The 126,509-nt window shown below is 63.6% G+C and overlaps 4 protein-coding genes across 14 annotated transcripts in view; all 4 read left to right on the top strand.

Annotated features, from left to right (window-relative positions):
* Nucleotides 1–6,913: 6,913 nt before the first annotated feature.
* Nucleotides 6,914–10,681, top strand: TMEM250 (transmembrane protein 250). Of its 4 annotated transcripts, none has more exons than XM_059658677.1 (3): nt 6,914–6,986; nt 7,974–8,105; nt 8,627–10,681. In XM_059658677.1, the coding sequence occupies exon 3, from the start codon at nt 8,669–8,671 to the stop codon at nt 9,143–9,145; it is 477 nt and encodes a 158-aa protein (XP_059514660.1). In that variant the 5' UTR covers nt 6,914–6,986; nt 7,974–8,105; nt 8,627–8,668; the 3' UTR covers nt 9,146–10,681. The 4 variants fall into 4 exon arrangements, with proteins under 4 accessions (XP_059514660.1, XP_059514658.1, XP_059514659.1 ...); XM_059658675.1 differs by lacking the exon at nt 6,914–6,986 and adding an exon at nt 7,129–7,269; XM_059658676.1 differs by lacking the exons at nt 6,914–6,986; nt 7,974–8,105 and adding an exon at nt 7,140–7,269.
* On the top strand, nt 7,144–64,242 carry NACC2 (NACC family member 2). 4 transcript variants are annotated; one of them, XM_059658673.1, is made up of 7 exons: nt 20,800–20,945; nt 42,330–42,758; nt 43,125–43,281; nt 56,887–57,051; nt 59,208–59,313; nt 59,550–59,647; nt 60,548–64,242. In XM_059658673.1, exons 2-7 carry the CDS (start codon nt 42,393–42,395, stop codon nt 61,042–61,044), a joined length of 1,389 nt encoding a protein of 462 aa, XP_059514656.1. In that variant the 5' UTR covers nt 20,800–20,945; nt 42,330–42,392; the 3' UTR covers nt 61,045–64,242. The 4 variants fall into 4 exon arrangements, with proteins under 4 accessions (XP_059514655.1, XP_059514656.1, XP_059514653.1 ...); XM_059658672.1 differs by lacking the exon at nt 20,800–20,945 and adding an exon at nt 7,144–7,269 and having other exon boundaries at nt 42,330–43,281; XM_059658670.1 differs by having other exon boundaries at nt 42,330–43,281.
* Nucleotides 64,243–81,933: 17,691 nt separating this feature from the next.
* UBAC1 (UBA domain containing 1) lies at nt 81,934–97,452 on the top strand. Of its 2 annotated transcripts, XM_059658668.1 has the most exons (10): nt 81,936–82,270; nt 86,234–86,354; nt 87,400–87,473; nt 90,093–90,200; nt 90,851–90,953; nt 91,241–91,349; nt 91,874–92,093; nt 93,344–93,430; nt 93,977–94,115; nt 96,887–97,452. In XM_059658668.1, exons 1-10 carry the CDS (start codon nt 82,133–82,135, stop codon nt 97,000–97,002), a joined length of 1,215 nt encoding a protein of 404 aa, XP_059514651.1. In that variant the 5' UTR covers nt 81,936–82,132; the 3' UTR covers nt 97,003–97,452. The 2 variants fall into 2 exon arrangements, with proteins under 2 accessions (XP_059514652.1, XP_059514651.1); XM_059658669.1 differs by lacking the exons at nt 86,234–86,354; nt 87,400–87,473 and having other exon boundaries at nt 81,934–82,270.
* Nucleotides 97,453–102,694: 5,242 nt separating this feature from the next.
* Nucleotides 102,695–126,509, top strand: part of CAMSAP1 (calmodulin regulated spectrin associated protein 1) — a 29,821-nt gene continuing 6,006 nt past the window's right edge. Inside the window, exons 1-12 of one of the 4 annotated variants that reach the window (XM_059658663.1) lie at nt 102,695–103,170; nt 110,091–110,353; nt 111,209–111,370; nt 114,182–114,262; nt 115,055–115,087; nt 117,566–117,707; nt 122,167–122,306; nt 122,388–122,484; nt 123,292–123,421; nt 123,784–123,875; nt 124,308–124,392; nt 125,119–126,509. The exon at nt 125,119–126,509 is cut by the window's right edge and continues 932 nt beyond it. In XM_059658663.1, coding sequence (XP_059514646.1) covers nt 103,011–103,170; nt 110,091–110,353; nt 111,209–111,370; nt 114,182–114,262; nt 115,055–115,087; nt 117,566–117,707; nt 122,167–122,306; nt 122,388–122,484; nt 123,292–123,421; nt 123,784–123,875; nt 124,308–124,392; nt 125,119–126,509 — 2,776 coding nt within the window. In that variant the 5' untranslated portion in view covers nt 102,695–103,010. The remainder of the gene's footprint in view (nt 103,171–110,090; nt 110,354–111,208; nt 111,371–114,181; nt 114,263–115,054; nt 115,088–117,565; nt 117,708–122,166; nt 122,307–122,387; nt 122,485–123,291; nt 123,422–123,783; nt 123,876–124,307; nt 124,393–125,118) is intronic. The other 3 variants (XM_059658665.1, XM_059658666.1, XM_059658667.1) reach the window with 3 other exon arrangements.

The raw sequence follows: 126,509 nt of genomic DNA, 5'->3' as shown, positions 1-126,509 counted from the left end.
TGCCCACGCACCCCGTTTTGCTGACGCCCCTGAGCCAGGGCCCATCACAGCTTCGCCGGTTCCAGGAGGAAACAGACTCAGAGAAAGGGAGCGACCGCGCGGGCCCCCCAGGGAGGGGAAGGGGAGCCGGTGCCCGGGGTGCTGGCCGCCTGTCCCCACCACCCCTGGGAGCTGCGGGACGCCTCGGGGACCGCGGCGGGAGCGAGCGCTCTGGCCCGGGGCGCCCCTGCCGGCCGCTGCGCGCACAGCAGGCGGAGCGGGGGGTGCTGGGCGGGACCCTGGTGGCCCCCCTCGGCCCTCAGCGGGGTGCCCCCGTGTCGCGGCGCCGCCCCCACAGCCCTGGTGTTTGGTTGGCGAGGTGAGCGCTCCGCCACACTGCGCAGGCGCGAACACTGTGCACCTGCTGCTGGGAGACGCGCACCTGTGGGTGCCGACAGCGCCCGCGTGACAGCGCCCGCGTCCCGGGGGAGGGAGCGCTGTGAGGCCCTCGTTTTGCATCTACATTAATGCTGGGCCTGTGGTCCGTCCACGTGGCCTTGGTCTACGAGGGGCCGCCTGAGAGAGCGCCATGTGGTTGCCCCTTTCATCCAGAGAACCTGCCGGACGGCCTGTGCGGGGCGGAGGCCTCCCTCCAGACCCAACCCGGGGAGGGAGCCGCACAGCGCAACACGCCAAGGGCGGTGTGCAGGCCCGCCGGGTCCCGGGCCGGCCGCATGGGCCCTGAGTCCCGCACCTGCGGACCCTGGCGCTCCCAAGGCCGCAGCGGGGCCTCAGGACCCCAGGGCAGGAGGGATGCAGGGCGGGCCGCCTCGAGCCCCGATGGCTCCCAGCACATCTGAGCGCGGGTTCACCCTAACCCTAACCCTACACCTACCCCGTAAGTTCAGCCAGACTCTGCATTGTTAGCCATTTGCAGAAAAACTCAGCCACCGACCGGCCCCGCCCGCCCGCTCCGGCTCCGCTGTTGAGACGACTTTGCTTCTGTCAAGTGACACCCTTCAGACACTCGCTGGCTTCGGGGACAGGCGTCCCTGTGCCTGGCCGTTTCATGGTGCTCTTAGGGGGACAGTAAGATTCCATCTTGTTGATTTGCATGATATGGGGGGGGCGGTCTGGGTCAAGAGACTAGGGAGCCATTTTTAGGGTCACTTCCGGCCGCTTTCGGGAGAGTTTCTAAGGGCACAGCTCGGCGCACTGGGGACATTCTCACTGTAGTGCAGCCACCACCGTCCTCTCCAGGACCCTCCATCGTCCCAGACCTCCAACCCCCATTCCACACTCCCTCCCTCCCCCAAACACCATCCGCCTGTCCTTGTGAGTCCCCCCCCAGGGACCGCAAATGAGTGGGAACCTACAGGAATTCTGCCTGGCTCGTCTCATGAGGCACCTTTGATTTGGGTTTCAGTAACCTGGGGCTGGGCTAACACTCCGGGAACAGCTGCTCCTTCACGGGCTGGGCCTCCGTGCACTGCTGGCTGGGCCCTGCTGCCCCGGGCGGGGAGTTGCCCCTTCGGCCACCACAGACCATCTCCCTCTGCAGAGGGAGACCATTTATATGTGACAGGACTCCCTTCCAGACACACCCGTGAGCCCCAGAATGAGCGTGACACCCCACAGGCCTTGGTGGTTACCTGTGGAGTGATGACGGGGAGGGGGGGCTCTCTCTCTCCGAGGCCTGGGTGCTCTCTGTGGCTTGTTCTGGAAATGACAGGCGGCCCGATGCGCTGGCTGGCTCCCAGGAGACGGGGTGCTCCCGGGGAAAGCAGGTGAGGACTGAGCTGGCACCTCACCCCTGGATCGTCTGCTGCACAGGGACAGCGGGGGGCTTGCCTCGGCCAGTGTCAGGAGAATGAGAAAGCCAGCCCACGTCGACCCTCCAACCGGAGGGACACGAACCGTGATTGCGTACGGTGTGATTTGTAAGAACAGGAACTGGCACCAACGCCCGTGTCCTGTCGGAGAGGGAGGACGAGGTGTCAGTACATGGGACACCGGGCGCACGTGGCCCTTAACTGGCAGGTCCACGAAGTGGTCCCTGTCGGGGAAAGGCTCATTACGAGTCCACGGGAACCTGGTGTGCAGCACGGGGCCTGTTCCGACAATTACCTAAACACAGCCCTTCACCTGAGCCGCCAGGGTCCCAGGGCTGAGCCAGCCTGTCCTCCGGGCCGTCCCGCTGAGCACAGAGGACGGAGTGGATGCAGGGGAGGCAGAGCGTGTGCACGACGGCCCCAGTGGGAGCAGGTAAAGAGGTGCCTTTGAAGCACAGAGCTTGTTTGGGTCTCAGAGGTCTGTTAGGGTCCTCAGCTGGTGTGCAGGCGACAGAAAGGAAGCACAAGGCCTGGGTCCCCACCACAGAGACCTCTTCTCCCCACAGCCCAGGCGCCAGGCATGGGCGCATCCCTGACCTGTCTGTCTGCCTGTCACCACCCCACCCCACCCCACCCCAAAAATGCAGCTTATGTCAAGCCCTCATTTAATCAAGAATCTAAGGCAGGGCCAGGCCGGCGCGGCTCAGTGGTTGAACATTGACCTATGAACCAGGAGGTCACGGTTGGATTCCTGGTCAGGGCACACGCCTGGGTTTCAGGCTTGATCTCCAGAGGGGATGGGGGATGGGAGGGGATGTGCAGGAGGCAGCCGATCCATGATTCTCTCATCATTGATGTTTCTATCTCTCTCTCCTTCTCCCTTCCTCTCTGAAATTTATCTATCTACCTATATCTATCTATCTATCTACCTATTTTTTGTAAAAGACTCTAAGTCAGGAACCGGGGGGCTCTGTGGGGAGATTGGGTGAGAATGGACTATCCCAGCACATTTTGTACTCATTATTCTGGAAAAGACAGAGGGAGCCAGAGCGCACAGCTGACGTGAGCACCGGGGCTTCCGGAGCCCAGCAGACCAGGTGACTCCAGGCCTGGCGCATCCAGGTGTCGCAGGTGAGGCCAGGTGTGCCCAGGACAGCCGGCCTACGTGGCTTGGAGCTGGTGCCTGGCTGATAGACGCTGCCTCCATGCCCACCCAGTAAACGTGGGCCCAACCTCCACCCTCCAAGGTCCTGCCCCATGCTCGCTGGGGTGGGGTGGGGTGTGCTGCGCCTGCTCCCCTTGGGGTTCGCCCTCATGGCCATCTATCCACCTATCATCCATCTCCCCACCTTCAGATCACTTTGGGCTGATTAGATTAGCGGATGCAATCACGGTCTGAAGCAAGTTAATTGAGAGAATTTATTTGGGCCTGACAGTTTTATGCATGTTTGATTACATATTATAAGGTTGGTTTTGGATTTTGCATAATTTAACTTTAAATCCTGCGCTGGGGGCCCATCAACCATTAATGACCAAAATAAACCTCTTTTAAGATGCATCTATTTATAATTCATTTCCGAGGGCAATGTCTTCCAGATTTTTTTTTTTTTTTTTTTGGTGCCGTTATCAAAGTGACAATATGTTAAAAGTAACATTTTGAGCCATTGCATTTACCCTTTAAATCTCCAGCAATGTGTACAACCCATTAAAAGTTTTGAAAGGAGTACAGGTTCGCATTTATATGGCAACAAGTGACATATAAATGCGCATGTTTGTCTTCCGAGCCTGCAGTAAAATACGTCCGCCTGGCCAGGTTCCTGGGAGCCAACAGATTGCCCACGCCGGGCGACGGCTCGGCCACGGATCTTCCCTCCTGTCAGCCCAGCCCTGCTCAGCCACCGGAGGACGGAGGACGCGTGTGTGTTCTGTGAAGTTAGCACAGACCTGGGCAGTGGGCGCCAACCTTGAAGCAAGCCTCCCGTGGCCGCTTCGTGGCCTGGGTCTGGGTTTTTGGATCATTAGGGGCCTGCTGCCTGGGAGGAGGTCAGAGCCGCCAGGACGCTGGGCTTGTGTTCTCCGCCTTGTCCCTGTGCCAGGCTGGGCCGCGCTGCCCGGCACAGAGAAGTCTCTACACTTCGGAAGGTGGAGCTTAGGGTGGGTGAGGGGCACACTTCCAAAATGGGGGCAAACTGTAAACTGAGTCTAACCCAGCCGCCCTGCACAGCCCCAGCGTCGCTCACGACGAGGCTGCCCGGGGCCTGGCGTCCCGCCCTGAGCACCGGCTGCGTGTGGGGCCCAGACAGAGCCTGGGTGGGTCAGTGTCTGGGACGTCACTTGGAGATGCCAGGCTGAGGCCCGCTGCTCTCCCAAGCCCAGGCCTCCATTTTTTTATTTTTTATTTTGTTAATCCTCACCAGAGGATATTTTTTCCATTGAATTTTAGAGAGAGTGAAAGGGTGGAGGGAGGGGGAGAGAGAGAAACATCGATGTGAGGACACCTTGATTGGTTGTCTCCCGCATGCGCCCCAACCAGGCCTGGGATCGAACCTGCAACCCAGGTACATGCCTTTGACCGGGAATTGAACCCATGACCCTTCAGTGTGTGGGCTGGAGGCTCCTTCACTCACAGGTCTGACTCTGGCACCAAACACCCAAAGGCTGGCTTCAGCAGGGCCAAGCACTGGAGCCCCACCATGGCCTCCTCTGCGTGCTCTCATATAAGCCCACGCGCCCCAGCATGGCCCCCAAATGCCCCCATGTGCCCTTTATGTGGCCCCAAGGTGCCCCTATATGCCCCCCACATGACCTCCATATAGTCCCCAACTTCCCTCCGCATGACAACACACGTGGTCCTCACTAGACCCCCACACACACCCCCACAGTCCCCACCTGCTCCCCAGGTGCCTTCCATATGACTTCCACCATGGCACCCCACATGCTCCCCAACATGTCCTCTGGGTCCCCCAAGATGGTCCCCATGTGACTTCCACGTTCCTCCCTTAGGATCCCCACGTGCCCTCTACGTAACTGTTGCCTGCTCCCCACATAGTCCCCACCTGCCCCCCCTTGTGCCCTCTCTTCCACGCCCCCCCCCATGCTCCCCCTCAGCACAGCAGCTGGGTGCTGAGGGAAGTGGATGCTGTACAGCTGCCTGTGACCCCCACCCGGGAAATCATGGGGTCCCTGAGGTCTCCGGATCTGGTCACTAAGGCAGCACAGAGCCAAGGGGGAAATCTCTGATTGTCGAGGTGACTGCAGGGCCATTAAAGAGGCGCCGGGCACAGCAAGAATAAATGTCCTTTACAGCCAGTCAATACATGTCCCTGAAAGGCCAGAGACCAGGTTTCCGGACCTGCAGGCCATCGCGTCTCTGTGTCGGGGTGACTCAGCTCTGCCATGGACAACCGGGGATCCGTGGGGTTCCACTGAGGGCGCCCTCTTTATCCCCAGACTCTGAGCCCCAATCACCAGTGCCCGCGGCTAACTCAGCCGCACTGCCCGCGCTGTCCCAGCAGGTGGCGCCAGGCCCCTGCCAGAGGGAGGCCTGGGCAGGCCTGGGGCTGACCTGGGGCAGGGCACCCCCGAGGATGGAGAGCTGGGAACCCCCACACCAGGGCAAGCCTGCAACCAAGCACAGCACGTCAGGGGCTCCCCAGGCCCTGCCCCTGAGCCTGCCCAAGTCCTCCTGAGGCAGCGGTTCTCAACCTGTGGGTCGCGACCCCTCTGGCGGTGGAACGACCCTTTCACAGGGGTCGCCTAAGACCATCCTGCAGATCAGATATTTACATGACGATTCATCACAGTAGCAACATGACAGTGATGAAGTAGCAACGAAAATAATTTTATGGTTGGGTCACAACATGAGGAACTGTATTTAAAGGGCCAGAAGGTTGAGAACCGCTGTATGAGGGGTGCTGGTCAGGCTGCAGGCGGGAGCCCTCCTGGCTTCTGCAGCGTGTGGTCAGAAGCATTGTTTGTGAGGCCCCTGGAGTTGTTTAAACACGTGCATGTGTGGACTGGATGGCAAGGCAAAAACACATCTTCCTGCGGTGAGAAAACAGCTAGCAGGGGAGAGGGGAATCTTTGCAGCTTTGGGGGTGGAGGAGGAGGGCTGAGTAAGAATCCTGCCCGCCAGGGGTAGTGGGGGCCAGGAAGGGGTGGCACAGGCTGGGAGGCGGCTTCCCAGGAAGGGGTTATTTGATCCAGGTTTTGAAGGTTGAGTAGGAGCTCTGCAGGTGGAGGGGTGACTGCAGTAAAGGCAAGTGTGCAGGGGCAGCTCAGGGGCTAGAACAAGGGTGCGGAGGGGGGGCTGCCTGGCACTGGCAGGTGGGGGTGCAGAGCAGGGGAGAGCCACCCTGCAGAGAAGATGCGCTGTAAGAACCACTGCCCATCGGCTCCTTCTTGCTCAGCCTCTTCTGTTGCTGCTGCACAGCTGCTCTGGGCCTCGGGTCTTCTCGCTCCTCCCTCCCTCCCTCTCATCCGACCCTGCCGGACCCTTCAAACTGGGTCCTTCCGACACGACAGGGGCTGGGCATGAGGACTCAACGAGGCGACAGGCAGGCACTCAGCTCCCGAGGGTGTGGAACCTGCACAATCTTTGAACTTGATGGAAGTCAGGCGAATGTCACTTGCTGACTACATCCAAGGAGCAGTGTCTCCCTGTATCCTGACCCCTCCGAGGGATTAAAATATTTTAAAAACGTCTGCATAGCCTGGCCTGCGCGGGTCAGTGTTGAGCACCGACCTATGAACCAGGAGGTCACGATCTGATTCCATGTCAGGGCACAGGCCCGGGTTGTGAGCTCCAACCCCAGTAGGGGGCGTGCAGGAGGCGGCTGATCCATGATTCTCATCATCGATGTTTCTCTCTCCCTCTCCCTCTCCCTTCCTCTCTGAAATCAATAAAAACACATATTAAAAAATTAAAACATCTGCATAAAAATCCTTTCTCCAAGGACGGGGCGACCCCAGAGCCTGTGGGTGTCCACGCGCCAGGCTCGGTTAGGTCCCTGCAGGTGCCCTCGGCGCAGGCCACCCCCAGCCCCGCCCCCCGGAGCGGCGCCTGCGCGCAGCAGGCCGCGTGGGTCGCAGCGGCGCGTGCGCAGAGGAGCTGCGCCGGGACGGCACGCCGGTCGGAGCTGCGCCTGCGACGTACGCGAGGCGGAGACGTCGATGGTAACGTCATGGAGCGCGCCCCGCGCGGACGTCCGCCCCGAACTGGGGGCCGGAGGCGCTCGCGGTGCGGAGGGGGCGGAGGGCGCGAGGGCAGTGCTACGGCGGCCGCGCGGGGCCAAACGCCGCCGGGCGCGGGAGCCCTGGCCCTTCGGGGCGGGTGGGGACGCGGGAGCCGCCAGGCCCGCAGCCACCGTGCGTGGGTACCATGCGGCCGCCCTGCTCCGGGAGCCCCGAGGGACCACGGAGCCCGCAGGCCGGGACGCCGGCGCGGAGAGGGCACCCGGTGAGCGGGATGGCGGGGCGGGGCGGGCGTCTCCAGGGCAACGGGCGGGCGCGGGCGGCGCGTCGGTCCTGCCCTCGCGGACGCCGGTGCCCCCAGAGGCCCGAGGGCAGAGTCGCCTCACGCCCGGCACGTGTTGATCGGAGAGTCGTTGCCACCGGCGCGGCTGAGCGCCCGGGAAGATGGGGCCTGGGGCGGTCGGCGGGATGGAGCCGCTGCGCGGCGGCCCCGCGTAAGGCCTCGGCCGCCTCCCCGACCCCCAAGCCCGAGGCGTGGGCGTCTTCGGGCTGCTTTGCCCGCGGGCCCCGTGGAGATGGGAGGCGGGCCGGTCCCGCTGCGTAAAGTGAGGGGCGGCGGTGCGCGACCCTCCCGCCCAGGGCACCGGGGTTGTGGGGGGGGCGGGGGGGGCGAGGCCGAGGCGGAGCTGGAAGGAGCCGCCGGGAGCGCGGGCAGCTGCTGTGAGACCAGGTTCTGGCCAAACCCTGCGGGGAGGGCGGGGCCTGTGGGCGGGGGATGCCGGCCTCCCCACTCCTCCGCCTCCGGCCGGACAGCTCGGTGGCCATTTGCTCGGACTGGCGCCGGAGAGGGCACTTGGAGAGGCCCCCTCACGGCCCGCAGCTGCCGCCCCCCTGAAGGCAGGCAGACGCCTCGGGTGCTTCCCGGCAACCTGTCCACATTCTGCCCTTCAGCGCTGTTTCCATCCACAGATGTAGGCAACCTCCGACGGCGATTCCCACGTAACCTGGAGCCACTGCCGCTTCTCTTGTCCTCGAGGCCGGTCTGCACGCCCTGCGTCCTGCGGACACACCAGCAGGCGGTGGCCGCACCTGCCAGGCATGGTGGGTCCTTACACCGCACCCCCTCGACTTTGCAGAGCTGTCTAGCTCCCAGCACCTGGGTGACAAGTTGCTGAAGTGAATTGCTCCGCGTGTGCCTGGGGGCACCCCCTCCCGCGTCCTGGCCCTGCAGGGTGCCCCTGAGGGACTTTTATTCCCCCTGGATAAAAGGGGCTCCGTCCAGGCAGGGCTAGGCACCCAGATGAAAGCGAGAGGGTGAGTAGGAGTGACTGGCAGCCTGTGGAGGGCGAGCTTAGCCGGGGCTCCTGTCGTTCCTCCTCGGTTTCGGCGTTGACTGCTTCCAGGGGCCCACCCGCCACCGTGGCCCGCTCCCCGGTCCCCGGTAGAATGAGCCCTGTTTCCAGTGCCTGTGGTCCCTCTGGAGTGTCCTCAGAGCGTCTGTGCAGGTCCGGCATCCTGCGCTCGGTGCCCCTGCGCCCAAGGCCGGCAGGCGCCCGGCAGGGACGGCTCCCTCGCTGGCTGCTCCCCGGCTGACCCAGCTCCTCTGCTTGTCGCTCCTGCAGGCCCCCGCCTCCCCCGCCGCGGGCTCGCGGGCCTAGGTGCCCATGACGCTGACCACCGCCTGGACGCCGCGTCGGCCGCCAGCTAGCGCCAAGGCCCCGATGCCGGTCATGCCCATCCCCCGGCGGGTGCGCTCCTTCCACGGCCCGCACACCACCTGCCTGCACGCGGCCTCCGGGCCCCTGCGCACCTCCCGCCTGGCGCGCACCAAGTACAACAACTTCGACGTGTACGTGCGCGCGCGCTGGCTCTACGGCTTCATCCGCTTCCTGCTGTACTTCAGCTGCAGCCTCTTCACCGCCGCGCTGTGGGGCGCGCTGGCCGCGCTGCTCGTCCTGCAGTACCTGGGCGTGCGCGTCCTGCTGCGCTTCCAGCTCAAGCTGTCGGCGCTGCTGCTGCTGCTGGGCCGCCGGCGCGTGGACTTCCGCCTGCTCAACGAGCTGTGGGTCTACGGCATCCACGTGACGCTGCTGCTGGTGGGCGGCCTGGGCTGGTGCTTCATGGTCTTCGTGGATATGTGAGCGCCCGCGCGCGCGGCCCGGGCCGGCTCGGTTCCCGGCCAGTGGGCCGCTGCCTGCGGCCGGCCGCTCCTTGACCAGGTAGCTCAGGGCCTGGCCTTTCACGCTACGTCCGGTAGCTGGTTCTCTGCCCCGGAGAGGAGTGGGCTGTGACTTCTGTGCATGGACGCTGCGCCCCCCCGTCCGCTGACCCCCCTGTGCGTGCATTCAGGGGGGCACTCACCCTTGGCCACCCCCATGGCTCCAGCCCGCACTTTCCCAGCCCGTACTTGGGGAGCCTCTGTGTCCCGTCCCCTCCCCAGGACACAGGCGTCCCCAGTGGTGTAGGGGTGTGCTGCCCAGGAACAAGTCTGGAGGGGGCTTCCTGGACTCGCCGGGCCCCAGCCGTAGGGAAGCATCAGGTCCAGTCACCACACTGCCACAGGGCCGCCCCGACAGCACCCTGAGAGGTGGCCATGTTGCCTAGTGACCACCATGGGGTCTGAGTCCGGCCAGTCTTCAGGGCCTTGTTTGTGCAGGCGCCGTCAGATCCGTCTTCCTCCTGGGCAGGTCGGGGGTGTCAGGCCCCTTCACATGCGGGTTTCTGGGGAGGCACCTCAATCCCTCTCTGGCTCTGGGGGCTGCTTTTGGTCAGAACACAGAATTGGGACGCGTGTCTGGAGCAGATGTCGGAGGTCTCGGGCCGTGCGCTGAGTGTGCACCACGAGACGTGGGCAGACCTGCGTTTAAGGCACCACTTAGTGTCGAGGGGTGGCCCGGGGCTGGCTCTCTGGGTGAGGGGCGAGGCCGCCCCTTTGCTCCGGCCCCGGGGCGGTTAGAGCAGCTGGGGAGTGGAAAGCAAAAATGAATGTCCACAGGGACTGGCGGGGAAAGAACAAAGGGCCGGTCGTCCTGGGGGCTGTTTTGGTCACAGAGCCACTCCAGAGCCAGCTGCTATCCCGACCCTTCCTCTGGCCTGCAGCGAGTGGCCACCGTGGGCCTCCTTGGCCAGTGGGCGGGCACTCTGAATAATTCTGCTGGGACAACAGGCAGAGTGTCCCTTTGACCCTGCCTGGCCAGGGAGGCCAGTGGCCCCAGGGGGACTGTCGGGACAGTTATGTGCCACTGGAAGGAACCCCAAATCAGGTAGAAAAAGCAAAAAGCACTTGGCTGTCATCATGCCCCTCCGTTTTGGCCGGCTCTGCTGGACGGTGGCCAGCCTGAGGTCAGTGGGAGGCTCCTGGAGGAAGGAGCTGAGGCGCTGACCCTCGGGGACCCCGCAGCGCTGCGGAGCATCTCTTGCACTAAGTCATGCTGTTTCCTATAAGCTTTGTTTTGTGTTAATTATTCACGCTGCTCAGATCCTTCGAAGTCCCCTGACTGAGGTCGGCGTGAGCACACCATGGGGAAGGCAGGAGGGTCTGCGTGTGTGCCACCGTGGGTGTCTGCGCGGCAGTGCTAGGAGTTGACACGCTCAATGAGCAGTTGCCCGGGGTCTCGAGTGCCTGTGAAATTCTTTATGAAACGAGCCACCTGCATTAAACTTATTTTTTTAATGTGTTGATGGAGTGATTGCTTGAGGCTCAAAAAGCTTATTCTTTTTTAAGGATATTAACAACAAACAAATAGAATTTGGCACGTTTTAGAACAGTCATCTGCGATGTGGGGGAGGGGGGGAGGGCCTGCCTTGACCCGAGGCCACGGGTCCACGGTGGGAGCCTGCCCGTCCACGGGTCCACGGTGGGAGCCTGCCCGCAGACGTGGCAGGATGGCAGTGAGAACTTGTCAGCGGCCCGAGGGGCCTCCCTGGGCTCCGGAGCTGAATCCCACCAGCAGATGGGGTGTGGGCCCTTAAATGGATGGGGGACTCCCTCGCAGACCGGGGAGTGGGAAGGGCGTCTGGCAGTCACCCTGAGGGACAGGGTGTGTGCAGGAAAGGAGGCAGAAAGTTGCCATTTCTTGAGTTGTGTGTGTTGGGGTGACATTGTTAATACAATCAGATAGGCTTCAGGGGTACAAGTCTACAGACGTCACCAGTACATCGTGTTGTGCTCTGCACCCCCAGTCAATCTCCCGTCGCCGTTGATCAGCCCTGCACCCTCTTCCACCTCCCACCCCCTTTCCCTCTGGTCACCACCACACGCTGCCTGTGTCAAGGGTATTTTCCCAAGTTACAGTCTCGTTTAACCGGAAAGCAGGTTGAAACATGAGACACGATTCCTCAGAAAGCGTCTGTGAAGGTTTCCCTGGCTTCTGTGCAGGGGACAGGGGTGGTGTCCGTCAGAGCAGCCGATGGCCAGAAAGTGACCTTGAGGCCTGCCTGCTGTTTCTGGACTTTTGAGGAACTAAACGTTTTAGAAAAAACCCGACTCATTTTGTGGCCAGCTGTTGATGGCGGAGTTGGTGAAATCCTCGCCAAAGCCTCAGCCGGAGCCACAGGCGAACGTCCTGTGACAAAGCCTAGTGAGCTGGGGGTGCTCTGCCGGGCCCGGGAGCCCAGATGTGGGCACAGGAGGGCACCCGGGGCGAGCCCTCCCAGGCACTTGCCTCCCGGGAGTGGTGGCAGGGCTGCCAGTGCTGCCCCACGTTGGTCTTGCCACACCGGCCGCCCCACCCGCTCTGCCTCGTTTTGGGGGGCTGCAGTGGCCTCCCCAGGGGTCCTCTGGGCCAGTGCTGTTCAGTGTGGGAGCACCGGACCCTGAGCCCTGAGCTTGGGACCAGGGGCTGCTGGGGCCGAGCAGCTCGAGGCTGAACGGATTGGGCCCCAGCTGGCTCGGGTCGCCTCACGGGATGATAGCGTCGTGTTCGGTGTGCCGCAAGCCCCTCCTGCCCCCTGCACGACTGTCACCACTTTCAAAGACGCCGGCAGAGTGGCCGGCGGGGAAGGCAGGGCCTGCACAGAGCCCTGGTCCCCAAACTGCTCTAGTTGCCAGCTAGGGCTCTGCCAGAGAAGGGTTGGGCTGGGGTTGGGGCCTTGGGGGGCGGGGGGGGGGGGCGGTTAGCTCTGCTGGAGGGGGAGACACAGGGCCTGCAGGCCTCAGGACAGCAAATGACCTGCGTGGTTGGAGCTTCTGGAGGGTTCCTGATCCTGGAGTGAGGCGCCAGCAGCTGCAGGGGCTGGGGCAGGTTTGGGGCAGGACTGGTCCTTGCAGAGCCTCCAGGCCTCGGCTGCCGCTCCCTCCTCGCCCCCCGCCCCCAAGGCCCCGCTGCACTGAGTAGAGAAGTGGTCAGGAGGCGGGCAGTCAGGTCCGGGACCTGGGACGGGTGAGGAGGGCCACAGCAGGACGGGCAGGTGGGTGACGATGGGACTCCAAGGCCAGGGAGTGCCCAGAGGACCGGAGTTGGCAGTGCCGCCTGGTGGTGGCAGCACCTGCAGGCTGGTGGCTGGAGAGCACGGGCTGTTGATTTGGGGTCAGGAGCTGGGCCCTGAAGCCCCGTCGTCAACCTGGAGGGTGGAGGGTGGGCAGCGTGGACCAAACCACGGTGGCCCAGGGAGAGCAGCCCGAGGGAGCTGGGCGCAGTGGCTGTGGGCGTCGGGCACGGGAGGCCGGGAGGCCCAGGAAGGAGATGGCCACGTCGGGGGGAGGGCAGTTGCTGGCAGGAGGACAACAGGAGGCTTCCCGACTTCAAGGTGGGAGGGAGGTCAGGGCTGGGGCCGGAGGTCGGGGCTGGGGTCGGAGGTCGGGGCTGGGGTCGGAGGTCGGGGCTGGGGCAGAGAAGGGACAGGAGGGGGAGCAGTTCTCCCTTGGACAAAGGTCTGAGAGCTCCGGGGGGCTCCCTGGGGCCAGGTGCGGGGGTGTCTGGGCGGGAAGAGCTGAGCCAGCCCAGCTGCCAGGCCCAGTGATGGAAATGAGCAGCCCGGGGGTGAGGGGCTGGGGTGGGGCGAGATGGGGTGATGCTTTGGAAGTTTCTAGAAACCACAGGCTTATTTGAGAAGGTCTGGGTGCTGTCCAGGCTCCTATGTCCCCCACCTCCCTCCCCCCCAGGTGGTGGCAGCGGGCTGGACAGCCTGGGGGAGGGCCAGCCCCCACCCCCGGGAAGCCGGCGGCCTCGAGTGACCGAGTCCCTGCGGAGGACAGGGCCGCCCACGGTATTGATGTGCCCTGACCTTGAGCGTCCCCGCGTCCAGCCTGTGATTGGAGGAGGGGAGAGGATGGCAGGGCGCTGTGCTGACTCGGCACTTTCTGGGAGGGAGCGTGCTTCCATCTGCAGAGGCCTGTTCTGTCTCCCTGTTGGTGCCGTTCGGAAGGGCCTCTCCGCGAGCCCCTTCCCCACCCGCCAGGATGGCCCTGCCCCTCCTGCACCGGGCTCCACGCGGGGGCGCTGGCTGCAGGAGCCACCGTCCGGAGCCCCGCAAGCTGGCAGGCCTCCCAGCAGCTCCCCAAAGAGGAGCAGGAGGCGCTCCCCCTCACCAGCATCCTTCCTGGGAGGGGCAGGGACACACAGGGACAGACGGAGCCGCTGACTCAGCAGCTCCTGGCTGGCCCCTCCCCCCGCCCCAGCGGGCAGCATGCCCAGGCCTGCTGGCAACTGTGCCACACGGGCCTCTGGCAGGTTGCTGTGGCTCTCGGTGTGTGGCCCACACTGCGCCTGGGATGGCGGCTGGGCTGGGGGCGCTGCCACGGGCCAGCTGCCAGCACCCCACACGGTCTGCAGCAGAAGTGGCCTCACAGGGGAGCGCATGGGTATTCGGGCTACCGTGCGTCCTAAGCCGAGAGATGGCGATACACCGTGGGGGCCCATGCAGTACCCCAGATGCCCAGGTGACCCATCCAGCCCTTGTCACTTGCCACCCAGCAGGGATCGGGCGGCGACTAGCCAGCCGATGTGAGCAGCCCTGGCCAGAGGGGGACAGGATGTGCCTGAACCCCAAAGCCCAGCATGGGCTAGGTTTGCTCCTAACTGCAGTGGGAACCCCCCGTGGACATGGTGCAGAGAGGGGTCAGTGTCCCCACTGCAGACAGGGCTGTGGGTGTGGGACAGACACCTGGGGAAGGGTGGAGAGCAGTGCAGGCCTGGAGCCCAGGAAGGTGGGGGGCTGGGGGGACTAGGAGAAGCCACAGGCGCCCCATGGACGGTTGGTCCTGCCCCACCGCCCTGTGGTCTGCCTGGAGACTCAGACAGGAGCCCCGATGCTGAAGGGTGGGTCTGAAATGTCTACGGCCACAGTCCCATCAGCTGCACGCTGCCGCACCCACTCTGAGCACGTGCCCCACTCTGCTTTCTTAGAATATGAACCACCAGCCGTGGCTGAGAGGCCTTGTGACTGTTTACACAGAAAGCCACCGCCAGCCCAGCCGCCATGTCCAGGGACAGCAGCAGTGGGCAGCCGAGTGGCCTTAGGAGGCGGCCTGGCTCCAGGACCCAGTGGCACCCTGCTCCCCCGTGTCCCACGATGGGTGGGGGGCTCCTCCAGGCCCGGGCTCCTGCCTGCCGTCAGGGGGCTCTGCCTCCTGTACCTCCGGCCACGGAAAGCGGTGTGAAGTGTGAATTAATTATGCACAGCAACCTGTGACAGACATGATGGTGACATGAATTATTTGTATGTTTTCACATTGTCCCGGAATAACCCTCGGTGCTCCCCGCTGCTTCCGTGCAGACCAGGAGCATGCTCTTCCTCGGTGAGGCCACACCTGAGCGATGCAGCCAGAGCAGCCCCTGGGTCCTCGCATTCCTCCCGCCGTGCAGCTGGGGTGGCACACATGTGTGCGCCCATGTGTGCCTGCCCACGTGTACATACCTGTGTGTGCATGTGTGTACATGCCCGGGTATGTCTCTGTGCATGCATGTATGTGCCTGTGCACATATGCCTATGTGTGCTTTCCGCTGTCCTCAGGTTCCAGTCCTGGGCTGTGCACCTGAGTTGGGCAGAGCAGGGTGGTGGGTCCTGCCCCCCCCCCCCCATGCTTAGCGCTCCCTCTAGGTGCTGTTGGAGAAGGAAGGGGTGGGGGCCGCGCCCCGTGGTCAGATTCCCCTGGTGCTGAGAGGCAGGGGCGCCCGCTTTGGGGTCAGATGGCCAGTGTCTGAGCTGATTTGCATGAAGAAGGGCCTTGTTCAGCGCCTGCTGCAAGGGTGTCCGCTTCCCTCCACGCCCACCTCTTCCTGTGAGATAAGGGACAGGAAGCCAGGGCCTTGCAGCCTGCAGTGGACAGGGCTCTGGGGAGCGCAGCCTGAGTCCAGCATCCCGGGGGGGGGGGGCAGCCAGGCCCCAGGTGCGTGCCCCCCCTCTGGGCAGAAAGGCCCTCGGGGCCCAAACCCATTCTCCTATTTTGACCTCCGGTCTCTAGGGGTCAGCCTGGAGGGGGACACCGCCCTTCCCCTGAGCACTGCGCCCACACACAGTTGAATGAACCGATGGGGGGTCGCCTGGTCTTCGTCCGTCAGGCTGCTGTGATGGGGGCTCAGGAGCAACAGACATTTACGTCTCAGTCTGGAGGCTGCAGGCCCAGGCCCAGGCCCAGGCCCAGGCTGAGCTGGTGTCAGCTTGGCTTCCTGGTCTACAGACCACCAGCCTCGGGACAAGGGGCCAGGGGCTGCCTGGAGCCTCCTTCTCAGGCGCTGATCCCAGTCACAGGCTCCACCCTCACACCCCAATCACCTCCCAAAGGCCCACCTCCCACAACCTCACTGCCAGGAGCCCAGCCTAACCAACTGGGGGTTAGGATTCAGCATGAATTTGGGGGGACACACCAGCAGACAGTAGCATGTCCCTGGTGTCCCGGGCCTGTCGGTAGGACCCTCCTCACTGTATGGATGGTCACGTCCAGGGTCACTCCGTGCTCAGAGCTGGGCCTCCCAGGCAGGACGTCTCCCACAGAAGGGCCTGGCCCCGCAAGTCCTTCCACCTGCTCATCTGGGTGTTTCCAGCTGCTGCCGCTGAGCTCAAGCCCCGCCCAGCTCTCACCCGTGTCCAGGCTGCGTGCCCACCCTGCATGCCTAGGAGGAGGTGACCCAGCAGCCACCCGACCCTCAGCCTCTCCAGAGCAGGAGGCAGCAGCTGCTCAAACAGCTGCTCCAAATGTTGGAGGGAAATTTAGGACAAAAAAGGGAGAAGCTAGGAGGATCCGATTTAAACCGAAGAGGCACACGTGCTGCCCTGATTCTCGCTCAGGAACCAAAATACTCACCCAGTTTCCTTCCATGCGAGTCCAGACCTGCCTGGAAGAGCTCACAGAGGCCCCCTGGTCCCCGGCCGCCCTCAGCTGCCCAGGGCACGCCCCGCTCACTCAGACCGGGTCATCCGACCCCAGGCCTGGCTGAGGCCCAGGGGTAGGGAACATGAAACACCTGTGCAGACAGGCACCCCTCCCACCCACCCTACCCCTTCCCAGGTCCTGCTTGCCTTGGCTCAGGACACAGGGCCTGGGAGGCGGAGCCTGGGTCGGGATGCCTAGAGCTGGCCGTGCCTAGTGGTCAGCTTGGGCTGCACAAGGTGGTTGTGAAAGCAGAGGCCGCCCCCGGAGGAGGCTTTTTGGAAGGAGTCGGGCCCAGGTGTGCAAATCTCCACCTTCAGGGCTGCCTTGAGCAACTTGCAGCGGCAGGATAAGGGCCTGCTCTCAGTGTGGCCGCTGGGGTGAGCCAGGGCGGTGGGGGCCTCCCTGGTGCAGGCTCCCTTGCACCCTGGTGGAGGTGCGGGCAGTGCCCCCCGCTGGGCCCAGTGCAGGACAAGCTGTCCCTGTCCGGGTGGCGCAGCTGCGGCCTCTCGGGAGCCCATTTGTGCCTCAGTGACAGGCCTCGAGGGCCTGAGTAGGAGTTGAACTGGACGTGTGCCCGCCCTGGTCTCTACGGTGAATGAAGAGCCAGGCGAGCTCTCCGTTTTGGAAGTGAGGGGCTGCATGGTGAAGGGTGTAAACCCAGCTGCCTGTTCACCCCTCAGCTGTGAGGCCCAGGGAGCCCTCCTCTGGGGACTGAGGGGGCAGCTCTGTGGGTGGTCACAGAGGCCCTGCTCCAGTGTCTGCAGCTGCTCACACCCTCAGGAGCACTGGGCTGGCAGTGTGTGTGTGTGTGGGGGGGGGGGCGGCAGGGGCAGGGCAGGCTCCCCCATCGGCACCGGGGGCCCTGTGCCCTCAGTGCCCCAGGCTCCCCTGTGGGCTCCTTCCAGCCGGCAATCACCGCTCCTCTCCCGTGGGTGCCCTGGTGCATGGTGGTGGCTGTGCTCCCTGAGATGAGCCGCACCCTGGGCTCCTGGCGGTCCGGCCAGGTGTGGTGAGCAGTGTTGCTGGCAGGGCGGGCGGTGGCCCCAGGCAGGGGCGCAGCGGAGCTGGCTTCCTGGGCCTGAGCTCCAGCCTGTGGAGCCGAAGCCTCATCCTGGGGATGCCCCCCCCTCCCCATGTCACAGAGGCACCAGATCCTTGGTGAGATGTCCAGGTGGCAGGGTGGCCGGCAGGGTCTCGGGAATGAGGGCCAGAGAGGTCGGGGCCAGCATTCAGCCTGAGGACACCCCCTGGGTAAGTGGATGGTGCGGGCTGACCCTGACCAAGGACACCAGCAGCGAATACAACATGGGGGGGAGCCTGGCTCTGCCCAGAGAGGGGGCTCTGCTAACAGCCACATCACTGCAGACCCCAAGGGCACCCCCCACCCCCAGTCTGCCTCACAGGACCAGATCCGATCTGAATGCAAGGGTCCTGGGATTGCCCTGCTGCCGCCCCTGCAGACACCCGACTGGAGACTCTACCTGGGCACTAGGTTCCCTGGAGCCAGGGTCTGAGCTGCCAGTGTTTGTCCCGTCCACCCGAGTACCTGGCCACAGCTGGTGGTCAGTGGGGCACTCAGGTCTCAGGTAGGGCCTAGGGGAGGGCAAAGGAGGGGGGGGCTCCAGAAGCCGCACAAAGGTCTTGGGAGGAGGAGGGTAAGTCAGCTGTGTGGCCAGAACAGGAGCGATTACGACAAGATACACTGTCGGATTTGGGGCCATGGTGACCGCTGTGGACAGCAGGGCCCTCCATCCCGTGCCCTTGACTCTGCCCCATTAAACGTCCACTCCCACCCTAGACAGGGGGCCATGGTGCAGGGTGTGCTGTGGGCTCCGACCGGTCAACGGGACAAGGGGCAGTGCCGTCCATGGTGCTGAGTCTGTTCCCAGGCCAGCGGTCCCGGCCAAAGGACTGGCCCTGCCTGCTGACTGGGCGCCCTGGACACTGCGGACAGGGAAGAGGCACCAGAGCTCAGACAGGTGGGCAGCTGTCTGGGCCCTTGTGATGCAGCTGTGCCAGATATCGCCAGGGGCCAGGGATAGGGCCTGAACCCTGGGGGAGCCTGCCCCTGGGGCCAGAGCTGCCAGGGACCAAGCTGGGCTGAGTGTGGGGGCCACCGAGGGGCCCAAGCAGGGGAGGGTGTGCTCTGCCGTGGTCACAAGCGTCTCCCGTTGCCTGTGCACAAAGACTGGGCGGAGGAGGGGGTCAGCTGTGGGCCTGCAGCAGTGACCTGAGCAGGGGCGTGGGCCAGGAGAGGGAGTGGCTGTTGGGTTCCTGCCCCAGCTTTAAGGCGGAGCCGTCAGCCTGGGGAAAGATTGCATCTGGGGTCAGAAAGGTGACAAGAAGCCCCAGGTGCCTGGTCCGGCAGCTGGAGGGATGGGGCTTCCAGGACCAGCTGCCGTCCTCTGTGTGGAGGCGGGAGGGCAGTTCTGAGGCGCAGTGAGGGGCCCTGTCCTGTGGGGTGAGAGGTTCTATGGGGTCCTGTTCCGCACCAGGTGGCAGCCAACAGGCAGGCGGGGAACAAGGGGTCCCAGACTGCGAGAGCCAGGGCTGCAAGAGGGATGTCTGACTGCTGGCTTAAGCTGGCAGGTGGACATCCCCCGAGGGGTCCCAGACTGTGAGAGGGCGCAGGTCAGGCTGAGGGGTCCCCCCTCCCCCCAGTACCTGAATAATCACAGATCAAATGAAGGACAGGAGCTTCTCAGCCCCATCCCTCAGGGGTTCAGGTTCTCTCCACCCAGTAAGGCATGCCGGGGACCCTGTGTGAGTGAGCCCTTCCAGCTGCCTTTCAGTAAAACAGGAAGAAAAGGAGATCATTATGAAAACTGGTGGACACACACACACACACACACAGCACGCAGCAGCGGCTTGAAGATGTGCAGATGCAGGTGTAGGGCAGGTGTGCCCAGCCCCACGGTCTGGAGGTTTCTGGGTATCTGCTGCCTTCTAAATACTTTAATATTTCCACATGCCCTTCACTAAGGAAGCATTTCATGGACATTTAGAAAATAAGCGATGACAACCTGAGTGTACAAGCACTTGGGGCTGCTCCCCAGGCGGGCAGGCTCCCCAGCGACCCCCTCGCCCTGCCCCCACCTGCTGCTAGGGAGACAGTCACCCCTCCAGGTCCTGGCGGGTCCCCTCCTCAGCGACCCCCTGGCTAAGGGAGGACCTGAGGGAGTGGATGGCTGCTTATGGCTGGAAGCAGGTAGCATCTGTCTCTGCGCACACCTGTCATATGTGGCAGCCAACTTCCCAGGACCCAGGGGAGTCGGCACGGCTGACATCGTGAACAGCACTGAGGAGCCTCGGGAGTCCTGGGCGGCGGAGCTGTGGGGCCCAGGCACCGTCCCCTCCCGCCTGGCCCCCGGGCTCTGCTGGCCCCTGGCGTGGGCAGTTGACCTGCTTCTCTCACCTGCACCTCCTGGGCCAGGAGCACAAGCCACACCACCTGACCGTGTCTCAGGAACACAGACTACCCCGAGGGCTCGGATGGCAGTGGGACCTGGGACCCTGTCTAGGAGTAAGTGGGGTTCCGGGGGGGTGCCCAGAGTCCTTGAGGGTTCAAGCTGGGACTGGGGGTCAGTCTGCGACCACGGTCAAGTACCTAGCATGAGCCTGGGGACCAGGGATATTTGGACGAAGGCTCTGACACGTGTCCTAGGAATGACCTTGGCTAACTGTCCTGCAGGGCTTTAGCGTCTGACCCCCACGGCCCGAATGTCATCTGGGAGGGTAGGGGGCGCCTTGCTCTTCACTTACCCCGTGCTGGGGACCACTGTCCTGGTGCCACCCCCATTTTCCTGCAAGGCCCCGGGTGGGGGGGAGGGAGCCAGGCCGACTCAGCCCTGGGGGAACCATTGCAGCCGTCCTGACCCCTGGCTGCAAGGCAGGTGGAGGCAACTTGGGGGCGGCGTCTGTGGGTCCCTCCGGGTGTGTGGGCGGCTTTATTTCTGCACTTGTTTTAGAACCGCACCTCGTTCACCAGTGAGCGGGTGCTCACACCCGCCTGAAAGCAGACCGTCCCGCCGCCCGCAGTGCCAGGCCTGTGCCCAAGGGCTCCCGCACCGCAGCTTTCCCGGCCGCCGAGTGTCAGCCTCGGCGAGGCGCGCACCCCTTCGGCCGGAGCCCCACTGGGCGCGCATCCTGCAGGCTGCTCCGTGCCAGCGCGGCCGCCCGCCGCGGGGAGGGGCGCACCGGCGGGAGTGGAGGGGGCCGGGCCTCCCGGGTCCGTGCGGGTCGGCGCCGCGGCCCTCACCTGCCCGGCTGCCCGGCCCAGTGCGCGGTGCAGGGTCCGACCCCTGGAGCTCCGGAAGGCGGCGCTCGGGGCGGGGGGCTGCCACGCTCGGAGCCCCTGACCCCACGCCCCGGCCACCCCCTCCTGGCTCCCTACCCGGGGTCCCCGCTCCCCGGGACACCCGTCCGGGCTCCCCCTCCCAGGCCCACCTGGTGGCGAGCGCGCGCGGCCGGGCGCTGTCCCTTTAACCGCCCGCGCCTCCCCGCGCCCCGCCCCGCGGTGCGGCCGGTGCCGGGCGAGGCGGAGAAAGTCCATGTGAGCGCAGCGCGGACGCGAGACTTCCTGCCGCCGCGGCCGCCCCGCCGCAGGCCGCCCCGGGCCGGGCCCGCAGGTACGCCCCTCGGCCCGCAGGCGCCCCCTCGGCGCCCGCAGGCACCCCCTGGGCGCGGGGTCCCCGCACTTCCCCGAACTCCGCGCCGCCCGCGCTGCCGCAGTGTCCGCCGCCGGCCCGCAGCCCAAGTTCGCGCGGCGCCCGCCCAGCCGGGGTGCGCGGGGCCGGGGTCTAGGGGGCGCCCCGACCGAGCCGCACCCCCTCCCCGGGCGTCTCCCTCCCGCCGGCCTCTCGGGACACTTGCCCCCCCCTTCTCCTCCCCCGCAACTGGGCCGACCGAGCGCATCCGCGGGGCGGGGAAGCCGGGTGCGTTGGGCCCGGGGCCGGGGCTGGGGACGCACCCTCGCACCCTGGCTGGCGTCCAGGCGGGTCCCCATCCGTCGGGCCTTGCGCCACTCCTTCCGGTCCCGGTGGGACCCCTTCGTGGGCATCACCGCCCCTGTTCCGTCTTCGCGCGAACCCCAATCGGGGAGGGAGGATGGGGTACCCCCCTCCGCACTGGAGGAGCCTGGGGCGGCTGCACTGCCAAGAGGGGTCCCCCTGCCATCGCGGTCGTGCCCTGCGTGAGGAGGTCCAGGGCGCGGGCCCCTCCCAGGAAGCCCAGGTGTGAGCCCTGAGCCGGCTGCGCACGACTCTTGGCCGGCCGGGGGACCGGCGCCGCGGGTCAGTGGGGTGAGCGGGTCACGAGGTCAGAGGTCACCTCCGGTTCCGCCCGGGCTCCCCGAAGCGCTGTCTTGGGCTGGTGAGTGCCCGCTCTCCCCGGGATGGCTGCAGGCCGGCCCCCGGGAGCTGGGTCCCTCGGCGCCCCCTCCCCCTCCCCGTCCCCCTCGGGCCTCCAGGCCTGAGATGTTGCCCCATGGGCATGTGGCGCCCTCTTCCCAGTGGTATTTCCCGCGACTGTTGGGACCCACCCGGGCCTCCTTTGGCTGCTTGTGGTCCCTGAGTCCGTGGGGGTGGGGGGTGGGGGGGTGAACCGGGAGGTGGGGGATAGCTGCTTTCTGCCACCCCCACCCCAGCTCAGAGCGCACCATCCAGGAACGGGGCCTCCCTGCGGCTCCCCTCCTCTCCCTGCGGCTCCCCTCCTCTCCCTGCGGCTCCCCTCCTCTCCCTGCGGCTGGCAGGCTGGTCGGCGGAGGTTTCTCTCCAGGTCTCCCCTCCCCCCGCGGAGAGGCTGCCTCCATTGTTGGCCCCATTTTCCGGATGAGGAAAGGAGACTTGGCAGCAAGGAGGAGAAGGGTCAGGCGGCTGCGCTCCTCCCAGCTCCCAGCACACCCTCCCTTCTCCTCCCCCCACCCCCCCACCCCCCAACCGCTCCATGGTGCCCCCAGGCCTGTGGGTATTTCCCCGGGGCCATTCCACGGCTGGGGGCACCTTAGCTGGAGTCCGAGCCAGGGAAACAGAAGATGAGACCTAGGGGTTCGCCCCCCTGTCCCCGGGAGCCGCCGGAAGGAGTGCAGACGTAGAACGGGGGTATCACTTGTCCCTGCTCAGTGGCCGGAGATCTGTTGTCAGTGGTCACACCCAGGCCGCAGGGCGCTGGACGCATTGCCTGATACCCAGCTGGTGACGCTCCGTCCAGCCCCTGCTCGAGCCGCTCCGTCTCTGCAGGATGTGGTGCTGGGCGGTGACCGATGCTGGCACACCAGGCTGCGGCCCCTGGGTTCTTGGCCACCAGCGTGTGCCCAGGGGCCACTCGGGGAGGTGGGCCCATGGTGACTGTGCAGAACCCTTCAAACCTCTCCTGTCTTTCACCAAAACGTGAGCGTGCTGCTCCAGTAAGAGGGGCGATGGCAGTGGCCCTCACAGCCGGGTCCCCCGGACCGTTACCTCTGGGGTCCCGCTCGCCAGGCCTGTGTCACGGGCCCAGGGCCCCTCACGGGACAGAAGGTAAGCACTGGGGCATTGACCCTTTCGGGGGTGTTCCCACGCTCCCCCTGCACCTCGCCCTCTGAGGCCTGTGCTCCCCAAATGCACGGGACACAGACCTCAGACACCCGGGGCCTGGCTCCTCCACGCCTCCCTACGCCGCCCATCTGCCCCTCCGCCCCTCCTGCTCACCTGTGCTCTCTCACCTGTGCTCTCACCTGTGCTCTGGTTGGCCTTGTCTCTCCTGGCTCCTGTTGTCCCCTTGGGCTGTGGGGGTGAGAGGAGCCGCCTTGGCGGGGGTGGGGCTGGGGGGAGCGGGTGGTGAGTGTCTGCCCCACCCGTCAGATCCAGCGAGAGCTGATCAGGCCCCTCGCTCCAGACTCCAGCACCTGCCTCAGGAGAACCAGGCCCTTTGCCCCCTCCCCCCGCCGCCTCCACGTGTGACGGGCACAGGAGGGAAGGGCGGCCTGCGGGCCCAGGAACCTGGGGCTGGCTTCCAGGCCCGTCTTTGATGGGGAGCAAGCCCTGTGGTGTGGTGCACTGGGCTTTCCCGGGGCAGGGGTGTCCCCAGCTGCTCCTGGTGAGCAGAGGCTGCCCAGCCTGGCTGTAGGGGCTTGGAACGCCTGCTGGGCCTGGGGTCTGACCGGCTGGTGAGGGGCCGGCAGGGCCTGTTTGGGACCAGCTCCCTTGGGCCTCTCACCAGCCCAGCTGGCCACTTGCCTCCAGGGTCTGTGAACTGGGCCCTCCCTGGGCGCCCTCCCTTCCTCCCCGAGGGGAGCAGCCTGCCCCCTCCACCCCGTGAGGCCCCACCCCTCCGGGTTTCCTCTCTGTGTGCCGAGAGGTCATGCCCTTCCCGCCCTCCCCGCCCTCCCAGCCTTGCACCCAGGGTGCCGGCTGGGAAACAAGCTCACTCCTCACTCAAGGCCTGAGGCACTGCTCACCTCTGGGCCTGGCGGGCCCTGGGGCCTGGCCTGGGTTTCTCTGTTAGGAATTCCTGCTCTCACCAGGCCGGGGCCTGGATGAGATCACCAGTGAGATATGCTGGGGCGGCTCCCTCTGCACCTGCAGCTGCCGACAGGGAGGTGCCGGCTTCCTCTCTGCAGGTCTGGCCTCGTCTTTCAGGATCAGGCCTGGGAGCAGGTGCCCTCGTGAGGGTCCCCCCAGGCGGTCGGGGCAGGCACAGAGGGTCTAGAAGGGTCAGGGACAGGAACTTAGAGCATGGCTCCTGGTGCCTGTGGCTGGCATCCTGGGGGGAGGGAGGGACACCCGTGCCCCATGGCTGCCCGGACTGGGAGCCCTGGGAGCAGACGGACTGGGAGGGCATCTGGGCTCTCGGGGCCCCGCCCGCCCCCACCGCTGGCCGGGCCTGTGTCCAGGCCAGCAGACAGGGGCGCGTGCTCTTCAGTCTCTCCCGGGTCACGTGCGCCCCAAGGCTGTGTGAACTTGGGTGGGTAACTCACCCTCTCTGAGCCCTCCCTGTGCATCAGCATCCTTATTAGGTGCTGGGAGGCTGAGGTGAGGGGGCCTGGCCGAGGGCTCCCCGGGCCCCTCCCGGGAATGGGCTGGAGCCAGGGAGGGTCCTGGTCCTTTAAGGGGAGGCTGCTTCCCATTCTCCAGGGGGGATGGAAACGTTCTTTTCTCTGAGACGCTTCCCGGCCTCCCGGGAGCGGAGGCTGGCTCTGGCCTGGCCGAAGGAATCCTGCCCCTCCCCCGCAGCCGGGGCCCTGGCATCCAGGAGGGCACATGGCCATGGATGGGCCGGGAGCTCCTGGGCCCCGCCCAGTGCCTGCCCGGAGCCTGGGAAGCAGGCAGTGCCGGGGGCGGGGACCGCAGGGCTGAAAGTGCCCATATATAGTCACTGGGGTGAGCCACAGTTCGGGCTGTGTCCCGGGCCCAGCCACGGGTTCCTGAGGGTGGCCTGGGCCTGGGGGTGTGGTCCCGGGGGAGCCGGATTGGGGGCGGAGGGTCAGCACAAGCTTGGTGCTCTAGGAGCGTCTGTTGATTGAAAATAAAAATCTGGCCCTGGCTGGTGTGGCTCAGTGGCTAGAGCACCAGCCTGTGGACTGAAGGGTCTCGAGTTCGATTCCGGTCAAGGGCACATGATCCCCAGTGGGGGGCGTGCAGGAGGGAGCTGATCCATGATTCTCTCTCATCACTGATGTTTCCGTCTCTCCTCTCCCTTCCCCTTTGAAATCAATGAAAATATATTTAAAATAAATAAATAAAAACCCGGCCCTGAAGGTCAGGGTTGGTTGTGTTTCTGGAGAAAACGCCTTTGGAAGTTGGAGGCAGTAGTGCCGTCCAGGGCCTCCCGGGCCCCTCGTGGGCCTTGGGGGCGGGTGCCCGCTTGTCTTCAGCCCAGCCCTTGCCCACCAAAGGCCCCTCATCATGGCGGCACCCCTCCCCACCCTGTGGTACCGGGGCTCCCGCCCTGATGGCCGGTCTGTTCGGAAGGTTGGCATTTTCTGGCGTCCAGAGAGTGGGGAGCAGGGGGCTGCTGGGGCCTTAGAGGGAGCCCCCGCCACCATCGGGAACAGGAAGGCGGGTCCCGGGCCTCTCCCTCCGCCGCCCTGGCTCCGTCCTCGCCCGTCCCTGCCCGGAAGGGAGAAGGGATGGCTTTTGCTGCATTCTGACTTTCCTGCTGTTAGAAATCAGAATGTTAACATAGTTTTGCTCATTTAATTTGGTTTCCGTTGCACTGCTGAGCGCCTTTGTTAAATTCTGTATATTGATACTTTTTGTTGTTGTCAGCAGTTTTTTCTTCCCATTTTTTTTTTTTCTTTTGGATATAAAACCATTAGGGTGAGAGAAGATTAGAAAGATACATTACAATTAAAATGTTAATGAAATCTGCATCATACAACTTTGGAAACCCTTTAGGCATTAATCTTGCCTGTGTCATGTCCATTAACTCTGGCTATTCTTATTCTACACTGACCCCTGCTGAGAGATTTGTGCTATAATTGGATTTTTTTTAATAAAAAAGAAAAAAAAAGCTTTTAAGAAAATAGAGGTTGAGGGTGGCCTGGCTCCTAACTGTAGGGAGGAGAGGGGAGCCCTTGGCTTCCTCTGCCATTCGTGGAGGGGTGGGGGGCTCCCACGTGGTAGGCCCTGCCCCTCCAGCCCGCCTCGCCCTCTCCCCTCCCCAGTGGAGCCTGCTCCCAGGCGCCCTGCTCCCACTGTTGCCCCAGGGCCCACCTGGGGTGTGGGCGCTGCCAGGCCCGGTCACCTGCCAGGGGTGTCTCCTGGCTCTCGGAGGTGCCGCAGGCCACAGCTGGGCGTGGCTGAGCGAGAGTGAGGGTGAGCTCACTGTCCGGGGGGAGGGCGACGGGAGCCCCTGGCCAGGCCCTCGGGGCTTCGTGGCAGTTCCGGTGGCGCCCGAGCCTCTGGATGTGTCTCCTAGGAGCCTGGCTTCCTGGGCACTGGGGTGTCCAGCATGATGCTGGGCGGGGTGAAGGGAGCCCCTCTGCCCCCCTCTGGGGCGGTCGGGACCCGGCTAGGTGGGCAGCAGGTGCCCCGTGACCTTCTCTGCACAGACGTGCCCTTGACTGGCCGGAGCCAGCGGTGGTTCGGGTTGGGCGGCGCCGCTGGGTGAGGCTGGCTGGAGGGGCCCAGGGTACAAGGAACGGTTGGTCTCGCGGGGAAGCCGGTCAGGTGGTTGGCGGTGGGGCTGCAACTGGCGGATTTCGTGTCTGTGTGTTTGCAACACCTTCCTATAAAGGGAAACGCATCTAGAGGACGGCTCTTGTGCAGCCGCCGCCTCAGCTCCGCTGGTGCCAGAGCATCACCAGGGGCGCGTTACTGGCAGAGTATGATGCAAGCTGCCCGCCAGCAACACTCCCAGGACGGGGTGGGGCGGGCCCCGGGGGGGCACTGCTGTCCTGGGCCCCCCGGCCTCGGTCCCTGGGCTGTCTCCGGACAGGGCCCTCCCTCCCCACAGCCCTGTCCCTGGTCCAGGGCGGAAGGGGGTGAGGGGGGACTCAGGGAGGGACACGAGGGGCATCGGGACAGGTGGACCCAGAGGAGGCTCCGGAGCAGGGTGAGAGCCGGGCAGGACGCCGTGTCCCCCACCCCCGGGCCTGTCGCTGGGTCCTGATGCTTGTTAAGTGCGTGACGCCTCGGCGCTGCGCCCGGCGGGTGCGTGCTGGCCCTGCAGGCAGGCGTGGAGGAAGCTGGCCGGGGACTCCGAGCTCCCAGCACTTGCTCCTCAGCTCCTGTCCCAGACCGGCCTCCGTGCGGCAGGCGATCCTGGGACGGACTCACTCCTGGCCTTGCAGGTGCAGGGCCTGGGCAGCCCGGGGGAAGCAGTGCCTCCCTGGGGAGGGGGAGGGGCAGGAGCCGGTCGGAAAGTAGCTGCTTCATCCCCTGTCACCAGCGGCCCCGCTGGTTCTGATGGGGCCGGGCCGCAGTCCGCCAGCTTCGAGATTTCTTCCGTCGCCCTCTGTCCCACTTACTGAAGAAGCTGGACAGGGCAGGTTTGGGGTGAACATCTTCCTGACCCCACAGAGCGGGACCATGTGTGGACTCTCAGAGACAGTGTCCGCCTGGCAACCATGGGATCTTAGGGGGTCCTACACCCCAGTGCCGGCCGCCAACCGTGCTTCGTGCCGCACGGCACCTCCTGGTCAAATCACCGTGAACGGCAAGGGGGGGAGCAGGGGGCCTGGTGCCAGATGCTCCCCGCCCCCCAGCAGCTCAAAGGAGAGGCAGGCACAGCTCAGGGGCTGCTGGGACTGGACGGGCCTGACAGTTCTGAGGACTCTGTGGGGACGTGCCCTACATCGTCCACGGAGCAGGGGCAGCCGCAGGGCCGGGAATAGGGCCGGTGTTGTCTGGGGATTTGAACCCCACCCCTCACGGTGCTGCTGGGGGTCCCTGGGCCTCAGTTTCCCCATGTGTGACGTGGAGGGTGCGGACGGTGAGCTCTGAAGCAGAAACAAAGGGGGTGCATCCCACTTCCTGTCCCCTGGGGGGCTCTGTGCGGACATCCTGGCTGGAGGGTGGGAGGGGTCCCCGCCTGCTTTTCCCCTGTGACCCGCCCGCCTCCCCCTTTCCTGCCAAGCCCGCCTCCTCCGTGACCACTGCTCGGGGGGTTGCTGTGGGGTCCGAGAGCCCCCGGACACAGGGCAGTGATGTCTGTTTCCCTGTGGGAGGGGGCGGGAGCCTGTGAGCTCACCCACCATAAACCTGGAGCCTGAGACAACAGGCGGTTACCCTCTCAGCTCTGGAGCCACAGTCAACATCGAGGTGCGGGCAGGGCTGGCTCCTCCTGGGGCTCCAGGGGAACCCCTGCCTCCCCAGCTCCTGGCGGTGCCGGCAGCCCTGGCCTCCCTGGGCCTGAGACGCGTCCCTCCCGTCTCCATGTCCCGTCGTCCCTCCGTGTCTGTGCCCAAAGGTCCCTCTTCTTACCAGGACGCCCGGACTGGATGCGGGGCCCACCCGGGTCCAGGGGATCTCGTGAGACCCTAACTAATCCTGAGAGACCTTCTTTCCTAATAAGGTCGCATTCTGAGGTCCTGGGTGGACATGAATTTGGGGAGACCCTATTCAACCAGCGTGGCCGGGGCACATACAAACCCTTCAGTGCCTGGGGGGCAGGCCTTGCTGAGGCACGGCCGTGTGCTCAGCCCTATGCTTGCCCAGGAGGGCGACAGCCAGACACACGGACAGACAGGCGCCAGGCGGGCATGAGGGCCCGTGCAGGCGGGAGGTCTGGGGGGCTCTGTTGCCAGGGGCAGGGCTGGGGTGCAGGGCAGGAAACGGGGCGGCCGATGGAGGGGAGCTTCCCGAGACTGTGCCCGTGGTCACGGAGGTTTGGGGACAGGACGCAGGATTCGTGTTAATTGTTGTAACCGGTTTGGTTGGCCCGTCCGTGGCCTGTGAGGGTCCTGGGAGGAGAGGCTTGTGGCCACCGGGGGCCCCAGACTGCAGCAGAGACCCCGCCAGGTGGCCCTCTGTCCTCTCTTCCTGTGTTCCTTCCGTCCCCCCTCCCCCCAAGAAAAAAGTGAGTCATGAACTTGGGGGAAATACCAAACCAGGCAAAGAGAAAAGAACAGAGCGCCACCCGGCGAGGGCAGCTGGGTCCCTAGAACAGGCCCCAGGGGCCAGGCTGCGGGTGGCACTGCCCCCTTCCTCTGGGCTCCGGGGCTGTGTGCCCAGGAGGGTGAAGCAGGAGGGCAGGTGTCCCCAGCCTGGTGTCCCCTCCTGCGGACGACAAGTGTAAGAAGTGGGGTCCGTAGAGAGGTGGGATGGGCTCTGGTCGGGCATCTCAGTGGGTTAGAGGGTCGTCCTGATACGCCAAGGTTGCAGGTTTGATCCCCGTCAGGGCACACGCAAGAATCAGCCACTGGCCCTAGCTGGTGTGGCTCAGTGATAGAGCGTCGGCCTATGAACTGAAGGGTCCCGGGTTCGATTCCAGTCAACAGCACAGGCCCAGGTTGTGGGCTCGATCTACAGTAGGGGCGTGCAGGAGGCAGCCAATCCATGGTTCTCATCACTGATGTTTCTGTCTCTCTCCCTCTCCTTCCTCTCTGAAATCAATAAAAATATATTTAAAAAGGTAGAAAAGTAAGAAAACAAGCGAAATTTTAAAAAAATCATCCAATGAATGCATTAGTAAGTGGAATAACAATTGATCTCTCTCTAAAAATCCATCAACACTAATAAAAGAGAAAAATGGTAATTGGCGTACGAGCTACCCTTTTCATTGGCTAATCAGGGCTATATTCAAATTAACTGCCAACTAAGATTGGCAGTTAACTGCCAACAAGATGGCGGTTAATTTGCATATGTAGGCACAATGCAGGGAGGCGAAAGGGAAAGCAGGAAGAAGCCCCCTGCCACTGACAGTGATCGGAAACCCAGGGGGGAGCTAAGAGCCCCCCAGCCATGATCAGAGAATCAGGTGCCTTTTCCGCCCTGGCCAGTGATAACAGGAAGTAGGGGTGGAGCCAGCGATGGGAGCTGGGCACGGTCAAGCTGGCAATCCCGGGAGCTAGGGGCCCCTTGCCTGGGCCTAAAGCGAAGCCCACGATCGTGGGGCCGCTGCAGCTGCGGGTCCCCGCTGCCCGGGCCGGACGCCTCAGCCAGAGGCGTCCTGCAGGGCCAGGGGCGGAGCCCGCGCGATCGCGGCACCCCCCGCTGCCACTGCAGGTCCCTGCTGCCCGGGTCGGACGCCTAGGCCAGAAGTGTCAGGCCTGGTCAAGGGGCCGATCCTGCGATTGGAGGGTGATGGGGGTCAACGCCTGAGGGCTCCCAGTATGTGAGAGGGGGCAGGCTGGGCTGAGGGACACTCCCCCGCCCCCCCCACACACACACCCAGTGCACGAATTTCGTGCACCGGGCCCCTAGTATATATATAAAAGCCTAAGCCACAGTTACGACCAGTTGACCAAACAATCGGTCGACCGGTCAATATGACATGCACTGACCACCGGGGGCCAGACACTCAACACCGGAGCTGCCCCGTGGTGGTCAGTGCGCTCCCACAGGGGGAGCACCGCTGAGCCAGAAGCCGCTCCGGCTCACGCTGGCGAGCACAGCAGTGGTGGGGGAGCCTCTCCTGCCTGCAGCGGTAAGGACTGAGGGGTCCCCGACTGCGAGAGCCTGGACTGCGAGGGATGTCTGACTGCCGGCTTAGGCCCGATCTCCAGGGGCATCAGGCCTCAGCTAGCACGTGGACATCCCCCGAGGGGTCCTGGACTGCGAGAGGGCGCAGGCTGGGCTGAGGGCCCCCCCCCCAAGTGCACGAATCTCGTGCACCAGGCCTCTAGTAAATAAATAAAAGCAGAAATTTATGCTCTCCCGGTTCTGAGGCCCCAAGTCCCAAATCAGGGGACTCCCTCCCCAGGCTCTAGAGCAGCGGTTCTCAGCCTGTGGGTCGCGACCCCTTTGGCGGTCGAACGACCCTTTCACAGGGGTCGCCTCAGACCATCCTGCAGATCAGATATTTACATGACGATTCATAGCAGTAGCAGCATGACAGTTATGAGGTAGCAGCGAAAATAATTGTATGGTCGGGTCACAGCGTGAGGAGCTGTATTTAAAGGGCCAGAAGGTGGAGAACCGCTGCTCTAGGGTCTGGTGCCTCCTGGCTCTCCTGGTCCTGGGTGTGGGCTTGAGGCCACGAGCCCGAGGCTTGGGATGGCATCACGCCTGCAGCCCTTTGACGAGCAGCCCCACCCTCCCCTGCTCGCTGCGGCGTCCTGCGGTCACAGCCCGGCTCTGTGATGAGCTGCCCAGAGCCGCTGGCGGGTCAGCCAGGACCCAGGGTCATTGGAGGGTGTCAGATGCCCCTCGCTTCACAGAGGGAGACCGTCCAGAGGGGTTGGGCCGCAGAGCAGAGGGCCTTCTTGGGTTCCAGGTGCTGCCCTGGGTGGCCCAGGGGGGGACAAAGACAGCAGGTACAGCTGCCCCTCGCCCGCCCTCCTGCTCCGCCTGCTCACCTGGCCAGGTGCACCAGGTGGACAGAGCCCGGCCCTGCTCCTCCTGGTCCCGGGCCAGGCGGGGAGGGTGGGGGGGAGGGGAGGGCAGGGCAGCGGGTGCCCCCCTCAGGCCCCTGGGCATTCCTCAGGGTCTGGGCTCCTCCTCGCTGCGTCCTCACCGACTTTGTGATAATTATAACAGCGGGGGACGCGGGCGGCCTGTGATTACGTTTCTGCCGCTGATTTCCAAGAAGCCTCGCGAGGGAGTTCGTTAGAGGCGTGAGGCGGAAGCCCCAGGACGCGTGCCCAGGCCGCCTTCGGGACGCGGGGCAGGGAGCGTGGCGCCGGACGCCCGTGCCGGCGGGAGGAGGTGCCAGCGCCGGTGCCCGATGCCCGGGCCGGACTGTCGCCCCAGCAGGGAGCACGGTATGCAGGGCAGGTCATAGGTTAACTAGGTCAAGTCCCCACGCTGACCCCCCCCCCCGGCTCACCCCGCTGCTCTCTGGGCTTCCAGCCCCTGGGCTGCTGGGACCACGGTGCCTGCCTCGTTCAGAGTTTGGTCGCTCTCCTTCCTTGGCAAGCCCTTCCCGTGCCCCGGTCAGTTCCGGAATTTGTGAGCTCGGACGAGATTGTTTCTTTCCCGAGACGATTTGAGAGCCTTGACCTGGGGCTGTGGTGTCTCAGCTCAACGCTCCTGCCACCTCCATGCGTCTGAGCAGCCACCAACCAGCCAGCTGTCCCCCACCCTCCGGGGGGCACAGGGAGGGGGTGGCGTCCCAGGCCCGGAGCAGGCTTGCCCACGGCTCACAGTGGCTGCTGCCAGCCCGGCTCTCTGGGGCAGGCAGAGGTCCCTCAGGCCACGGACCCAGGTCCTGCCTCCCAGCTGCCCCTGGACCCGGTCACGGCTGGAGGACAAGGGACCAAAGTGACCTGGGCACAGGCCCTGCTCCGCCTGCCTGGCACCGGAGTCCGGCCTGCGCTGCGGGAACGTCACCTGCCCAGAAGCCGAAGGTGACGCTGGGCATTTTCTGCGAGGCTTGGCCTCCGGGGTTAGGGTGCCAGCGGCTCGTGTTTGGGGAGCCCGCAGCAGCCTCCCCTCGCTCCCCCTCGCCCGCCCTCCCTCCACCCCCATGTGCTGGGTCCCTTTGCCCTGGTCGGACGCCCCGGCGCTCAGTGACATCTCCAGGTGCCGGGCCGTAACTAATGGAGCACACACCTTGTTTCAGAGCCGTGATTGAGCTCAGATTAACATATTTACCGTCAGTGCTCCTGTGGGACCTGCTGGGAAACCGAGGTGCCACGGTGACTGCGGCGTGCGCGGTGGTGACGGCGACGGGACTCCTGCTCTCTGTGCTGCAGGGCAGGTGACCCTCGGGTGCCGCCTCCCCAGCCCCCCAGGCGTCCCTGCGGCTGTGGGACCAGGACTGCCCGGCACCCACCTGCCGGCCCAGCCAGTGCGGCTCAGTGATTGGGCGTCAGCCTATGAACCAGGAGGTCACGGTTCGCTTCTCAGCCAGGACATGTGCCCGGGTTGCAGGCTTGACCCCCAGGAGGGGGCGTGCAGGAGGCAGCCGATCAATGATTCTCTCTCATCATTGATGTTTCTGTCTCTCTCCCTTTCCCTTCCTCTCTGACATCAATAAAAACATATTAAATAAACAAAAATAAATAAGTAAAAATTGCCTTATGAATAAACTCATCAAAACCAAGCAAATTTAGCCAAAACGATAACATTCTGTGGCTTCTTTTGAGGTATAAACGGAGGGAAGTAGAGGTCCCCCCCATTTTCCGTACCTCCATGTGGGGGTGTCCCCTCCTCTCCCCTGTCAGGGTCTGGGGCAGCCAGAATGGTTTTCTGCATTTCATTTTCAGGTTGTTTGTCGTGACTATAGAAATACCTTTGATTTTTGGCTGTTTTCTCCATTGATTTTTAGAAAGAAGTGGCAGGGAGGGGGCGAGACACGTGGGTTGGCTGCCTCCCACACGCTCCCCCCCAGCCCGAGGCCTGGCCCTGAAATGCCCATTTAAGATGTCAGAAGTTCTGTTTCTTCACCTTCCGGGAACTCTCGTTATCTCAGCCCCTGAGGACGCGCCCTTTTAGAGCGTCTGTAAGTCGTGAAACCCCTGGAGGCGGGAGGCGCTCCACCAGAGCGAGGTCCGGCCTCAGCCACAGGAGGGGCCTGGGCACGGAGACCGCGCACCGTCACCTGTGCGGCCACCGAGGCCCCTGCCAGTGGCCTGGGCTTGCTGGAGGCCCGGGCAGGCTTCCTCCACCGGGGACGTGAGCCGTGCCCTCACGGACAGACAGGCCGACCGATCGGGAGGGTCGAGGTGCCGTCATCCACCCCACAGGGTCTCCCGAGGCCAGCCTGGTGGCTCTGGCCGCACCACGGACCAGAGACCTGGCCCCAGCCACAGGTGGCACGGTACAGACGGCCCCGTGGACGAGGCTGAGAACCAGACCGAGCGCCGTCTTGGGGGAAAGAAACAATAAAAAGAAAAAGAGGGTCGGCCAAGGCCGAGGCCTGCGCCCCCCGTTCGCAGCGGAGAGGAGACTCGGGGGGGCTGACTCCACCGGCCTGGGCTGCCCACCCGCTGCGTCCGCCGTGCCCTCTGCCTGGACCACCGGCCGCCTGGCCTCCGTCCTGACTCGCCTCCGAGGCTGGTGAGCCCGTGGGCCTGGGCCTGACCCTCGGACCCACGGAGGCCTTGCACCCCTCACCTGAGGGGACCAGCGTGTCCTGGTCCCTCTGGAGGGAGCACTGGGCCTGGTCCCGGCACATGGCTGCCTGGCCCCTCCCCAGGCTCCGGCTGTGCCGTCGGTGTCGGCAGCCCCTGCTTCGGCTTCGGGGTGCGGGAGAGCCACGGGAACCAGCTGGGGCCAGACTGGGCGCTGGAGGCAGGCGGTGCCAGGCGCTGGTGAGGGAGGATCCCATGGCAGCCTGGCGCCCTCACCCCGTCCTGCACAGGAGAGGGGCCGCCCCGGCCTGGACCCGCCTTCTGGGAAGGACGCGCCGCCCGCCTGCCTGCCACGTGTCGGTACCTGGGCCATAAAGTTGGGGCTGTATCTCTGGTCTTTATTTTTCATATCAGTAATTACCTTTTATGGCCTCTGATACCGCGAGCAGAGCCCCCCGCCCCCACCTGGCTCTCTCCTTAACACAGCCGCTGCTCAGGGCTTGGGGAGCCCGGGCTCGCGGTTAAGATTCTCACACGGCAGCATGAGGACAATTATGTGCAGCTTTTATTCGGCCCCCAGGATTCTGACTGCATTATCCGTATTTCCTTTAATTTGTGGGATTTCTAGTAAATGGGCTTAAAAATAGGTCTGGGCACGATGCCAGGCAGATGCGGGCAGCGGCAGCCTCTCTGCATCTCTCTCTAAAGGCAGATGGGGTGACCCTCGTGTCCCCCAGGCCTGTGCCTCCCGCGGGTCCCTGAGGTGGCCCCGCCACCCCACCCAGGAGGAGCCGGGTTGGGCCAGCCCAGGGCCCAGCTCCCAGATGGAGGTCGGGTGGCCCTGGCGTTGGGGGCCGGGGGCCAGGACCTGTGTGTGACGGGTGGTGGGGGTGTCACTGCTTTTGGCTGCCCACCTCCCGGGCTCATGGATGGTGCTTTGTCTCAGGTGCCCTGGTTTCCAGCTGCCGCTGGGCCCACAGGACGTGAGGGCTGGGATGCCCCTCTGGACAGGACGACGGAGCCAGTCCCTGCGCAGGGCGTGCCCGGGGCTGGGTGTCTCGGGCTGGAAGGAGCCCCTTGGGAGGTGGTGGGGCAGGCTGGTGGCCCCGGGGGAGGGGCGGCATGTCCTTGAGGTGCTGTGGGCGTCTCCCCTGCCCCACACTCGTCTCTTACTTGAGGGCAACGTGGTGTGGCCTGGGCCGGCCAGGTGGGCTCCGCCGGCAGCCGCCACCTTGCGAGCCCGGAGTGGGGGCTGGTGGGCTGGGACCCGGCTCCCGTAGTCGCCCCCCCCACGGTGGCTGATATAGTGTTTGTGTGTCTGGCTGATTTACATTAGGTTTTTAAGTATAATTAGAAATGCAGGAGCTTGTGTCTTACCTCGACTATTTATGGCAGGATATGCAGATGAGGAGGGTGATGAATATTAACGAGGGAACGTGTGGGGGCGGCTTCTTAATGAGCTGAGTGACCCCACTGGCTGGCACACCCCCTCCGCCCACGCCTGGGGGGGCTCCAGGACCCCTGCCCTCCAGCGGCTCTGGGACCCTCCCCCCCAAAGAGCCCCCAGGCCCATTAGCAGAGGGAGGGGAAGGGGGTGCTGCGTGGGCCCAGGGGGGAGCCCAGCTCCCGCCGGCTCAGCCTGGGCAGCCCCTGCTGGCATTGCCAGCCCCCCCGGGGCCCCCATGCGCAGGGGTTGAGGGGCCACCCTGTCCCCGAGATGAGAGAGGAGGAGGGCGCCGCCAGCCCAGGAGCGAGCTGGCGTTTTAAGTTATTAAACTGCGCCCCAGGGAGACACTCTTCAAGCTTACGTTATTTAAATTACAAATACGGGGAGATTGTCGGCTCTGCTCAAAACACCGCTTAATTCTCGGGAAACCTCTGGAACCCTTTCGTGGCCGGGTGGACTCCGTGGGGCTCAGGGCTGGAGGCGGGGGGCCGGTGGGGGCCGCAGGGCGGGGGGCCGGTGGGTGGGCCCTTGGCCCCGGCTGCTTTGCCGAGTGACTGCTGCTGGTGCTGCTCTGGGTTCACCCCGTGTTTGCGTGGCCCACCCCCACCCCACCCCTGTCTGTTTGAGAGGGAGGGCGGCCGGTGGGTGGGTTGTGTCAGATGAGCCACAGGATGCCCCCCCGGACGTGGACTCAGCCCGGCCCCAAAGACCCTCCCCGGGCCCCCCGCAGAGCCCTGCACAGGCCGTGTGCTGCGGGACTCAGGGCCCTGTCCACCTGACGGGGTGTCCACCTAGCTCGCACCCAACCCCGGGGCCCTGTGGCTGGGGTCTCATGGGGCCTGGTGGGGGGGCGGGGGGCCCTGGCCCTCGGGGCTGGGGTTGGAAGGCCCCCTGCTCATGCTGGTGTCTGGGGACGTGCTCTCGGTGTCTTCTCCGGGGGCCGGGAGGACTGACAGCGCATTCTGAATTTGCAGACCCTGGCACACCGCCCTCCTCTGTTTGGGAAGAACTGCTTCCAGGCAAACGTTTGTTGGTGCAGTTAAAACCGGCTTTTATGTTTCCAGCCGGTCCAGGCTGTGGTCTGGGGCGGAGGCGGCCCAGGTGCCTGGCCGGATGCCCAAGGCCTCTCACCTCTGCCTCTCAGGCTGGGATGCGGGGGGCCGGGCGGGGTCTGGGAGGGGGGGCCCAGGCAGAGCCCCTGGGGCTCAGAAACCTCAGGGTTCCGAGGCCGTGCGCCCCCTCCCTCCGCCCAGGGCCTCCTGAGAAGCCAGGTGGGAGGCTGGGGTAGAGTCCTTGTCCTCCGGCCACTGGGCGGTGAAAGCAGGAGGACGGAGGGTGGTGATGGGGCGCAGGTCCTGCCCCGAGGCCTCGGCAGGAGGCCTGCCCTCTCGGCGCCTCAGTTTCCTTCTCTGCACCCACCTGGGGGGGGGCGGGGGAGGGGCTCCTGAGAGCTGAGGCCCCGCCCGGGAGCCCTGCTCCTGCTTCTGGGGGGTGGGGGGGGCTCACAAGCCGGCCGGCCCCCCGTGAGCGGTGAGGCCGTGAAGGCCCAGCCCCGCTTTATGGTGCATTAAAAGTTTAATGCAAACCTGAAGCCTGAAGCAGTTGGCGCCTTGCCCAGCCCCAGGGGCCTGGCACGCCCGAGCTGGGCAGCCTGGAAGCCGCCGGGCACCTTGGCCCCGGGAGGGCCCACCTCCGCCCTCAGCTGCTCTGCACTAGGATGTCGGGCGCTTCCCTCCTGCAGGCAGTGAGGGAGCCGGCAGTGGCTCTGCAGGCCGCTGTCCAAAGTGAGCCCCCCGCCCCCCGCCCCCGCGTCAGCCTCCACGCAGCAGCTGGGCGTGTTCCTGAGGCCGTGTGCTGTGTGTGTGTGTGTGTGTGTGCGTGTGTGCGCGCGCGTGCATGCTGACTCACAGAGTAACCTGCTGCCTCCCTGCCAGACACCGTCCTGGGGGTGTGGCCACGGGTCCTCGCCCCAAACTCTTCGGGGAGGGGGGGTGTCCTTGCAAACAGCGGGCTTTGCTGAGATGGCAGGACTCAGGGCCAGGGGGCCTGTCCGGGAGGGGACAGGGCTCGGTTTTCTCCTGCCGCCGTTTCCCAGGGCACCCACCCCCTCCCCCTCTGTGGGTGTGTTTGATGACTGCGTGTTTGCCGAGGTCCAGACCTCTTATTAGATTGGCAAAATTAAATCCTGCAAAATCATTTTATTTAATTTAATTTGTCTCACCTCCCTTTCCTGCTGGTAGTGATCCCACAGAAATTAAACCCCGCATTCCTGCGCCTCGCTGTGCCCTCGCCTCGGGAAGTGGTTTAGAATCTGGGGAGGGAGGTGGGGGGCTGGGCGGCTGGGACTCGGCCCAGCTGACCCCTGGGCCCGTGAGTGCATGTGTGTGCATGCATGTGCGTGGTGTGTACCTCCACGAGTGCACGTGTGTGTCTGCACTCCTGGAGCCGGTACCCTGCTCCTTCTTGCTGGGGCTACGCTGCCTGGGGGGCCGACACCTCAGGGCCTGGGTCCCTGCTGTCCAGAGGGAGGGTCCACAGAGAAGAGATCCCTGGTCACCCACGTTTTCTCATCTTGGGGAAGGTCCTGGGGTCTGTGTGGGGTGCCCCCCAGGCTGGCACAGCTGTGGGCGCTGGACTCTGGCTTTGTGGTGTCAGCAGGGGGTGCCAAAAGGGGGTTCCATTCTGAAGGGCATTCTGGGGGGGTTCCTTGGTGCAGTCGCTTTGAGGATGCGCACAGGGAACTGAGGGTTCTCTGCCTGGCTCTTCCTGACCTTCTGTAAGCAAACAGCACGGGGGTGGGGGTGGGGGGCGGTGGAGGAGAGAGCTCCTGTGGAGGGCGCGGAAGTGGGGGCATTTCTGGGGAAGCAGTGGGGGGGGGGAGCAGAGGGGCAGAGGGACAGGTGCCAGGCAGGCCCCACCGGCAGGGGAGGTGAGGAGGTGCCTCCCTTCCTGGCAGGTGGCCGCCCAGGCCCTGGCCCCCTCTCCTCTGGCTGCCGCACAGGGTAAACCAAGCCTTTATTTTATTCTTTTCTCCTAAAGTTCAGCTTTGTTCCTGCCCCAGCCGAGGCTTCTAAGAAAGCAACCTAAAACCAGCTCGCTTCGGGCTCCCCTGGGCCGGCCTCGGGCGCCAGCCTCGCCCGCACAGGTGGCGCGAGGACACGGCGGCAGCAGCGCCAGGGACCCAGACAGCCCCGCACCTTCCAGGGGAAGAATGGTCCCTTCTTGGGCGAGCGGTCTGGTCCCAGCCCTGGGGTGCGGGCCCCTGAGAGGCAGGCCCAGGCGGGAGGGGTGGGAGGTGTGGCCGAGACGCCCACCTGGACCGTCGCCCTCCCGCCAGGTCAGGGCAGGTGACAGCTCACCTGGTGGAGGGCGTACCCGCCCCAGCCGAGGGCTTTACTCACATCGCCGCCCTGGACCCTGCGGTGACCGCCCGAGGGCACACCTGACCCTGGTGCCAGGTGAGGTCTCAGGTGCTGTCATTCGCTCGAGGCCACAGGGTGTGGACGTGGATGTGGATGTGGTGTGGCTGGGCCCGGGCCTGGCATAGGGGGTGGTGCCTGTGGGACCCAGGACCCGCTGTTGGAAGGGACAGGTGCCCAGGCTTTGTGCTGTTGCCCAGGCTCCCTTGAGGACCCCCCATGGGCCTGCCCCGCCCTCGGCCTTTGGGACACTTGGGGCTGGTGCACAGCACACTTCTGCTGGCCTCTACGCAGCCCACCCCTGTCTGGCTCAGGTGACCCCGTTTTGCTCTGTGGGAGGCTCCCCATGGTGAGGGCTGAGGGCCTGGAAGGGCCTTTGGGGGGGCCCTCCGCTCTGTGCTGTGTGTTGCTGGCAGCATAGCCCCTCTCCTGTTATCCCCGGCCATAGGCATTGGGCAGACCACCCCTCTCCCAGCTCATGAGTGCACCCGGTGGGCTTCCTGGAGGAGGCGGCAGTGGAGCAGGGCCTGAAGGCAGTATGGCTCCGTAAGGGGCGTCTGCGGTAGCTCCGCAAGCAGAGGCTGGCTGAGTCCTGGGGCCCCCTCAGGGTTGCACCCCTCGCTCCCCATCCCAGTCTCTGGGTGTCCCTCTCTTTCCCTGTGTGGCCTCTCTGGGCTCGCACACTCAGGCCTCACGGGACCCGGGCTGCCTCCCAGTGCAGGCAAGGAAAGGCCCGAGGTTCGGCCCCACTGGACCCGCCGTGGGATCCGAAGCCGGGCTGGGGTGGCGCTGCCGGTCGCAGCGTGTTGAGGGTCCAAGTCCATCCCTCGCTGGTAGAGCTGCTCCTGCCAGCGCCCCAATCCCAGTCCCTTCGGTGTGACCCGCCTGTAGTCATCAGTCCGTCCTTGCGGGGCACAGCCTCTGCGGCCCTGCCCACCCCCCGCGGTCGGGACCCCTCACCTGGGGTTCCTGGACCCCCAGCTGCTTCTCATCTGGTCTCAGGAGCTGAGCCCACAGCGGGCGGGGGGGGGGGGGCGGGGGCTGGGGGAGATGGGCATGGGGAACCCCATGGCTTCCTCTCCCGCGGCCTGCAGGGGGGAGGGGGTGCTGCCTGTCCGGCCTCCTCCCTGTGGCCTCCTCCTGCCCTGGCCGCCAGGGCTAATCCTCAGGTGAGGACAGGGATGCATCACTGCAGGGACCAGACCTGCCTGGGCCACCTCCAGTGGCTACCCGGCCCCTTCTTGTGGATGCCCTTGCTCTTCCTGGGGCCGCACTTGGCAGGTGGGGACACTGAGGCTGGTTGGCCCCGGGGCCCACCTGGGCAGCCCAGCAGCTGGCGGCATGAGCCTAGGAGGTGCCCGTGCTCTGGGGCAGGACGGGCCCAGGGGAGGTTGGCACCGTGGCCCACCTGGGCAGCCCGGGCTGATCCGTTACCTGGGCGGAGGGGGGCTCTGCTACCCTGCCTGCTGGGGCAGGCCCACCAGGGGCCGGGCTGGTCCTCCGAGGGCACCTGGCTGCCCCACAGTATTCACATTCTGCTCCAGGTGAGGGTTGGGGGACGGTGACGACCCTGGTGCGTGGGGCGGGGTGTTGGGCTGGACCTGCCGGGCCTGCTGCTCTGGGACCCCAAGGAGAAGCAGGAAGTGGGGCACTGGAGGGAAGGGGCGCCGCCTCTGCCTCCCCATGGGGTCTGGGGTCTCCTGGCTCTCCGGCTCCTGCCTCATCCTCATCTGCCCCTTCCCCTCCCTCTGCCCCCTCCCTCGCCCGGCTCCTGCCCCGCTGCCCCACCCGGGCCCCCTCCGCGGGCGTCGGCTCTGCCAGCTCTGCAGACTGTTTGGAATAGTTTAGATGCTTCGACACCCGGCTGAGCTGGATGGCCGGGGCCGCCGTTTACTGGGCAATTCATATGCAAAACTGCCCCATAAATTCCCAGGCTGTCTCGGTTGCCGCGGCACCGCGAGCGTCCCCGGTACAGTACAGTGTTTCTGCCATCTTTGTTTGCATTGCAGTGAGTCATCAAAAGTCTGTCTTGTACCAACACCCGGAGCCCTGCATTCCTCTGGCACGACAGGCCACTGTTTTTAAAGCCGGGCTGGGAGCTGGCATGGGCTCCGGCTCCCAAATCAAAGGCGGCTATTCATCCCCGAGCTGCCTGGATGTCCGTCCGCATCCGGCCTCTTCATTTAGATGCTGCGCGCTGCCCGGGAGAGGGGAGAGCCGTGCTGGGTGCAGCTGAGCCGGCCGCCCAGCCCGCGCGGCTCTGCCCCCTCCCCCTCCCCCGCCTCCCGGCTCCTCACCCTCCCCACCCCAAGGGCTCCCGCTCCGTTTGCTGCATTCCCGGAGCAGCTGGCGGCTGCGGGCACAGGCGGCCGGCGCGGGCGAGCCTGCCCCTTCCCCTGCCGGGCTGAGCGGGCAGTGCGGGGCCCCCGGCGGCAGCGGCCAGAGGTAGGTCTCCCTCTGGCCTGGCAGGCAACTTCTCCGCAGCGGGGGCACTGCGGGGGGGGGGCCCCCACCGCGGCTGCCCACCTGCCCAACTCCGTCAGGGTCTGGGCGCTCCGCCCTCGCTCTGCCCCCTCCGCTGGTCGCCCAGCCTCTGCGGCTGCCGGCACTTTCCTCCCAGGACAGAGCGGCCCTTTGTGTGGCTCCCGCAGCACGGAGTTGAGTCGGCGCCCTCTGCGCCCGTCCGCCCCTGCCCCCTTAGAATCCGCACGGGGTTCGTTCGCTGCCGGAGCCGGCCCCAGCCCCGGGGTGCCCAGCGGCATCCCAGCCGCCAGTCCCTGCCTCCAGTCTCCCATGACCCTGCAGTCACCTGGGCTGGGGACTCCAGCCAGTGGGGATTAGCCGGGGTTCGAAGTCCGGGCCGGGGCTGTGCAGGTGGGGCTGGGACAGGCTCCGGGGGTCTGCAGCCGGGCTCCTGACCGGGCAGCTCTGGACGGAGCCCCTCTGGCCCTGGCGTCTCCTCTGCAGGACGGGGAGGGGCAGAGCTGGCAGAGCCCAGCCCTGGAGTTCTCCCAGCTCCCCGCTCACTTCCCGGGCGCCCCCAGCTGTCCCCTGCGCTGCTGCTCTGAGGAAAACAAACCAGAAACCCAGAGCCTGGGGTGGGTGCTGGGGGCTGGCCCCTCGCTCTGGGTTCCGGCCCCTCCCTGGGGAACGGCGGGCGGGGGGCCGCTTTGCTGCTAACTTTTTCCTGGGAAAGAGTTGTGTGAGCGGCGCCCGCCCAGGCCCCTCCCGCCTGGTGGGCTGCTGGCCCTGCTCTGCCTTCTGCTCTCGGCGTCTCCGAGGGCTCGCTCCCTCCCCTGGGGGCGGGGGCGGAGCGGGCTCTGGGCTTCTGGCCTCCTGTGCGGCGGCTCTGAGCGTTGGCCCAGCCAGGGTCCCCTGTGAGCAGGTCCCCCCAAGACCTCTGGACGGTTCTGGCTGCAGGGGGTCTGGGAGCGGCGGGCAGGGTGTGTGCTGGGGTAGAGTGTGTTTCAGGGGGTTGGGGGGCCCTGCCGGGGGGGGGGGGCCTGGGCATCCAGGAAGCTGACCCGGCGCCCCCTCCTCTCTCCCACAGATGTGCCCGCTCGGGCCGCTCCCGCACTGAGAGTCGGAGGCCCCCGGCCCCCCGTTGCCCGCCATGTCTCAGATGCTGCACATTGAGATCCCCAACTTCGGGAACACCGTGCTGGGCTGCCTGAACGAGCAGCGCCTGCTGGGCCTCTACTGCGATGTGTCCATCGTGGTCAAGGGCCAGGCCTTCAAGGCCCACCGGGCCGTGCTGGCCGCCAGCAGCCTCTACTTCCGCGACCTGTTCAGCGGCAACAGCAAGAGCGCCTTCGAGCTGCCGGGCTCGGTGCCGCCCGCCTGCTTCCAGCAGATCCTGTCCTTCTGCTACACGGGCCGGCTGACCATGGCGGCCAGCGAGCAGCTCGTGGTCATGTACACGGCCGGCTTCCTGCAGATCCAGCACATCGTGGAGCGCGGCACCGACCTGCTGTTCAAGGTGAGCTCGCCCCACTGCGACTCGCAGACCGCCGCCATGGAGGACGCCAGCTCCGAGCCCCAGAGCCCCTGCCACCAGCTGCCGCCGGCCGCCCCGGGGCCCCCCTACGTCGTGTCCCCCTCCGTGCCCATCCCGCTGCTGACCCGCGTGAAGCACGAAGCCACGGAGCTGCCTCCGGCCGCCGGCCCGGGCCTGGCGGCCAAGCGCCCGCTGGAGTCCGGGCCCCGGGACGGCGCCGCGGGCACGGCAGGCGCCCCGGCAGTGGCGGCCGGCCCGGCCCCGCTCAAGCTGCCCCGCGTCTCCTACTACGGGGTGCCCAGCCTGGCCTCCCTCATCCCCGGCATCCAGCAGGTGCCTTACCCCCAGGGGGAGCGGACCAGCCCGGGCGCCAGCAGCCTGCCCACCACCGACAGCCCCACCTCCTACCACAACGAGGAAGATGAGGAGGATGACGAGGCCTACGACACGATGGTGGAGGAGCAGTACGGCCAGATGTACATCAAGGCCGCCGGCAGCTACGCAGGTAACGCACCGCGCCCGCCCCCCGCCGGCGTGGCCCGTCTCCAGGCCCCACGTGGGCACCAGCAAGCCTGACCCCTGCTGGGTGTCGGGCAGGTGGGTCAGGGACAGCTGGAGGCCACGGTGCTGGAGGTGTGCCGGGGGGGCCCCCAGATCCCCGACAGCAGGAGCCGCGACCTGAGGGGGGCAGGCCTGGGCCGGGCTCCGGGGCCTCCTCTGAGGGCTTTGAGCTTGATCCTCGGTGAGATGAGGGGCCACAGGAAGGCGTTTAGGTGAGCCGAGCCCGTGGGCAGCTAGTGAAGCCTGTAGAAGGCCCTGCCTCCCGTCGGACAGATGAAGAGACTGAGGGCCCCAGTGGACCAGGGACCTGCCGGGGGCTCACGAGACACCGTGTGTGTGGCCCACGCCAGTCACTCGCCTGCTACAGGCCTCGGAGTCCTGTCTGTGAAGTGCTGGCTTCGTGTCACCCACAGCCCGTTGACCTCAGCCCTCTCTCCGCCCATGGGGTCCTGCCTGCCCCCAATCAAGGCAGAGCTCCCCCAGTACCCATCCTGTCGGCCACCACCTCCCGGGGCCCCGCTGAAGGGGGGCTGCCCCACTTGGGACCTACAAACCCGAGATGCCCTCATTCAGACGCCTGCGCTGCAGACTGCGTCACAGTCCCTGGAGAGGGCTCAGGGTTTGTCGGGCAGAGGGTCCCGTTGTTGGGGCCCCAGATCAGGTGTCCCCCGTCTCCTGTGTTCCCCGAAATCTGGCGGTGTGCCTGGGCCCGCTGCCTGCCCTGGTTTGCACGCGGGCCCGCGTCCAGGGCACTGGATCCGGACACATGTGCCAGCGGGAAGCAGCGCCCAGCGACGGCCCAAGGGCAGGGGGACTCTCCCCCTGGTCCTGTGTCCTCGTGCCCTGAGGGGCTCCTCCATCCATCCTGGGGGCAGGGCAGCGGGAGCCGGGCCCTGGGCAGCGGGTCCCCAGAAGCCACCGAGGACTGGATGGCCGGGTCTCAGCCTCCAGGCTGGCCTGCTGGGTCCCTCCCACAGGCTCTGGGGGTGGGAGGCGGTTTCTCTCGAGGTGTCATGGCTTCACTTAAACGCCTGTGGTCGTATTTGCACGAGTCCCACGGGTACCAGCCAGGAAGCCAAGCAGCGGCCTGGCCTTCCTGAGGCCACGTGGGGCTCAGGCCTTGCAGGGGCCACCAGGGACCTGCCTGTGTGTGCGGACAGCCACCGGGGAGGCCGGGAAGGGCCACGGTGAGCCCCAAACTGGGCAGCCCCACGGCTTCCCCTCCCTGGGAGGCAGGTCCCCGGCCCCGGGCAGACCCACGCCCCTGAGCTCCCTGTTCTCATGCTGCAGCTGAGGGTGCCGGGGGGGGGGGGGGGCCAGGGCTGGGACTGCCACTGGGGGCCGTGAGGGTGCACATCTGGGGACCGCCCTCCCGGCAGCCTGCAGCCATGTGGCATGTCGTAGAGAAGGAGAAACGCCGGCCGCTGGCCACCTGCCCCTCTGAGCCCGGAGCCTCTCCGCCTGGTCAGGGTGGCCACCCCTGTCCTTGGGGTTCCCAAGGAGCCACCGGAAGTGGGTTTCCCAAGGAGCCAATGGCCAGGGTGGGGTTCCAGGGTGGGAAGGCCAAGCTGTCTGGCCCTGAGGTGCCTGAGCCACTCCCAGCCCCCACCCAGTACTCAGAGAAGGGTGCCGGTCCCCGGAGGCCAGGGCCTGGGCCCTCCCCTAGCTGCGTGCCCACAGAGGCTCGCCCATGTGTGGGGGACAGGAGGGAGCCCCGCAGCCCCCCACCCCCGGCCCCCCTCCCTGGGTGTTGGGAAGCTGGGGACCTGAGGGGCAGGGTGGCCGGTGCTGCCTGCAGCCTGGCCTCCTCCTCCGCGAGCCATAAGTGGGGCAGGGAGGGGGGTGATTTCTTGGTTAAAATCTAGGTTATTGGCAGTGACGTCGCTGGCATCGTTGGGCGCTGGGCATGCTGGGAAGAGGGTAGCGGGAGAGGCGGCCACGGGGGTGAGCGGGCGAGCAGCCGCCCCCGAGGTGCTGGCCCCTCCCCCAGCTCCTTCCGTGCCTGGGCCTGGCCAGGTCCGGGGACACCCTCTCAGCCCGCTCTGAGGCCCAGCAGCGTGGGGTCCCCAGCCCAAGGGTCGGGCCGGACCCGCTTTAGGCTGGCCGAGGCTGGAATGTTCTCAGGACACTCAGGACTCCCTTCTCCTTTCTGGCCTCAGTTTCCCCCCGTGCCGAGGGGGGGGTCTGTGAGCAGCACCCGCCGGAGGAAGCGTGGACACCGGCGACCCCACCTGCACCCTCAGGCTCCTGGGGAACAGGTGGCAGTGCCCGTGCGGCCAGCCTCTCGTGTTGGAAATCGGGGTGAGATACTGCAGAGAGCCGCCTGCGCTGGAGCCGCAGCCCCGGCGTGTTCCTGCGTTGCCTGTTTTCGTCTGTTTCCCAGCATGCCCTGCACCCGGTGATGCCAGTATCGCCATGTGCCAGGCCCCATCGAAGGACGGGGTCCTGATGGGGTGCTGATGGGCTGAGTGGGACTCCCCGCCTCTCACAAGGCCCCCCTCCTCGCAAGGCGTAGCTGGGGCCGGCCTGTGAGCCTCGGGGGTGCCGAACCTCGGGGCCTGTGGGCCCAGGCCCTGCTGTCCCAGCCGGACACGCGCACACCTGGGCACGGCTGTTCCCGCCCTCCCCGTGCCCCCGTGTGGGCAGCAGGAGGCAGGAGCGTCTGCGAGCCCTGCCCGGGCCCGGCCCCTCTCTGTGCCGCCACCTCTGACCTTACAGATGCAGCCAAGGTTCGAGGGGCGAGGGGAGCCCACAGCTGTGGTCCCTCCCGCGGGGCCTCCTGCCTGCGCTGCCCAAGGCTGGGGACTCAGGGGCTTCCCACAAAGAAGGGCCTAGAAGGCGGATTTGTTCTGGAATCATCCCGCTCCCCACCGCCCCGCACTGCCCCCTGGCCTGTGAGCCCAGCAGCCTCTGGTGGGGCCCGGGGAGCAGGGGTGCGTGCCCCTGGCCTGGCCTTGGGCCTCTGGTGGGATGTAACTTCCTGTTGAAATAACACGCTGGCAGCGCCTCTGGGTAGAGGTGCCAGTCCGGTTGTGTCCGTCCCACCAGGCACCCAGGAGGCTGCCCTGAGGGCGGCGGGCACCCAGGTGCCATGGGGGCTCGTCCCTGAGAGCCTCCAGGGGCGGCCTCCCGGGTGCCGGGGCCTCAGCCGCTGCTGCCAGGACACAGGTGCCCGCACAGCTTCTGAGCAGCGTCCCCTTAACCCCCAGACCCCTGGACGCCCTGCGAGTCCTCAAGCCAATTAGCCGAGGTGTAACTTACACACTTTATGGGATCTGCCTGGGGGAGACGCCGCGTTGGCACATCGGAGGGGAGTGTTTCCGTGGCCCCGAGACACCCCACCCCCGCTCACCCCCTCCCTCCCCGCCGGCAGCTGGGCCTGCTCTCCCTCCCGCGGCGTCCTCTGGCTGATCTGGAACATCCCGTAAGCGAAGTCTGGCTTCTTTCATCAGCCGAGTGCGTCTCAGACTCAGTGCCGTACGGGTCAGTCCTGCCTTCTTTCTCCCTTTTGTTTATGAACGTGTTTATATGCCGTTCAATGTGCCGGTTTCAAAGGTGCCGGTGACGCTGTTGGCAGCTGTAATCAATCCGGCGTCCCAGTCAGTCAAGACACAGGAGGCTTGACTCCCCCCAAAAGTTTCCGGGTCCCCCCCCCGGCCTTCCCCTCCCCACTCTCTGCCACGGGACGCGCCGCTGGTGGCAGACAGGGGGGTAGCTTCCAGGGGGACTGTTGTCACCCCCCTCACCTGCCCCCCAGGGCACTGCGTGCAGGTGGCATTGCTGGGCCACACGAGAGGTGCGTGTTTAACTCCTCGCTGCCAAACAGCTCACTGGTTCTCTTTTCTATTTAGTCAGGAAAGAGGTTGGAATTTCATCAGACGTTTCCTGTTCATCCGTGGAAATGATGGCGTGGGTTTCCGCCTTAATTCTGCGAAGGGGGTGCCTTGCATCGGCCCGTTTTCAACTGTCGAGCCGTCCTTGCATTCCTGGGGCAACCCCACTGGGCGACTGCGATCACGGTGTTGTCTTTCTGCGTGGGCGCTGCCGGGTTCAGCTTGTTAGCATTTTCTGGAGGAAGTTTGCATCTGTGTCCGTGAAGGTGAATTATCTGCAGTTCTCACATGGCCTGGGTCTGGGTCTGGTAGAGAACATGGCTCACCTTGGCTCCCTTCTCCTTCGTTTCTGAAACACTTGCTGTTGGTCTGACCTTCATGCTTTCTCACGCGTTTGGTGGAATTGGCTCATCAGTGTGGCCACTGAGGGCTACGGTTTTGTTGTTAATTTGGGGGAGGTTTTGTTTGTTTGCTTGTTTGTTTTTAAAGATTTTTTTAAAATTGATTTTTAGAGAATAAGGGAGAAGGGGAGAGAGAGAAACATTGATGTGAAAGGGAAGCATGGATCAGCTGCCACCTGCATGCACCCTACCGGGGATGGAGCCCGTAACCCGGGCATGTGCCCTGACTGGGAACCGAACCGACTGCCGAGCCACACTGGCCAGGACAATTGTGGGAAGTCTTTAAAAATTTTTTAAATATATATTTTTATTGATTTCAGAGAGAGTAAGGAAGAGGGATAAAGAGAGAGAAATATCAATGAGAGAGAGCCATCGATCGGCTGCCCCCTACGTGTCTCCCGTGTGCCCTGACTGGGAACCGAACCGGTGACCGCCTGGTTCATGGGTCAGTGCTCAACCCCTGAGGCACAGCAGCCGGACGTTGTGGGAAGTCCCAGTGACGAGCTTGTCCCCGCAGACACGGACGGGGACGTCCCTCCCGTCTCGCCCCTGCCGCGTGATGTGCGTCTTGCGTGGAGCGGGTCCGTTTCCGATCTCGCGTTGCCCGCGGAAGATTCGCATTGGTGTTCGGCCTGGCAGCCTTTCCCTCGCACTCCTCGCTGTCTGCCTCCGACGCGTTTTCCGATGGCGTTGGGCTCGGTCTGCGTGTGGCTGCTGGCTCCTTGTTTGCCTTTGGTTTCTCGTTCGCAGCACCTGCTGGGTTGACTTTTCCTAGCGCCCCCCGCCCCCGCCGATGGCTTCAGGGTTGCACCCTTTTTCGCTGGCCTCCCCCTCACCCCAGGCACCTCCTCATCCTGTCCCAGCCTGCGACTGACCGATGTTTCCCTTTCACATCCATGCTTCTCTCCCTCCCCCTCCCTTATTCTCTAAAAATCGACTTTAAAAAAAGTATTTAAAAACAAACGAAAACTCCCCCAAATTAACAACAAAACCGTAGCCCCTCGCGCGTGTCTCCGCCCCCGCCTCTGGCCCTTCGTGCCGTCGTCGTGCGTGTTGCTTCCGCGTGTGCCAGGAGCCTTATCGTGTTATTATCGTTGCTTGAAACAGCCCGTTACCCTTTCACCGTTTCTAGTCCCTTTTAAAGTTTAAGCGCAGTCGGTCCTCTGAGGCTGAACGCTTGCCCGTAGTCACGTGATCAGCTCCTCGCTCAAGACACAAACAGTGCCACCGGCCTGAGGCCCTCCTGCTGACGCCCGCCTCCCCGAGCTGGTTTCTGTCACTGAGCTGGTGTCAAACAGGAAGTGCCCCTTTGAGTCAGGAAGCGCTTGAGATGCGTTTGTGTCGCTACGTGAATTCGTAGTTTATTCTTTCACTGCTGAGTCCCCGTTCCCGTTTGTTTCTTCGCCCGTTAAAGGCTATTTAGGCTGTTTAGCTTTTCGTAACTCGGAGTCCATCGCTGCAGGCGCCTGTGCACAGGGGTTGCACACACCTCAGCGTTCGTTTTCCTGCATAAATGGGCCCAGGGGTGAGACTGCGGTCCCCTGGTGAGCGTGCGCGTGGCTGCGCACGAACAGCCACGCGTGAGCATTCCGGCCGCCCGTGCCCTGGCCGACACCGGCTTTTGTCTTCTTATTCTTAGGCCGTTCCCGTGGGGTGGCAGCCGGTGACGCTTCTGCGTCCGGGCTTGTCTGACGATGAGCATCGTCCACGCCTGTGCTTACCCTCCTGGTCAAGGGCCTCGGGAGCCTTTGCCCTTTTCTGTGGGGTTAAGGACGGAGTATTGTTGAGAGTTGTGTGTTCTTGACACCTTACCGGTCAGTCCTGGGTGGGAGATGTGACTTGCCAACATTCTCTCCCGGACCGCAGTTGTCTTTCTGCTCTCTTAACAGTGCCTTTGATAGATGTGTTTTTATTTTGGTGAAGTTAGATGATCAGTTGTTTATCTTATACATCACGCGTTGGGGTTGGCTTCAGGTCTTTAAATGAGATTGCAGAATTTTTTCCTGTGTTCTCTTCCAGATATTTTATGGCTCCAGTTACATTTAGTCTAGGAATCATTTTGAGTTAGTTTTTGTATAAGGTGTACAGTATGGGCCAAGGTTCTATTTTTTTTAATTGATTTTTTTCCCCGTTTTTAGGGAAGAAGGGAAAGAGAGAGAGAGAGAAACTTCGATGAGAGAATATCGATCGGCTGCCTCCTGCACGCCCCTCACCGGGACTGAGCCTGAAACCCAGGCCTGTGCCCTGACTGGGAATGATTGGCGACCTCCTGGTTCGTAGGTCAACACTCAACCACTGGGCTACACCGACCGGCAAGGTTCTATGTTGTTATGTGGACGCCCCATTCTCTTTGGAAGACGTTTAAAATACATTTTTAAAAGCCTTTTCTATTTACCCACATACTTACCCTGTTCCACATATTTTGTGTAGATTGGAGTTTCCATCTGGTATCACTTTCCTTCTGCTCAAAGAGTGTCCTCTCATGTTTCTAGCCATCCTACTGACGGACTAGTGATGAATCCTGAAAAAACGTTTAAATGTCATTATATCACTTTTAAAATAATCTGCCTGATTGAAGCATAAAATTAATATAAAATTAATTCATTTTCATCATGCAATATTATTTAAATATATCCTTATTGACTGCAGAGAGGAGAGAGAAAGAGAGAGGGAGAGAGAGAGAGAGAGAGAGAGAGAAACATCAATGATGAGAGAGAATCACCGATCTCCCGCCTCCTGCACGCCCCCCACTGGGGATCAAGCCCGCAACCCAGGCATGCGCCCTTGACTGGAATCGAACCCGGGACCCTTCAGTCCTCAGGCCGACGCTCTACCCACTGAGCCACACCGGCCAGGGCTCACCGTGCAAGTCGGCACCCTCTCTTTTGAAGGGCGCTTTTGCTGGATCTGGAATTCTGGGGTGACCGTACTTTTCTTTCTCATTCTCTTGTCTTCTGGGCGGCGTTCGTTTCTCAAAGGACATTGAGGCCATGTTCCTCTGTTCCTCCGTGTGTGTCTCCCTTTCAAGCGGCTGTGACCCCGGTGGTCACGTGACTCTGTGTCGTTTCCCTCTGGGTTTGCGTGGCCTTTTGGACACGGGTTGCGCCCTGGTCTTGGTTCCTGGGCCACCGAGGCCGGCGCTTACCCAGGGGCAGCCTCTTCCCGGTCCAGGCTGTGGGTTGAGTAGTGTCTGTGACTCTTTTTTCTTGTTCACCAGTCTTTTCTGCAATTACAGTTTGCTCTTACTTATTGCTTTCATTTCGCCCCTTGAGTTCCCATGTTTACATTTTTTCAGTTCTCTCTGTCGTTTCTTGACCGGTTTCTGACCAGCTTTCCCCCTGAGCTGGTGGATGTCTCTCCCCCTCCCCCTCGCCCTTCCACTCTCTCTGAAATCAGTAAAAGCACATGTAAGCGACACACCCGGGACGTGCTGTCCGGCTGTGGCTGCGTGGCGCACAGCCGGGTCAGCCCTCGGCGTCTCCCTGCGTCCCCGCGGCCGCTGAGCTCCGGCCGCACTGACTGCAGCGTCCGGGCGACCGTCGCTTTCTTCCGGGACCACGTCCCATCCTCCGTCCTGCGTGGCACGGTCCTCCCTGCCCACACGGTCCAGTTACTCTGCAGGACGGGCCTCTGCGAGCTGCCCAGGGCCGTCCCGTGATGGGACGGAGGCTGCGCCTTTCGGCCGGGATTCTACTGGGTGTCGTGGGGAGGCACCCGACACCCGCCTGGCTCGCTGAGGGCGAGGCTGCCTTTGATCCTTCCGTGCGGGGCCTGTGACCTCCGCTGGGTAGAGTTACTGCTTTCCCTTTGCTGCACCGTCCGGCAGGGCTCACCCACCCTCCCTTCTGCGTTTACCAGTTGGCCGTCCCCCACCCCCACTTTTGTTGTTAATCCTCACTCAAGGGTATTTTTCCATTGATTGTTAGAGAGAGCGGAGGAGGGAGGGAGAGACAGAGAGACATCCATGTGAGAGACACACACCTGCACGCGCCCCAACCCGGCCCAGGCCTGGGCGGAGTCTGCAGCCGAGGCACGTGCCTTTGGGCGGAATCGAACCCGGGACCCTTTGGTCTGCAGGCCGACGCTCTATCCACTGAGCCACACCAGCCAGGCCCCTGCTTTTTTCTTATTCCTTCGTTTGTGTCTGTTATTTACTTTGTGTTAATGTAGAGGCTCCTGTTCTAGAGTGTGATTCAAATTCCACAAAGTCGCCCCGGGGCAGACCTCCTGTCCCCAGCTCTGGTGGGGGGGGGGCTGGGGGCTGGGGGGTGGGGGTGCTGAGGAGTCAGGATCCCTGTGCAGTTTGCTTACTGCCGCTGGGGTGCCCTGTGTAGTGCTCAGAGCTGAGCATTTGCACGTTTCATAATCACGAGTTCAGCCCGGCCGGTGTGGCTCAGAGGGTGAGCGTCGACCTATGAACTGGGGGCTCAGGGTTCGAGTCCCGGTCAGGGCACTGCCCGGGTTTCGGGCTTGATCCCCAGTGTGGGGCGTGCAGGAGGCAGCTGATCAATGATTCTCATCATTGATGTTTCTGTCTGTCTCTCTCTCCCTTCCTCTCTGAAATCTATCTATCTATCTATCACCTATCTATCTATCTATCTATCTATCATCTATCTATCATCTATCTATCTATCTATCACCTATCTATCTATCTATCTATCATCTATCTATCATCTATCTATCTATCTATCACCTATCTATCTATCTATCTATCATCTATCTATCATCTATCTATCTGTATCTATCTATCATCTATCTATCATCTATCATCTATCATCTATCATCTATCTATCTATCTATCTATCTATCTATCATCTATCTATCACCTATCTATGTATCTATCTAATTTAAGTAAAAGCAAACAAGGATGCGCAGCAGAAGCCGACGTGGCCAGGGCGCCTGCAGGCCTGACCGTGGCCTTCACGGTGGGCGCCGACCTGGTCGCAGCCTCGGCGGTGCCGTAATGGTGGGGTTTGCGTCTTCCCCGCCCCCCTTTTCTTCACGGAGACTTGCCGGGGTTCCCCACCGTCCCAGTCCTGCCCGAGAACCGGCCCCTGGGTTGTCTTCTCGCTTGCATATGCTTCCACGTGCTGTCATCTCACTTTGCTTCTTTCTTTGAGTTCAGTGCGCGCTTTCCTGGGGTTTCGCGGTCCTTTACAACGTTCGCGTGTGGGGCTGTCCGCCTCCGGGCGGCACGGCCGGTTCTGCCGCCCGCGCCCTGGGTCTGATGGCTCCCGCCCTGTGCTGTGTCGTCCCAGCAGCTGCACCTGTACCTCCCGAGCAGGGGGACCCCGGGCACCTGCCGTGGGCCGTCTGTCTCAGCCGGGGGGCGGGGACGGCGGGCGGGGAGCTGGTGTTTGTACACACGCCTTTGGGATCTGTTTCCACCTTCGTTTTCCCTCCTTCCTGGCCTCCCCGCCCGACGTTGTGAGCGTCCACCCGACAGACCGCATTTCGTTGGCTCTGAGTGCGTTTTGTCCCGGGTTGGCGCGTCCTCGAAGGGGGTGCGTCTCAGGACCGCCGGGTGGCACTCTCGCAGGGGTGGCGTCTCTGTCCCTGGCACCTGACTTCCACGCTGAGTGCCCTGTGGTCGCAGCGTAGACTCGCACCGCATCTTTTTAAAAAATATACGTTTTCATTGATTTTTAGCAAAAGAGTCATCGATCCGCTGCCTCTTGCCTCCTGCACGCCCCCTACTAGGGATCGAGCCTGCGACCCAGGCACGTGCGCTGACCAGGAACCGATCCAGCAATGACCTCCTGGTTCATAGGCTGGCGCCCAACCACTGAGCCACACCAGCTGGGCAGGTCTTTGGCTCGTCTGTAAACCTGGGCCGCTCCTTTTCTTACCGTTGGGTTTTGAGAGTCCTCTGTGAGGTATTTCGATGCAAGTCCTTTGTAAGGCCTGTGACTGGCGAGCCCTTCCTCCAGCCCACACCCAGCTGGCTTTCCATCGGTCCCGGCAGGAGCTGTTCCTTGCGATCAGCCGTGTAGCCATTAGTTGCTTGTCTGGGGGTGCCTTTAGCCATGTCCGCGCTTGTAGCTGAACCCAAGATCACGAAGATTGTCTCCTGTTTCCTTCGAGGAGTTTCACCATTTCGTGTCTTAGGTTCAGGCCTATGATGGTTGTGGTTGTGCGAGGGGAGGCTGAGACGGGGCGTCTCTGTGTGACCAGGCGCCCCCTCCGTGGGGAGCCGTGTGCGCCTGTCGCGGATCCGCCAGGCGTGTTCGTGTGGCCTGTTTCTGGGCCACGAACTGCCTCCACTTGGTGTGAGTCAGCACCTTTCTCTCCGCCCGGTTTCACGTTGCATTTTTCTGTGTAATTAAGGACGAGGGCAGCGGCTCTCCACCTTCTGGCCCTTTAAATACAGTTCCTCATGCTGTGACCCAACCATAACATTATTTCCGTGGCTGCCTCATAACGGTCATGTTGCTACTGTGATGAGTCGTCATGTAAATATCTGAGATGCAGGGTGGTCTGAGGCGACCCCTGTGAAAGGGTCGTTCGACCGCCAAAGGGGTTGCGACCCACAGGTTGAGAACCGCGGGACTAGGGGGTCAGCTTCCTACTTCTGCCATTTCAACAAGAGGCAGATACTTCTGTGGGGGGGCACCCTCCCTGCCCGGCTCCAAAGCGGGGGGGCTGCCGGGGCTGCCCCGGGTCTCACCTGGTGGTTCCCCAGACGCTGTGAACATGTTTTTCTTTTTTGTGGTAAAATACACATCACAGTGACCATCTTACCTTTTTTTTAATTTTTAATTCTTACCCAAGAATATGTTTTTATTGTTTTGCTTTGTTTTTTTAGGGGGAGAGAAAGAGAGAGAGAGAGACATTGATGTGAGAGAGAAACATCAATTGCTTCCTGTACTCACCCGGACCAGGGATCCAACCTGCAACCTAGGAATGTGCCCTGCCTGGGAATTGAACCCAGGACCGTCTGACATTCGGGACGATGCTCTAACCAACTGAGCCACCAGCCAGGGCATCCTACTCATATTTTAAAAATAGATTTTTATTAATTTGAGAGAGGAAGGGAGAGGGAGAGAGAAACATCAATGATGAGAATCACTGATCGGCTGCCCCCTGCACGCCCCGCACTGGGAACCGAGCCTGAAACCCAGGCTTGTGCCCCGACTGGGAATCGACCTGTGACCTCCTGGTTCCTAGTTCAGTGCTCAGCCCCGGAGCCAGGCCAGCTGGGCCATCCTACCCCTTTCTGAGCTCACGGCTCAGCGGCATTGGTACCTCCAAGCTGCTGTGCAGCCGCCGCCGCCATCTCCAGGACTTCCTCATCGTCCCAAACAAACTCTGCCCCGTTGAACGCCCATGCCTCCCCCACCCCCTCCCCCACCGTCCCGCACCGTCCACTTCCTGTGTCTGTGGATCCGAGTCCTCCAGGGGCCTCGTCCGAGTGGGATCCACACAGGACTGTCCCCTCAGGATGCTGCCCCAGGTCCTGTCTTCCTCACTGGCCGACGCAGCAGGTCACAGGGTCACCGAGGCCGGACAGCAGGGCCCAAGGCACACGGGGACCTTCCGGGCCCACCGGAGCCCTGAGGGCCACCCAGGTGTCCCGTGACCACACCTGCGTTTTCGTGGCCGCGTGACTGTGCCCGCTCGCGAGGCGGCTGCTGTTGGTCCTGCCGGAACCCACCTCCCACCGCGAGAGCAACCACTCACCTCCAACGACGGCTCATTGCCTCTCAGGTGCCTCCCGCCCGTGTCCTGGGCCCCATGTTTGGAGCCCACGCCCCGGGGGCCCCGGGGCTGCTGGCTGAAGTGGGGCCGTGGGTGGTGAGGGCCGCAGCCCGGCTCAGGAGCCGGTCCTGGGTGGCGGAGGCCACTGGGCCCTGCTCGGGGACCTCGGTGTCCTGGGCGGAGTGTCTGCAGCGGCCACGCCCTCGCCCGCCAGAGGCGGCCCCCCCTCGCCACCCACCCAGAGGCCACAGGGACACGGCCGCCCATCGCCACCTGGGCACAAGCTCCCCGATTTCCAGAACCCAGCTGGGGGCTGGGTATTTTTAGCTGGCGTGGCACTGGCACGTGCCCAGCAGGAATAGCGAGCAGAGCACTCGCCTGCTCTGGATCTGCCATCTCTGGCTCCTGGGGGCTGCGCTGGGGGCCGGCTGGGCACAAGGCGTGCTGTTTAGAGAAAGCGCAGGACGGAGCAGCAGACCCAGGGCTCTGTAAACGCTGTGGGCGCCAGGCTGCCTGTCTGCTGCGCCATTCCCGCGGCTGGGGGGGGGGGGGGGCAGGAATGGTTGTAAATGCCGTGGGGTTTTCCTGCGCCCCAAGTGCCCGGGGGATTCCGGGTTTGGAAGATTCTCTATTGCTCTCGGCTGATCCCCACCGACCCGCTGTGTCCCCCCCACATGCCTCATGGGGAATGCCCCCCGACTCCGCCCTCATCTGTGTGGGCCGAGGTCTGCTAACTGGGGGATCCCCGCTCTCCTCCTGGAATTGGGCCGCAGCTGGACTGGCCGGTGCCTCCCTACAAGGGTCTGAGCCAAGGGCACGGGGGGAGCAGTGGCCTGGGGCCCTGGGTGGGGGTTCGGGGCAGCTTCGGACCTGGTGGGGCGGGGCCCTCTGTATTCAGTGTTGGCACCACCCTGCCTGGCCCTCCCCGCTCGTCTCCTGGCCCTGGGGCAGCAGTGGGCATAGTGGGTGCCCAGCAAGTGCCCTGTAGACCTGCCTCCTTGAGCTCCCACCCGGCCACCATCCCCCCACTGTAGCTCAGGGATCCCTGACTGCACCCCACTCCCTCCCCCGTGTGGTTTGTCAGGAACATTCACAGCTGCCGCAGCTGCCCGCCTGTCATTCTGGCTGGCAAGTGCTTAGCAGACACGATGGAGCCGCCTCTCGCCAGGTTAGGATGGTGCAGCCTCCGGAGGTGCCACTCATGGAGGGGCGGTGCCCCCACCTGTGGGCCCTGCCTGAGCCTTTGCTGGTCGATGCTCTCAGGAGCCCCCTGGGCCTCGGCAACTTATTCTGGGGCACACACGGCGCAGCGGGCACCCCTCACCTGCCTTCCTCCACCCACTTGCTTATTCTGGTCCTCCCTGCAGACAGCAGGGTCCGCCAGGCTGGGCGGGCAGGGAGGGTGCAGAGTCGGGCACAGCAGCTCCGCCAGGCTGGGCGGGCAGGGAGGGTGCAGAGTCGGGCACAGCAGCTCCGCCAGGCCTGGGTGGGCAGGGAGGGTGCAGAGTCGGGCACAGCAGCTCTGCCAGGCCTGGGCGGGCAGGGCAGGCTCCTCCGCCCTCCGTCCCTGCCCAGGCTGCTCCTGGGGACCCCTGACCGCGGGTTCTGTGCCCACAGTGCCAGAGAAGCCCGAGCCAGTGCCGCTGGAGAGCCGCTCCTGTGTCCTCATCCGCCGGGACCTGGTGGCCCTGCCCGCCAGCCTCATCAGCCAGATTGGGTACCGCTGCCACCCCAAGCTCTACTCGGAGGGCGACCCCGGCGAGAAGCTGGAGCTGGTGGCAGGTGAGGCGCCCCCCCCCCGGGCCCGTGGGTGCGATGCCCGCTGACCGCTTCCTTCAGAGCCAGGAACAGGGTCCTCATCGCCATCCGGCAAAGGGAAAGATAGAGCATCTCCTGCCTCTCATTTCCTGGCAGAAGGATTGCCGTTGAGGGGGGTTAGTCCGTTGCATCAACTTAGCATTTTAATAGAATCTCCTGGGCTGGGCTGGCTTCTGATTGGCAGGGGCGGCAGCCATGATGCTGGTGCAATTTAGGGCGAAGGGAACCAAGTCAAACACAGTTTGGAATCCGCCACTCAGACCCCCGACCCCCAGAGTGCCCCCCAACCCCCAGAGTGCCCCCCAACCCCCAGAGTGCCCCCCGACCCCCAGAGTGCCCCCCGACCCCCAGAGTGCCCCCTGATCCCCAGAGTGCCCCCTGACCTCCCCAGAGTGCCCCCTGACCCCAGAGTGCCCCCCGACCCCCAGAGTGCCCCCCGACCCCCAGAGTGCCCCCTGATCCCCAGAGTGCCCCCCGACCCCCAGAGTGCCCCCTGACCTCCCCAGAGTGCCCCCCGACCCCCAGAGTGCCCCCTGACCCCCAGAGTGCCCCCCAACCCCCAGAGTGCCCCCCGACCCCCAGAGTGCCCCCTGACCTCCCCAGAGTGCCCCCTGGCCTCCCCAGAGTGCCCCCTGGCCTCCCCAGAGTGCCCCCTGACCCCCAGAGTGCCCCCTGACCTCCCCAGAGTGCCTCCCGCCCCCAGAGTGCCCCCTGACCTCCCCAGAGTGCCCCCCAACCCCCAGAGTGCCCCCCGACCCCCAGAGTGCCCCCTGACCTCCCCAGAGTGCCCCCTGGCCTCCCCAGAGTGCCCCCTGGCCTCCCCAGAGTGCCCCCTGACCCCCAGAGTGCCCCCTGACCTCCCCAGAGTGCCTCCCGCCCCCAGAGTGCCCCCTGGCCTCCCCAGAGTGCCTCCCGCCCCCAGAGTGCCCCCTGACCTCCCCAGAGTGCCCCCCAACCCCCAGAGTGCCCCCCGACCCCCAGAGTGCCCCCCAACCCCCAGAGTGCCCCCTGACCTCCCCAGAGTGCCCCCTGATCCCCAGAGTGCCCCCCGCCCCCAGAGTGCCCCCTGACCTCCCCAGAGTGCCCCCCAACCCCCAGAGTGCCCCCCGACCCCCAGAGTGCCCCCTGACCTCCCCAGAGTGCCCCCTGGCCTCCCCAGAGTGCCCCCTGGCCTCCCCAGAGTGCCCCCTGACCCCCAGAGTGCCCCCTGACCTCCCCAGAGTGCCTCCCGCCCCCAGAGTGCCCCCTGACCTCCCCAGAGTGCCCCTGACCCCCAGAGTGCCCCCTGATCCCCAGAGTGCCCCCCGACCCCCAGAGTGCCCCCTGACCTCCCCAGAGTGCCCCCTGGCCTCCCCAGAGTGCCCCTGACCCCCAGAGTGCCCCCTGACCTCCCCAGAGTGCCTCCCGCCCCCAGAGTGCCCCCTGATCCCCAGAGTGCCCCCTGGCCTCCCCAGAGTGCCCCCCGATCCCCAGAGTGCCCCTTGCCATGTCGCAGGGTGAGGTCCGGGGCTCTGAGCCAGTCAGAGGCCTATCAGGGCCGTGTCTTTGTCAGAATATTTATCTTTTATTTTTTTAATGATTTCAGAGAGGAAGGGAGAGGGAGAGAATCATGGATCGGCTGCCTCCACACGCCCCCCATTGGGGACCAAGCCCACAACCAGGGCCTGTGCCCTTGACCGGAACCGAACCCTGACCTCCTGGTTCCTAGGTCGACGCTCACCCCGGAGCCAGGCCGGCCGGGCAGCGTTTATCTTTTCAGGGGGATTTGCTCTTAGGCCGTCAGTCAGGCTCTTCGGGGGAAGACGATGCTGATGGCATGGCGCCCTTCCAGGGTCCTCTGCCCTCACCCGCCTCGGGCGTCGGCATCTTGGCATCTCGCGGGGGGGCCAAGCCAGGGAGTTCCCTCGGGGCTGGGAGGGCAGCCAGGGACCGCCCTTGAGGAGTCCCCGAGGCCGCCTCCCAGGCGACAGGGCCTCAGGGCCTGGGGCCCCAGGCCTGGGCCGGCCCTGCTCGCAGAGCTCAGGAGGCCCCCACTGCCCGCCCCCCGCCACCCCCATCCTCCCCGCCCCCCCCCGCCCCCCCGCTGTGCGGGCGGCGGCCTCACTGTGTGTCTGGCGCAGGCTCGGGCGTCTGCATCACGCGGGGCCAGCTCATGAACTGCCACCTGTGCGCAGGCGTCAAGCACAAGGTGCTGCTGCGCCGGCTGCTCGCCACCTTCTTCGACAGGTAGGTGCCCCCGCTGCGCCCTGAGCCGCCAGCCCCACCTTCCTGACCTCACCCCGAGCACAGAGCACGCAGAGGATGGGGGGGCCCGGGGGTGGGGACCCTCCCAAAGTGAGGAGCCGCCTCCCCCCCCCCCGGGCTGCTCCCCGCTGTCCCCCACCCCTGGGGTGAGCACAGTCCCTGGGGGGGCCAGGTGTCCCGAGCGGCCCAGCCTCACGCCTCCTCCCTCCCTCTGCCAGGAACACGCTGGCCAACAGCTGTGGCACCGGCATCCGCTCGTCCACCAGCGACCCCAGCCGCAAGCCGCTGGACAGCCGGGTCCTCAACGCTGTGAAACGTAAGGGCCAGGGCCCAGGGCCCGCGGGGGACGGGGCTCCGGAGGGGTGGCCGCCCGGGGCAGTGGGGGTCGGGGGGGGGGGGAGGAAGGACGGCTCCCGGGAGCCGGGTCCCCGGGTGTGAGGAGTGCAGCTGCGGGACGGTTAACGCGTGACATGGATCCGAGTTTCCCTTTTGCACAAAACCCTCTCCTGACACGGGAGGTTATTTTGAGGCTTTGCCATCTGCTCGGCGGCTCTGCCTCCCACTCCTGGGCGCGAGGGGCGGAGCCCGGCCACGGGTGCAGACGCCGCCCCCACCCGTCTGGGGAGGAGCGCCTGTGCCGGGCGGGCCGCATGCCAGGGTGCGTCCTCCTGAGGCCGTGGGCGCAGGTCACTGTCACCGTTTCCTGCTTAAACAGCATCTGTTGTTTCAGAGCAAAAGGGAGGCCCAGTGCAGTCGGTAGAGTGTGGGTGTGGCCGCTGCAGAGGTGGCGGCTGGGAGTCCGAGAGCAGCAGCCCCTCACGCCCGTCCCTGTCCCCCCAGTGAGGGCAGCCCCTCACGCCCGTCCCCCGCCCCCCCAGTGAGGGCAGCCCCTCACGCCCGTCCCCCGCCCCCCCAGTGAGGGCAGCCCCTCACGCCCGTCCCCCGTCCCCCCAGTGAGGGCAGCCCCTCACGCCCGTCCCCCGTCCCCCCAGTGAGGGCAGCCCCTCACGCCCGTCCCCCGTCCCCCCAGTGAGGGCAGCCCCTCACGCCCGTCCCTGTCCCCCCAGTGAGGGCAGCCCCTCACGCCCGTCCCTGTCCCCCCAGTGAGGGCAGCCCCTCACGCCCGTCCCTGTCCCCCCAGTGAGGGCAGCCCCTCACGCCCGTCCCCCGCCCCCCCAGTGAGGGCAGCCCCTCACGCCCGTCCCTGTCCCCCCAGTGTACTGCCAGAACTTCGCGCCCAGCTTCAAGGAGAGCGAGATGAACGTGATCGCGGCGGACATGTGCACCAACGCCCGCCGTGTCCGGAAGCGCTGGCTGCCCAAGATCAAGTCCATGCTGCCCGAGGGCGTGGAGATGTACCGCACGGTCATGGGCTCCTCCGCCGGCGTGGCCCTGGACCCCGAGTTCCCGGCCGCGGCCGCGCAGGTGTTCGAGCAGCGGCTGTACGCGGAGCGCCGGGGCGACGCGGCCGCCATCGTGGCCCTGAGAACTGACGCCGTGAACGTCGACCTGGGCGCCCCGGCCAACCCCCCCTTCGAGGCCGGAGAGGAGGCGGAGGGGGCCGGCTCCGTCATCCAGGAGGTGGCCGCGCCCGAGCCGCTGCCCCCGGACGGCCAGAGCCCCCCGCAGCCCTTCGAGCAGGGCGGCCCCGGCTCCCGGCCCCCGACGCCCGCGGCCCGGAGGCCTGACGGCGCCTACGCCGGGACTCTGTAGGGGGCCGGGCGCGGGGACAGGACGTCCTAGCTGCTTGCATGCGTTACTAATACAAACAATGTGATCGAGCCACTCACCTACTGAACGGCTGTTGCCTGAAAACAATGTGACTTCTATTCTGCTTGTATTTAAGGTTCATGAAGGAGACAGACCCACTCGGGACACTGTAAGCAAGTAGGCCCCTGGCTGCCGCCCCGACGGCCGGCCCCTTGACTGCGCGGTCGGTCTCCACGTGTAGCTTCACCCCCTTCTCAGATGGGACCTGCCTGAACCCCCGCCCCTTCCCGCCCCTCTGCCAGGACGAAGCCAGGGACCTGCCCGCCCTCTGCGGCCACGGCCGGGGCTGGGCCCCCCGGGCCAGACGCCTTGTGTTTCCTTCCTCCTGCGACGGGTCAGGCCGGCCTGGCCCGAGTGCGTGTGGGAGGGTGACGAGCCGTGATGGGCCTCGCTGTCCCGGGAGAGGAGAAGGGGCTCCTGGCTGGACCTGGGCTCGCCCCAATGCCCCCCGCCCCCCCGCACCTGGGCCCCTCTGGCTCCTGCCCGGCTGCCCGCTGGCCTGTGGGCGGGGCCGCCCCCCGGGTGCCGGCCCTCGGCCTTGTTAGGATTCTGTGTGTGTGGTGTGTGTGGGGGGGGTCTGAAGTCAGCTGAGGGGGAGGCCACTCAGGGGCCAGCCTGCAGGTGGGGGGCCTGCTTGGTGAGGCAGGAGCCAGGCTGGGGCAGCGTGGGGCCCCCGTGCTGTGCTCCGACCCTTGGGGGTGCCCCACGCTGAGGCTGCGGGGGTGGGCAGTGAGCACGGGCCGAGCAGGCAGGTGGCAGGGCGCCCGGACAGCAGGTGCGGAGGCTCAGAGGCCGGGGAGGGCGGCGAGGAGGGGCCCACGGGGTCGGTGTGCTTGGGGCTGCGACGTTCCCTCTGCAGTTTAGTTGCTGGTTTGGGGAAGGAACAGGGCTCCTGTGGCCGCTCACCAGGGCCTCCGTGTCCGGTCCAGGGGCTGCCTTCCTCCCCGGCCCCGGCAGCGCTGCCAGGTGCCCTGTCCCGGCTCCGCCTCCCCGGCCCCTCCACCGTGTGTGACTCAGGACCCCCAAAGCCAAGGCCCCCCAGCGCGGGGGCACACGGGGTCCTGGGGTGGGGGAGCTCCTTCCCAGGCTGCACGAAGCCCCCCAGCCCCCAGCCCTGCCACATGTGTGCCTGGCCTCCAGAGAGATCTGACGGCTTCCGGAAGGGGTGGGCACCTGGGGGCGGGACCCTGGGTGGGCAGCCGCCCGGAGCTGAGCTCGGTCCCTCCACCACTGTCCCACCTAAAGGGGCGGTGGCTCTGGGGGCTTCAGACCAGTCACCTGGCCTCTGCGCCCCCTCCCCACCCGCCCAGCCCATGAGGGACCAGACTTGCGTCCTCCTGGAACGGAGAGGAGGCCGTACCCTCGGCACCTCAGGTGGACTCGGCCCTGTAGGTGGTGGGTGAGGCTGACCCCCCATCTCCCCCGGAGTTTCCTTGATTTGCTCCCCCACCCAAATTTGCACTTTAATTTGACCCTCCCTGGGGACCCTCGGGCCCACCTGTCCCGGCTGTGGACAGAGGGCCCCCTCTGTCTCCCCCTCTCTCCCCCACCCCAAAGCGGGCACGGCCGCCCGCCCAGGGCCAGGAAGGGAGGGTGCGCTGCCGGCGGTGGCCACACAGAGAAGGCCTGGCCGCGGCTCAGGCCAGCACAATGTCCGTGACCTCTGCCCCTGAATCGTTTATCGTCCGTCTGCTTTGTTGTTCTGGGTGAGGAAGGCCCGGGCAGGTGGAACTTGAATCATTCAATGTGAACGGGTCTGAGCTCTCCCGGCCCCGGGCGGCCAGGCCGCGCGTTTTGCACTAGTGTCCCGCGGTGGGCGTGGGTCTGAGCGGTGGCCGGCGGGCGTGGCTGATGATTGTATGTGCTGGCGCCCCGCCCCGAGCGCTCCTGGGGGGCACGGCCTGGCTCGCGGGGCCTTCCAGAGTGCCTTAGCACCTTTGATCCTTTCCCTGTGACCACACCTGCCTCCCCTCCTCTGTTTACACGGCGACTCATTCCTGTCCTGTCGGCTGACCCCAACCCCCACCCTGTAGACGGAGAGACGAGCCACTCAGTATCTGTGAGAAGCTGCGCCTTCACCCCTGAGCTTGACTGTTAGCGACACGCATCGGCCACGCGTCTGTCAGAGTCCTAGCGGCACCTCGAGGAGGAGCGGGCGCTGATGTGTGTCGGGGTGCGGCGGCCGCGGGCCTGGCCGCGCCCCACCCTCCTGCAGGAGGCGGCTGGGGTGGTGGAGGGAAAGGTCCCTGGGTCCCACGGGAGGGACCGGCGATGGGACGGATGCTGTGAGCGCGGCGGGGCCCGCCCGGCCAGCTGCCTCGGTACTTGAATTCTGTCTTGTGTTCTGCACTGTGTCTGGCCTCGGCCAGAGTTCTCTGTGGTCACTAACTGTGCATTGGATCCTGTTGTCTTACTTGCCCTGACTGTGGACGCCGCCGCGGGCGTGAGGCGGGGAGAGCCCTCGGGGGAGCCTGCGGGTGGGTGGCCGGGCAGGGCTCCTGAGCCTGGTGCGCTCCTCCTCCAGGAAAGTTCCTTCTGTGTTTGTGTTGAGAGCTGGGAGGGAGACGGGGAGGCCGGGGTCCCTGGGAGGGACTCGGGTGCGGCCCTGGCCTGTCCCCAGCGGGTGGCAGGATTGGCCCAGGGCCGGCCTCCGGCAGTGGCTGCTGAGATTCCCCTTCGACGGGTGATTTTTATGGCAATGTCTTGCCATAGGGAAAGGCCGATTACCCACAAACCACCTGAAAACTAGGAGAAAGCCTGTTGCCTCGGCCACAGTAACCCCCCCAATCCCCCCACAGAACGGGGGTGCAGGTGCCCTGAGCTCTAACTGCTGCTGCCGGGCCCGGCACCGGCCGCCTCCACACGGCACCCCCACATGGCACCGGGGACCGAGGCCGCGAGGGCTTGTGCACGCTGTTTCTAACCTGGCGAAGGTTTTGGGCTGTTTGTTTGTTTGTTGTGTTTCTTTGGGGAAAAAAACCTGAAAAGGAAAGTTATGCAGAATCTAAAGATTCCGATTGGACCACCTGCTCAAACTCTGATCAGTCGCTTCCTTGTTCGCGTTTTGCACATGACTGTAATTTTTATGTCCACAGAAGCCAAAACTCGCAATACTATTTTTAGCAGAAAAAAAAAAAAGAACTCAGTGTAAAGTCGTATAAATATTTTTGACTTGAGTCTTTGGATGGCACTGGGTGCAAACAGACCCTCCATCCTCCGGCGGGATGTCTGGGGCAAAGACTTTTCCCGGGTTCGTTGGCTGAGGCTGGTGTGGGGTGTGGGACGCCGCAGCCCTGACCCTTAGCCACCAGTAACCAAACCCGCAGGCCGTGCTGGAGGGGCGGCTGCAGGGGGGCACCGCTGCTCCCCCCGGCCTCAGACGCTCGCTTTTTTTTTTTTTTTTTTTTTTTTTTAAGAAGGAGGAAACCTTGGTTCTCGCTGCGCCAGGCTCCGGGCTGTCGCTTCTTAGCCGTGGCTGACGCTGTACCAATAACTCCACCCACAGACACGCCCGCCGGCGACCACCCGGCCGGGCTCCTGGTGGGCGTTCGTGACAGACAGACAGAAGGACATGACTGGTCATTGTAAAGCGCTTTGTAAAGTTCACATTTACAGAATAATAAAGTCAGTTCAAACCCGCCTGGCCTGGGCTTTGCTTGGACGGGTGGGTTGAGGGGGGACGCGGAGAAGCCAGGGAGGGGGCTGGGCTGCCAGGGGCAGAGTGACCAGCTGTCCGAGCTGCCCTCAGGCCCCGGCAGCCCCGGTGAGGGGAGGCTCGCTGCCCACTGTCCACACCTGGCCGCTCTCCTTTCCCCCCACGTCTTCTGGGGGCAGGGGCTGCCGGCAGGATGGCCTGGGGTCAGGGCCTGCGTGAGGGCCTCCCTTTCCTCCTTTTTTAAAATCCTCACCCGAGGACATTTTCCATTGACTTTGGGGGAGAGTGGAAGTGAGAGGGAAAGACAGAGAGAAACGTCGATGTGAGAGGAACACATCGATGGGTTGCCTCCTGCTCGAACCCCCACCAGAGCCTGGGCTGGGGAGGAGCCTCAAACCAAGGTATGTGCCCTTGACCGGAACCGAACCCAGGACCCTTCAGTCCACAGGCCAGCGCTCTATCCATCGAGCCACACTGGCTGAGGCTCATTTTCTTCTCTGCGAACTGGAAGAGCCACCTCACCTGGCTCACCTGCCCGCCTCCCGTGCCCAACCTCCTGCTGGGTCAGGCCTGCCCCCGGGTGGACCACGGGGGAACTGCAGGTGGGTGAGCAGGTCACCTGGCCCTGCCAGCCCTGGAGCCAGGCGTGGACTCCACCTCCCAGCTGCTGAGGAAGTGTCCCTCTGCAGGCGGGGTGGGGTTCTGGGGTTCAGGCCTGGCCCCTCTCCTCTGCTGGAGCCACGGGGTCTGCCTGAGCTCCCCCTGGGCCCTGGCGGCCACGCCTGGCATTGGGGTGTTCGGTGGGTGTGGTCGCCGGCCCTGCATTTGCCTCCCGCAGTGGACACCTGCCGGCAGGGCCTCACTCCCTCTGTCCCGGGAGGGTCTGGTCCAGAGGGGCCACCCCCACCTGGCCTCTCCCCCTTTCTCAGGCCTCGCGGCTCCCGGTCTGCGAGCTGGGATTCACGCTGCTTGTTTCGGGGGCAGGCTCTGGCGCTGCTTTGTGGGGGCTCCCCCCAGGTGAGGGGTCCCCTGGGAGCACGGAGCAGGCACGGGTCTCAAATGGATGGACATGGTCACGAGAAGGGCCTCTCACCACCGAGAGGGGACTCTGCATCAACGGGTGCTGGTCTGGGGCCGCCCTGAGCCACCCCTCCCCCAGGAGGCCCAAGAAGCCTGTCTCCCCCCCCCCCGGCCCCCATCAGCTCCCCGCCCCCCAGCTTCCCACCCCCCGCCCCCCACATCCACTCAGCCGGGTGCAAGCCCCTCCCCTCAGGCCTCGAAGCCGGTGGGCAGGGTGGGTTCCGGGTCACCCCCCGGGCCCGTGGAGACACCAGCCGCTGGGCCATGGACAATCAGGAAGGCCCCTCACAAGTCCCCGCCGGGCAAGCTCGGCCCCTCTGCGGTCAGGGCAGCTGAGGCCCACGTGTGTGGGGGTGGGGGCGGGTATGTGGGGCGTCTTGGGCAAAACCCAGGCCTCCTGGGTCTGGGAGCGGAGCGGCCCCTGCCCTGTGCTCCCAGCTCCCCGCCCTGCAGCCTCCGCAGACACTGGCTGAAGCTTCAGAACCTGCCCTGGCCCTGGAGCCCCGCCTCCCCTCCCCCAGCCTTTGTGCTGCTCGGGGAGGAGGGTGCTGGGTCAGCAGGACCCAGAGCCCTTGGTCCTCCCTCCGGGCCTTGGCATGGCGGCCCCCTCCTCGCCCGCCTCCTGGGTGAAAATGAAGGCCCCGCTCTCCACCGTAGGGCCATGGGCCAGGGCGGGATGGGGACCCCCAATCCGGAGGCACTGCGGGCAGAAAGAGGTCCCTCAGGCTCAGGGCTGGGCTGCAGGGTCCTGGGGCTGCAGAGAGGAGCGGGGTGCAGGTGCTGGGCCTGTCTCTCCACCGCCAACTCGGTGCCCTGCTTCAGCCCCCGTCCACCCCAGGGGAATGACCGCCCGGCTCTGGGTCCAAAGTGGGGCGCCAAGGCGGGACCCCTCCCGACGGCCACAGCTGGTGGAGGGGCTCTGGGCGGAGCAGGTCGGCTGCCCGGCCGCTGGGGCAAAGCAGACCTCAGGGACCTGCTGCCCAAACGCCCGGAGGAGCCGGCGCCCCCGGCCCTGCTGGAGGCCCCTGACGGGCACAGACGTGATCGGGGCGAGAGCTCGGCAGTCCAGCTGCATCCAGTCGGCAGGGAGGCCCGCGGTGCCCGCGGCTCGCCGGGTGATTGGGCTTCTGGGCTCGCAGGGCAGAGGCGGCTGCAGGCCTCGCTGGAGTGGAAACCGATCTGATGAGGGAGCAGTCATCACCGTGAGAACCGGGCGATCCCGGCAGAAGCCGGCTCCGCAGAAAACAACACGGAAACTTTCCGAGGGGATGCCTGCGGGGAGGGGCTCCCGGGGGCGGGGGCTCAAGGAGGAGGGGCCGGGCCACCCACACAGCACCCCCGGACTCTGCGTTATTCCCTGCGTGGCCTTGGCGCGTGCTGAGCCCCTCTGGGCCTCAGTTTTCTCCTCCATAGAATGGGGTCATACAGGTGCCGCCCCCCGGCACTTGGGGGCCTGGAGGGGCCGTGTTTACAAAGACACGCTGGTGCGCGGTGCATAGAGCACAGCTGGCGAGTGCGGGCCAGGTGGGCTCTGCTCTGGCGGCAAACACTCAGCAGGTGGCTCTGTACCCGGATCCCAGAAAGCTGGGTCCGCAGCCGCAGCCAATGACTCGAGAGGTAAGGAGGTGGGTGGAGAAAGCCCTGTGGGGGGGGGACCCTGGGCCACTCTGAACCCCGGCTCCTCTTCTACGAATGGAGCAGCAAATCCCACCTGGACGCTCCGTCCTCCGTGCTGGGAGCAGGAATGTGGTGAGTCTGCACCCTCAGGCCTCACGGGCACACAGGTTGGCTCTGCTCTGCTGCCTCCTCCCCCCGGTCCCTCAGAGCCTGGGCCCGTCCCCGGGTGGGGAGGGCTCCCTGGGTGGGCCCGGCGCCTGCGAGAAGCCGAGTTGCTGCCCCCAGTTCTGCGTCCAGGGCCCAGGGTGGGAGCGTTGGGGGCCCCAGGCACCACGATGATGCGTGGGGCACCCTGGCCGTGTCGAGCGTGGGAGCGGTGGACTGTGGTCAGGGGTCAAGGAAAGGCTTCCTGCGAGGGCCCGCGTGGGCGCTGAAGGACACCTGGGCAAGGACAGGCCTCTGCGCCGGCCGGAGAGGGCCCCCCACCCCCCCCTCCCGGCTCTGGGCTTGGTCAGCCCAGGAGGACAGCTGTGGGCGTCGTCCCGGCCGCGCCTCCTGCGCCACTGCGTCACGTGCTCCATGCATTTGTGTTGAGAGAGCGGAGCAGATGGTGCAGTAACACTTTAAATTAAGGATTCTAAACGCACATTAAATTTAGACTTAATAAGACAGTTACTGTATGGAAATTAGGGACCCACCGATGATCCTCACGTGTGAGGCCCAATCCCCTCCGCATTCCTGGAGCGGCTTTCGCGTGAGCGCTCGGAGGGGCGAGGCGGGCTCCCAGCTCCGCCTGGCGGGACCGTCCGTGTCCGGGGCCCTCACCGCAGGGCCATCCTGGCCGAGGCCATGGCCTCCTCCGGGCGGCTGCCGGCCCCGCTTGTGGATGAGGACACAGGGTGGCCAGGAGGAAGGCACCTCCTCTCCCTCCATGCCCCCTCCATGCCCTCCCCACACTGGAGCCGCCTGGGTTCTCCTGTGGTGCCCTCACTGTACCCCCACAGGCACGGGGGTGGGGGGCTCACTCGGGGAGACGGAGGCACCCGGCCCTCCCTCGGTGGGAGACGGGGGCAGCGGGCACCGCCATACAGCGCGATGGGGCTTCCACAGAGAGCAGTGCCAGCAGACACGGGGCCAAGCGGCGTTTGCCCACATTTCTTCACAGGCGAGGGTGCCCAGCCCAACCCAGCCTGGCAGCCGCCTGGGAGGGCGGGTTGAGAAGAAACCCCTCAGAGGGGTCACGGCCGGACCCCTGATCTGTCCCAGGGCCCAGCGCGGACCATCCCAGAAGTGGGGGGGGGCGCCCCAGGCAGAGGGCGGGGGAGGGGAGCTCCCACCGCTGCTCTCTTCTCTGCTCACTTCTCTGTAACGGGGTTGCCGCAGGGGAAGCTGTCGCCCGCAGTCGGCAAACACCCCTTCCCGCTCCTGCCGCCGCCTGCCAAGTGCCTCCACCAGCTTGGCTCCCAGGCCTCGCACAAGCTGCCGGCTGGCACAGGCTCCTCGAGGCCTCCCCTGAGCGGCTGGGAGGCTGTCCCCAAGCGCCCCGCCTGTCCCAGCCTCTCACCCCCTCATCCCCCCCCCCCCGACACTGCAGGCCCCGGGGCCCCCGGAGGGATCGGACACGCTCCCACCCCCTCGGCGCTGGCGGGCAGCTTTGGAGGAATCAGACCCGGGTGGCTGGAGCATTGGGGAGCACTGAGGAGCCCCAGGAGGGAGCAGTGCCTCAGAGCCTGGGGGCCAGGCCACCTCTCGAGGTCAGCACGGGGCTGTGCCCGAGACGCCACCGCTGTTGGGGGTCACCCGTCCCTTCAGGAAGGGCATCAGCACCACCGGGCTGGCCCCTTGGGCCTGAGGTCCTGGCTCAGTCAGGCCCCGTCAGACCCTGGGGTCCAAAGTGGGGCGCCAGCGTTCCCTGCAGCCCAGACCACAGCTGGCTCTGCACCCGTCTCCCGGCCCTTGGCTGGAGCAGGGGGAGGTTTAGCCCCCAGCCCCACCGGGAGCCCCCAGGCCTGGTGCCTGGAGCCCCCACCTCCAGGCGGCTCCCTGCTCGGCCTTCAGGACTGGGCTGCACAATTTAAAATTAACAACTGTGCCGTCTCCTCTCATGGCCTCATAATTAAGCGTCTCTTCCCGATTATTGTCAGAGAGTGATTTGTTCTCTGGCAAAAAAAACTCAACCTGCTTCAGGCGGGGCCCGAGAGGGGGGCCGGCTCCCCTGTGGGCCTGCGAGGCCCTCTGCCCGGCTCTTTGCAGACACCCGAGGGCTGGGAGGTGGCCCCCGACCTTTCTGTCCGTGTGTAGGGGTTGCCAGGCAGGGCTCAGTGACACAATGTGGATGGTTCCTGGGTGCTGTGCCCCCCACGTGTGTACACACATGCACACGCACGCACACACATGTGCACACACGCGCGCACACGCGGCACATTAGATTCCCTGGCTGCTCTCAGGGCTGGGGAAGAGCCTACCGGGGGGCCTTTGGGCCGGTTTAGTCTTGGTTCTTCCGCCAGGAACCCCAGTTTCTCCACCCACAGAAAAGGGGTGATGCCCTGCCCCCTCCCCTGCCTCCTGGGGGGACAGAGGACGGCGTGCTGAGGCCTGCAGGGGTCTGAGCCCACTGGGCCCACGGCTCCACGCTGGGCGGAGCTGTTGAGGGTGGTGGGTGGGGCTGCGCGGCCCGTCCCGCGTCTGCAGGTGGCGCCCGGGAGAGGACGCGCCCTTTCCCCTCGAACGTGTGAAAAGTTAGGGTCAGAACGTGCACAGAGAGATCTTTGCGAGGGAGGGACAGCGGGAAATAATGAGCCACGCAGGGCATTTGGTCAAACATAGTCTCTAAGCAGAACCGGCTGTGAAGCTATGGCTACAAGCCGTTTCCTGCAGAAGCAGTTAGACGCGGGCCAAGGCGCGCGCTTACTCCCACGCTCACTTCGCTCCGGGTGGCGTGGCAGGCCCCTGACTGTGCGGCATGACCTCCACGGGCACACGCCGCCCAGACGCTCACGGGCACGCGCGGGACGGCCCAGCACAGGGCTCACCGGGCATCCAGGCCGGCAGGGACAGGGGCCCGGGCTCGGGGGCGGACGGCGTGTCCGGCAGACGCAGGGGAGGGCCCAGCGGAAGGGGAGGCTCCGTCCGGGGTGGGGCAGAAGGCAGGGCTGTCTGGGGCGGGCTCGGAGGTCAGAGGCTTTGAGGTGAGGAGTCAGACACAGGCCCCGATGAAGAGGACAGCCCGGGGCTCAGGGGGTGCGGATGGGGGGCGGGCCTGCTCCCGCTGGGACCTGGGCGAGTTCTCTGGGCCTGGGAGAGGGGCCGCCCCGCGGGGTGAGCACGCTGTGGGCCTCTCCTGGGGCCTCTCTGACAGGGCCTGGGTCGGGGCGGGCACTGGGCTGGTGCCTCTCCTAGGCCTTGGCCCCTTGAAATGCTCGACCCTGTTCGACCACTTTTCAAGGTTTGCTTTTCACAATAGATATACATACATTATATATAGTATTGATTTCAGAGAGGAAGGGAGAGGGAGAGAGGGATAGAAACATCAATGGTGAGAGAGAACCATTGGTCGGCCGCTCCTGCACGCCCCACACCGGGCACCGAGCCTGCAACCCGGGCCTGTGCCCTGACCGGGAATCGAACCCAGAACCCTTCAGTCCGCAGGCCGACGCTCTATCCACTGAGCCACACCAGCCGGGGCTGTTCACCCACTTTTGTTGGGGGCTCTGGTGCCCGCCTTCCCAGGAGGCCCCTGAGCACCGGGGAAGCGGCTATGAACGGCCATCGTGGGACCACAGGACCTGAGCTCCTGCCTCCTCTCTCCCTCCGTCTGTCTCCTCCAGCCCCAGTCGCTTCTCAGCCGCCAGACTTGGGGTGACCCCCCACCCCCCTGAAGCCCGGAGACACTAACTCAACTCCAGGTGAGGAAGCCGCACGGGGCCGGGGCTCTTTGCCCCTCCTGTCTCCCTCTCCTTCCACCTGGAGGTCAGCCTGCACCCCCCGTGGGGTCCGTCCCCCTCCGGCGCCTGCTTCCTCGGGCCCAGGTCGCTCCTGCCCAGCAGGGTGGCTCAGGGTCCTGGCACACTCCCGCGGCCCCTCCTCCCTCCAGGGCAGGGAGGGAGGCCACGGGGGGTGCGGCAAGCGACCCCCCTATCTTCTGTGGCCTCCACCAACGAGGCTCCAGTGGAGCTGAGACAGGCCCAGCCTCACACCTATAACTTTAAATTAAAAACCCACGCGTGCTCATGGGCGTCCCCCGCGGCCCGCTCAGCCCCGTAAAGATGATATTATGGCACAAGCCATTATGCGCCGCGCTGCCTGTATATACATTTCTAAATGGCTCGGCAAACAGCAGCCTGCTTACGGGCAGGGCCGGGAGCCGGTTCATTTGGGGTAACAAATGGCCCTTGATTTGATTTTAAATGCAATGACAGCCGAATTTATTTCTTATTTAATCACTTCCCCGCGCTGCTGCGAGCGGGCGATATTAAACTGCCGCAGCGGCTCCCGCGTCAGCGCGAGGCGGGCGCGTAGATTATGTTTATGGGGCCGAGCGAGATCGCCGTGCGGAGCGCGGGACCCGAATGGGCGTTCGGTCATTTGTACAGACGCTTATATCATGGCCGCCTCCTGCTCCCAGTGTCTCAGTAATAAACACGCGGGCAGCGTGGGTCTCTGCATCACAGACAAACCGTCGTGATTCCGTAGTAAATACTGCTATGACTCCCGCGTTGTCCGCGGGCTCGCGTGGATGGAGTGGGCCGCCCTGGGCTCCGTCCACAGGCGGCCAGACGCCTCGCCAGGCCCTGAGGACGCACAGCTGTGCGGCACGTGCTAGGGCCCTGGGCGTCCACTCGGGGGGTGCAGGCAGCAGCCTCCCAGCTCCCGCTGTGTGTGAGGGGCGGGTGGCTGGTCTGGGGTTCCAATGGCTCAGGGGCATCCCCAGGCGGCCAGTCAGTGGCGGTGGTGGGAGGGGCAGGAGGTGGTGCCCGATGCCCGGAACCCCGGTTCATACTCCGCGCAAACGAGGCAGCACCCGCCATTCCCTCCAGCACCCAGGCCCCTTCCTGTCCAGGCCACCCCCCCCCTCTCCTCCCAACCTGGCCTGGGGATGACAAGGCCCTCCCCCCAGGGCTTCCCAGTCCCCGCCCCGGAGCCTCCCGACAGAGGGGGACCCACTGACCCTGCGTTCAGGGCCCCTGCAAGCCGGTGGTCGGGGACCACCCCTGCCAGGCTGAGTCTGTGGCCCCGGACAAGCCCCACCCCTTGTCCTCACGCCACCTTCAGGCCTGGCTCCGACCCCAGGCCCTGGGAGGTCACCAGGTGCAGCTCCGCAGGGAGGTGCTGGAGGCGCAGTCTGAGGAGGCCTCCTGGAGGAGGGGCCGTGGGGAAGGCCCTGTGTCCCTGTGAGGAGGCGGGAAGGAGCCAGCCTGGACGTGGGGGGGCTGGGAACGCGGAGGAGGGCAGGTGGAAGGGGCAGGTGCCGGCTCAGAGCTGGAATGGCCGCAGGGAGGGTGCCGCGGGCTCCCCATGCTGGTTGCTGGTGGGCAGCCACGGACACGCCAGGGGACGGCCACACACTGAGCTCGGCACTGGACACTCAGAGTGACAGGTGTCCCCTGAGAGGCGGAGAGGGGGGCAGGGCCAGCATCACACCCGAGTCAGGCCGGAGGCCAGGGCCGGCTGGACTGAGGCTGGGGGTGACCACGGCCCAGTCCCGCCTGGCGGGCCGCGGGGCCAGGCTGATGCCCTGGGCTCCTGCACCCCAGCCTCAGGGTGGGCGGGACCCGTCTTCATTGCTTCTTTCGCCTGCAGGCCAGAGGTCCGGGGCCTGGGCAGGGACAGTGTGTCTGGGGGGGCCGTGCCGGCGAACCGGCTGCTGCGGCTGCAAGTGCCCTGGGAGGAGGAGGGGGCGGCAGACGCCTGGCCGGGTCCCAGGGAACACGGTGTTCCCACCACCTCCTTGGCAGGGGCCCGATCTGAATGCGGGGCCTGTGCCAGGCCCAGGGCCGGTCCAGCGATGCCAGGCTGGGGGAGGGGAGGCTGTGAGCTCCCCAGTAGCCCCCCCCTTAGTTCCGTGGCCTGGGGAGGTCCCCCCAGAGCAGAATCGGCTGGATGAGGGGCCCCTCAGAATCCCCCCGCCGCCCTGAGAGTTCTGGTCTTGCTGGTGGGGGTGCAAGGGGGAGTGGTTAATTTCTAGAAGCCGCCTGATGGGCAGCACCCCATCTCTGTGCCTCTGTTTTTCCGAGTCAGTTGGCCTCGTGCCCCAGGTGGGAGGGGTGACCACGTGAGAGACGGCAGGGCACAGCCCAGTGGTGCCTGCACTCTGCTCCCCCAGGGCCTCCCCCACTGGCCAGGTGGCCCCAGAGACTGGACACCCCGGGGCAGGAGGGCTGAATGGCCTGGGCACTCATCCTGCCTCCACTCCCCGATGGCCACGGCCGTGGGACCAGGAGGGACCCTCCGTCCTCCCCCACGAAACAGGATGGACGCCTGGCTCCGGGCTGACGGGCTCCTGTGATCTGGCTGCACTCTCAGCCCAAGAAGAAGGGAAGACGGCTGAGGCACGTGCTCCCTGGGGGCTGGGGGGGGGGGGAGGGCTCCAGGCAGCCTGGGTGCCCGAAATGTACCAGGTCCCAGGGTCCGGAGGGGTCGGGCGGGGGCTGGAGGCCCTGGAGAGGGACCGTGGCAGGAAGAGCAGCGCCTGGGCTGAGCCAGCGACCGCCATGTGTGGACACACGTCAGCCGCGGTGGATCCGAGGGTCCAGGACAACCCCCTGTGGTGTCTGGGGGTGCACACCTCCTTGAAGGTGGGCACCCTCCTGGGAACTGACTGGATGAGGTGGTCAATGAAAACCTGGTTGAAAATGTCTTGGGGCGGCCTGGCTTGGGGTGGCTCGGTGGCTGAGCGTCGACCTATGAACCAGGAGGTCACAGTTCGATTCCCGGTCAGGGCACAGGCCCGGGTTGTGGGCTCGATCCCCAGTGTGAGGCGTGCGGGAGGCGGTCGAGCAATGATTCTCTCATCACTGATGTTTCTCTCTCTCCCTCCCCCCTCCTCTCTCTGAAATCAATAAAAACATATTTAAACAACATCTACATAGTTACATACGCTCCTGGGGTGTCGGGTAAGACGTCCCCTTGGGCAAGTCATGGCCTCCTGACCGGACGCCGAACCCAGGGCCTGTGTGGGTCCCCTCAGCCCCGGCCCCCAGGCCCCTGCCCCCACCCTCCCTGTGTCCAAGCCCCTGAGGCTGCAGGGCCGGATGCCCAGGTGGGAGGCACCTGATCGGAGGAGGGGCCTCGTCTGGGGCACGAGGGCCCCACAGGCCTGGGGTGGAGACCTGGCGATCCCGGGGCGCGTGGGTCTGGCGCTCCGGGCGGATGGGCGTTTGGAGGGAGGGAGGGCGGCTGGAATGCCCACATTTTAACCCGTCACCATGTGGAGAGTTTGTTATGAAAAACACCAGAAAGCCATTAATGTAAATCATGAAATATTCAGCAAGGAAGTCGCTTAAATGTCTCGCGTTCCCAGAACCGGTGCCGGAGGCTTCCTGCATCAGGCGCCCGAACAGCAGCTCTTTGGTGCATCTCCAGGGCCATTAGCTCAAGCTGGGCATGAGGTCATCGCCTCGGACGGCCTCGCGCAGGGCGGGTGACGGGGTGGGTGACAGAGGCCTCCACGCGGCCGCCGCCTCCCTCCCCTGTCGCCGCCTCGACTCCCGCCGGCTGCCCCCACGGTTCCAGCTCCCGCCCATGGCCCGGCTCCTGGCCCCATGTGCTGTCTCCAGGGAACGGCAGGTGGTTGGGGGCCACTGCCCGTCTCGGGGCCTCCCTGCCCGTCAGCCACCCGTGCGAGCGATCGCCACGTGCCAGGCCGCCTCACTCCGCCGCCTTCCCGCCAGCCACGGCAGTGCCCGCGCCGCCTGGTCTCGTGGTCTCGCTGGGCTTCTCCTGACTCCTCTGTCGCCTCGTCCGGACAGTCGAAGGTCGTGTGGCCGGGGAGCGTCCAGGGGAGGACTCGGACCCACACCCGTGGGATCTCACCCCCCACCTGCCCTCCCTGAACAGACACAGGATAACACAAAACGCGACAGCGCTGGGCGCAAAAGAAGATGGGGCCGTGGCCGGTGTGGCTCAGTGGCCAGAGCATCGGGTTGTGGACTGAAGGGTCCTGTGTCGGATTCCGGTCAGGGGCACACACCTTGGCTGCAGGCTCCTCCCCGGCCCGGGCCCTGGTCGGGCGCATGCAGGAGGCAACCCATCGATGTGTTTCTCTCACATGGATGTTGCTCTCTGTCCTTCCCTGTCTCATCCATTCTCTCCAACAATCAATGGAAAATGGCCTCGGGTGAGGATTAACCACAAAACCAGACGCTGGGGACAGCCCGTGGGACGCTACCATCAAGCACACTGAGAACATCTGTCAGGGAGGATGCGGAGGAACTGGGGCGCTCGGGCCGCGATGCGGGGAGGAGAGCCAGGTGGCGGTCCCCGAAATAGTGAACATAGAATGGGCACGGGACCCAGCAACCCCACTTCTGAGTACACCCCCCCCCCCCGAGAACTGAAAGTGGGTCTTGAGGCGACACTCGCACAGCCACGCCCACAGCGTGAGCCACAAAGCCAAACGCGCAAACACCCCATGTCCCCTGACAGGAACAGGGAGCCAAATGCAGACTCTGCACCGAGGCCCTGCTCGCCAGCCTGAGCCGGGGGACGTCGGGGCGCGGCCACACCAGGAGCGACGCGCAGACGTCGTGCCGAGTGGGAGACACAGTCACACGGGGCCGTCCTGTGGGATCCCACTCGGGGAGGACCCTGGAGGAGTCAGACCCCAGACAGGAAGGGGGGGGCTGGGGGAGTGGGGGTGCCTAGTGGGGCAGAGCCAGTGTGGGACGATGAGGGTCCTGGGGAGGGGACGGTGGCCGTGCAGCAGTGTGGACGTCCGTGAAGCCGCTGAGCCGTGCGCTGGACGTGGTTCCGTTGGTCCCTTTCGTGTTACGGACGTTGCACCACAATCTCCTTTTGTTATTCCTCACCCGCGGGTATTTTTTCCATTGCTTTTCCTGAGGGAGTGGGAGGGAGGGAGGGAGGGGGAGGGAGAGAGACACATCGATGTGAGAGAGACGCATCCCTAGGCTGCCTCCCGCCTACGCCACGACCCGGGGTGGGGGCAGGCCGGCAGCCCAGGTGCCCGCGCTGGACCGGGAATTGAACCCAAGACGCGTAGACGCGTGGTGAGCGGCGACACGCATCACTGAGCAGCGCTGGCCAGGCCAGTACCTCACGTTCAGACATAAAAATAAAAAGCAGACGCGGAGGTGAAGCGTGGGCCGGGAGGAGTGGTTGGAGGGAGGAGCCGGTGGCCAGGTGCCGGCTGGTGTTTCAGCACCTCGGAGAGAGGCGGCCGCACCTGCCGCAGGCGGAACCTCTGGGCGGGCAGCCCTGAGCAGGCCGGCCGGGATGGGCCTTTCTTCTTCTTTTTTCAAAATATATTTTTATTGATTTCAGAAGGGAAGGGAGAGGGAGAGAGAGAGGACATCGATGATGAGAGAGAATCACGGACCGGCTGCCTCCTGCACGCTCCCTGCTGGGGATCGAGCCCACAACCCGGGCACGTGCCCTGACCAAGAATCGAACCCTGACCTCCTGGTTCTTAAGTCGACGCTCAACCACTGAGCCACACCGGCCAGGCTCTCTGGGCTTCTTTGTTAAAAAATGTATGGCCCTGGCCGGTGTGGCTCAGTGGGTGGAGCGTCGGCCTGCGGACTGAAGGGTCCCAGGTTCGATTCCAGTCAAGGGCACGTGCCTTGGTTGCGGGCACATCCCCGGTGGGGGGTGTGCAGGAGGCAGCTGATCAATGTTTCTCTCTCATCGATGTTTCTAACTCTCTATCCCTTTCCCTTCCTCTCTGTAAAAACATCAATAAAAATATTTTTAAAATGTATTGAATTTATTGGTTAATAAAAGTATAAAACTCTGGGCTTCTTCACGCCCCCCACAGACACTGGGTCCTCCAGGCCACAGAGGGGCCCATTCCTGCCAGGCAGGGCCGCAGGTGAGGCAGCCGGGGAGGGGAGGCCAGGGGTCCCCCCGGTGCTCCCCTGTCTGAGACCCCCTTACATTCTCACCTGGGGTGGGGTGGCCCCGGCTCCCGGGATAGCACCTTGTTCTCATCACAGAGAAGCAAGGGGGCGCTCTGGCATTTAGGGGGGCAGGCCTCGTGCATGAGCCAGCTCTGCCCCCTGAGACCCTCCGGAAAGGGCAGGCGCTGTCCCTGTGACAACTCGCTTCAAGCTGCGCAGATGCCATTTCAGCGGGGAGCACGCTGCTCCGAATCCAGGCCCCAGGAGGCCCGGCCCCTGGGACTGTCCACATGGCCACCCAGAGACGGTTAGAGACCTCGTGGCAGGAAAACTCCTCTGGTCCTGGGCCAGCCATTTCCTCCCGGTCACCGATGGCTCCGTGTGCCCCCCGCGGTCGCCTGGTCGCCGACCGGCACGCTCTTCCCATGCTGGGTGCGCTGGCTCGCGTGGCGAGGGGGAGGGCAGGCTGGCTGAGTGCTCGGAAGGGCCCAACCGCAGAGAGCGATGGCCAGTCCCGTCCTGGCCACTGGGCTGCCACACTGCGGCTGCCAGCAGAGGGCACCGCGTGAGGAGGGACGACGGGATTCCCTGGCAGATGCACATCGATGCGGGTGAGCCTGTGTCACTCCCTCCAGCTTTCGTTCATTCATTCAGTCAGTGAGTCAAGACGACCGGAAACCTGGCAGCTGCCTGCTCTCCCTCGTGCCCCTTATTAGGGGCTGGGGTGCAGAATAAACCTGTCGTGGAGGATGAAGGGGCTCTGACCCCTGTCCCCATGGCCTGATCTGGGGGCACTAAGAGGACCCCAAACTCAAGCCCGGCGAGGGGCAGTGGGGTGGGCTCAGCGGGGGGTACAGGAGTGGGGGGGGCTCCTGCTGTGGTGGTGACACTGTGGCCCAGCCCACGGAGGGGCTGCCCAAAGCAGGAGCCAGGGCGGACCTGCTCAGAGCCTCAGGCGCCCAGGCTGGGCAGGGCACACGGGCTGCCCACTCAGCAGCGTTCCGTTTCCCACAGGCCAGACCAGGAAGGCCTGGCACCCCACCCGGGCCCCCAGGGCAGGGCTGGCTCTCCTGGGAATGGTCTGGCTGACCAGGACAGTCACCGCGTCCCATTATTTGGGGGCCTGGAAAATTCCTACGCCTGACAGCAAACTTAAACATGAAATAACAAGTCTGTTCTTTCATGAAGCAGATTGCGACGCCGGAATATTCATGAGCCGTGGCTTGGCGGGAAGTGGCAGCGGCCGGAAGACAATCATTTGGTTAAGTCGGCAGCGGAGGAATTTAGGGAAATGGACCTGTCACTCCGAGGAAATGGGTGATTAATACTTTCCTGTTTGCGGGGCCTGAGCGGGTGCATTTAATGTAATAATTCATTAACCTTGGGGCCAGGCGTTTCCCGGGTTCCGGGGGCCTGGCTCCTCCGTGGCCCAGCCCCACACGTGTGGCTGCACTGACCTCCCCTGGAGCCCGGAGGAGGGTTGGGAGCTGGAGGGAGGCTTGCCTGCTGAGGGCACAGGCCCACACCCCACACTAGCAAATGCCCGGGACCTCAGTCAGGGGGTGACAGGGTGGCCCCCAAACTCACCTGCACGGGAACTCACGATGACTTTATGTGGAAATCAGGTCTCTGCAGGTGTGGTTAAGTAAGGGTCTCAAGGTGAGGTCACCTGGATTAGGGTGGCCCTCAACCCGATGGCTGGAAGAGGGGAGGACAGGGGGAGACGGGGCAGGCTGAGTGACACCGAGGGTGCCTGGTGACACCAGGGGCTGGGGGAGGCCATGGACAGACCCTCCCTTCCAGCCTCCGAGGGACCCAGCCCTGCGGACACCCGGCTCTCGGGCCTTTGCGTGCAGACCCAGGAGGGAGTGAATTCCTGCTGCTTGGTGCCCCCTGGTCTGTGAGACTCTTCCCGCTGCCCCAGGACCCTCCCCATTCGGTGACCTGGGGCCAGGAGAGGGGAGGTGGGGGGAGGTGGGGCAGTGGGCCTGGCGCTGGCTTTTGCTGGGAACAGGATAAGTGACCAGACACTGCCCCTCCTCTCTCTGGGTCTGGGGTTCCCCCTGAAGGGGGTGGTGGGGCTGCTTCCTCTTGTTGGAATGCACCCCCAAGCTGCCCCACCTCCACCCTCTTGATGCCTGGTGGGCTCCTGGCCATCCTTCACTGCCCAGTTCCATGACCTCCCCTTGGGGTGCTGACCAAGCTGCCATGTCCTCAGAGCTTGGCACACCCCCCACTACCAGGCTCCCAGCAGGGCCCTGGAGAGGAGCAGTGGAACCCCCTGTCTAGTCCAGTGATGGCGAACCTTTTGAGCTCGGCGTGTCAGCATTTTGAAAAACCCTACCTTAACTCTGGTGCCGTGTCACATATAGACATTTTTTTATATTTGCAACCAGAGTCAAACAAAGACTTCTATTTTTGATATTTATTTTATATATTTAAATGCCATTTATCAAAGAAAAATCAACCAAAACAATGAGTTCGCGTGTCACCTCTGACACGCGTGTCACAGGTTCGCCATCACTGTTCTAGTCAGTCCCCTGCTCCTCCCCAGTCCTCGCTGCCCCAGCAGGACACGGCTCGCCCCTGCCCTCCCGTGGCCATCTTCAGGAACTGCTAGCGCCTGCTGTTGGAGGATTGGGGCAGGGCCCCCTCACAGGGGTGGGACGTCGGCCGCAAGGAGAACCAGGGCGGGTGCCCCTGGGCCAGACTTGGAGTCCCCTTTGCCAGGAACCCTCCTGGCTGGTGGCTGCCCAGGGTCCAGGAGCTGAGTCAGTGCTCAGGCTCTTCTCAGAGACGGTGGGTGCGGGGTGGGAGCCAGGGCCGGGTGGGCTCGGCCAGCTCTCCTGGACTCGGGCCTGTGTGTTCGAGTCCCTCTCAGCAACATCCCCCTGGATGTCCCCTGCACCTCCTGGTAACCACGTGCAGGGCTGGGCCCAGCAGGCTTCCCGCCCACCTTCTCTGTGGTGGCACCGATGGCGCCCTGCCACCCCGCTGGGGGATTCCTGTCCCTCTTGGTTTTGCTCTTGTTGGTCCTGCCGGCCTGGGTCCCCTCTGTCCTCTGAGACTGTGTTGCAGTCAGCACTTCTGTCTCCAGCAGCGAGAGACCCCCCCATTCCCAGGAGCGCATCCTGGCCTCCAGGTCGATCATTACTGTCTTCCGTGAGCAGCGGGTCTGGCTCCTGGCGACAATGAGTAAACACTAGACAAACTGAATTCGGACGTGGCTGGAAATAGCGCCCGGGGAAACTGAGGGCGTGTGTACCAACTGTGTGAAGAGTAAATGCCTGGGGGTGACAGGTGCTGGGAGGGCTCCCCGTAAACTGCCAGCCCCCGGAAACAACTCATCTCTGTGCCCTGGGTCCTGTGTCCAACTCATCTCTGCTCAGTCAAGGTTCCTGAATGAGAGAAATGAGTGAGTGAAGGTTGGTCACCTGGCCGGGGTCGGGCCCCAGCGGCAGCACCGACATCTGTCACCCCGCAGAGAGGGTGTGCACAGAGGCCCTGGCCGGCTTCCGCTCCCACGGGTGCCCACAGGCCGGCCCGAGTGTCGTCAGTGGCTCTGCAACCGAGCAGAGGCCGGATAGAGCGGAGGCCGGTTGGGGAGGTTCGGAACAGACGCTGCACGGCTGACAAGGCCCCCGCTGCCACTGCTGCTGCTGGTCTGGGGAACACACTTTGAGAAACTCTGCTCAAGGCCAGTGTCTCCTAAGAGAAATACAATAGCAGCCACACACACAATTTAACGCTTTCTAGAAACCACCTCTTTAAAAAGTATAAAGAAACGGGTGAGATCAATTCAATATATTTTACTTAACCCAATACATCCAGAGTACTATTTCAAGGTGGGGTCAATATAAAAACATTAAAGTATTTAACATTGAAGATCCATAGCAGGAAGGCATGGAACAGACCGACACACCTCGATGTGGGGTTGGGGGGGGGGGGCGGCGCGAGAAGAGCTAAACCAAAGAACTTATATACTTACATGCACAGCCCATGGACACCGGCAATAGGGTGGTGAAGACCTGGGAGAGGGGAGGGGCTGGAGGAGGGGGAAAAAGGGGGGAGGGGGAGAATGTGAGATATCTGTAATACTGTCAACAATAAAAATATATTTTAAAAAGCATTTCACATTGTTTCTTTCCTCCTAACTCTCGGAGACCCGGTGTGTATTTTACAGCAAACTCAATGGTCCCGCGTGGCTAGTGGCGCTGAGCTGCAAAGCACAGGCAAGCAGGTGCAGGAAGAAGGGAGCGGCAAGAGAACTACATATCCCGGGGAGCTCTGGGCGCATACCATGACGCACTTCCGGCGCGTCGGCGGATGCAAGCCGGATGCGAAGAACCACATATCCCAGCATGCCCAGGCGCGCCCTGTGACGCACTTCCGGCGCAGCGGCCACAGCGCGCCCCCGGCGGCTCGGCGGCGGAGCAAGGCGACAGCTCAGACCGCCGCGAGTGACAGGCGGCCGGCCGACGGGGCCGGGGCGGGGCGGCGGGGCCCGCGAGCGAGCGAGCGCGCGGGAGGCCTGGCCCCGCCCCTGCCCGCCCTGCCCGGTGACCTTCAGGGCCCGAGTGGCGGCGGCGGCGGCGGCGGCGGCGCGATGTTCGTGCAGGAGGAGAAGATCTTCGCGGGCAAAGTGCTGCGGCTGCACATCTGCGCGTCCGACGGCGCCGAGTGGCTGGAGGAGGCGACCGAGGACACCTCCGTGGAGCAGCTCAAGGAGCGCTGCCTCAAGCAGGTGAGGCCGGCGGGCCCCGGCCTCCGCCCTCCGCCCCTTCCCCAGCCTCCCCTCCCCGACCCCCGCGCCTCTGGGCGCCCCCCGTCCCGCCCTCCCGAGCAACTTCTACGGCCCGGGAGGCGGGGGCGGACCGGGACACAGGCTGGCGGAGGGCGGGCGCCGCGGGGCAGGCCCGGGGGCCCAGCAGCGTGTTGACTGGTGTCGGGAGGTTCCCGGGTCCTCGGCAGCTCCCCGCGCCCCAGGAGGACGGGGGTCGCCCGGCCTTCCCCGCAGGGCCGGCCCCTTGGCGCGGCGTCCGGCTGGCTGGCCGGCCGCGGGGACCTGGCGGCGGGGTCGCCTGGAATAGCGCCCGGCTGCTCGTGGCCGTCACACGGGCCGGCGGAGGCCCCGGGGAGGTCCCCTCGCGGCCTGTGAGCGGATTCACCGGAAATGCCGCCGCCCAGCCCGCGGCCCCGGCGCCCGGCGCTGTGTCCGCACTCTCCCGGGAGGGCCTGGCCGCCCCGAGAGCTGCGCCCTGTGCCCGGCTGTGCTGGGCGGTGCTGTGCCCTCCGGGGTAGCCCTCCCGCCGGGACTGCCGGAGTCACTGCGGGTGTGGTTCTGTGGGGCCGGCGCCTCGGGCCCCCGCTGACCCCCCACCCCCACCCCAGTCTCGGCCGGGAGGAGGGGCTCGTGCTTGAGGGGCAGGGACGTTTTGGCCACTTTCTTGGTTTCCTGCTGACCCAGTCGGTGTGTGTGTTTCATTTTTATTTTATTTTTCCCATCACCACGTAGCCCTCCGTACCCTGTTCGCCTGCACCCCTCCCTCCGCAGTCACCATGCTGCTCCGTGTGGCTGCACCCTCGAGCAAACCACAGGCCAGCAGGAGGGAGAGGAGCGGGTGTCCCTGGTACCCGGCGCTCAGCCGGCACCATGGCTGTGCCCCCCCCCCCCCCCCAGGAAGGAGGTTCCTCGGGTGGGTTTGCAGCCTCACGTCCAGGGCCAGGCTCTCAGGGGGCCCCAAGCAGACGTGTGGACTCAAGGAGTCCATGGAGCTAGGTCAGCTGTCCCGGACGGACGGTGGGGAGGAGCCTGGGTAAACCCACGTGGGTTTATTTTCACTCAGAGGGTAGATTTACATAACGACTGTAGCGTTACTTTATGAAGGGGAACAGGAAGTGAGGGTGCTGAGTTTCAGGAGCACTTGGGGTTCATTAGGCAGCCCGTTCAGCATGATGCTAGTTATTTTGTTTCTGAGGTTGAGTATTCCAGCCAGCATTGAGATGTAACGTTTGGGATTTTGGGGGCATTGTCCTACTTTAGATTGAGATGTCATTCCAGTCTGCGGGGGGGGGGGGGGGGGGGGCGGGGATGGGGGGAGGATCTGACCCAGGGAGTGTCGCCAAAGAAGGGCCTGCGGGCTGAGCTGTCCGTCAGAGCCAGAGGCCTGAGGCCGCCAAGGGACTTCTCCAGCTGAGCACTTGAATGTCACCCTGGAAGCTAGCTGCTGACTGTCCTGCTGCTGCCGCCTGAGGGGCAGTGAGGTGGGTGGGTGTGAGCTCAGGCTCCTCCCCCAGGGGTTCCCCGGTATGTGCTCAGCTGGTGTCCCCTTTCCTCCTCCCTCCCCTCTCCTGGGCTGTATTGCTTTATTTAAAAAAAAAATGTTTTTATTAATTTTAGAGAGAGAGGAACGGAGAGGGGGAGAGAGAAAGAGAAACATCAATCACTTGCCTCCCGTAGGCACCCATACTGGGGACCGCACCACAACCTGGGCAGGTGCCCTCACCAGGAATTGAACCGGTGGCCTTTCGGTGCCATGGACACACTCAGCCAAGGGAGCCACACCGGCCGGGCTGTACTGCTGTGCTAGGGAGGGCTCTTCCCATCGCCTGAAAGCAGTTAACCCCATGGTTGCCACTCCCCTTTGGTTTTACACCGACGGGGATCTCAGCGCGGGCTCCAGCCCCCCTTGCCTGGGATTCAGGAAGGGACAGAGGGGCCGTCTTGTGCGCGGTCCGCAGGCGCTTCATTTCAGAAAAGGGCCCCTGTGAGGTGCTGGGGGTGCCTGTCTGGTGAACTCCCGTGGCACTGCAGTCCGCACCGTGGCACCTGCTGGTGTGGCTGGGGCGTTCCTCGGTCCCGGAAGGTGTGTCTGCAAGTGACACGTTACAGCAGGTGCCAGAGAAGCTGCACCTCTGCTCTGGGGAGCAGCAGGCTTGGAAGTGTCAGCCTCCCCGCCCGGCCACGGGCTCCGTGGGCGTTCTGTGGCTGTGCCCTGGTTTGCTCACGCTTCTGACCGAGTGAAGCCCCGTGCACCGTGTGGGTGACTCGCACACGCACATACGTGTTGCTCCTGGCGTGCTCCAGGCGTGTTGCCGAGTTCAGTGTTTCTCAGGAGCCAGTATGAGGATTGTTTTGGAAAACGGTGCTTCACGGACTGTATTCTGAACTTTATTCCCATCAACCTGCGGCACAGTGAGGAGCGAGAAGAAGCAGACCCAGTGTTTCTGGAGGCAGAGCCTGGATGACGGCCCGAGGCCACCATCCCTTTCTCTGTTCGGCGCTAGATGCCTGGGACTTGAGTTCCTCTGACAGTGCGGGCCCAGCGGTGCCGTGTGTGTGAGGCTTTCTTCCTGCTGCTCCTCAAGCCTCCCCCAGGCCAAGAGGGAGATGAGGGAGCTTCCTGTGGGGTGGGTCCAGCGCGAGATGGCTGGGACTTCGAGTTCCAGGACCCGGGGCTGGTAGGTCCTGCGTGTTGTTGCAGCTGCCTCCAGCCTGGACAGTGCTCCCAGCCTTGGCTGGGGCCAGCAGGTGCTCCGAGGGCCCGGGAGCAGGGCCTGGTGCTCATACCCCCACCTGATGGGGAAGCCACAGGGCAAGGACATGCTCCCTCTGTGTTCGGAACCGCAGGGTGTCAGCCTGAAGTGCCCAGGTGTGCCCACTCTGCTCAGCCGGGCTCTGCCTCGGGGAAGGGCCGCAGTTGGCAGGTGGGTGCCCCCCTGGTGGTGCAGGTGAGCAGCTCGTGCTCCCACATCTCCACGCCGGGGCTGCCAGTGTTTGCTGGCTCCTCAGGGAAGGTGAGCTGCTGGCGATCAGAGCAGGATTGAGCTCCGGACCCGCCACCCAGGGCGGCGAGGGCGCACGTCACCACAGGCCAGGCCTGCTGTGTGCAGAGGCCCTGGTGGGGTTGACGGGCCTAGAAGAGGAGGGCAGGGGCCTGGGGCTGTGGCTCCAGTGCGGGGAGGGCAAGGGCGCGTGTGCATCGGGGCACACTGCTGGTCTGTCCTGCTCCTTACGCTGTCTCCAGTGCCCTCCACAGGGGCGGGGGCGGGTCTTCAGTGTGTCCCGTCCCCCCACTGTGTTCTGGAGTTCCAGCCCTGGTCAGTGAGACCCACTGTGTCCCTCTGGTCTTCCAGGAGAGGCCCCCGAACAGCACCTGCAGCTTTGGGGTCCTGGCTGTCCTTGGTGAGCCAGGGCGGAGCTGCCTGCAGGTGTCTTCTCGGCCGGGATTTGTGGGCATGTGGTGGTCAGGCCCTCTGGGCCTCCCTGTGGGCCAGCTTCTCTGTGCCGTCTCTCTCTCACTCACATTCTGTGTGAGAAAGAAAAGCAGGCGCGGTCATACTCAGACCCTCAGATCCTCAGGACACAAGGGCCTGCTGTTTCCATGTTACAGTGACTCCTCAGGTCTTCCCAGACCAGAGGGGAGCGACTGGCACTGCCACTGATTGCCAGAGTCTTTCCTGTCGGCTCGTCCGTTTCAGGACCCTCGGCGGGTGGTGGACGGATCGCAGCCGGGCTGGGGTGGTGGACGGATCGCGGGCCGGGCTGGGGTGGTGGACGGATCGCGGGCCGGGCTGGGGTGGTGGCATTTCATTGCGTGGCTGGTGAGGAAGCCCGTGAGTCCTGTGTGGCCGTGGTCCAGGCTCTCTCTCGCTAACATTACTATTTATTTGTTTTCTGTCTTGAAATATTTGATTTTCCCCCGAGTGTGCTCATGGGAGCTTAGAAGACCCCAAAAGTGTCACCCAACACAAGCTGATCCACGCCGCCTCCAAGCGGGTGCTGAGTGACGCCAAGACCATCGCGGAGGAGAACGTCCAGGACCACGGTGAGCGCCTGGGGAGCCCCGGCGGGCGGGCCCAGAGGAGGGGCCGTCAGTGGCCACGTCCGGTCGGAGCGGGAGACCGGGTCGTCTTCTCCCTTTACGCAAACCAGCGTGCGTGGCGGCATGTTTGTGAGAACCAAGGAACCTGGACACGAACGGGCAGCGTCCGTCAGAAGGGAAAGGGGACTCCATTGTAAATGCTGTGTCGAACCCGAACGCAGGTGTGCAGAGCGGCCGCTCCATTCAGGCTGCTGGGATGTCCGGCGGCTGCCTCAGCCCCCGGGAGCTGCTCCTCTACACACCCTCTGTCGCTCACTCGCTGTTCTGTCCGGAGGCATTTGGGGAAGAAGCCTTGGTTTTCTTTAAAAAAAATTTTTTTTATTGATTTCAGAGAGGAAGGGAGAGAGAGAGAGAAACATCAATGATGAGAGAGAATCATTGATCAGCTGCCTCCTGCACGCCCCACACTGGAGATCGACCCCGAAATCCAGGCATGTGCCCTGACCAGGAATCGAACCGTGACCTCCTGGTTCATAGGTTGACACTCAACCACTGAGCCACACCTGCCGGGCGAAACCTCGGTTTTCTATCTCGAAGGGTGGTCTGGATCCTGGGTGCCCTTAAATCTGTCCTGAAAGCACTGGAAGCGTTTGCTGACCCCATCGAGTAGGTCAAGGCCAGAACCAGGTGGGAGTTGACCCCACGCTGGGCTGTGGCTGAACTGACTGCGCCTCCAACCTCCCCGACTTCCAGTGGCCCCTTGAAATGAGAACACTGTGCACGATTCCCCCCGTCTTCTGCACGGTTGTCAGGAGGCGCTGAGTGTGCCTCCTGGGCACCGGTGACCTCTGTGACCCACAGCCGGCTCTTGCCGAGCCTGGAGCCTGTGTGTGAGCCAGGGGCGTGCAGACGTGAGCACTGAGGGAAGGCGGGCTGGTGTGGACGCCTGGGCAGGAGGCCCCCGGGGGAGCCCTGCTTCTCTGTCCGTGACCAGCGGCTACTTTGTGGACATAAAACCTTAACCAGCTTGACGGCTGTTTCTCCCTAGATGTCCTGCTGCTGGTGAGAAGGCGGGCGCCGTCTCCGCTTCCTAAGATGGCTGACGTCTCCGCCGAGGAAAAGGTGAGCCTCAGTGGGACCGAGAGCCTCCCCCCCCCCCCCCCCCCCCCCCCGCCCAGCCTTCGGGAACACACGCTCTGTGTGCCAGCCGTTCACAGGCAGGCGAGGTGGCACGAGGGGTTCTGCCTGGGCTGAGCTGAGTGACCGAGGCCTGTCCGGTTGCTGGTCACGTGACTGGCCCCGGACCACCTGGCTCTGCGTTTAGGCTGGAGCGGAGAGGAGTGTGTGGGTGTTCTCGTGCTGGAGCCTACGTGCCGCGTGTGCCCCCAACCTGAGCTGACAGCTCGGGTCGTCGCTGACCACAGCCCCACAAAACAAGGGGTACACGTGGGGTGGGGGGCACGTGCACCACTCCAGAGGGAGGGGGTGCGTGTCAGCGTCCCTGAGTGAACCCTGGAGGGCCCGGTGCCTGTCTGATCTGCGTCTTGGGGCGGAACCCGAGGTCTCTGGGATTCGCATGCACCTGTGTCTTCGCTCTGGGACCTCGGCGCACAGGTGTGCACAGCCGCCCGAGGCTGCGTGGTGCCTGCAGGAGGCCGGTACACGTGGTCCCTGTCCAGACCTGTGCCTGGTGCCAAGCCGTTAACTTCACAGCTTCTCCTTCCTTATCTGCAGACACAGAGTTTCTTATTCACGCTCTGAGGTGCTGGGGAGAGCGTTCACCGGGAGGAAGCTGGCCAACGCGGCTGGGCATGGGGCGGGAGGGCACGGCACTGCTGCAGGGTCTCCTGGGAGGGCGGCGAGGGAGGGGCCCTCTGGGTGGCCCTTCTTATCTGCCAGCACAGCTGCTCCCCGCCGGCCGCGCAGCCCATCTCTGGGAGACAGGCCTGGGCCTGCCTCTGCCTGCGGGTCTGCCGCGTCGGGAGCTGTGGGCGGACGGCCATCCTCCGCCTCCGCCAGCTCTGCCACGTGCGGCCCCTTTCTCTGCATGAACGCTGTGATGTTGGTATGTTTCATGGGTTGTGGTTTGTTTTACGTGGGCAGCAGGCTTTGTAGAAGTCCCGTAGTGCCATGATCTCCTCGGAGGGGTCGCCTGCTCCCCACCTGCCAGGCGTCCTGGAGGCCACAGCCGCGGACTCTTTCCCCTGTTCCCTCACGCTCCCCCAGCTCCACCCACGCGGTCAGTGTCACCCTGCTGGTTCCAGAAGATCTGGTCCCCCCGCCCTGGGGTCAGATCACGGCTCTCTGAAGCAGGGTCAGGTCTGTCAGTGCTGTCAGAAGCCGCCTCTTCCTCTGAGTAAACGCCCCAGGTCACCCCGTCGTGCAGCCCCTCTTCCTAGCGCCAGGAGCTGCCTCGTCGTTTTGTCTGGTTCCTACGGGCCTATCACTGATTCTCCACTTCCTCACCAGAACTGATAAACCCCCCTGAAAGCGGGGTCCCGGGGGTGAGGCCCTCCCAGTTCACTTCCCAGGGGGTGCCCTCCAGGTCGTCTGCTCCAGCTGCCTCCAGGCCTGTGTGCAGCCCGGCCTTCCCCTCCCCCATCGGCCCCTCCTGTGTCAGGGCCTCTGAGCCTCTAGGTCTGCGTCTGCGTCCGGTTGCACCAATCAGCGCCCAGACTTCCCAGCAAAACCGCGACTCCCAGGCTGCCAGGTCCGCGTCTGGTGGCTCACAGTTGAGGGGCTGAGACGCCGACTCCTTCATAGCGTCAGCCGGGGCTGCTCTCAGCTCCTGGGGCTGCTGTGTGCCTGCCACACAGCCCCGTATCCTCAGAGCGGCAGCAGTGTCTCCTGGGCTGCCTCCCTCTGGCCCAAGGCCAGCCTGGTTAGGGCGGGCCACCAATGGGCACCGTCTTTAATTTCTTATTTTTTTAAACTATATTTGTATTGATTTCAGAGAGGAAGGGAGAGGGAAAGAGAGATAGAAACATCAATGATGAGAGAGAATCGTTGATTGACTGCTTCTTGTATGTCCACTACTGGGGATCGAGCCCACAACCTGGGCCTGTGCCCTTGACTGGAATCGAACCCGGGACCCTTCAGTCCGCAGGCTGATGCTCTATCCACTGAGACACACCGGCCAGGGCCGGGCACCTTTTCTTAAAGTGGCTGTGCCGTGGGACAGACCGGCCCCAGAGTGAGTTCGTCCTGCTCAGAGGCGGGCATTGGGGTGAGAGGCTGGTGGAGGAGCTCGTCCTGCCCCTGCGGTGCCCCTGCTCCAGGCCTGGCCGCGGGGGCTGCTCCCTCCGCAGCGCTCGGTCCCGGTCTGAGTGAGTCGGTGCCGTCACTCCGGTCGCCTCCTGCCCTGTTTTTCTCATCAGCTCTGCCGTCTGTTCCTTTTCCCTTGCGTGGGGGGCGGGTCAGAAGGAGCAAAAGGTGAGTTTCCCGTGGCTTGTGGGACCCAGTTCTGTGTTCCTCAGAGGCTGGCCGCTCCCCAGCCCCAGGGGCCACGAGGGGTGTCTGCGCCGCCCTGTCCCGCCACTGCTAGTTACGGAGCGGGGACTGCGGCGCTGGCGTCCTGAACGGCACGTGGTCTGTTTGTGGGGGTGGCCCAGAGCCCTCCGGAACCTTCTCCAGCTCCCAGAGAGGACCCACTCTCCCGGGTCAGGCTCTGTCCGTCCCACCTGCGTGGTGTTGCCACTGTTCCCTCACATTAACTCTGACTCTGGTTCCGTTTCTGTGTAGAAAAAACAAGAGCAGAAAGCCCCCGACAGAGACGCGATCGCCCGAGCCACGGCCGGCCTGCCCTCCTGCAACATGGACCGGGCCGTGGTGCAGACCAGCCTCCGAGACGTGAGCACCGCTGGGGGGGGGCAGGTTTTCGTCACCACTGGGGGGCGGCCCGGAAGTTCTTGAAGAACTGGGGAGGCTGGGTGACAGGGACACTGGAACTCGGGGTACTTTTTGCAACTTTTCTGTAAACCTGAAGTTTTTTGAAGTAAAAGTGTTCAAAGACACGAAGGCGGGCTGGCAGGATGGGTGCTTCCGTGCCCGAGTTTTGTCCCGAGTTCGGCAGGAGCCTAGACGAGGTCTGACAGGGTCTCGGGGACTTCGCCTTGGAAGTCGTAAGTGAGGGAGCAGCGCCTTCCTCTGGGCGTGCCCGGCCCTCGGTGCCTGTGCCCTGCAGCGTGGGCGTCCCGTCGATCCCGTCTAGGCACTGCCACGGCCCTGCTCCATTGTAGCAGCGGCCTCTTTTGGGTTCTGTCCTGGGTGCCGTGTTGAGCAGGGCCTGGGGCCCTGGCACTTTCTCTCCTGGGCGCGTCCCCACGTGGGGTCTCTCACGGTGGCTGAGGCTGGCTGTGGGAAGGGATGGCCGGTTCCCCGTCCCGTCCAAGGTACAGGTCCCAGCGACGGGACCGCTGCTCCCATGTCACAGCCCCTCCCCCTCCGCTCAGCCTGAGACACCCTCTCCCTGCTCACCCTCTCCCCGCCCTTCCCTGCAGTTCCAGACGGAGCTGCGGAAGATCCTGCTGTCCCTCATCGAGGTGGCGCAGAAGCTGCTGGCGCTGAGCCCGGGCGCCGTGGAGCTGTTTACGAAGGCCAACGGTGCGTGTGAGCGGGTGGTGTGTCCCCACGTCCGCATCTGCTCCCCACGGCCTGAAGCTGCAGCTGCCGGGCTGCTGTCTGTGCTCAGTAGACGTGGGCGGGGCACTCTCACCCACCTTCCTGCTCCTACGAGAGAGCTGACGGGCGCCTCAGGTGACTCAGGGCCCAGCAGAGTCGCCACCAACCCCTGGGGCTCAGACGAGGCCCTAGAGCTCCAGGGGGTGCCTGGGAAGCACCCCTCGTGGGCGGCCCTGCCAGGCCCCTCACCGGCCACATGTCGCCCACAGCGATGCTGGATGAGGACGAGGAGGAGCGGGTGGACGAGACGGCTCTGCGGCAGCTCACGGAGATGGGCTTCCCCGAGAGCAGGGCCGTGAAAGCTCTTCGGCTGAACCAGTACGTGGGGCCCGCCCGGGGCTGGTCGAGGGTCTGCCCTGCGGTGACTCCCTGTCCCACACGCCCTGAGTCGGGTCCCGTGTGTTAATTCCAAGAGGTGCTTTAACGCCTGCCCCGCAGTCACTGGCCTGGCACCACGCGTGCGGGTCAGAACTCGCTCTGGGGAGACAGCCTTGCTTCGTGCGTGGGGTCAGGGGCGCCCCAGGGGGAGCCCGTGTGGTCACTCACAGTCCTCAGTCCCCGTCTCTGGTTACGTGTCCTCGTGGACGTCAGAGCTGAAGGGTCCGTCAGCCAGAGGACGGCCGTGGCCACGTTTCTCTTCCCTGGTCCTGAGCCCTCGGGCTCCTGTTGCTCGCAAAGTGGGTTCTGTGGCCCGGCCCCCACTGGCCTGCGGGAAGGTCCTCACCGCAGGGGGTCGGCAGCGCCTGTTCGAGCCTCCCCCCATTGCGGGGCTTTCCCTGACGGGAGGGAAAGGGCCTCGGGACCCCTGGACGTGTTGGAAGGAAAGGCTTCTTACCTTTCAGCATGTCGGTTCCCCAAGCCATGGAGTGGCTGATTGAGCACGCGGACGACCCCGCCATAGACACGCCGCTTCCAGGCCCCCCCTCGCCGGGTACCACGGGGGCTGAAGCTTCGGCCGAGGCTGCTGCCGGCTCCAGCGAGGACGATGAGGAGGCCAGAGACGAGCTCACAGAAATCTTCAAGAAGATCCGAAGGAAAAGGGCCTTTCGGGCTGATGCTCGGGTACGTGTCCTGCCGGGGGGACCCCCGCTGTCCCCTTGGGTGGCATTGCCTGGGCCACGCGCTGAGCCGAGCCGCCAGCCCCGGGGCCGCCCTCAGTCCTCACTGGGCCCCGGAGGCCGTTTCCTCTGAGCAGCCAGCCAGCACATCCGCCACCTGCTGGACCCACAGCAGGTCCTTGTCGCGTAACCAGGGCCTGTGAGCCGTGGGGTTCACCTCGGAGTGGTGGAAACCCCCGTCGGCGTTCCTCCTAGAGCAGTTGTAAGCGAGGGGCGGGGTCTGAGGGCCAGGCGTCGGCCTCTCCCTGATCTGTCCAGTCGGGGGAAGGTCCAGCAAGTGTGCCGTGTGCAGACGGGCAGCCCTGGTGCCAGGACCCTGCCCGGTGCTCCCGTGAGAATGGGGGCGTCCCTGTGTCACCGCCGGGACGTTTGGGCATCTTCCCGGCCGAGATGGAGGACAGTCCATGACGTTGGTGGAAGCGGCCACCCTGTCCTGACTCAGCAGTGGGTTCCTGGTGATAGTGCGCGACTCTGATGACTTCTCCGGTCATTCATGGTGGGCCTGGAGCTGGGAGGGGCCAGAGAGCCAGTGAAGAGCCTGGGAGGAGGAAATGCTGGCTGGTGGCTGCGGCTGGTGTGGCTCCGTGGTTGCGCATCATCCCGTGCACCGAGGGGTCAGGTTCCCGGTCGGGGGCACAGGCCCGGGTTGTGGGCTCGATCTCCAGGGGGGGATCGTTGATGTTTGGGTCTCTCTCTGTTCCTCTCCCTTCCTTTCTCTAAAATCAAGAAAAACGTATGTAAAGAAACCACTGTCTTGTGAGCTCACAGAGCAGGTGGCCTCCACAGGCTCTTTCCCGAGTTCTCTGGAGCCTCTGACGCCCAGGCCAGGCCAGCGCGCCACCAAGGCCACCCCACACGGCAGCACCTGTGCCCACAGGCCCAGCGCGTCAGACCATAACGTGGGGGCAGTCGAGAGCGAGGACGTTAGGGCCCGCCTGGGTGGTGAGACGGTTGTACCCCGACAACCACGGAGCTCACTGAGGGCTCTGAGGCGAGCCTGGCCCCTCTGGCCCTGGGGTGAGTGGCGTCCCGTCCCCGCGGTCGGTCCCCAGGGCAGGCGCCCTCCGCCTTCCTGGCCTTGTCCCTCAGTGTCAGGAAGCCTGTGAGGAGACAGCTGTGAAGTGGACCGTGGTGCTGGGTCCACACGACCCGGGTCCCAGTGCACGGCGTTGAGGGCCTGTGGCTTCTTCTTAGGCCGTCATTTCCCTCATGGAGATGGGCTTCGACGAGAAGGAGGTGATGGACGCCCTGAGAGTGAGCAACAACCAGCAGAGCGCCGCTGTGAGTACAGGGGCGGGGCCGCGGGGGTGCCCCGTGTCGGCAGGCTCCTGGGGGGCTCGCAGGCAGGCCGCTGTTTCGCTTTTAAAGTGAGACAGTGGGTAGATTCTAATTGTATGAGAAGTTTACTCAGGGGATTCTGGGCACTAACCCATTCGCTTTGTTAGACAAGTTCTGAGCTGGGTCCCGTTCAGCGAACACCCTGGCTGCTGACGGCACTGCCTGGGGTGTCTCAGCGGTGGCTGGCTCGTCCCTTCGGGTGGCAGAGCCAGCGGTCACATGAGTCGGTCAGGGGAATGCTCACGCCCCAGGCCACCTCCCCAGTGTCCGCATTTCTTTCTCTCCTCCCAGCACTCGGGCAGGCGCTGCACCCGTTCAGCAACGGGGGGCGGGGGGGGGGGGGGGCCCGCGCTCAGAAGGCCGGGCGGGTCCTCCCTCCTACAGCGCCCCGCGTCGGGGCTTTGCTTTCCCGGGAAGGCCCCTCCCAGTCAGCGCGGGGCCTGTTGGGTGGTGACCGTCCAGGGCTGACAGCTGTGCTTTTGCTTGCAGTGCGAGTGGCTGCTGGGGGACCGGAAGCCCTCCCCCGAGGAGCTGGACAAGGGCATCGACCCCAACAGCCCCCTCTTCCAAGCCATCCTGGATAACCCCGTTGTGCAGCTGGGCCTCACCAACCCCAAAACACTGCTCGGTACGTGTGCCTCCCCTGTGCTGCCCATGAGACCCGCCCAGAATACCCAGATGTTCCCGCGTGATAGACGCCGCAGCCCAGCCCAGAGCCGTCCCTGCGCACGTGGGCCCTCCGTGTGCTGCTGCCTGCGTCACTGGGGCCGGGATCGGGCTCTGCTCGTGATGGACCAGCTCCTGTGCGCTGACCCCACACTCTGAAAACCTGCACAGTGGTCCTCCGGGTGCAGGGGAGGGCACTCCCAGCACAGTGGTCCTCCGGGTGCAGGGGAGGGCACCCCCAGCACAGTGGTCCTCCGGGTGCAGGGGAGGTCACACCCAGCACAGTGGTCCTCCGGGTGCAGGGGAGGGCACTCCCAGCACAGTGGTCCTCCGGGTGCAGGGGAGGGCACCCCCAGCACAGTGGTCCTCCGGGTGCAGGGGAGGGCACTCCCAGCACAGTGGTCCTCCAGGTGCAGGGGAGGGCACCCCCAGCACAGTGGTCCTCCGGGTGCAGGGGAGGGCACCCCCAGCACAGTGGTCCTCCGGGTGCAGGGGAGGGCACCCCCAGCACAGTGGTCCTCCAGGTGCAGGGGAGGGCACCCCCAGCACAGTGGTCCTCCGGGTGCAGGGGAGGGCACCCCCAGCACAGTGGTCCTCCGGGTGCAGGGGAGGGCACCCCCAGCACAGTGGTCCTCCGGGTGCAGGGGAGGGCACCCCCAGCACAGTGGTCCTCCGGGTGCAGGGGAGGGCACTCCCAGCACAGTGGTCCTCCGGGTGCAGGGGAGGGCACCCCCAGCACAGTGGTCCTCCGGGTGCAGGGGAGGGCACCCCCAGCACAGTGGTCCTCCAGGTGCAGGGGAACTAATAAGCTTGCACCTTGCCTTCAGCTTAAAAAGACACTGTATTTAAAAAGCCAAGAGCATTCCAGGCCCTCAGAGCCACTGGGCGCCCTCCCTACAGAGCGCCCAGGTCCTCGGCTCTGCTGTTTCTGGGCGTGTTGTCACGTGTGCATTGTCCAGGCAGCCTGCGTGCAGTGCCTGCTGTGTGAGTGGAACGCGTCTGGGCCCACCTGGCTGTAGGCACTCAGTCTCCTGGAGCCAAGCCCCTCCTGAAGCCAGGGCACCACGACTCCGGCTTCGTTCTGCTCTTGGCCCGGGGCGGGGGTGAGGTGGGGGTGGAGGGGCTCACACGGCCCCTGTCAGGGCTACCCTGCTCATTCTCATGCCCGCCCTCCGGGGCACACACGCGGGTGTCTGGGCAGGGACCTAGGGCCAGGCATGTACGTGCAGGGCGTGTGCTGCGGGAGGAGGGTGCAGCGCTCAGAACCCCGTGTTCCCCAGCACAAGGGAGGGCACTGGTCGCCCGGCAGGCCCAGGTGCTTGTGGTCGTTGCCCCTCAAGGCCGAGCCCCCCTGGAGGCCAGCACTCCCAGGCCCTCGGCCCCGAAAGGCCATCAGCTCGATTTTGGCCTCTCTGGCGGGTTGTTCTCCTCGTTCCCCCGGGAGTTCCTCTTGGTCTTACCGGCCCCGCCTTCCTCTCTCCCACGGACGATGGTCCTGGGTCCAGTGCCGTTGGCTGCGTCTGTCTCGATGACACGAAGCCCTGTGGTCCAGGGTCGGGAAGGTGTGCGAGAGGGGGGCGGGGCTCCTCTGTACACAGGTCTGCGCTCAGTGAGCGTCTTGCTGAGCTGGTCCTGCCCTGGAGCACCTCCGGCTCCCCTCCCCTGACAGGGACACGGCCTGGCTCTCCCAGCCTCTGCGGAAGGGCTTTGAGGCTGCGACCAGCCGCCGGTCGTGGGTGATTTTCACGATATACTTGGTCGGGTTAAGGAAGCTCCCTTCCTCCGGTTTGGGTGCTGAGCTTGGAGCCCTGAAAGCACCTCCGTTTCCTGCTCTTTCCCTCTCTGCGACCTCACGAGGGTTTGCTTTGTGGCTCCAGGTCCGTGGACCTGAGCTGGGCTCTGCGCCCCAGCACACGGCTTCCCTCAGGCTCCTGTTCAGACTTGCCTGATACTTTTGCTTATTTATATTTTAAAACAATTTTATTTTATTTTTTAAGCCTGAGAACACATTTATTGATTTGAGGGGGAAGCGCGCGCGGGCACTGGGGGACAGGGTCTGACCCATCTCCCCGGGGCCAGGGCTGCTGTGGCCCAGAGCTTTTGCTGGAGGCACCTGTGGTTTTGGAGAAAACAGTTTTGCAAAACTTTAGGTCAGAGCTCTCATGTTAAAGAGCTGCTCAGGTGCCTTGTTAATGTGCTGTTTCTTTCAAGTCACCTTCTTGAGATGAACCCTTACAGTTTTCCAGCGTGCAACAATGTCTTTATATGTAAGTCCTTTCCGCATCTGATTGGAACTGGAATTACTGAGTCACGGCCTGACTATTTTTAAGATTCCTGGTAGCTGTTGCCAAATTGCTTTCCAGACTTGGAGTCCGGTGAGCACACAGGCCCGGGCTCCCTGCAGAGCTGGGTCGCTGCCCTCTGACCTCAGAGCTGCTGGTGTGACAGCAGGTCAGACAGTGTGGTGGGGCCGAGGGTCTCGGTGGGTGCCCAGCCCGCGTCTATACTAAGAAGCTGTGGAGATTTTCTCCAGCGCGTGTGAAAGGGCACGCGTGTGTGTGTTGTGTGTGCTCGTGTGTGCACTTTTATGCATGTGTACACATTGTGTACACGTGTTGTGTGCGCGAGTGTGCACACCTGGGTGCACGTGCGTATGAGTGTGAACACATTGCGTGTGCGTGTGTGTGCGCGTGGAGGGGCAGCGGCTCATTCCGCCTGGCTCTGTCCCCACAGCGTTTGAGGACATGCTCGAGAACCCCCTGAACAGCACCCAGTGGATGAACGACCCAGAGACGGGGCCGGTCATGCTGCAGATCTCCCGGATCTTCCAGACCATGAACCGCACGTAGGCGGCGCCTGCATCTCCACTGCCCCAGCGGCCCGGGGAGGGGCCCTTTAACTCTCAGCCAGTTGTGGACAGTGTGAAGACCCTGGCTCCGTGGGCTGAGGGGGGGGCCAGGCTGGAGGGGCTTCTGCCCTGCCCCCACCCCCTGCCCCCCACCCCCTGCACCCAGCCCTGATTGTCCTGCTCTGACCTCACTGCGTAGATGCTCTGTTCCTGGTGCCGCCAGGTGCAGCCCAGCCCCCACAGTGTTTACAGACCTGGGGCTGTGCGGGAGGTGTGCCCTGGGGCCCCTTTGGGTTCCTGAAACGCTACTTGAACGGCCTGTGGGCGCGGCTCTCCCGTCACCTACCCTTTGGAGGTCGCGTGTTCCTGCCCAGTGTTAGCACAGGCACTCGGTCAGGCAGAGGGTTCAGGGCGACTTCCTTCCACGAATAAACTCCCCTCCTGCCTTCTCCGCAGCCTGGTCACCATTCACACCGGCAAGTGGCACGTCTGCCTTTTAGTGCAGCTCGCCCGCTCGCACTCACCTGGGCGCTCGCCGCCACTTCAACGTCGGGTTGGCACAACCTCGTGTTCATTGTCCTTGAGGTCCCTGGAGCCGGGTGCCCAACCCAGGCCTGCGATGGCAGGGTTGAAGCATCGCCCGGCTGCCTCTGGCCACTTTCTTTTCTTAAATTTAATTTATTGATTTCGGAGAGGTAGTGAGAGAGAGCATGCGAGACAACGTCGGTTTGTTGTTCCCTTCCTTACGTGTTCATCGGCTGACTCCTCTAGTGCCCTGACCAGGGATTGAAGTTCAACTTGGGAGCATCTGGACGATGCTCCAACCAACGGACCTCGGCCGGAGCTGGCCGCTTTTTAAAGAAACTACCCATCCTTTAGAATGAGAAAGCAAGTCCCCCCTTTTTGAGTCTGCTCATTACTTACTGCTGAGAGGAGTTGGTTGTCAGGTGTGTTTTTAAGCTGGTCTTTGGGAGCCGTCGCACCTGCCCGCCTGCACTCAGGGAGCCCAGACTGGGTGCTCACCCCCTCCACTGAGCCAGGATGTGCAGCCTCGTGAAGACAGGTGCCCTGAGGCGGTGGCGGAGAGCTGCGCAGGCGGTTTTCTGCCGTGTCTGTGTTTCCTCCTGGGCACTGCCGTGCCTGCGGGGCGGCGGGAAGCGGGGGCTGCAGCCCTGACCTGCACGGCCCGGGGCTCGGTGCTTCTCAGACTGGAGAAGCAGGCCTGGTGGGGCCGGAGCGGCATTGCTGCCTGGGGGCGGCCAGTCCCCAGCAAGACAGGCCCCTGGGCGCCCAGGCAGCCGCTTTTCAGGACTGGCGCTGGCGGAGCAGCCGGGTGGTGGCTCTGGTTGAAGCCATCCTGTGCCTTTCACACCAGGGCACAGCAGAGGTCTCTGGCTCGGGGCAGCCCCGTCGGCCATGAAGCACAGACGCCCTGCAGCCGCCCAAAGACAGGACCAGGCCGCCCAGCTTCTCCTTCCTGTGCTCGGACCAGGGACTCCGGAGCTGCCAGCTGGCGCTCGGACCTGGATCCACTCCCTGCGGCTTCCACGGTGCCATCTGCCGTCCTCTCCAGAGACAGCGGATGACACGGGGTTTGGTGCCTGGCGGCTGCATACCCCCCAGAGTGGCCCTCCCTGCACGGGTTCCCCACGGGAACTGAGGGGCTGTTTTAGGTCAAATGGGCCCCAAAGGAGTGTGGAGTGTCTGCCCTAGTCAACAGGTACAGTCCCCAGCCCCCCGGGCACATCTACAGAATTTAGCCTTTTCAAGAGCATTTTGCCTCCAAACTTCAGAAGGATCTAACGAAGGGGAGGTAGCAAGCAGTTCTGCCTGAGTCACTTGTGTCCCAGGGGCAGCTGGGCTGAGCTACTTGGGGTCATCTGGTCAGAGTCAAGTGTTCCAGAAAGGGCTCCCTGATCACAGGGCTGGAGACCCCAGGGTTGGGTTTGGGGTGATGGGGTCTTGGCACGCATGCTGACACCCACTCCGAGGCGGCCCCCTGCTCTCCCCATCCCGCCATGAGGGGCAGAGCCAGGGCCGGCATGGGCTCTGGCAGGAAGCAGTGTCCACCCCTTCGTGGCCCAGTTGTCGGCCATGCGGTGGTGCAGGATGGAGAATGCAGAGTGAGGACAGGCCAGGCAGGAGCAAACCTGTGCTTGCTCAGGAGCTCGGGGGAACCACAGCGCAGTCCTGGCTCAACCCCAGGCGGTCTGAGTGATGGTGGACAGGCTGACCCAGGAGCAGGGAGGAGCCTAACAATCCCCCTCCACCATGGGAGGAGGCGGCACGGCCTCTCTTCAGTGAGGCCGTGTAGTGCCCAGCTCCAGCACACACCACGTCCTGGGTGCGTGGGGACCGCGAGCGGGACAGGCCCTGGCGGTGCTCTTGGCTCCTGGAAGCCTGATGTATGGTTAGGGGACACGTGAGGCAGGACCGTGATGATGGGTATGAGCAGGTGGATCGGGGGCCCGAGCCCTGGGGGTGACCCTGCGTATCCCATGTCATCTGTGCTGAGATGCTCAAGTCCAAAGCCCAGGATCTTGGAATGTGACGGCTCTTAGAGGCACGTTACAGCAAGGTCATCAGGTGGGCCTGGCCCCACCTGCGGGGAAGGAGGCAGCGCCGTGAACACAGGGAGAAGGTCGTGTGCAGGTGGAGGCAGCGAGGCTCCACAAACCAGGGCTCACCCAGGTGGGGACTCTGCAGAGGCAGGGAGGGGCCTGGAGCTGTCTCCCTCAGCCTCAGGGGGACCTCCCGACACTTGGTCTGGACTCGTAGCCCCACAGGGAGAGAACATTTGCCCTGGGGACTCCCCGACCTCCCTCCTGTGGCCCTAGGTGCAGGCAGCCCTGGCATGTGGGCTGTGGGCTGAGGCCATCAGGACCAGGAAGGTATGTTCACAACTCAACCCTCCAGGTGCCTCTTGACAAGTATGTGACACTTGGTGCCTCCCTTCCAGTTCCCCCTCCGTTAAGGGAGCAGGAGGGTGGCCAGCCTCTGGTGGCCCTTCCCATAATGCACCCAGCAACAGGAAAAACAATGCATTCATATATCCCCAAAAGCTGTGTAATTTGCACTCCTAAAACGGTATAAAATGAAGTTTGCAGCCTTGCAACGCACCCTCTCCTCCAGGTGCGCTGGGAGACTGTGCAGGGGCAGCCTTGACGCAGGCCCCAGGAAGGTTCAGGGTCGTGTGGAGCCTGGGGCTGGCTTTGCACAACCTGGGGCCTGGGGCGGCCTCGAGGTCACGAGGGGACTGTGCAACCCAGGGGGCACTGCCAGCCCCGCTTCGTGGGCCTGCGTCTGCCCACGTGCCCTCAGCCCTGCTCTCTCCAAGGGGGTGATACTCTCCCCAGCGGGGGGAATCCCGTCTCCCTCAGGGAGGGGAAGCAAAGGAAATGTGAAGAATTACAGTGGTTTGAGGTCTCCCCTTGTGTTCTCTCCCAACGGAGAAATTAAATTCTAATTAATTAATTAATTCAATTAATTAGGTTTCAGTCAGACTAGCATTTTTCTCCCTGGGGGAGCAGTAATGAAGGAAAGGTTGGGCGGCTGAGCCCTCCCACCTCCTGGCCTGGGAATGTCTGGGGTCGAGTGTCGGGGTGCCATGGTCTGGTGGTCGGCCAGGTCTGAGTTAGGAGTGGTCGACCCTCCTGCGTGCATTCAGGGGAACATTTTTCACTGCAGATGCCCCAGCTTTCTCCCAGCGGCTGGGTAGCTGTGGGATCATCGGTTGGTTCCATGGTAACTTGGAGGATAGAGCTCTTGCTGGCCAGGCCTCCCCACGCCAGGTCTGCGCTCAGTTCTGCTGCATCTCGGGCTCACCCCGCAGTGCTGGTGAGCACCCCACTGTGCCCAGCCAGGGCGAACACCGCATCCCACTGTGTCTGTGGGTTACGAGCGTTAGAGGGTCGGCAGGGAAGCAGGGACCCACGGGGACCTCAGCCCTTGGTCTTGGAGGGAGGAGCACAGGGAAGAGTGGCCAGAGAACAGCAGGGCCAGGCCAGCCAAGGACAGGACAGGACAGGACAGGACAGCCCCTGGGGAAGTGGGCGATGGGGGATAGAGCCGACTCAGCTGGCCGGGCTCCGTCAGCCTGCGGGCTCCTCTCTGAGCAGAAGGGGCTGGTCTCGAAGCTGAAGCCGTGGAGCTGGGTCCCAGGTTAGCTCCGTTCTTTTAATAAATTATTTTTAAAATATGTTTCTATTGATTTTTCAGAGAGGAAGGGAGAGGAAGAGAGAAACATCGTTTGCTGCCTCCTGCACGCCCCCTACTGGGATCCAGCCTGCAACCACAACCAGGGCATGTGCCCCGATGGGGACTGGAACCAGCAACCCACGGCTGAGCTGCACCGCCCGGCTCTAAGTTACGTTTTAGAGCACTGGGGTTTACAGAAAACGTAGAGTTCCACTCCTCCCCCCAGTCCCTCCCTGGCCTCTCCACCCTGGTTCCTGACTCAGTGGCCTCTCCACTCTGGCACCCAGGCCGCCTGTCTCAGGGTTCTGCCTGTACTGCCCAGATATGCCCTCCTGGCCCTCACTGCCCACAGGTCCCAGCCCTCCTGTCGCCCTCCCCCAGGGCTGCTCGCCGCCCCAAGCCCTGGGCAGCCAGCGCGCTCTCGGCTCTGCAGGGCGGGAGGGCGGGGCTCTGGATGCACCTGTCACTGCCGGGTGGCTGGGCCCTGAGCTGACATCACTTTACAGCCTGGGCCTTCTGGCTCCAGGAAGGGGAGGTTGGTGGCACCTTAAAACCCCTGGAGGCAGGGGGCTCCTCAGCAGAGGCAACGGTGTCTCCCTGCTTCCCTCGAGGCTGGGCTTTCTGGCCCCTGGTCGGGTCCTCAGATAAGCACCGCGTACCCAGGTTTCACGGTTACAACCATCGGCTGCCAACGTTGCCAGGAGGAAGCCGGCCCTTCCCAGGTCCGGTCTAGGCCGGGCCCGTATTCACCCCGCCCTGGACCCTGGCTGGCGACCACTTGGGACGCTCCGGGCTCTCAGCGCTGCAGGGGAAGGGGGGCGGGGGGGCGGGATGCCCTAAGCCTTAGGGGTGTCTCCCCGCTGCCAGTGCTGCGGGGCAGGGACAGATGCTGGACGCTGCTCTGCGCGGGGCCCCGGTTCCCCGCCCGGCTGTGGGAGGGGGCGTCCCAAGGCTCCCAGCGCGGCTTTAAGGTGAAGCAGGGCATCCCCGGGGTTGCTCCCAGGGCGGTCCCCCGACCCCGAGCCCCGCTGTGGGAGGGGCCGACCGCAGGCTGTCAGCGCTGCCACCTGGGAGGGGAAACCCCGGGGAGGGGGGAGGGTCGCCGCCTGGGGCGCTGGGGCTGGGCCCGCGCGGTCCCCCAGGGACGCAGGAGCCTTCGAGAGGGGCTCGGCCCCGTCGGGTAGGGCCGGAACCTCTGGTCCCGACGACCCGGTGCCGAGGAGGAGGCGGCACGGCTCAGACAAAGGGCTGCTGCGGGACCCTGCGGGGCCTGGCCGCCCGCGCCGCGCGACCCCGCGCCCGGCACCCGCGGGGATGGGCGGGGCCTCGGACAGCGCCCACTGCGCCTGCGGAAAGGGGCGGGTCGAGGGCGGGCCGGGGGGCGGGGCCTTGGGCAGCTCTCACTGCGCCTGCGGAAAGGGGCGGGGTGAGCGCAGGTCGAGGGCGGGGCAACGGCCCGCGCCCCCTGCGCCTGCGCAGGATCCGGGCGGTGCGCGCGCTCCCGCCGGTTGGCCGCCTCCTCAGCGGTCTCTGCCGCCGCCGCCCCCCGAGTCCGCGCACGCGCCCCCGCCCGGCTCGCGCCCCGCGCCCGCCGCCCCCCGGCCCTCGCGCCCCGGCTGGGCCGCAGCATGCAGCAGCAGCACCGGCGGCGGCGGCGGCGGCGGCTCTGAGTGAGGCGGAGCGCCGGGCGGGGGCGGGGCGGCCTGCGGGCCCCGCGCGGGGCGGTCGTGCCCGAGTGTCCAGCCCCGGCCCCACGCGGCCCCGCGGCGCCTTTGTTGCCGGGCGCCCGCCGCGGCGCCTGCCAGCGCGCAGATGGTGGACGCGGGCGGCCGCCCGGGCGGGGACGGCTGGCGGAGGATGGAGGCCGCGCCCGACGGCGCCGCGGACGTCGTGCCGCTGGACCGCTACGACCCGGCGCGCGCCAAGATCGCCGCCAACCTGCAGTGGCTGTGCGCCAAGGCCTACGGCCGAGGTGGGCCGCCTGGGGGGCCGGGGGCGCCTGGGGGCGGGGGCGGGGGGCGCGGGGCCGGCCTCCCTGCTCCTCCCGAGCCGCGCAGGTTAGGGCGCTGGTTCCACCCCCTCCTCCCCCCGCAGACGCTGGCCGCCCGCCGAGCGAGGGGCTGAGGCCGGGTGTGCGGAACCGGGCCCTCCCGGGCCAGCCCCCCGGGAGGCTCGGGGACCCGTCGTCGAGTCCGCGTCCTCAGGCCTCGGGAGCCCCGTGGTTGGCCGCACCTGTCGGGCCCGCGGACCTCGCGGACCAGGTGGCTCCCGTGGCGGCCGGGCCCAGGTTTCCCCATTCATTCCCGGTGCTTTGTGTCTGCAGGCGATCGCGCTCCTAGCGAGCCGCCCGTCCTAATTGAAGCGTTTCCTGAAATTGCCTTTGTCCTGGGGACGGCACCCCTGAGTGCGGCCGAGTGGGTGCCGGCCCCGCTCCGGCGGAGCGCGGCTGACCGGCTCTGGGAACTGGCCCCCGCGTTGGATGGAGGCGAGGGGAGCCCCTCCCGCCGCGTTCAGGGGTTCGGGTCTTGTTTTTGCCCCGCGAACTGCGTTCAGTGTCCGCGTGTACCGTGGGGAAGCGCTGCCACTCGTGTGGTTTAGGGGAAAAGGTCTGAAGCGTCAGAGTACGGCTACTGCCAAGTGTGACGGGTGTGGCCGGGGTACCCGCCCTGACCTTGACCTCTGCAGCGCCCGGCCGCCCCTCACACCCACTCAGGCCGGTGCTGGCCGCTCTTGGCCTCCCTTGATAATTCATCAGGAACCCGCGTCCTGCGGGTGACGTGGTCTGCGCCGGGTGACGTGGTCTGCGCCGTTCCTGGGGAGTTTTCTGAGGTCTCCACCCTCATACAGCCTTCGCAGCCTCGCGCCCACTGGCCTCCTGGCGCTCGCACTGCCCTGGGCTGTTGTGTCGGGTTTCACGCGAGGCCACGCCGACCTGCTCATCTGCTCGGGCTCCGTTCTGTGCCCGGCTGCTGGCCCGGGGCCCCTCGTGGGTGAAGCTTTGGCACCCGGAGCACTGGGCTTGGGGAATGATGCGTGGACGCAGATACCCTTTCGAGGCCCCGGGCGGTCTCCCCACCTTCCCTCCAGCTGTAGCCAATGCCCCTGTCTGCCCTGGGCAGCACCGCCCCTCTCCCCGTGCTCCTGTCGGGTTCGCCTGGTTTTGTTTCCCGTACCGATCGCTCTCGATACCTGTTGACTCACTGAGAAGTAATGCAAAGCTGTGTTAAAATAGGCTCTGCAGTGTGGACAGACTACAGGCGTTATTTATAGAAGGCGGGGAGCTGAAGGAGCTGGGATGGAGGCCGAATCCCGTCTTCCCGTCCGGCCGCGCGGTGCCCATCACACTGTGTCAGGAGGTCTGGCCTCCATTCTTGTCTGTGTCTCCGTCTGTGCCTACTTCTGGAAGGCGAGCAGAGGGACATTTTTTCTCATTGAAAATCTCTCTTTAAATTTACAAATGTGGGCGATCCCCATTCAGATGACCAGGGGGGACCCACCTCGGCCAGCTGAAGGGGTTCCATCAGTGTCTTTGGCGTGGGGGTCACGCCCAGGGGGAGGTTCGCTGCTCCCCGTGGGCCCAGTCCTTCAGGAGACAGGTGGGGGGGACTCTGGCAGCAGGAGAGAGGCCCCACAGGCTTCCAACCCAGGGCCCTCGTTTCCTTCCCTGGACGCCTCCGTGGCCTCTCGGGCTTGGTTTCCAGTGAGTCAGCGTGGCTCTCGCCGAGAGTGGCTGCAGCGTGCCGCAGCTCCTGGGACAGAACCGTCTTTCTGGTTGTGCAGGAATGGGAGGCCCCGCCGCCAGGCAGGTGCTCCGAGCCGGCCTCTCCTCGCCTGCCTTTCTGGACCTCACAGCCCCCGGGGCCGCTGTCCCCATTCGCAGCCCAGCTCAGCCGCAGCCAGGCCTGAGGTGCACCTGCTTAGACGTTCCCTCCCACCTTCTTCCTCGCTGCACCACAGCCAGGAACTGTGGGCCCTCTTGTGCTGATATTAGCGTCTGCCCCTCCTTTTGGGGGTAACTCCTGTATCGCTGACAGTGTTTTAATGATTGTCTTATAAATAGTATAATGGACATGTTGAAACATTCATTTGAAAGTATCTGTAAGAAAGAGTAGACCCTGCTTATTAGCTGGAGTCTTGTGATGTCTTTTTGGGTGAAAGTCGTACAGGTTGGTAAGGAGGTTTAAAGGGGCGGCTTGGAGTACTGTCTGTTGTAGAACAGGGTGCTGGGCAGGCTTCTGTGTGCTCTGTTCTGTTTTTATTTTCCTCCATGACCTTAGGAAGCTTAAAGATATTAGGTCTTGGTTTGGGGTTTTGAGAAATAGTGTTTGTTATCCCTCAAGGACAGTGTTGAAAAGTAACCCAGGGAAAACGCTGGAAGGCACTCAGCTGTCGCAAGCATGTTGCTATGTGCACATGGCGGTGAGCCCTGAGGAGCCCTGGGAACCATTGGGGACTCTTCACGGGGCTGAGCCACCTGGACAGGGCAGGGCCTTCAAGGGCCCCCAAATTCCACCGTCTCCTTTACCGGCAGCAAACGGTTGGAGAGGCCCTGGGCTGTCCGAGCCGACTGCTTGTGAGGGGTTGGCACTGGTCCTCACTCTCGTTGGAGCTGTTAACTGACTGGGCACTGCTGTGGGTGGGCAGTCTGTGCGGACACTGGGCCTCTGTCCCGATGACGGGCGTCCGTGACCCAGTGCTGCAGCTCTCCCGTAGGCCACAGGACAGCGAGGAGTCTGTGTGCAAAACCCCTGTCTTGTCGGTCCAGCAGGTCACCACTTTGCTGTGTGGTGATATTTGGTTTAAGTGAGTCGCACGCTCAAAGCCTGTGCAGGCCCAGAACTGGAAGTGAGCGCAGCTGCTGGCCTTGGCTGCGGGCTGGGAGCCTCCCTCGCAGCCTACTCTCCCTTTTTAGTCCAGCGACTCACTCAGATCATTGGCGTATGAGTTTAGATTGTATTTTTAAACTAGAGGCCCGGTGCACAAAAATTTGTACACTCGGGGGCAGGGCATCCCTCAGCCTGGCCTGTGCCCTCTCTCAGTCTGGGACCCCTCGGGGGATGACCACCTGCTGGCTTAGGCCCGCTCCCCAGAGGGGGGGGGGGATTGGGCCTAAGCTGGCAGTCAGACTTCCCTCTGGCAGCCCAGGAGCCCTCGGGGGATGTCCAGTTGCCAGCGGGGAGCAGGCCTAAGCTGCAATCAGACGTCCTTAGCGCTGCTCAGGAGGCAGGAGAGGCTCCCGCCACCACCGCTGTACTGGCAGCCGGCAGCCTGGCTTGTGGCTGAGCAGAGTTCCCCCTGTGGCAGCGCACTGACCACCAGGGGGCAGCTCCTGCATTGAGCGTCTGTCCCCTGGTGGTCAGTGTGTGTCATAGTGACCAGTCATTCCCAGTCATTCTGCTATTAGGGTCAATTTGCATATTACCCTTTTATTATATAGGATAGAGGCCTGGTGCACGGGTGGGGACTGGCTGGTTTACCCTGAAGGGTGTCCTGGATCAGGGTGGGGGTCCAGCTGGGGTGCCTGGCCAGTCTGGGTGAGGGGCTGAGGGCCGTTTTCAGGCTGGCCAAACCCCCCCCCCCCCCCCCCCCCCCGTGATGGAGGCTCCCAGCCTCTCCTTTTTTTCTTTTTCTTTTTTTCTTCTCGGATTTATTTACCTTCTATAATTGAAACTTTATAGCCTTGAGAGGACCTCAGAACCAGCCAGGGCGGGCGGGAGGGAAGCTTGGCTTCCTCCATCGCCAGGGGCAACCCCAGCCTCCTGCTCGCTCCAGCTCCGTGGCTGCCGGCCGCCATCTTGGTTGGGTTCATTTGCATATAGTTGCTCTGATTGGCTGGTGGGTGTGGCTTAAGGCATAGTGAAGGTTTGGTCAATTTGCATGTTTATCTTTTATTCGTGTAGATAGTCTTGTTCTCAGCAAGGGATTTGGGTGCTTCTGATGGGAGGTCCCAGGGCGACCTCAGTGTATGTGTCAGTGGCGTTAGGTCCTGTGGAGGTGAGGTGGCTGGCTGGTCTCCTCCAATGGCCTTCCTTCTGCTTGGCCCACTAGGACCACTGGGGTCTGGGGCCAGGGGTTTCAGCTGCTCTCAGGCCTTGTCCGCAGGACAGTCAGTGCTCGCCTCGCCTGCTGGCCAGAAGTGCAGGAGACTGGAGACACCTTGGACCAGGACTCGAAAGAGTGCTCTATGGTTCTGACCCAGTGGCTGACGTGAGTGCATGTGTGTCTGTAAAGATGGACCCGTTTGCCCACCTTCGCTTTCCTGTCCTGAGGCCACAGGTTAAATACTGACCAAAGAACCTTTCGGTTCAGACTGTCCCAACCCTTTAAATTGGAGTGACTGTCGTGCTTCAGGGTGTTAAGTTGTGTAAACGTTCTTCCAAAAAGCCCTATTTTAATACTTTTCTGTATCAACCTTTACCTCCCTAAGAGCTCAGAGGCTTCTCCGGCTGTTGACTTTTCTCGGGTCATATCACGGGATATCCTGCGTTCTTTTTGGCTCCTCGTTGAACTATTGGGAACCTCAGATTGCTGTCATTTTTCATCAAGCCTGAAGGTGGCCAGGATGGAGCCAGTGTTATGTGCACTCCACCAGTGATCGCAGAGGTGTCATGAGCATACTGGGGTTTTGCTCTACAGGAAACACAAGGGGGGGAGTTGATGATGCTGTCTCCTTAGTTGCTTAAAATTCATATGAACTATGGACTTTAATGAAATAATTCAAGGACTGAAAACCGGCCGCCTGACATTCGTGCAGGAGCTGTCAGGGCGATGCGTGGGGTCGCAGTGCCTGGGCTCCAGGGGCCGTGGTCGCTGTGGGAGGGGCACGTATGGCAGCTTTGTGGGTGATAGGCCTTGAAAGATGGGTAAGGTTTGGGTGCCCCCCCCCGGAGAGGAGAGGGTGCCAGGCCGGGTTCTGTGCACAAGTGTTCTGGGCCTTGTTGTGATAGGATTTGTGGACTGAAATCCTAGTGGTTCCTTTGGAGATAGTCTGGCCAGGTTGTTTGTGGTGTCCAAGCTGGTGAGCGTGTGCCGGGAAGGTTTCCTGGGGGCGTGGCGCGGTGCGAGCCGGACAGGAGTCTCCTGGCAGGTCGCAGTGGGGAGGGGCTGTGTCAGGTGGAATACCTGGGACTGCTGCGTGTCTGTTGTGAATACATTCTCTGTGTGGACATGGGCTTTCATGTGTCTTGGAAAGGAGTGTGTAGCCCAGTGGTTTGCAGGGTGGCTGTGTCACTTTTTATTCCACCAGCAAAGTGTGGGCGCTGCCCTGCCTCCTCGCAGCACGTGGCAGCGTCAGCCTTTATTTCAGCCACGAGGACGGCCGAGCGCTCGCTGGCTGTGGTATGTATTTCCCTGGGGACTCATCACGATGAGCCTTTTTTATATGCTTATTGGATAGTTGAATCTTTTTTCTGTGAAATGTCTTTTCAGACCATTGGCCAATTTAAACAACTCTATTAAGCTTTTGGGATAGTTGTATGTTAACATGCGGTTCTAAGAGTCAAGCAGGGAGTCCTGGGCACCCTGCCTGCGGTTCCCCAACAGGCGCTTCTCGCGAAACCCTGAGGCGTGCTGCAGCCGGCACCGACCTGTCGTCTGACAGTCTTCCAGCCCACGAGGCCTCGTCTGGTACCCACACCTGCCCCCCCCCCCCCCCGGCTTCTTTTCCCAGATCCCCGAGGTGGGAGCTGAGGTGCCGGCGTGGAGACTTCGCTCGCTCTCTGCTGAGCTTGGGGCGCTGCGTCTCTCGCGTGGTGCTGCCTTCGCTGCCTTTCCCATATGTTGTCTTTCATCCCGTTTACTTTCCTTTATTTTCTTTGATGCTTCCTCGTTGACCCGTGAGTTATTTAGAAGTGCGATTGCCAAGGGTGAGATTTCCCTGTTCCGTGTTTCACTTTCCTTTCAGTCCGACTTCACCATGGTGAGGTAACTGACTGGTTCCTGTCTCCCGGCCCAGGCGAGGTCTGTTTGGGCAACGGTCCCTGGCAGTTGAAGAGCTGTGTGTCCTGGCGTGGGGCGGAGTGTTCTGTGCGTGCCAGAACTGGTTGTGGCTGGTTGTGGTGTTCAGGTCTCTCCTTGTGTGGCCTGTCTGTTGCTGATGGGTGTTGAAGCTCTAACTGGACCTGGAGACCTGTCTGTTTCTTCAGCTCTGACCATTTTTCCTCCTGTTCTGAGGATTCGCAGTGTGGTGCATACACCCTTAGGGTTCACTGTATCTTCCTGGGGGGTGACCCTTCACCAGCTGTCCCCAGGTGGCTGGTGTACTGGAGTGGGAGGCGGGATAAATGCCGTGGGTTCACACTCGGTTTCTGCCTCTCGTGACCTTGGACACACTGCTTGCTTGCTCTGTGCCTCAGTTTCCTTGTTTGTAACGTAGAGACAGACGTCTTGATTTAGTAGAATTGTGACACTTAAGTAACAGGCTCACGTGGAGCTTAAGGCCACTGGGTCCGAGATGGAGGTGGGGCCACTGTGCTGCTTCGTCGCCATAGCAGCAGGCCCGGTGCCCCCTCTGGAGACCATGCCGGCGGCCTCACTGCCGTCTCCCCTTTGCCATCAGAGGGACATGTATGTGGCTTCTCCCAGGGCTGCCGCTGGGTGCGCCCTGCCCGCCCGTGCGCAGTGCTGGTCTGGTTTCCCTGTCGCCCACTCTCCCCTCGGGGCCCCCACCTGCTTCTCGCTGCTCCTGAGGCCGTGGCCGTGGCGTCACTGAGTGGGTGTGCTGCCCACGCCCCATGGGGTCTGAGTAGCTCGTTGGCAGTAGAGAAGATGGGGGATGGGGACCCGCTGGTGTCTTTTTATGCCGTTAGCGGCTGTGGTTGTTAATGGCCCTCTGTCCTCCGGGGGCGTTTTGAGGGTGCGAGTCACGCTCTGGTCATCTTTCCCTTGGCTCAGATAACATCCCCGAGGACCTCAGGGACCCCTTTTACATCGACCAGTACGAGCAGGAGCACATCAAGCCACCTGTCATCAAGCTCCTGCTGGCGGGCGAGCTGTACTGCCGCGTCTGCAGCCTCATCCTGAAGGGGGACCAGGCGGCCGCCCTGCAGGGGCACCAGTCTGTCATCCAGGCCCTGTCCCGGAAGGGGATCTACGTGATGGAGAGCGACGACACCCCCGTGACGGACCCCGACCTCAGCCACGTGCCCATAAAGATGGTGAGTGCCTGCCCCACCCAGGGTGTCCTGTGCATGTTTGGGGCGAGTGACGTCACGGCTTCCAGTGCCACCGGCACTCGCGTGGTGCCCCACCTGTCCTGCCGCCAGCTGTCCCCTGCAGCTGAGCTGCACGACGAGGCACGACGAAACCTCAGGTGCACACGGTGCACACGTGTGTGTGGCAGCTGGCCTGGGTCTGAGTGCATGGCAGGCGCCGGTGTCACGCGTGGCCGAGTGCTGGTTCTGGCCCCGGGGGAGAGCAGCTCCTCTTGGCTGACTCCGGGTGAGCGCCGAACGCCGCCCCGAGAACGCCTCCCTCGGAGGCAGGCGTGGGGAGGTGTCCTTGTTGCGCTCGTGCTGTCTGAGTGTTTCACGTGTACGTTGTGATTGTCCTCTGAAAGCCCCACCGTCCCGGGCTGGGCCGTGTGGGGCCTCCTCGCTGCTTTGTGGAGCGTCGGCTGCATTTCAGGTTTTGTGGCTTCACGCTTGGTCTTGGTGGCTGATGTGTGTGGGCCAGGGTGCCCCTCAGGTTTGGGAAGGAACGGCACGAAGGCGGCGCGTGGTTTCAGTGCCAGAGCTGCTGACGGTGCCCAGGGCTGTCGGTGGTCGTGCAGCCTCGGACAGGGCTCTCCGCCCTCTGTCCCTTTACCCAGCGCCCCAGGATTGTCAGGGAGATGAGGCAGGAGGACGAAGCCCCCACACTGCAGGGCACCCAGCTGGCCGGCCCTGAGGAGGGGTAGCGAGCAGATGAGGCCTCGCTGTCTCCTCACGGGGAGAAGAGAGGAAGGAGTCTGGGTGGGGTCTGTGGGGCCTGGTGGGACAGGCAGGTGGCAGCTCTGACCGCTCTGCTTGCAGAGCGCCCACATGGCGATGGTGGACGCCCTCATGATGGCCTACACCGTGGAGATGATCAGCATCGAGAAGGTGGTGGCCAGCGTCAAGCGCTTCTCCACCTTCAGTGCCTCGAAAGAGCTTCCCTACGACCTCGAGGACGCCATGGTGTTTTGGGTCAACAAGGTGAGTGCACCTGGCGGCCGGTTCTGCAGGGGGGGGGGCGGGGGGGGGGGATGCTGAGGTCCCCGCCCACTAGGGGCCGCCAGACTGCGTGTGCTGCACCCAGAACCGCCTGCCGGCGTCGGAGCAGATGACAGGTGTCCCTGAGGAGTGGGCACAGCCTGGGGGTGCTGAGGGTGGGAAATCCAGGCCTGGGGGGTCCACATTGCTGCCTCCTCCTCCTGTTGTCTCCCCTGTGCGCTTAAGGAGGCGCTCCGTTTTAGATGGTGTTTGAAGAGAAAAATGTCTTCTTAAAGGCTGTTTTTTCTTTTATATTTAGAAGCTTGCAATGTAATCTTTTATGCAGTGTATATAAAGAATGGTTATTTTTGCCCTGGCCAGTTTGGCTCAGTGGATAGAGTGTTGTCCTGTGGACTGAAGGGTCCCGGGTCCGATTCCAGTCAAGGGCACATGCCCAGGTTGTGGGCTCAATCCCCAGGGGGCGCGTGCAGGAGGCAGCTGATTGATGATTCTCTTTCCTCATTGGTGTTTCTCTCTCTCCCTCTCCCTCCTACTCTGAAATCAATAAAGATATATTTTTTAAAAAGAATGGTTATTTTTAGTAGCATGTGATTATAGGGATCCCTTACCAAAAGCCTTTTGGTTTTTAAGTCTTATTTGCAAAAAGGTGTTCAGTTGGTGACACTTCGAGCAGCTCCTTGTGGAGTTGGGAGCCGGACATCCTTGCACCACGTGCTGCCGGCTGGATTCCCGGTCGGGTACACGCCCGGGGGGTGGTCTCGATTCCCGGTGGGGCGTGCAGGAGGCAGCCGATCCATGGCTCTCCCATTGATGCTTCTCTCCCTCTCCCTCTCCCTCTTTACTGTTTACAACAGCATGGATGGGCCTGAAGGGTATTATTCTCAGTGAAATAAGTCAAAGACAAGTACCCTGTGATCTCACTGATACGTGGAATCGGGGGGCGGGGGGGGGGGGGGGGGGGAGAAAAGTGAATAAACGAAACAGAAACAGACCCAGAGACACAGGACAAGCTGGTGGTTGCCAGAGCGGAGAGGGTCGGACGGATGAATAAAAACAGTGTGTCCTGGGCTAGTTCTCTGCTTTCTGGGTAAATTGCTTGCTGCTCGTCTTTGGCCGTATTTCTTTGAGGAGGCTCTTCATTTCCAGTTTGATCAGGTTCTCATCCATCGCGGGTGTTGTTCATGTGCCAGTGGACTCAGTGACCTCCCAGCTGTGGGCTCTGCTTCCCGGTCCCTTGCTGGTGGTACGTGGTCTCAGCGATCAGCAGCAGCACTGCCGCCTCCCGTGGAGCTGTCGGCCTTAAAGAGCCGCCCTTGTTTCTGGCCCCAGGCTGTCTGGTGGACAGTGCCTTCCGCTTGCTGTTACCTCAACCCTCCCCTCGGGCCCCACCATCCTGCTGTGGTCACATAGGCCCTCTGCCACATCTGGCATCCGCGCAGACGCTCAGGAGTCGCCTCAGGTGCGCGCTCGCTCACGGGGCGGTTCCTGCACCTGCTGCCTTCCAGGCTCCTCGGGTGGACTGGGCAGGAGGAGATGCCCGCGCTCTTGGTGAGTGAGGTGGCAGCCTTTCCTGCTGCTGCATCCCGTCTCCCCTGGGCACTCCTTCTTGGTCATTTGATCTGCATTGATTTTTCTTTTGTCTTTTTCAAGTATGTTTTTGTTAATTTTTTAGGGAGAAAGGAAAGAAGGATAGAGAGAGAGAGAGAGAGAAACATTGAGAGAGAGACATCTGTCGGCTGCCTCCTGCACGCCCCCCACTGGGGATTGAGCCTGCAACCTGGGCATGTGCCCTGAGCGGAAATAGACTGTGACCTCCTGGTTCATGGGTCGATGCTCAACCATTGAGCCACACCAGCTGGGCTGGGTTTTTTTTCCTTTTAAAAACCATTTCCCTACCTTCTTTTTAAAAATTTTATTATTTTATTGGGGTGACTGGTCAGCATGAACATGTAGGTTTCGGGTGTGGGTTTCCATGTTACAGGGCCTGTGTATTGCCTGTGTGCCCACCACCCAAGGCCAGGTCTGCTCCTGCCGCCGTGTATCAGGGCCTCACCTTCTTGATGGGAATCGCCTGCGCTCACTCACTGTGCCTTGTTTCGTGGTGGAAGGCTCAGCTCTGTGCCTTTCATCCCAGGGCTTTGACCCGGCGCTGTAAGCAGGGGCGAGTATTTCCCCTGGTGTTGTTTTATAATTGCAATTTTCATTTTATCTTTAACGTAACTCCAGGAGAGAGCACTTTACTTCTACAAGTTGTGTGAGCTGCCCAAGGCGTGCACTGTGAACATGGGCTCAGGCTTATCTAGGGCATCTTGTCCTGTCAGGGGCCTCTGTCGCGGGTGATGGAGGGCGAGAGGGAGGCGGCAGCCCACGTGGTGCTTGGGGGCATCTTGTTTTCCAGCTGTCAGGCCACCTGGAGGCCTCGGTGTCTGCAGGTGAGAGAGAGTTGGTAATACCCGCTTCAGAGTCGGAGTGAGAGCAGCGGGGCTGGGGCTGGGAGGAGATGTGGCGACCAGTGCCGGAGAGCAGTCACCTTTTAAAAATATATATATATTTATTATATTTATTTCAGAGAGGAAGGGAGGAGAGAGAGACAGAAACATCCATGATGAGAGAGAATCGTGGGTCGGCTGCCTCCTGCATGCCCCCTACTGGGGATGGAGCCTGCAACCCAAGCACGTGCCCATGTCCAGAATCGAACCCGGGACCCTTCAGTCTGCAGGCCGACGCTCTGTCCACTGAGCCAAACCAGTTAGGGCAGCAGCCATCTTTTCAATGCATTTTCTTCTCCTCCAGGTCAATCTTAAGATGAGAGAGATAACGGAGAAAGAAGGGAAGCTCAAGCAGCAGTTCCTGGAGAGCCCTGCTCACCAGAAGGTAAAGGGCAGGCTCTTCCTAGCTGTGGAGGGTCGCCACGCGCACCACTGGTCACGCCTTCCTCACAGGCTGCTCTGCAGACCTCAGGGGCAGTGGGCACGCAGCCTGCACCCTCTCCCTGGCAGGGCGTCCAGTGTGTCACCCGGGGGGTGAAGGGTTGTGGGAGATGCGGGGTCCGGGAGTCGGCTTCTACCAGTCAGCAAGTGAGGCGCATGTTGCCGTTGGCCAGTGGCACCTCCCAGACCTCAGTGCTGCCCACGAGGCCCTGAGAGGCTGGCGTGGCGCCCTAGAGCCCGCGCGGGGTGGTGGCAGGGCCCTGTGGCACCTGAGGAAATGGTGCAGGTGGCATCGGTGCGTCCCTGTCACTTCTGTCCTTTCTTCCTGACATTGTTTTTCTGGTCAAGCACGTGCATGACTGGAACCACGTTCCCTGAACACATGCACGATGTGGCCCAGCCATGGCTGCGGTCTGCCCGTGTCCCTGGCCGTGGGGATGCGTGGGCACCGCATGCGTGACCGTGTTTGTTCCTCCTGCTCTCCGACGGCAGACGGCGCGCTGCGCCCCTCCCTCGGTGCACGGGCGTCTGTCCTGGTGCCCAGCCGCACCAAGTTCCCGGAGTGCTCATGGCTCCCACAGAGACTACTGTAGAGGTGCCCGTACCTTCCACTGTGGGTCACGGGCACTGATCCCTCGTGTCCACACTACACCCACGTGTGTACGCCGCCCGGCCGTCCGCACCTGGGCCGGCCCGCTGACCCTCCTCTCCTGCCTTCTCCCTGCTTCCCGAGCAGTCTCCCTCCAAGTGGTACTGGAAGCTGGTGCCCGTAAGTGGACTCCGTGCCCCGCTGCCATCAGACGCCATCCTGTGCTGCCACCTGCTTCCATTCCCAGTCGCTCGGCCACCTGTCTGTGTCTGGATGTCCTGGTGTAGTTGCACTTTGTGCCGTGTGGTGCGGCCTGCGTCTGGCTGACAGCCAGGCTTGGTTCCCACGGTGGGCACTGGGAGTTCTGGGTCGCATTTCACAGGCAGCGTGCAGTCGGAGAGGGTTTGCGTTTCGGCCAATGGCGCTAGTTACTCTACGTGATGAACGTGGATGTGAAGCAGGGTCTTCTCTTCTGAGAAGGGCGAATGCGCTCCAGGCGACTCATGTTGTTGCCAATCCTCACCTGAGCATATTTCCCGTTGTTGTTTTGTTCGTTCGGTGTTTGGTTTTGGGGTTGGTTTTTTTTGAGTGTTTTTTTTTTTTTTTTTTTGAGTGGAAGCGAGGGAGGTAGGAGGGAAAAGAGAGAAATATTGATGTGAGAGAGACACATCAATTGGTTGCCTCCTGCAGGCATCCTGACGGGGCTGGGGATCCAACCTGCAACCTGGGTACATGTCCTTGACCAGGAATCAAACCTGGGACCCTTCAGTCCGCAGGCCGATTGCCAATCACAGAGCCACACCGGTCAGGGCACAGGTGGCTCTTTGTTTTGTCCTTTCTGATGTGACCAACCCTAATGGTGACCTGCCGTGTCTTAGTGCCACAGGCACGGCCGTCTGTGGTAAAGGTGACACCGCTGCCGCCTGCGCGGTGGGGGAGGCCACCCTCCTTCCTGGTCGGGGCTCTGGGTCCCCAGTGAGAAGTGGGTTTCCCTGAGAGAGGAAAGCGAAGGTGCGGCTTGGCCCAGCTCCGTGGTGCCGCCCTGCAGGCACAGAGGGTGGCACCCAGATCACTTGGCAGGCCTTGGTTTCATGTCTGGGCAACTTGGCCTCCGAACTCTGCCACCAGGCGGTGCCCTGGGACAGGCTGGCAGATGGGGTCCACGTGAGCAGTGGTCTGGCCTGCTTTGTGGCTGATGATTTTGCTCTGAGATACGTTAACAAGGAAGAAAGCATTTTATGGATATTTTCATATCTTTTAATTTGTTGAACGCTGAAAGCCGAGGGAAATGTTACAAGTTACGAGGTTTAGGAAGGACTAGTGGGAACCCGGCTGTCCCACAGGAAGGCAGGTGCAGAGCAGAGCAGAGCTGTGTAGGCACTGACCAGGGCGGCCTGCAGCCGGCCCTTAGTTCCTTGTGGTGGTTGACCCCTCGCTGCTGGACCACAGTGCCCAGCCCGTGGGCGGCGAGGATTGTGGGGAAAGGTCTGGCAGGGCGGCAGGTTCTGAGGTTTCACCTTGTCAACCACGGCCTAGAGGTTAACAAACTGACCGGCAGGTGGTCAGTTACACAGGGCTTTCCCTGGTTCTGAGTTCACTCCATCCATCTTCAGCCGAGAAATCATGTGCTTCACTGCATGCTGTGGTTGTCACCGTGTGTGCTGTGTGTCCGTGTGGGAGCTGGCCTGGCGCATGCCCGCGTCTGCATGCTGGGGCCGGGACCGCTGCCAGCCTCTGCCACGGGCGAGAAACAAGTTACGTCTGCAGCGGAGCAGCCCTAGTGACGCGAGGGAGCCCACTCCTCATCTCAGCGGGATGTTGCCAGTGCCTGTTACGCAGAGTCGGCACCCATGGCTCTGCCCTGTGCGGTCTGGAGGCCCCTTGACTTCCCCGTGGTGAGGCCCTTTCCTCTGGGCTGGCCTCTGTCTGTAACAGCCCCGGCGCCAGGGCAGCTGCCGGCTTCCTCCTGCGCCGCCCTGGCCCCCATAGTCGCCTCCCCCACGTAAAGTGGTTTGTGAATGTTAATGCAGAACACGGGGGCAGCAGGACGTGGGGGACAGCACTGTGTCCCCTCCCAGGTGGCCTGGCCTCACTCCTCACCTGCCCTTGGGGATGGGGCTTGGGGCAGCCCCGCCTGGCACATGCCTCCCCCGAAGGGGGTGCAGAGACCCTGAGAAGCACTGGTTCTGTGTGGGCCCCGCCCGCGAGCTCTCGGTCTCGTGCTCCCGGGAATTTCCCCACCGCACACTGAAGCCGTCTGTACGTTTTTAACGGCCGGGCCGACACGGTGAACGCTGCCAGCACTGAGCACAGTGCTGCCTCGGGGCTTCGAGTGACAGGACGCTCACACTTAACTTGTTTCTCCTCCGCGTGCAGCCGCGGCTCTGCAGACGTGCCCGCCCCTCTGCCGGCACCTCAGAGCGGGATGCCGCTGCCTGAGCGGCTGATGACTGTCAGCCAGGGTTGCCACGAGCGCAGTTCCCAGATCTTGACATGTGGGTTCTGGGCAAAGTCTGTAATCCCGACATTTTGGGCGTTTCCCCTACAACTGCCTTGTTCCCAGCATCGTCCAGCGCACGGCGCTCTCACCCAGCCTGCCTGGGCCGTGGGTGGGAATGGGGCACCTCATGTGTAGAGTCTGCCTTTTGTCGACCGCAGGTGCGCTACCGCCGAGAGCACCTGTCGGCGAGGCAGCCGCCCTACTTCCCGCTGCTGGAGGACCTGATGCGAGATGGCAGCGATGGGGCCGCGCTGCTGGCCGTGGTCCACTACTACTGCCCCGAGCACATGAAGCTGGACGGTGAGTGCAGCACGCCCCGTCACACCCACCTCCTTGGTGCCCCCCGGGCAGGAGCTGCGTGGAGACGGTTGGGGATGAAGTGCGCAGTGTGGATGGCACCCGCTCTGGTCACGTGGTGCAGGCGCAGGGGTGGGTCTCCACTCTGAGGTCTTTATTCTTGCTCTGTAATTAGTGCTAATTTGAGGGAGAGGCTTCGAGGACGTCAGCACCCGCTTTCTCAGGTGTCGCCCGTGGCGGTCTCTCCCGCGTGCTGCCGGCGCCTCCGGGACGGGTGGCACTCAGGTCACGGCCCTCGCCTCCGTGGCTCTGCTGCTCAGGCTGCCCCAGGTTCAGGCGGGTGGGCCAAGCTTTGTTTAGCTTTACTCAGCTAAGCCTGTGTGATTTGGGCTCAGGAGTCGTCATGTGACTGTGGGAAGGCCCACATCTCACAGGTGAGGGGACTGGCCTGTGCAGAATGTGGGCCCAAAGGGGCCTGTGTGGGGAGTGCAGTGAGGCCTCCCCAGGAGACGGAGCCCCCCACTGTGTAGGAAAGACCTGACCCTGAGAAGCCAAACTTGAGAACTTTGAAAGAAAATATAGGACAACAGTTTTATGACGTTGTTGTGGGGATGGGTTACTTACTTAAATTACAGAAAAGCACAAATAATAGAAAAGATTCTTGTATTTAAATCAGAGGTCCTCAAACTTTTTAAACAGGGGGCCAGTTCACGGTCCCTCAGACATTCCACACACGCGCACTGCGGGCCCGGGACGCGTCGGCTGCTAAGCAGGACAGGCAGCGGCGGCAAAAACACCCGGCGGGCTGGATACATGTTTTCGGCGGGCCGCATGTGGCCCGTGGGCTGTAGTGTGAGGACCCCTGATTTAAATGAACCATATTAAAATTCAGTGACACGGGACATTATAAACAAACTTGTGATAAACCGTATCCATGAGAAAGTAGTTGTCAAAGGATCGTCACACAGCCCTTCTGTAACCGTCTATATATAAAAGGCAAGTGACTGGAACAACCTGAACGGCCAGAATGACCAGTCACTATGACTCGCACTGTGGCCGGCCAACCAGCCCGATAGGAGGCGGGGCCAGCTGGCCAACCTGCCGCGGCCCCTCCCCCCGGCCGGCCCAGCCCTGATCGGCCCTGATCGGGTAGGCTGGCCGGACCCCACCATGCACAATTCATGCACTGGGCCTTTAGTCCTATACAATGATCCTCCTGTATAACAAAGGGGTAATAAGCAAATAGTCTGAACGGCAGAACAACTGAACAACCAATCAAAGCGTAATATGCTAAGGCTGCTCAACCACTGGCTATGACGTGCACTGACCACCAGGGGGCAGACAGTCAACCAATCGCTATGACATGCACTGACCACCGGAGGCAGATGCTCCGACGGGTAGGTTAGCTTGCTGCTGGGGCCCAGCCAATCAGGACTGAGTGAGATGGGCCAGACACACCCTGGAGTCCTCCCGCGGTCCCTCCCCGGCCCCATTGTGCACCAGTGGGGTCCCTCACCCCGGCCTGTGCCCTCTCACAATCCCGGACTGCTTGTGGGATGTCGGAGAGCCGGTTTCAGCCTGATCCCACAGACCACTCCCCTTGGGAGGGTGCCGGGCGCAGGGCTCTCCCAATCGGGACTTTTTGGGCCTGAGCCCACAGCAGGCACAGTGGGGCCGGGATGAGCAGGAGCAGCAGGTAGGAGCTGCTGGCAGCATTGGACTGCGGGTTTTGGCCCGATCCCTGCAGGCCACCCAGAGGGACCCCACCCGTGCACGAACTCGTGCACCGGGCCCCTAGTATATGTATAAAAGGCTAATTGTCCGTCCAACCAGTAGCTATGACGTGCACTGACCACCAGGTGGCAGACGCTCAGCACAGGAGCTGCCATGACGTGCACTGGCCATTTAAAAATAAACGGCTCCACGGACATGGCACCGACAATCCAACACTTCTCTTCCCCCAAGTGGCACCCCACCAAATCACAGCCAACACTGCCAAGACCCCATGGTGCAAAATGCGGCCCACAGCCCAGCCTTAAACGGTCATTGTGGGTGCTGGGTAATGACATCACATAGCAACGCCTGGCTTCCTCTCCCTAGCGACTAGCCTCCTTGCAGTTTCTTCAGCCCAAGAACACGACTTGCTTTATAGCCAGGTGCAAACATTTTACACTGTAACCAAATGTCTGTGAAGCTTTTTCCCGTGTCTCATCTCATTTGATGCTCACAGACGTCCTGGAGAAGGTAGATAGGAGACTCAAAACGGGCATTAGAAACTTGACCCAACTGAAAAGAAATGGTGGACCTTGAAAATGACTTCAGATTTTCTCACTGCGCAGAATATAGTCAGACACGGCTGCAGTTAAATATTTTACCCTTGGTTCTCCCTGTGTGATCTACAATAATAACCTGCTTCGTGTTGATGTTTACTGCTGTGTTGCTGACAATTACCTGAAAGAGAAGTTGGGGTGCTTCACTGGGCTGGAAAAAGTTTAGCTAAATCAAAAAGCGGGTCTAATTAAGCAAGTTTATTCTATACTAGAGGCCTGGTGCACAAAAATTTGTGCACTTGGAGAGGGGGTGTCCCTCAGAGCAGCCTATGTGCAGTCTGGGACCCCTCGGAGGATGTCCACCTGCTGGCTTAGGCCAGCTCCCTGGGGGGGGATCGGGCCCAAGCTGGCAGTCAGACATCCCTCTGGCAGCCCGGCAGCCCTCAGGGGATGTCCAGTTGCCAGCGGGGAGCAGGCCTAAGCTGCAGTCGGACGTCCTTAGTGCTGCTGAGGCGGCGGGAGAGGCCCCCGCCACCACCGCTGTACTGGCAGCCATCAGCCTGGCTTGTGGCTGAGCAGAGCTGCCCCTGAGGGAGCACACTGACCACCAGGGGGCAGCTCCTGCATTGAGCATCTGCCCCCGGTGGTCAGTGTGTGTCATAGTGACCAGTCATTCCCAGTCGTTCTGCTGTTAGGGTCAATTTGCATATTACCCTTTAATTATATAGATACATAAAAGGCTAAGTTGACTCACACATGCGCAATACATACAAAGCCCTCATTGTCGATCGTGAATTTGGTTGACACTTCTATTATAGAGAAAGGGTGGATAGCGATATTAAAACATTTCTTCTAATTAATTTCCTTTCCATGTGCACGAATCTGTGCGTTGGGACACTGGTGACACACAAAGAACTCCTACAGACCAATAAGAAAAAGGCAGACAATCAGAGCTGCAGGGAGAGCAGCTTTTCACGGGAGGAAGCCAGCACGCAGCCCCAGCAACACACTTCTCACACCCCCCGGGTGGAGGTGGGGCGGTTGGCTGGGCAACCTCGGCATGCAGGTGCAGAGACCACGGCGATTGGTTTTCATGGCATTTCTGTGACAGTGAGAACTGCAGTACGCTAGCTGTTCAAGCGAATGCCTGGGTCCATCCCATCAACCGGATCTGGGGGGAAACAATACCGAGCTGAGGGAACAAACAGGCAGCACAGTGCAGGCCCGTGCCACCAGGAGTGTCAGTGTAAGCGAGCGGCCAGCAGCCTGCTGTTCCGGACACACGGTTTACGACACAGCGAGTGGGAGGGGCCACGCAACTTGGGGGCGGGCGAGGGCGGCTGCCTGGGGAGCTGGGCTTTGACAGAGCGGGGGCGGAATCAGACGCGGTTTGACGGTGACATTGGTTCCACCCGGCACAGGCCCCTGGGGGCTGGTCGCACACGGCTGTCATATTTCACGACCAGAGTTTTTTCAGAGGAACATCTCTTAGCACTAGGCATGTGCACTGCTACTCAGCTTGGGACTGGCTCCCCTGGGAGCGCCCAGTGCAGGGTGTCGCCAGGGACCCAAGCCCCGGAGTCTGGGCGCTCCCGTCTCACCTGCGCACCTTCCAGTCCCTGCGTTCACTTCCTCGGGTCCCTCTGCCACCTGCCTCCCCCCTCCCTTCCTATTTACGGGCAGAGTTCACGTAAATTGTCGCTGCAGCGGCTTCTGACTTAGTCTGGAGCTGTTTTAGCTGTCCTAGTGGTTCCTGCCTGAGGGCCCCCCAAAGAGCACTCCCACCCCGGGGGGCCGAGGGAGGGTGCTGGCAGCCTGTCCCAGTGCTGTGACCAGCTCCCCCGTGCTGTTCCGTGGGCACGCCTGGCATGTCTCAGTTTACGCCCCTCCCCCACACGTAGGTAATCACGCAGGGTGCCCGATGGTTAAACACGCACCGGCTTTCTGCGTGTCCTTTCATAAACTGAAGGGGGTGGTTCTTGTCCATCCTGGAAGCCCAGGCTTAAGATTCCAAGTGATTTCTGTGGCTCTTTTTAGAGATGGACAGTTGGGCTCCGATCCTGAGATTCCTCAGGTCGTCCAGCCGCGTGGTTCCTGTCTGTGGTCAGGCACTGTGACCTGAGCACCGCGCTGCCTCCCAACGCTGTGACTCAGACGTCGTCCTAGCGACGTCCTTTCTGTGTCTCTGTTAGACGTGTGCTTGAAGGAGGTCACGTCGATGGCTGACAGCCTGTACAACATCCGGCTTCTGAGGGAGTTCTCGAACGAGTACCTGAACAGATGCTTTTACCTCACCTTGGAAGACATGCTGTACGCGCCCCTGGTGCTGAAGGTAACCATGACTACGCAGCACACGGCTAAAGCTCCGCGCGCGCAGCTGCTCATCGCGCCCTGGGTTCTGTTTTTCTCGCAGCCGAACGTGATGGTCTTCATTGCCGAGCTCTTCTGGTGGTTTGAGAACGTCAGGCCCGACTTTGTCCAGCCCAGGGACGTCCAGGAGCTGAAGGACGGTGAGTGGGGCGCGGCGGCTGGCGGCGGCTTCCCGGGAGCTTCCTCCTCGGACGCTCCGGATCGCTCCCTGGCTCCTGGGCAGCGACGGTGCCGGGCGTGAACGGCTGCATCTGGGGGAGAGCCCGGCCTGTCTGAGGGGCCCCGGGGCCTGCTGAGCGTCTGGGAGGCGGGGCCGCTGGGCTGAGTGTGCTGGCTGCTCCCCCCGGCAGGGTCGGGACGCACCCATGTTCCCCAGAGTCAGGGCCTGCGGCCTGGAGACTCAGGTTCCAGGAGGTGATGCGGGCGAGCGCGTTCCTTCCTGTGGTTTTCCTGAGACTCTCAAGAGATCGGCCCAGGGGAACGTGGGTAAAGCAGCCACAATAAATGGGCCTTTTTTCACGGAAAGATGATAAAAAACAAGAAAAAGAAATCACCTGCCCTCACAGCAGATACTTCACGCCGACAGCAGGTAACCGGCCCCGGCTGTACGGAAAGCTCACTGCAGCGTGAGCGAAGGAACCCATAACTCAGCCCGACTGGGCCCTCCGTGACCCTGGACTCCACGTGCCCGTTGCTCACGGAAGGCGCTCACCTCCTCCGTGGTCCCAGCAAACCCGCTGAGGCCGCGCCAGACCCGAGGAGGGACCCTGTCCCAGCTCAGGCTCAGCACTGCACTCACAGCCAGTTTTTTTTGGAGAAGCTTGGTTTCCAGTAAAAGCGATGTTATTTTTGGTGTTTATAGAAGCGGCAGGTTTTTTAGATGCTTCTTGCTGACTTAAGAAACTGTGACTCATATGGACGTTTCTGTAAAATTTCTATTTCTTCAGCAAAAACAGTGTCACACCAAAAAAGCAGCCGGCCGCCCGTCCCTATCTCCAACGCCACCAAGCGCAGCTTCCTGGGCTGCCCTGCGGCAGCGAGCCCGGCCGAGCCGCCAGCCGAGGAGCCTGACCCTCTGTGAGTTGCCTGTCGCTGTCGGAGTTGAGTCGTGGCGCTCTGTCCCTTTTCTTGGTACACTTCCTCCCGGAGGCAGGAGGGAGGCGGGATGCGCTCTTGAATTTTGCTGTTAAAATTGGAAACTCGGGTTTTTATCACAGACGGTGACCAGAAGCCAGTCTGTCCCCACCTGCGGTTTTGGGTTACTTATTCCAAATTTGAAGTTCTTGGTACCCTTTTGGTTTATTTCTCTTTTAATAATTTTTCTCAAAGAATCAGTGAAATTCTTACCTGTGGTGTGAATTGGCGATGGTCTCTGTGGTTTCTTTTGTATTTGCTTTTGACCGTGAAGGTTGCTAACCCACCGATTTCTCTCCTGACAGGGGGAGAGGGGCCTCTGCCTTCAGCCCGTCGCATCCCTTACTGCCCCTGCGGCAGCGGCAGCAGAGGGCGGCACCGGGGGAGGACCCGCCGGGTAAGAGCGGCCCTTCCTCCTCTCCTCACAGCCACTGGCACAGCAGTTCTTGGGGCGCAGCAGTCGGGGAGCTAGTGAGGACTGGGCAGGAGAGAGCTCAGTTGGGCCCGTGTGCCATGGAGTCTGTTGTCCTCAGAGTGGAAACACCATTAACCCGTGAACGGTGTGAGGTGCGTAGAGTCTCTGTGCGTGCCTGAGCGAGAGCCGAGTGCACTCACGGCGACTTAGAGGTCGGGCCATGTTGTGTCCTGACGCGGAGGGATCACTACTGAGTTCACGTTACTCACCGTGGATACTGTTGGAGGTGACCTGTGTGATGGTCTGCTCTCAGTGATGCATTTCCGTGAGAAACGGTTACTGTGCTGACGAGTTTCAAAGGACATAACCTTGGCTTCCTCCTGCTGATCACATCCCTGCCTCTTCCGCCTGCAGATGAGCGACACCGGTCCAACTCCTTGACCCGCATGGATGGGCAGCCACGGGGAGCAGCGGTAGCGTGGCCAGAAAAAAAACACAGGTGAACCGTGTAAACTGTTCCTTAGACCAGTGGTCGGCAGACTCAGTCAGCAGAGCCAAAGATCAACAGGACAACGATTGAAATTTCTTTTGAGAGCCAAATTTTTTAAACTTAAACTATATAGGGAGGTACATTGCTATTAACTTAATTAGGGTCCTCCTAAGGCTTAGGGGCCAAAGAGCCACATGTGGCTCGCGAGCCGCAGTTTGCCGACCACTGCTTTAGACTAACAGCCGTCTCCTGCTGTGGCCTGGACCCCCAGACCCCAGGAGCACTGAAGCCTGGAGGGCCTTCGTGGGCAGCGGCGAGGGCACCCTGGCGGGTGATGAGTCAGAGCCAGGTGTGAGGACCCGCCGGGCAATGCCGGGACTTGCAGAAGTGAGGCCGCACTGCTCTTCACGCTGTAACTCCGGGGTTTTAGGAAATGTGGTCCTTTTTCATTAATAGGTTTTTTATTGCAAGTTTGAATCAGAAATGTTTTAGCTTTCGTTTCCAGTATGACACACGTTGATTAGTAAGGATAAACACAACAAGTAAAAGCTCTTTGCGGTCCTCAGTCGTTGTTAAGGGCGTGAAGAGGTCCAGGGAGCGAAGTGTTTGAGTCGCTCCCGGAAGCCAGCTCTGCCCTCGGCTCAGGGCAGGGGTCTGGCTGCACAGCCGGGGCTCCCAGCCGAGCTGCTGGCTCACTGCCGGTCCCTCCGGCTGACAGTGGCTCCTCCGCTGCAGGCCCGCGTCTCAGCCAGCGCCTTTCGCGCTGCACCACACTGCGAGCTGCGACGCGGACCCCGGCTCTGGCGACAGTGTCAGCTTGGCCCGCTCCATCAGCAAGGACAGCCTGGCCTCCAACATCCTCCCCCTGACCCCGCAGAACCAGCCACAAACCCCCGCCCTGAGGGCCAGCGGGAAAAGCCTCCTGAACAATGTCGACATCGAGGACGAGGACGAGGAGCTCGTGGCCATCGTTAGGACCAACGGGGCTCCCCACGGCAGTGACCTGGGCCCCACGACAAGTGCCAGGTCTCCCCAGAGGCCGGCGGGCCCCTTAGAGAGCAAGCCCGACAGCTTCTTCCTGGAGCCGCTGATGCCGGCCGTGCTGCGGCCCGCCAAGGAGAAGCAGGCGGTCAGCAAGGAGGACGAGTGCGGGGAAGGGCGGCTGCGGGGCTGCGCAGCCAGGAGGCCCGGCGAGGGCCCGCCTCTGGGGCGGAGGAAGGCGCCTGGCAGCGGCGGCCCTCGGGACCTGAATAGGACTTTCACCCCGATTTCCTCGGCGGAGCTGTGTGCTGAGGTGGGGCTGCCGGCCGGGGAAGCCCGCGGGGAGCCTCTGGCCAGCGGCAGCTTCCATCCTTCGTCTCAGGGACAGCCCCCCGGCGGCTTCTTTCTTCACGGGGCCGGAGCCGACGAGGCCCCGGGGGGCAGGCCGCACGGCGGCCGGGCAAGAAGCCCGCTCGCCCGCGACCCGGAACCGTGGGCCGTCCTGAGGCAGGACTCCGACTCGGACGTCGCCGACCTGGAGGAGGCCGAGCACGACTTCCTCGGGGAGGACCTCCCCGTGCTGATGGGGCGGGACGCGGGCGAGGAGGAGTCGGCCAAGCTGCAGGAGGACATGCAGGTGAAGGAGCACGAGGACAAGGACGGCGCCAGCGGCCGCTCCAGCCCCTGCCTGAGCACCGTCTCCCAGCTCAGCGGCGCCTCCGTGGCCAGCGGGAGCGCAAGAATGACCAGCTTCGCAGAGCGGAAGCTCCAGCGGCTCAACAGCTGTGAGACCAAGTCCAGTACGAGCAGCTCCCAGAAGACCACGCCGGACGCCTCGGAGAGCGGCCCGGCCCCGCTGACCACGTGGAAGCAGAAGAGGGAGCAGAGCCCCGGCCGGCAGGGCCGGGACCACGCCAGCCTCCTGGCCTCGGAGCTGGTGCAGCTGCACATGCAGCTGGAGGAGAAGCGGCGGGCCATCGAGGCCCAGAAGAAGAAGATGGAGGCGCTGTCCGCCCGGCAGCGCCTGAAGCTGGGCAAGGCCGCCTTCCTGCACGTGGTCAAGAAGGGCAAGGCCGAGGCCGGTCCCCAGCCCCTGAAGCCGGAGCCCGACGAGGAGGACTTCAGCGGTGCTGTGTCCAAAACCG

Source organism: Myotis daubentonii, chromosome 11 (assembly GCF_963259705.1).
Source record: "Myotis daubentonii chromosome 11, mMyoDau2.1, whole genome shotgun sequence".
Classification (NCBI taxonomy): domain Eukaryota; kingdom Metazoa; phylum Chordata; class Mammalia; order Chiroptera; family Vespertilionidae; genus Myotis; species Myotis daubentonii.
Note: the sequence above shows the minus strand (reverse complement) of the source record. Positions and strands in the feature narration are given on the sequence as shown.

Bases quoted from the DNA above. Each gene is read 5' to 3' on its own strand.
- UBAC1 (XM_059658668.1), top strand. From the start codon at position 82,133: ATGTTCGTGCAGGAGGAGAAGATCTTCGCGGGCAAAGTGCTGCGGCTG. The intron at 93,431-93,976 runs GTGAGTACAGGG...TTTTGCTTGCAG, and splicing joins ACAACCAGCAGAGCGCCGCT to TGCGAGTGGCTGCTGGGGGA. The intron at 94,116-96,886 runs GTACGTGTGCCT...CTGTCCCCACAG, and splicing joins CAACCCCAAAACACTGCTCG to CGTTTGAGGACATGCTCGAG.
- TMEM250 (XM_059658677.1), top strand. From the start codon at position 8,669: ATGACGCTGACCACCGCCTGGACGCCGCGTCGGCCGCCAGCTAGCGCC.
- NACC2 (XM_059658672.1), top strand. From the start codon at position 42,393: ATGTCTCAGATGCTGCACATTGAGATCCCCAACTTCGGGAACACCGTG. The intron at 59,314-59,549 runs GTAGGTGCCCCC...TCCCTCTGCCAG, and splicing joins CTCGCCACCTTCTTCGACAG to GAACACGCTGGCCAACAGCT. The intron at 59,648-60,547 runs GTAAGGGCCAGG...CTGTCCCCCCAG, and splicing joins GGTCCTCAACGCTGTGAAAC to TGTACTGCCAGAACTTCGCG.